At 39.9% G+C, this 144,179-nt stretch overlaps 2 protein-coding genes across 2 annotated transcripts in view; one reads left to right on the forward strand and one right to left on the reverse strand.

Annotated features, from left to right (window-relative positions):
* The window catches only part of WDFY3 (WD repeat and FYVE domain containing 3), a 277,948-nt gene extending 264,250 nt beyond the window's left edge, over positions 1-13,698 (forward strand). Inside the window, 6 exon segments of the mRNA XM_043572269.1 lie at positions 1,484-1,666; positions 2,817-2,913; positions 5,424-5,747; positions 6,285-6,396; positions 6,790-6,987; positions 10,356-13,698. Coding sequence (XP_043428204.1) covers positions 1,484-1,666; positions 2,817-2,913; positions 5,424-5,747; positions 6,285-6,396; positions 6,790-6,987; positions 10,356-10,479 — 1,038 coding nt within the window. The 3' untranslated portion in view covers positions 10,480-13,698.
* A 17,623-nt stretch (positions 13,699-31,321) lies between these two features.
* On the reverse strand, positions 31,322-103,503 carry CDS1 (CDP-diacylglycerol synthase 1). Its single transcript, XM_043572270.1, has 13 exons — positions 102,877-103,503; positions 85,509-85,636; positions 78,560-78,656; positions 71,592-71,689; positions 68,157-68,296; positions 50,550-50,608; positions 48,777-48,859; positions 47,415-47,502; positions 44,942-45,010; positions 42,191-42,343; positions 40,610-40,729; positions 38,002-38,105; positions 31,322-34,095 (listed from the first exon to the last, which is right to left on the reverse strand). Exons 1-13 carry the CDS (start codon positions 102,991-102,993, stop codon positions 33,966-33,968), a joined length of 1,386 nt encoding a protein of 461 aa, XP_043428205.1. The 5' UTR covers positions 102,994-103,503; the 3' UTR covers positions 31,322-33,965.
* Between the last annotated feature and the right edge of the window lie 40,676 nt (positions 103,504-144,179).

A 144,179-nucleotide genomic window follows, 5' to 3' on the forward strand; every position in this document is an offset into this window, starting at 1 on the left:
CAGGATTTGCTCTAATGCTCTCTAATTGAGGCACCCTGGAGTACGACAAGAGAGTCTTGCCTGGTGCAGAATGGTGCGGCAGCCTCTGGTCTCTTGCAGAGACTGAGGCCGTTAATTAAAGCACAGCTGCTGACGCTCATTGTCAGAGGTGGTTCAGTGGCTGAATCGGGTAGACACAGCAATGCTTGGCGAAGTATCACTTTTCTTTGGGTTTTGCTTCTGCCGTCTTGGTAGAAGAAGAGCAGAAGGAGGAAAAGAACAGCAGCAAGACCAGCACAGAGGGTGGTTTGGGAAGGCCCCAGGCCTCCTCACCATGCCACCCCTTGGCTCCCCCTTCCCTTTTTTCTTGAGTCGATGCTGCTGTTCAGCTTCCAGTTTCTCCCTGCTTTGGATGACCATCTTCCTATTTCTGTAGGTCCTCGTGTACCTGCTGGTTGTACTGAAATTCACCAGGTCAGTTCTAAAGTCAGTGCCTGGCATTGTGACATCTAAGCTGTCTTAAGGATAAGAGAGGCAGCATGGTGTGGTGCATAAGTTTCAGGGCCAAAAAGGGCTGGATTCAAATCTTTATCCTGTGACGTTAGGCAAGTAAATCACTTAAGCTCTTTGTACCTGACTTTGATCCCCCTACAGCAAGGCTAGTAAGAGCTGACTCACAGATTGTTGAAAGGCTGCAGTGAAATGTCCTCTACACTAACTGACACACAGTAGGTGCTTCAGGAAGTATCTTTAATCCCTTTAGCAGTACTGGGTTATATTCTCATCAGATTGGGTACAGCCCAGCTGGTACAGTTTAAGGGAAAAGCTTGTTCATTTCTGTCTTTGGAACCTACAAAAACCTGAGTTTTAACAGCTTAGGGACTCTTAAGGGTTTATTCAGTTTGCCAAGAAATGACCTGTGTTCTAATTTCCTTTTTTTCCCTCATCCTCTCCCCCATTCATTTATTCATAATAAGATGAATACAAATTATAAAATAGGATGTTACAATGTTACCAACCTTTCATCTTTATTTATTGAAGAGGGAGATACGCTTCTCTCTAGACTGAAAGATTTCTCTCCTACCTGGTCGTTTTGGCGATTGGATTCATTTTGTAAAATTAAGCGGAGGTGGATTCCTGCCTCTGGGGGAAAGGTATACATAGATTTTGTAAAGGACAGGAGGCAGCAGACGAGTGCATCACCTCCTCAGGCTCCAGGCAGCTTTCCTGTGGAGCGAACCAGGACTCCGCAGTGCGCTGGGGCATGAGCTGAGAGTGTGGCAGGGCTCCTACCTTTGCCTCCATGTGAGATCGCCTCGACTGCAGCAGCCCCTACACCATGAATTCTTTAAGAGGCTGCTCAGCGAGCACAGAAATTCCCCAGTCACCCGTCGAAGAACTAAAAGGTTTTTTGAGAGCTAGGCCGAAGATTTACTTTGCTTCTGAACCGAGAATGTGATGTGCAGGGAGCAAAGAGAGTGAAGAGGCTGTTTTGCGTTCTCAGGGGGACATCGTGTCCTGCGCTGGCACGTATATCCACGTGTGGAGCATCAACGGGAACCCTATCGTGAGTGTGAACACGTTCACAGGCAGGAGCCAGCAGATTGTCTGCTGCTGCGTGTCGGAGATGAACGAGTGGGATACACAGAACGTCATAGTAACGGGACACTCAGATGGCGTGGTCCGGGTAAGTCCTCTGTGAGGAAACACACTAGCTATTTGCTGCCCCGGTTTACCTGAAGCTTGTGAAGCTGTCCATGGTGGAAAGACCCCCTGAACAGGTTGTAGTATCGTTGAGCAAACTCTCAGACTCAAGCCTCAGCCTCTGTGTTCTCTGATGCAGGGAACGTCAGTGACTTGGCCCCTTTCCTTCCCATTGAGTCAATCTGTTAGTGCTCCTAACCCCTGGATGGACGGCTTGACCCAACGTCGCTTGAACAGGGTTTCCCTGTCACCGTGGATCGCTAAATGTAAATAGCAAAAGTATTGGCTTTTGGGCCTCTCAGATGGCTTCTTAGGGAAAACAGGAACTATTTCTTCTCTGCAGAGAATCACAGAGCTGGAAAGTGCTTTCAGAGGACTCCCATTGTCCAAAACCTGTCTAGAGTTCTGGATGATTTTGCCTGAATCCTAGTTTATCCTTTTCGAAGGTTTCTTTGTATGGGACTTCTGCAGAAAATCTAATCCATGGAGTATTTACTTTTACAGTCTTTTCAAATGCTTGGGTTGTTCTGTCTCAGGAGATTTTCCTTTGTACCTCTTTTCTTTAATTGTGCTCTTTGTAAAAGCACAGGACGGCTGATTGCTGCCCTGTAGTCACAGTCACAGGCTTAGAAAAACGAGGCTCCCAGTCCCCGCCACACCACACCCTGCGCCTCAGACGACAGGCATGCCCCGACATACGCTGTCTCCGTGGCAGTGTTTCACATGACTCCATTCATGAGGCCTTATGGAAAAGCTCCGTGGCCAGATACACTTGGGGATCCTGCTTAGTGCATGCCTTCTTGGAGACCTAGACCATATATTGGTGTGTGTGCAAGGCTCTCCGAGGTTTTTGTAGGAAATAAAATGTGCTTAGTTGAACCATGTTTTTCCAACTTACTTGACCACAGTCCTTTTCCCTCTGCCACGAAACACCCGTTAACATCTCATGGAACCCAGTTCTGGAAGCACCGTGTGTACACAGTCCTCTCCCACATTTTTCAAGATAGAGGGAAATTTAATTATACATAATAATAGAAGATATCCGCTTAACCCCAAGAGCTCATCTTCATCCAATAACATGTAAATTGTTCCCTTAAGCTGCTTAACTTTTTTATTCTCATACTTAAATTCAGTTTTGGCGAATGGAATTTTTGCAAGTTCCTGAAACACCAGCTCCTGAGCCTGTTGAAGTCCTAGAAATGCAGGAAGACTGTCCAGAAGCACAAATAGGTATTCAGTCCTTTTTAATTATCCAATAGTTTTCGTATTTTTTAAAGTCACTCTGCATAAATTTACATTGAACAACATGAACAGTAGCCTGAGGCTGGTGGGGCATTTCTGCCCGAAGCACGACTGCCCCCTAGCGTGTGAAGTCGGAGGGCAGGCGTGCAAACGTTCCTCCAGTTCACTGGGCAGTACTTGGTGTGCTGGTGTCTGTAGTTGGCTTCCTCATCCCATAATAAATATGGTTGCTAGCTTCCCAGAGTACCAAAGGCTTGGACTTTCAGCTCTGAAAATACAAAACAGATCTGGGGGACATAGTGGTGGACAAGTCAGATGGCCCTCAGTCCCAGACCTGTTTTACCCATTGCCTGTCAGGCTCAGTGTGGATGACAGGGTGGCATCGTGTTGGCAAAGTATTCATGGAGGCAGACCAGAATCCCCACTCTTCAGCCCTGCTGAAGAAGGGCTTTTATTCAGACTGAAGCCTGGCACTCTGTACTCTTATTATCTGTGATTTGTGAAACACTTGAAAATTTTCCAAAGGAAGATAGAAATGATTGCTACACAGAATGATTGGAAACAGTGCCGTGAACCCAGGCTGAGATCCGCTTAGGGTTGCTCCATTCCGGAGAGTTTACCCTCCTTTGATTTAAAACGATTGGTTCAAGAGACGTCCTGGAAAGGAGCAGGATTTTAACTTTGACCTTCAGGTTGTCTCCCCATGATTAATTTTTTGTACGCTGGGAGTTCAGCATGCGTTTGATGAAATGAAGGGGTTAGTAAGGGGAAAGTCTTATCAGAAAGGCATAAATCACTTCCCTTTGTAAGCCGAAAATAGTTTCTACTTTCATTGCCAGAAAACACATGATCCAGTGGACAGGGCATTTATGATTGTATTACCTTAAAGCATGTAAATTTCTACATAGTCCATTGAAGCTCCATTAAAAAGGTTTTCTGGGTGTTTGGGGGCATAAAAATTCAGTTCAATCCAGTATTTGGGGTTACCTGTTGTGTGTAGACACCAGGTTAAGCAGTCCAAGGAAAAGTGGGTCCTTTCCTTTAACAAAGGTTTTAAATGAGAAAATGAGATGAAGAAGTGAGGTAGAAGGAGGAGGTCTACCTCAGGAAGGAGAAGGTCAAGGTGAAGAAGGAGGTCACATTCAGGAAGGAGAGATACTTCTATCTTCTATGTCTTTGTTTTTAGAGATTCATACTGTGGATAGAGTTTGATAGCATGGCAGAGGGAAGAGCTGCCCACAGGGAAGGATTGACTTGCAACAACTTGGGAGTGGCATGGCATGAGAGCAGTTATCTGGGCAAAAGGGAAGGCAAGCCAGTGTTGCACTGGAAATCAAAGTCATTTCGAAGACTGCTTGTCAAAGAAGACCTTAAAGCTCATAGTTATAAGCCTTTGCAATGAAAAACAAATCACCCAACTTAGCCAACTAGACTACCAGTGTCAGTACAAGGGAGGCAAACTGTCTTGCCAAAAAAAATATGTATAGTGGGCTGGTGCTGCACATTTGTTCTTGCGCTCCTTTTTTTGTAACTCTATATTTTTATTTCTTACAAATTTTCCCTCCAGCAGACTCTATCGCAAGAGAGTAGGGAGTTGGGTTGAGGAAATGCATAACACTGGAAAGAAGGAAAAAACCCACAAAATCTTGGATTAAAGCTTTCGTCGATTATTGATTCATTTAGATTTTCATTTATACTGACTGCTATATGGAAGGAACTGTGCTTGGGGCCCCTTCCCACAAGCTGGCCACTGTCTTATAGAAAGATTATCCAAAAATAATAGTCTGGGGTGAGAATTCAAAGACAAGAGGCATACAGCTGTTCAAGGAATCCACAGGTAACATTGGGAAGCACTGAGATTGGGAAGAGGTGTCTCACAGGGCCAGGGCACATGCGCATTAGCCATGAGGAGGAGTAGGGCTGCTTGGAGAGTGGAGTTCTTGCTGCCCAGCCGAACCTTGCTGGGGAGTGTGTGGCAGGCATTGAGAAATTCACAGAGTCAGGTTTTGGCCAGATTGGTAAAGAATGATTGTCAAGCTAAGAATTTTAGCCAAAGCATTCTTTTGGATTCAGAAATTCTACCTTTTTTTTTTTTTCTTTTGCTATATTGAATCTAGCTGAAAATTCTGGGAATTATTTCCTTTTATTCTTTTCCTTTATTTATTTATTTATTATTTTTTTTTTTTTTTGAGAGCGAGAGATAGCAGGGGAGGGGCGAGAGAGGGAGAGAGAAAGAATCCCAAGCAGGCTCCCCTGGCATGGGGCTTAATCTCATGACTGTGAGATCACGACCTGAGCCGAGATCAGGAGACACACGCTGAACCCACTGAGCCACCCAGGTGCCCCTTCTTTTCTTGTTAAACTTACCTGAAAATATCTTGTGTATTATGTCTTAACTGGTAGAGGAAAAATACCAGTGGGACAAAGCTGGATCTGACCACAACGTGTGTGTGTGCGTGTGTGTGTATGTTTTCTAATTCTCCCAATGCATTACCCAGGGCAGGAAGCCCAGGACGAGGACAGCAGTGATTCAGAAGCAGATGAGCAGAGCGCCAGCCAGGATCCCAAGGACACGCCTAGCCAGCCCAGCAGCACCAGCCACCGGCCCCGGGCAGCCTCCTGCAGAGCAACGGCCGTCTGGTGCACTGACAGTGGCTCCGATGACTCCAGGCGCTGGTCTGACCAGCTCAGTCTGGATGAGAAGGATGGCTTCATATTTGTGAACTATTCAGAGGGCCAGGCCAGAGCCCATCTACAGGGGCCCCTTAACCACCCTCACCCCAATCCCATTGAAGTGCGGAATTACAGCAGATTGAAGCCTGGTAAATTGAAGTCTGGTGTCTGTTTCTTGCTCTTTGTGGGGGGTGTGCAGGTTGGTGGAGTGAGGCAGTGGACTCTGGCTGCCCCTGCGCCTGTCCCTGTGACTTCAGCCACCCAGAGACAGCCGTTTAAGTTTCTTATGTGAAATGGACTTTGAGATTCTATTTACTACATGTTGGGCATTTCTTAACACCTGACGCCAAAAATTTCATTCATTCACAAACCATAAAAGCTTTTGAAAATGGTCAAGTTACTCATTACAGATAAATAAATAAAACCGTATTTGCGGGGTTTGCCTGTTACAAGCTTTGCCTGTTAGAGCTCAGGTCCTCAGTTGGAGAAATTCGATCTTCTTGCATTGAAGATCTGCTCATCTCTGCATTTATCTTTTCGAATGAGGTCTTCTCTGACCTGGCCCATTATCGGTGTTAAGCTAGAGTGCTTCACCTTCAAGTTGACGCAGCAGCTACTGGGAAGTGGGACCGTATGTTGTAGCACCCTGACTTCAGTGGGTCATGTCTTGCACTTGTGCACTCCAGGGTACCGGTGGGAACGTCAGCTGGTATTCAGGAGTAAGCTAACTATGCACACGGCCTTTGATCGGAAGGACAACGCACACCCGGCAGAGATCACTGCCCTGGGCGTCTCCAAGTAAGTGCCATTCCCTTCCAGCCGCTCCTCCCCACTGAGTCATTTGCTTAGCCCAGGCCCAGACATCCCAGACCAGTCTGTGGGGAAAAGAGATTTCGTTTGCAGTATCAGATGTTGCTTAAACAGATGAACCAGAAGAAGAAACCTGCCAGCGTGTGGATTTTAAAATCTGTTCTTAGAGGTTACGGCAAGTTTGATCCAGAGAGTTGAGAAGAAAGTGCACATTTGGGGCTTAGTTTTGTTTTTGTCTCTTCATACATGCAGCCCCCACCCCAGCACACACATCCACGGAAAACTGGAGAACCTCAAGAGTGACGGAAAGAGCTTTTCAGCCGCGTGGCTGTGCTGAGGCCTTCCCTGAGGTGACTCCGTGTCGTGTCGTGTCTCCTGTAGGGATCACAGCAGGATCCTCGTTGGCGATAGTCGAGGCCGAGTGTTCAGCTGGTCTGTGAGTGACCAGCCAGGCCGTTCTGCTGCTGACCACTGGGTGAAGGATGAAGGAGGTGACAGCTGTTCGGGCTGCTCCGTGCGGTTCTCTCTCACAGAAAGACGGCACCATTGCAGGAACTGCGGCCAGCTCTTCTGCCAGAAGTAAGATGAGATGTTAATTATGCCCTGCATGGAGCTTCTCTGATTTGCTCCAGGGTCCCTACCCCACAGTGTTGTGTCAGCCTAAACCAGCCTTCACTTTCTCATTTTTTTTTTTTTTTATCACATTTGTGAAGTGTTTCTGTCATATTGAAAAATAGAGAGGGGCACCTGGGTGGCTCAGCCGATTCAGCATCCAACTCTTGATTTCAGCTCAGGTTATGATCTCACGGTTTGTGAGTTGGAGCCCCACGTCAGGCTCTGCAGTATCAGTGCAGAGCCTGCTTGGGATTCATTCATTCATTCATTCATTCATTCTCTCTCTCAAAATAAATAAACATTTAAAAAATATGGAAATAATCATTACAAATACGTGGTCCCCCATGACTCAGAATAGAAGTTGCTACTCTTCCATCAGATTTGCATATAAAACATTATGGATGTTCACTCTTACCAATCACACTTCTCCGTGTCTTATACTTTGAGCGCATGTTGTGTCCATAAAAACCACCATGTGTTTTCTGTTTTACATAAATACAGCATACTCTCTGTACCTTCCCTAAACTTCCCTTTTCTTACTCAACATTGTTTTTGAAGTCACTCATGTAAATAACTCTTCTAATATTTTCATTTTAACTGTTGTCCTAGATTTTTTTGTATGGACATACAGAGTTTATCTACTTCCCTTTTGATGGGCCCTTACGGGACCTTTTCCTTTTACCCATACTCTGAATGGCGCTGCAGCTCACATCTGTGTAAATGCCCTCTTTATGTGCAGTGGAGTTTCCATAGAGGAGGTACCCCAGGACAGAATGACAGATCGTACACGCGCTCTTGAGCTGCGCTAGGTCTTGCCACATGTCACGCACTCTCCAGGACCGCAGTGCTGGTTGACGCCACCTCAGACAGGATATGCGGGCTCTCCCAGGTCTCACCCATGCCTGCAGTTGCCATACATTTTCCCTTTTGCCAGGCCAGTAGCCAGCAGAGCTTGGTGGTTTCCACTTGTAGTGCTACTGAAGTGGACCCTTTTTTCATATGCTACAGGGCGTTGGCACTTCCTCTCGGCTGACGTGGCCCATCGTCCTTTTAGGTTTGCTTGGGTTTCCCCCCCCCTACTTGAGTTCTTTAGATGTTCTGGGCTCTTTGTCTTTCATTACATCTTGCAGATACCTTCCGCCAGTCTGTGATGTACGTTTTCACTTTATATACGTTTTTTCTTTCACATAAGGGTTTTGTTTTTTTTTTTAATGCTTATTTATTTTTGAGAGACAGAACACTAGCGGGAGAGGGGCAGAGAGAGAAGAAAACACAGAATCCGAAGCAGGCTCCAGGCTCTGAGCTGTTAGCACACAGCCCGATACGGGGCCCGACCTCACGAACCGCGAAATCGTGACCTAAACTGAAGTCAGAAGCTTAACTGACTGGGCCACCCAGGGAGTGTCTCATAAGTTTTAATTTTGTTGTAATCACATTTATTACTTTTTGTGATTTTTCCTTTTTTTGTGGCTTAAGAAAGCTTTCCCTGTCTTGAAACCATAAAGACAGCCTTGGTTATTTTCTTCTAAAAGTTTTGGGGTTTTGTTTTTCATGCTTAGGGTTTTAGATCCAAATACATTTGGAATATACTTGGAGGTATGGTGTGTAGTGGGGATCTTTCTCATCTCCAGTTGTCCCCCCATAGTTGATTTGGATGCCATTTCTGGGGTCCCATCTATGGGGTCCCATCTATGCATGTACAGTCCCATCTATGCATGCACTGGGGTCCCATCTATGCATGTACAGTTCTCACTTTACATGACAGAAAAGGATCCTGTAGGCAGAAGTCTCTAAGGCTTACATTGTTTTACTGTAGAAATACTTTCACAGAAACCACGGACTGGATAATTGGTTTTGAGCCAGTTACTGAAAAGGCGGTGGTCTTTGGGTTTACACTGACCAAATGCTCACTGGGTTACTGTCCATTCTGTCATCTCAGGCAAGTTACTAACCCTCTCTGAGCATATTTTTCATCTGTAAAAATGTGGATAATTCTACCTCTCCTCGTAGAGGTGTTGAGAGAATTCAGTGAAATCATGTGCATGAGTTTTGCGAAACACCAAGTGTGGAGTCTGGCAATACAGGTGTTCAGTAAAAGATGTTATTACAGTTTTTTTTTTTGTTTTGGTTTGGTTTTTTTGTTTTTATTTTCCAAATTAATACCTTAAGCCTTTTTCTTGGGAAGTCTGATTCAAGATCAAGTAGCCACAATGTCGGTGCCAGCCATTATTCCTTATGGGACTTTCTATGAGATTGGCAGAGGATTCTGTCTTGTGGCTCTGTGCTTTGAGAAGCACACTCTATAAAACCTAGTAATCTAGGAATTTGTGGTAGTCAACACCCCATTTGTACACTGGCACACATTGTTCTTTGAAGTGTTTAATTTTCAAAATATTGTTTAAAGGTAGGTAGTTCTTTAAATTTTCCATTGCTATCAGATGTTAGATGGAGGTTTTATTTGAACAACCAGCTAACAGTGATTGATTATGATAGAGCAGGCATGGAAGGAAGAGCTGTCTGGCCGGGGCCTAGCGCTTCTGAGTGTCTCCTCAAAGTCCAGGAACAGCCCTTTAAACTCCTAACGCTGGTGGCACTTCAGTTATTCCCTGGACACCTTTACTGGTAGATTAATGGATGAAATACAGTTCTCTATTTCAGTCTTGTGAAAAGGCAAGCTTAGAGTGATTAAATGCCACATCCAAGGTCATACCCTGCTTTATTCCAGGAATAGGAATACTTTTTAAAGAATTTGAACACCTCATAAGTAGAGTCTTCTTCAAGGAATTCTGTCAGGATAAACAGAAAATGAGAACAATTGGACTAGACAGAAAAGCCAAACTACTGTTCAAGAAATGACTGAGGAGTGGATCACGGGGTGTTTAAAAGCCCAAAGGAACTTGATAGTGACGTAAGAGTCTTTTAAAACGAGTAGTAAATCTTCTGCCACGAGAAAAAGGGCAAGCTCCAAGTAAAGACACGGGCTTCCCTCCTAAGTTCATAGGGCGTGAGAACCAGTCGCACAGGAAGAATGACCTCACAGCTGGTTAGACCCCTTGGCTTCACCCTGTAGGAAAATCTTAACTTTAAAAAAAAAAAGGAAATTCTCTCCAGTCAAGCATATAGCTTTTCTTGGTTCAATATTACTTTTCTTCATAGATGGAAACAAATAATATGGCAGGTTGTTTTGGTCCTGGGTCAACCACACGACACAAACCAGTGGGTCTTTGGCTTTATAGCACAGGCTTTCTGTTCAATTCTTAAGTTTGTATTTCTCAATGCCGTGATCAACCACGGAGAGTACCTGTAACTACTTGATTTTGCCTTTCCCTTAGGTGCAGTCGGTTTCAGTCAGAAATCAAACGCTTGAAAATCTCATCCCCGGTGCGCGTGTGTCAGAACTGTTACTACAATTTACAGCATGAGAGGGGTTCAGAGGATGGGCCTCGGAATTGTTGAAGATTCAACAAGCCGATTGCAGACCGCGGTCCGTAGACCCCCTTCCCGATTCCTGGCACGGCTCACAGCTCAGAAGGCATCAGAACAGTCTCCGTTTACGCCTCTCTTCATGCCACGTGTTTGAAGCGTTGAATTCAAAGGGATCAGTGAACAAGCGGGTGTAGAGTGCAGTAATGGGGCAGACACTGTTCGGGTGAACAGCACAAGAAGAACAGAAGGTGGTTCCTAGGAGCGACTCTTCCAATATCCGATTCTCCCTGTTACCAGTAGCTGTCTCCAAGAGAAAATCCTCACATATTAACTGTCTTTTCTTGCGTCTCATTTTTATAGATCTACTCATCCTTATTTGGAAAAACCACCACCAACAACAAAAAAAAAGGCTTTTAGAAAATGGTTGTAAATCTGACTTCTTTGCAAGTAACTGTGTATATTGTAAATAGGTATAAAGGCCTTTTTTTCTAAATAAGGACTTAACTGTCTGTAACATGAGACTTCAAACTAAACCACTAACTCAGTGAACTACTTACTTACGGTTTGTCTGACATCTCTCACAAATTAATTATAAATATGTTTTTTAAATCCTCAAAGACATTATCTGTGGTCTTTTTTCCCTTCTTTCAAACCCAGCCTCTGTGCCCGATGTCCTTTCTTTCAAGTTGCCCACAGTATCTCCACTTAAACTAGGCTAGTAACCAAAATAATGTGGACCTTCTTTAGGAAACAGTGTGGGAGAATAAGAGTCCTGCCATGAGATAGCCTGGAAATAGCTGGGCATCTTGCACCTGGCCGTGTGCCACCTCAGTGTTGTTCCAGTGTCCTAAGGCCCCTTGTAAACTTCTGTCCGGACTGCTGTGTGGCCATAGCATAACTCCGTAGCATTGCATAGCGGTCGGTGGTCACGTGATTGATGCAATGCAGGAAACAGCCCTGCCTCAACTAATGGAAATATTTTTGCATGTAACCCAAATTAGCTTCTCTTGCATAGAACATAATAAGTATGTGTCTTTGGTGACACTAATGTTCTACTATAGCTTATTTTCAAAAAAGGGTAAAACATGAAAAAAGTGTACAGAATTAACGTATAAACCTTGTTGTAAAACTGGATCATGTCAGAACTGCTTATAATTAACCTTAACCATTTAATGCCATCTACCTGAAAACAGTGAGATTTATACTGTATCAATGTCTATTTTTTTGTTTTTGCTATGAATATAATTACAGTATTTTAATATTTAGTTATTTAATTTGTTGTACTAGTTGGATACAGAACACACAAATCCAGGGAGACTAAAGCTGGTTGGGGCTAAGCGAGAAGTTTAGTTTACAGACAAAAAGGCTTTGGTGGTGGGATTTTTTTAAATGTGTGTTATGTACATATATATATGTGTATATATATATAAAACAAATGAAACAACTAATCTAGATTTTAACATTTTCAGATATTTAGTGATAATATTATGAACAATTCTAAAAGCCCTGTGATTTGAAAAAAAATGTAGAATTATTTATGGCCCAAGCAAGGAAGGACAGACCTTCACATGCTCATGGAGGTATCATACAAAGGACAGTGGCTCTGGCTTTCCCAACTTTTCATCTTTAGGCCCTGGTGACAGGCACACTTATGCACTAAAATGCACATATATGCACATGCATTCAAAAATAGGCATTGGTACAATAGTAACCTTGTACCTAATGGGCTGAAACCAGCTTAAGAACAAATTTGTTCTTCCTGATAACTAGGTCTCCAAGAGAAAATATAAAGGCTGCTTTAGTGCCTTATGCTTACTAAATTTAAACCTTTATTTACCTAGGTTTGAGCCTACAGTCTATTTATGATTACATATCAAAATCGATTAATACACTTCCATTTCTAAAAGTTCAAATACACTTGTTAATAAAAGGATTATCGGCGTTAATACTTTCACTTGAAGAAAAGTTGTGTTGTTTTCCTTCCTGTCTTACTCCCCTCCCCCACACCCCTCCCTGCCCACCATCTTACTCCAATTCTAATAAATAATGCTGGATGTTCAACAGTGGCAGGAATTGTGCCATCACGTAACCGTGGGCTTCGCCCCTGTCCGGCCCTATAGATGAGTTGTAGCAGTGTTATTCTACACTTTTTAAAAGAAGCGTCCTCCTCGTGTCTATGAACCATGTTTACCCCAAACCCAATGGCAGAGGTGTTCTTTAAAGACTTGAATATATGAATGTGTGTATGTAGTTACTTAAAGGTTATTCCTCTATGTACTATGAAGTTATATGGGATGAACACTTTTAAACTTTCCGACACAACTTCCATAACTAGAAGGTGGAAACCAAAACCCTCATGATAGTATTTCCTCTGGCAGCTGGTGCTGTGGGCAACTGTTTTATTCGGTGGACTTTCTTTTCTTTTTGCTTTCTAATGCAGAACTCACAAACCACTCACATGCAAGTACACTCACATACATCAACTAATCGTTTCTCTGGATGTCTTTCTGTGTTCCATGTAAATTTGTTTACCGACGCATATTCTCAGCATGTACATCCACCTTTGTGTGGCCTGTATTCTTTCTCTGAGAGTACCTCACAGGGCCCTGCCTGATCGTCGTAGCTCATTTGTTCATTCATCCATTTATCCATCCACCCATTTATTCTAACGTCTGTGTATAGTGTGCAACTGTAATGTCATGCTTCTGAAGAGGAAAATAGCTGCCCATAGCAGCCATCCGTCTGGATAATAGCAAAACCCTCTAGATAAGTTATTTTGCACTTTCTTATGTATAAAGTTGGTAGAAACTTATTTTTGCTTTGTATCATTTAAATACATTTTGTTTTGGTAAATGAACTGTGTATAAACTATTTATGCCGTTAAAACTGTTTTTAGAAAGTATTTTTAATTTCAGCAAGTTTGGTTACTTGTTGCATGACTATTAACACAGCTGACTTTTTGTGTCAGTGCAATGTATATTTTTTTGTCCTGTTATTAACTTGTAAGCCCTAGTAATGGCCAATTATTTGTACAGCAACAGAAGTAAATTGAAGATACTGGCTAAGACTGGATTGATTGTGGACGTTTGTACTATACTGCAGAATCCAATATCTGTTCTTTGGTGGTTATGTAAAAGGCCTGAAGATTTACTATCTAGTGTGCAATCTGTGATAACTGAATGTTCATTGTATATCTGTCTCTGATGCAAAAAGGTAGAGTAACACAATTACAATACATGATTAAATGCAGTAGTCCAGGTACTTTTTTTTTTCATTTCAAATAAATACCTACTATTTACCACCCAAAGAAAAAAAAGTTGTTTTTAAGCCAGTTTATTCAGGGAAGGAAAAACAAAACAGAAGGCAAATAAGTCCCTCAACTTTGTATAGTTCTTTTCTAGTTGTGAATCTATCTTTCAGAAGCTCCTGCTTACAGAAATGCTTGTTGTGAGGGTCTGGTTCAAGCTCTGGTTTGATCCGTCCTTAAATGCTTTCTGCATTGAGCTTCCCAATTGTGCTGGCTTCCTGGGGCTGATGAGTGTGTGTGGATGGCCGCAGAGAGAGGCAAGTGACTTCTGGAGACATGCGTACAAACTTGAATGGACCCAGGGACAAAGTCTGCATCGTGTAGTTTTGGCTCTTTTTTACTGAGCCTTATTCTGTCTCCATCACATTAGGAAAAGTAAGCAACAGTAAATCATCTGTCTCCTCTCCCTACCATATTCGTATCAGGAATATTTTGGTATCCTGCCCTTTTTCTAGAAGCACAGCATCTACTGTCATAAGCTAGTCTTTACATTTCGGTCTTCAAGAGTTAAGGACTCACAAATCCATTCCTTTGGCCACTGTCTTACTTAGTTTTAAAACTGCCTTCCCAATAAAGAAGACTATAGAAAACACTTTTTAAATGTATATAGGCTACGTTAGCAACTTTATGTTTCCTCTTTCTGAAGATAACTAACAAAATCCCAGTTCAATTGAATCTTGAACAGCAGTGTCCCAAACTTGAGGATATAGTGCCTATTACAAATGCCACCTCAGTGCAACTCCTTTTAGAGGCAAAGATATCGGAAGGCCGAGAACTTCTAAGACAACAGCCGCTTGGAGAAAACAGGGTAGTTACCATTTCTTTAATGCAATATTCCTAGTTCTAGTGAGCTCAAGAAGATGAGCAGTGCTGAAATTCTTCGGGGCTTAAAGAACAAACGTGCAAATGATCGCTAAGTCCCGCATCTGCTGTTTGCCTCTCCTCTTTGATAAAATTACATCTGCACCCCTCATTTTAGCCTGTTTGGAGCATCGAAGAGGAACCAGGCCAACAGAATAGGTCTAGCGTTGGCTTAGTCTTTTTTGCTTTATCGCTGTTCTCATCTTCCCCACCCATTGCAAAGCTCTTTTTTATTTATTGTTCCTTTTGACTTTTGCTAGAAATGGCACCAAGCCGAGCTGCCACACTGAGAGCCAGCCTGGTGTTTTGGAGAGCCTGGAGGTAGGAGTGGAGAGTTGGAGGCTGCAGTGGTTCCCCAGCCTGTGAACTTGAGAAGCCCCTGTTGAAGTGCCCTCAGTGCATCAGGTTTTCCTGTGTCCATGGCTACCTGTGAGGAGGGAGGGGTCAAGATAGTGCTTCCTCAACTTTACGGTTGTAGGGCATTTTGATCCTTAAAAACCATGAAGGACCCTAACGTTTCTGTTTATGTGGTTTGCATCAATCAATAGTATCAGAAATCAAAACAGATTTTAAAAATATATGTATTAATTCATTTATAAGTAATGATAATAAAAGTAATAAAATGATAAAAAGTAATAAAATATAATGATAAAACCATTATACATTTCAATTGGGGGGGGGGAACCTAAACCAAAAAAAAAAAAAAAATTTAGTGAAGAGTGGAACTGTTTATTACAATTAGCAAATTTCTTTAATGTCTGGCTTACTTAAACACAGGTGGATTCTCAAATCTGCGTCTACATTCAATCTTGTGATACTTCATTTTGGTTGAAGCATATGAGGAAAATCCAGCCTCACACAGGTATGTGGAGAAGGGGGATTCTTAATAGCCTCTCCAGATTATTGTTTTTTAAAGATAATAGTTTGTTTCTTAAAAGCTTGATGACTCTATGGCGTCTGGAACTACATCAGTGAACTTTTGATACTTTGTTACTTTAAAGGCCATTGGTCCATCTGGCATTGTGACTCCATCTTTTTTTACCCACGCATCCATCATTTAGAAAATACTGGTTCACGGATGTACCGAACTACATGACTGCTACTACTGAAATGTGTGTAGATCTTCTAAGTATTTGACATATTGCACTACAAAATACATTTTAAAAATCATTTATAATATCAAAGTATCACAAGCAGTCTCTAAGGAAATTCTAAGTCGAACTCACATAGTGGATACAAGTTTTCTAAAAGTAGAACTTTTGCTTAAAACCTAAAATTTTATCATTGGTGACAGTTTGCTGTTTTCTTTGAAAAAACAGGGTCACTTTGTTAATTTCAAGAACATCTCTGCCAAAGAACCCCAGTTTGTCAGTTCTTCAGTAAACACCATGTGCAGTGAGAAAAGCAGCTAGCTCAACTCCCAGCTCAGTTGGCCCAGTACTTTTCTTCCAGACCAACAATTGTACTTGGGGATACGGGTACCTTCTGGGTGTTTCTCATTTTATGTCACACAACTTAAATTTCAAGATTTAATAAAAGTAGCAAATTTTACTGCTTCTCCAAAGACATTCTTAAGTGAAACGGGTACTTTTTTTTTTTTTTTTTTTTTATAGAGTGTGCTTGAAGTAAAGAATATCATGACTCCTACCAGCAGTTTGGTGCCCCTGGCTTGATTCGTGCTTACATTACAACAGTTTAACTCACCATTGCTTCTGTACCTCAGTTAAGTACAAATATCAGTGCAAATAATGTTTTAGTATTATGAAAATAATCTTCATCTTGCAGACCCCACAAAAGGGGCTCAGGACTCCTAGGGTTCTGTGAACCAGAAGTATTGGTCCAAGGAAAAGATGTGTGAGGATACTCCCCAAATTGCAAAGAAGCATGTATGCAATCTCATTTGGGAAAAATGTTCCTAATTTAGGCCTGGGTCTTCCGACTGGGCTCCCCCTGAAACCTACGAAGTCTAAGACCAGGCCCTGCACACAGGACCCTCTGTTGGCGGCCACACCCAGCTATCCAAATACCACCTCCATGGCTCAACACAACACAGACCCCAAGAGTGCATCTCTGAAGTCTTCTAATGTCTTTTTTTTAGTCCATTCTTTAGTCCAAGACTTTCAAGTTTTGATCAAGTAAAAAAAAAAACTGTAAATAGTAACAGTTTCATGTTAGGTACAGTTCACAATATACTGGTGAGGAACAGGGTGGCAGAAAGCCAGCTTGGGGGCTCAGTTCCCATTCTAACACTTGCAGTGAAATTGGGCTATCTCTCAGCATTTGAGTTTCCTCACATGTAAATTTTGTAGGATGATACCTGCCCGCAGAGAATTGTTGTAAGAATTAAATTGGGTACCATATATATAGGACACGTAGTGCCTGACATATATGTCCTCGATATAGTGTGTTAATGTGGAAATATGAACGTAAAAGGAATGCGCTGAAACATCTCTAAAAGCCTAAATCAAGCCACTGGCAGGTTGTTAATCTTTAGTTAGATCCACAACAGGCAGAATGTTAAGTGTGGGAAGAGGCCCTAGAAATCACTGCCCCAAACCCTCATTTAACCCGAAAGGAAAGGGATTCAGAGAGGTGTTTGCTGGTCCTAAAGCTGTGCTGGTGTTGAGTTTCATTCTCAGCCTAAGCTCTGGATTCCCAGGCCAATGCTCTTTACAAACTATTCCCAGTTTCCTTTTTTTTTTTTCCCCCTGAGGGGCGGGAGTGGTGACTGCCGTGAAAATGTACTTAAGATTTTTTTTTTCCGCTATTATCCATGCATAATCATGTCGTACTTTATTGAGAAAATAAAACACTAGAAATTCAACCTTGGCTTTCAGCTGTCACTCCTCCTGCTCTACCAGGGAAAGATGTAAGCTGCATCCCGGAGCAGAGGACAGTTATTTCAAGACAAACAACTTGTGTGTTGACTAACTTGCCCTCAAGCACAACTTCAAATTCCAAACAAAAGCTATACCTTAAGAGCTACTTCTACTCATAAAAGGAAGCCACTCCTTTGCAACCTCATTAGAGAGAAATAAACCCTGGAACCAAGGCCAACCTGAGGAGTCTTTGGTGTAAAACTAAGGATCACAGTCTGGCTCTGCAGGCTGATTCTTCACAAAAGGAAGGAGCAGATCTACTTGAGCAATGCTATCAAGTGTGCATCTGGCTCAAATTTGGATCCACCCACGTAGATGTATTTTGCCTTCTCCAAAGGTGGCTTTTGTGTTCCTGCTGATACCTCTGCCGCTGGGCCTTGAGGATGATTCAAAAATGTCATGACCACCCTCTTCAAGAACTTTCTAGTCCTAAACAAGAGGCTCGCCTTCATGGAGGTGTAACTCAGTTTCCAGCAAGTCTGTTCCACTTCGTGCTGTTTCTAATTCAGTAGGAATGACACTCGCCACATTTGTTGTCTTAGCTCTGCAATCTTCACTGTCATACCATTCTGTTATTTTATCATCTCATCCTTGATAGGAATTGAGTTCATACTCTTCTAGTTCTATAGAATGCAAAGCCTTACCAGAAAATTCTCTTCTGCTAGGATTGTTTTCCCTCCAGGCTGGGTTTTGGTCATCTGCAAATATTGTTCTGCCTGCTTGCCTGCCTGCGTTTGTTCTGTAGAGGTGTCAACACCACTGAATTTCATCTTCCTTGTTCTAAAATTTTTTTTAATGTTTATTTAGTTTTGAAAGAGAGAGAGCCAAGGAGGGGCAGAGAGCAAGGGAGACACAGAATCCGAAGCAGGCTCCAGGCTCCGAGCTGTCAGCACAGAGCCCAACGTGAGATCATGACCTGAGCCGAAGTCAGATGCTTAACCGACTGAGCCACCCAGGCGCCCCTCATCTTCCTTGTTTTAAATATGGACACTGCCTCCCAGGCTTAAATTTGCTGAGATACAGTGTGAGTGAATTCCTTTTAAGGACGGGCTGCTTCTGCCTTTGCTGGCCCCTGTGATTCTCAGCTGGACTGCTGGCATCCTCCTTGCTTGAATACAGCGGGGCTCCCGCCCCCGCACTCGCTCTGCTCTGCCTGTGCATCTGTGCCCAGACTTGAACTTCTGCCTGTGAGGATCCTAACCCAATTGTGCTCCTCTTCCTCCCTCAGCCACTTTGGTCTTCAGATGTCACCTTGTAAGGGAGGCCTTTTCTGACCAAACTACAGTATCTCAATTTGCCAGCCCCTGATTTTTCCATCTCCACCCTCCTCTGCTTTGTCCTTCCCTGTAGCATCTACCACAGTGAGACGGGCCAGATGCTATGTGGTGCCTCCCCAGGGAAGCGTAAGCTACACAGAGGCTGAGATGGGCATCCGTGTTGGTCACAGTTGTGCCTGGCGGAGCAGCTGCTCAGTGAATCTGCTGAGTAAAAGAATTAGGGGCAGCCCACCCCCATCTTTACTAATCTTGAACTTACCGATTTTAACTTTTTTTCTTTTATCTTCTATATTTATTTATTTTGGGGGAGAGTGCAAGTGAGGAAGGGGCAGAGGGAAGGGGCGGAGAGAGGGGGACAGAGGATCCGAAGTGGGCTCTGAGCTGTCAGCACAGAGCCTGATGTGGGGCTCGAACTCATGAACCACAAGATCAGAGCCAAAGTCGGTCGCTCAACTGACTGAACCACCCAGGTGCAGCCCAATTTTTAACTTTTATTTTTATTGTAGGAAGACTTCTCTTTTTTTTTTTTTTTAAGTTTATGTATTTTTGAGAGAGAGACAGTGTGAGCAGGAGAGGGACAGAGAGAGAGAGAATATCCCAAACAGGCTCTGCGCTCTCAGCACAGAGCCCAACGCAGGGCTGGAACTCCTGACACTGCCAGATTATGACCTGAGCCAAAACCAAGAGTAAGATGCTTAACCAACTGAGTCACCAGGCACCCCTTAGGAAGACTTCTTAACCTGAGATCTGCCCTGTTAACAAATGTTGAAGCGTACAATACCATCTGGTTAGCTGTCGACCCAGCGTTGAACAGCAGACCCCTAGACTTGATCATCCTGCCCAACTAAAGCTTTGTGCCTTTTGAACAACATCTCCCTCTTACCTTCACCCCAGCCCCTGGCAGACACCCTTCTACTCTCTACTTATCCATGAGTTTGAATACTTTGGAGACCCCATGTGAGGAGAATCAGACAGTGTCTGTCCTTCTGTGACTGGCTTACTGCACTTAGCATAATGTTGTGGGTATTCAGCCTTAACAGAATCTGCTTTTGTCCAAGTCTTCAATTTTTCATGTGTTGAATTCACCACGTGCCTGAACACTTATGTTTCAAACTCTCACTGGGGTTTGACCTTAAACATTCCAAGTTCCTTAACTCTTGAGGACACCTTTGACCAAAGCACCCTTTCCCCACAGGGAGAGCCAGCTGCCCACCAGCCCATGGTAGAAGCCTTAGGATCTCTGCAGCAACACCCGAGAAGAGAGCCTGCCCTCTTTCTCCTAGTCTCGCCTAACTGGGGAGGTTTAAATATTCCAGCACTGCCCCACCCCTCAGAGCTGCCCATCAGACAATTCAGGGAGGTGGCCCAACCTGTTGAGGGGGTCTCATTATGGAATGAGCTGGCAGTCCTTCCCTGACCCTCCCAAGGCCCAGAATTAGCTCCCCTGCAGATCCCATCATTACAGATTCCTAAATCAGATTTTTAATTTTTTTATTTTCTAATGCTTTTTATTTATTTATTTTTTATATTTGAGAGAGAGAGAGAGTGTGTGTGTGAGCAGGGGAGGGGCAGAGAGAGGGAGACAGAATCCGAAGCAGGCTCCAAGCTCTAAGCTGTCGGTACAGAGGCCAATGCGGGGTTTGACCTCGTGAGCAGTGAGATCATGACCTGAGCCAAAGTCGGACGCTTAACCAACTGAGCCACTCAGGCTCCTAAAATCAGACTTTTAAACCATTTTATTGAGCTATAATTAACATAGTATAAAATTCATCCATTTAAAGTGTACAACTTGGGGCTCCTGGCTGGCTGTGTCGGTGGAGCATGCAACTCAATCTCGGGGTTTGGGGTTTGAGACCCATGTTGGGTAAAGAGATTACTTAAAATCTAAAAAAATAAAGTGTACAACTCAATGGGCTTCATTATGTTTACAGAGTTGTGCAGCTATCACCACAATCTGATTTTATCATCCAAAAAGAAACCTCATACCATTAACAGTCACTTCCCACCCTCCCTGTCCTGGGCCCCAGCTACCAGGAATCAGGAATCTACTTCCTGTCTATAGATTTGCCTATTCTGGACATTGTGTATAATGCAGTCATACAATATGTGGTTTTTCGTGACTGTCTTACTTCATTTAACATATGTTTGAGATTCATCCGTATTGTAGCATGTATCAGAACTTTGTTCCTTTTTATTGCCGAGTAGTTTAGTTCATTGCATGGGTATTTTATAATCTATCCACTTAACACTTGATGGGCATTTGGGTTTCCACTTTTTCACTATTTGTGAATAGCACTGCTATAAACATTAGTGTTTTTGTGTAGACGGGCATTTGATGTCTTTTGGAATTGCTGGATCATATGGCACCTCTATGCGTAACATCTGGAGGAACTGCCAAACTTTTTCCAAAACGCTTCACCATTTTACATTCCCGCCAGCAGTGTATCCAGTCGGTTTTTACTCTCAGGGAGCAGCAACCAACCTGCACTCCCCCTTCTTGTCACATGTAGGCCCTCATTAGAATGTCTCTTTGATTTAGAGACAGACCACCTTCTAGTATACCTTCCAAGAAGGTATCTGGTAAGAAAGTAGGTGGCAGTGACAGCCTGCACCAGCAGCCTGTGAATGCACTAGTCTCAGCTCCTGCTTGGGTTTTCCTGCCACCTCTCCTCCTCATTCCCTCCCCAGCTCCAGCCAGGTGAGGGGCCTCTCTCGTGTAGACCACAATCTCAGCACCTTCCACAGTGTCTCCCCAGGTAACCTGCACATTCTTCGGAGGGCAGATGGTATATCTGAAAGCTCTCATTTAGAACTTCTATGAAGTTCTTTTGGCACTGGTTTTATTGTTTTTTTCTAAAGTTTATTTTCAGACAGTGAGAAAGCACACCTGCATGAGTAGGGGAGGAGCAGAGAGAAAGAGAGAATCCCAAACAGGCTTCATGCTTTCAGCACAGAGCCCGACATGGGGCTCAATCTCACAAACCATGAGATCATAACCCGAGCCAAAATCAAGAGTTGGACACTTAACCAACTGAGCCACCCAGGTGCCCCTATTTTTATTTAATTTTTGTTAATGTTTATTTTTTGAGAGAGAGAGAGAGAAAGCATACAAGCAGGGAAGGGGCAGAGAGAGAAGGAGACACAGAATCCAAAGCAGGCTCCAGGTTCTGAGCTGTTATCATGGAGCCCAGTGTGGGGCTCGAACTCACAGACCGTGAGACCATGACCTGAGCCGAAGTCGGACGCTTAACCGACTGAGCCACTGAGGTGCCCCTATTTTTATATTTTTGATATGAATGTGTATGTACACTTGGCCACTGATTCTCAGCTGAGGATGTTATATTTGGATCAAGACCTATCTCTTCTCTTCCTTCTACAAAATAGAATTTCCAGCTATGGCTAAGGGAGAGACTGGCATAGCCTCTCCCCAGAAAGGATCTATAAAGCTGGACAAAAATTGATTATTCCACTGCTCTGGAAATCAAAGAAAGATATACAATATGAGTGGCATTTATGCTTGAAAAACTGCTGCACAGTGGGGGGGTTATGCAGTTCTTTCTTCAGGCTACTCCCATTCCCCTGCCAGCTTAGTTGACATGGAGGTTTGGTCAGAGCAGCAGGTTTGGCAGGACAGAACTATGAGGATCCCAGCTGTCAAAGAGGACTCACTAGATTTGAAACAGTGGATGAATCCTGAGTGCAGTAAAGTTGTCAGTGGAAGTGACAATCTCAGCAAAGAGTGAGTGGGGTGAGCTAATGGCCCCATAAGCCTGGAATTGTGTGGTTGAACCAAGCACATTCTTGGATGAGACTATGCACATGCACACCAGAGACATGGAGAAGGTCTGGGTGATCCACATCTTCCTGGCTGAACTTGACACTGCTCACAGGATTCTCAGCAGACAAAACTAATTGAATCGCATCAAAATTAAAAGGCATCAAACTTCAAAACATACTGTTAGGACAGTCAAGCCATGCACTTAACAACTGAGTGTCAAACTTTGTGAGGCAAAAACTAAGTGCATTCATCTATTTCTCCTTGAAGTCCTATGATAGTAGAAAACTTCGACTTGCCACTATCAGAAATGGACAGATTTAGCAGGCAGAAAATCAGTAAGGTTAAGGTTGAACTCAACCCCATCAGTCAGCTGGATATAATTGACATCTATAGACTGTTTCACCCAACAACAGCAGAACACACATGCTCCTCAGGCTCACATGGAACTTTCACCAAAACAAACCATACTCTGGGTCATAAAATACATCTTAACGATTTTAAGAGACTAGAAATCATACAATGCTCTCTGGCCACTAAGGAATTATACTATACATCAATAACAAGAAAATCCCAAAATACATGGAGATTAAACACCACACTTCTCAAAAACATATCAGCCAAAGAAGAAATGTCAAGAGAAATCTAAAAATATTTTGAGCTAACTGAAAATGAAAACACAACTTATCAAAATTTGTGAGATGCAGTGAATGCAGTGCTTAGGAGGAAATTTATATCATTGAATGTATATATTAGAAAAAAATACCAAATTTCGATTAAGGGTCTACCTTAGGAAATAGAAAAAGAAGAGCAAGTTAAATCCCACATAAGCAGAAGGACAAAAGAAATAGAGATTTAGATCAGAAATCAGTGTAATTAAAAAAATCAATACAGATTTTATACAGATCATCACAGAAAATCAATGAAACCAAAAGCTGATTCTTTGAAAACATCAATAAAATCAGTATAAGCCAGGCTACTCACAGAGACAAAAAGAGGGAGATTACTAATATTGGAAAAGAAAGAACATCACTACAGATCCCATGGAAATGAATAATAAAGGAACACTATGAAAAACTCTTGTCCACAAATCTGATAACCTAGATGAAATGGACCAATTCCATGAAAGATATAATTTGCCAAAGCAAATTGCTAAACTTTGACTATTAAAGAAATTGAATTAATAATTGATAACCTTCCAAAACAGCACCAGGTTTAGATGGATTCACTGGTGAATTCTACGAAACATTTAAGAAATAAATCCTATCAGTTCTCTACAATCTTTTTTGGAGATCAGATGCAGATACTTCCTACTCATTCTATGAGGCCAGCATTCCCCTAATGCCAAATCCAGACAAAAACATTACAAAAACAAAAGAAAACTACAGACCATTATCTGTCATGAATACAGATGCTAAAATTCTCAAAAAACATATTAGCAAATCAAATCGAACATTATGCATCATACCTAAGTGGGACTTATTCCAAGTATGCAGCATTAGCCTGGTTCCGATTTGAAAATCAATTAATATAAGCCGTCACATCAACCAGCTAAAAAAGAGGGGTGCCTGGGTGGCTCAGTCAGTTAAGTGTCTGGCCTTTTTTTATTATTAGAGAATGTGCAAGCAGGGGTAGGGGCAGAGAGAGAGAGAGAGAGATTGAGAATTTTAAGCAGGTTCCATCCTCAGCATGAACTCTTACATGGGGCTCGATCCCATGACCCTGGGATCATGACCTGAGTTGAAATCAGGAGTAGGATACTCAACTGACTGAGCCACCCAGGTGCCCCAAACATCTGACTCTTGATCTCAGCTCAGGTCTTGACCTCAGTGTCATGAGTTCAAGTCCCACATTAGGCTCCACTCTAGGTGTGGAGCCTGCTTTAAAATAAGACAAAAAAAGGCAACAACATTCTTAAATAATATCAGTAGACGCAAAAATACAACTTGACAAAATCTGACACTCATTCATGATAAAATCTACCAATAAATAGGAATAGAGGAGAACACCACCAACTTGGTAAAGACAATCTATAAAAAACCTATTGGGGCACCTAGATGGCTCAATTAAGCGTCCAGCTCTTAATTTTGGCTCACGTCATGACTCATCATTTGTGAGATCAAGTCCCATATCAGGCTCCATGCTTGCAGCACAAAGTCTGCTTGGGATTCTCTCTCTCCATCTCTCAAAATAAATACATAAAATTTTTTAAAAACTTAAAAAAAAAAAAAAACCAAAACCTAAAATTAACATCATACCCAATGGTGAGAAACTCAGAGGTTTACCACTAAGATCAGTTATAAGGCAAGGATGTCCCCCCACTTACCACTCCTTTTCCAAATCATACTAGAAGTTCCAGCTCATGCAATAAAACAAAAAGAAATAAAAATATACAGTTTGAGAAGAAAGGCATGAAACTGTCTTTGTTGGCAGATGACATAATTGTATGTAGAAAGTAAAAAAAAAAAAAAAAAAATCAACCAAAAAACCTCCTGAAACTAATAAGTATAGAAAGGTTGCAGGATATAAGGATAATATACACAAGCCAATCATTTTCCTATATACCAGCAGTGAATGAGTGGAACTTAAAACCACAATGCTATTTACATTAGCATCCCCGAAAATGAAATACTTACATATAAATCTAACAATATATATACAAGATCTCTATGAGGAAAGGTATAAAATTCTGAGACATAAAATCAAGGAACTAAATAAATGTAGAGATATTCCATGTTTGTGGATAGGAAGAGTCAATATTGTCAGAATAATCAGTTCTTCCCAATTTGATCTATAGATTCAATGCAATCCTAATTAAAATCCCAACAGATTGTTTGTGTATATCAATAAACTGATTCTAGAGTTTATATGGAGAGGCAAAAGACCTAGAATAGCTGACACAATATTGTAGGAGAACAAAGTTGGAAGATTGACACTACCCAGTCTGAAGACTTACTTAAGGTAAGTGATAAGTCACAAGCTTACATATAGTAAGCTGTAAATAAGACTTAGCTACAATAATCAAGACAGTGTGGTATTGGCAAAAGAATAAGCCTACAGATCAATGGAACAGAACACGGAGCACAGAGGTAGAAGCACATAAATATAGTCAATTGATTTTGAGAAAGGAGCAGAAGTTATACAATGGAGCAAAGACAAAAAGGGTGCTGGAAGAGTACCTGGATGGGTCAGTCGGTTAAGCGTCCAACTCTTGGTTTCGGCTCAGGACATGATCTCACAGTTTTGTGAGTTCGAGCCCTGTGTCAGGCTCTGCGCTGACAGTGCAGAGTCTGCTTGGGATTCTCTCTCCATCTCTCTCTGCTCCTCCCCCACTTGCACTGTCCCTGTTTCTCTCAAAATAAATTTTAAGAAGGTGCTGGAACAACCAGAGATCCACATGTAAAGAAAAAAAAAAGTAGACACAGATATGACACCTTTTACAAAAATTACCTCAATGCCTCATAAACCTAAATGGAAAATGCAAAACTATAAATCTAGAATATAACAGAAAACCTAGAGGATAATATCTAAGTTGTTGTGACATCATAGTAACTACATCATAGCAGCTACAGAATAGCCACATACCACATGGTAACCACATCATAGTTACAACATCAAAGAAGAAGTTACAACATGAAAGAAGGAATTGATTAGCTGGAGTTAATGAAATTTAAAATTTCTGTCCTGCAAAAGATAATGTCAAGAAAATGAGAAGATAAGCCACAGACTGGTGGAAAATATTTGCAAAAGACACATGTGATAAAGGACTGTCATCCAAAATATGTAAGAATTCTTAACAGTAAGAAAATAATCCCATTAGAAGAAAAATGGATCAAAGACCTTAATGGGCATCTCACCAGAGAAGATGTACAGACAACAAGCATATGAAAAAATGCTGTTCTGCCACGGGTCCTGCTGCTTGTGTGGTCACCGCATGCAGACCTGGGACCTCCTTGGTGAAGCAGTAGCTGAGAAGACTCCCGCACTCACCATGGCTAACAAGAAGCCCATGGATTCTTCATCTTTCAGATTTCAGCAGATGAAAATAGCTGTATGCTCTTTTATCATACGGAATGAGAAAACTGTGGGTATCTGAAGCAAGTTGGACTGGTGCTACTTTAAAAGGGTTTGTTGATGAGGCAGATCAGATTCTGATTGGATGGGCAGCCAATCAATGAAAGACACACCCGCACAGTTGAGGATGAAGGATGGAGATACAAATGATGTGTCCCAGTGGCAGAAAGGCCATGTCTACCAAAAAGTGAACCTGCTATTTCACTCCAGAACTCTGTTCCTCCAGACCAAGAAGACATTCTCAGTTAGAAAACCGCAGTTTGGTTCTACCACATTCTGACCACTACAGGATAATTTTCTCTATTCTTTCATTTTCCTCTTCTCCATTCCTTTATTGTACATAAAGTAACTATATGTGCATAAGCATATTGCATTTTTTTAACTAAATGGCCAGTGATATGTTTTGATCAATATTAGATGGAAATGGGATGGGGAAAAATACGGATTCTATGGAAATACTTCTTTTCTCCGTTAGTGGCATGCTCATTCAGATCATACCTTTATGTCCCACTAAGTTATTTTGCTCTCACTGTTTAACCAAAAAAGAACAACAGAAAAATACTTGCTCACTTTGCTCAATTGGAGAACTTAATGTTTCTTATTTCCCATTGTAAAACCAAGGTCAATTTTATAACTGTTTTTGTACATAGCTGTTGCATGTAGGGCAGTCTGTCTTTAAATAGGGATAAATTTAAAAGAAACATATCCTAAGTCGTTTTCCCTTCAAGTCAAATGTCTTGTTGTTTAAATAAACTTCTTTTTTTTATAAACATTTTCTTTTATTTATTTTTTTTTAATTTTTGTTTAATGTTTATTTATTTTTGGAGACAGACACAGAGTGTGAGTGGGGGAGGGGCAGAGAGAGAGGGAGACACAGAATCGGAAGCAGGCTCCGGGCTCTGAGCTATCAGCACAGAGCCCGATGCGGGGCTCGAACCCACCAACTGTGAGATCATGACCTGAGCCGAAGTCGGACGCTCAACCGACTGAGCCACCCAGGCGCCCCTAAATAAACTTCTTGTTAAAAAAAAAAAAAAAGATGCTCCGCATCATACATCATTAGGAAAATTCAAATCAAAACACTTCCATGCCTATTAGAATGCCTAAACTCTAGAATATCAACAAAACCAAATGCTGGCATGGAGGTGAAACCATGGGAATTCTTATTCGCTGCTGGTAAGAATGCAAAATGGTGCAACCACTTTGGAAGATATCTTAGTAGTTTCTTACAAAACTGAACATACTCTTACCATGTCATCCACCAACTATAATTCTTGGTAAATTTTACCCAAGGGAGGTGAAAAATTATGTTCACCCAAAAACCTGACGTTACAGCACACTGATGTTTACAGCAGCTTTATTCATAACTGCCAAAACTCGGAAGCAACCAAGAAGTCCTTCAGTAGGTGAATGGACAAACTGCGGTATATCCAGACAATGGACTATCATTCAGCAGTGATAAAGGAGCTATGAAACCATGAAAAGGAGGAAGCTTAAATGCATATTACTAAGTGAAAGAAGCCCATCTGAAAAGGCTACATACTGTACGATTCCAACTATATTCCAGCTAGAGGACATTCTGGGAAAGGCAAAACTATGATTCCTGAAAAGATTGGGGATTAGGGGTGTGGGGAGGAATGAACGGGAAGCACAGAGGATTTTTAGGGCAGTGAAAATACTCTGTATAATACCATAATGGTGGGTATGTATCATCATACATTTTTTCAAATCCAAAGAATGTACACCACCCAAAATGAGCCCTGGTGTAAACTGTGTACTTGGGTGACTATGATCTGTCAGTCCAAGTTTAATCAGTTGTAACAAATGCACCACTCTGGTTGGGATGTAAATAATAGGAACGCCATGAATCTGGTGATAGCTGGAATGGGGGCGGGGGGGGAGTGGGGAGTGGAGCTAAGGGTTAATGGGAAATATCTGTAACTTCCCCTCTACTTTAAACTGCTTTTTAAAAAAAGTCTTAAAAAAGAAAGAAACCAAAAAGACAAAAAAACCACAGCCTGGGAGAGAATAATTGCAAGTCATGAATTTGAGAAGGGGTTTGCTATCCAGGACATATAATGTTCTCTTACAACTCAAGAGGAAGAAAAACGATCCCATGTAAAAAAGGGCAAAGATACAAACGGACATTTCATCAGGGAAGATCTACAAGTGGCAAATAAGCGCATGAAAAGATGCTCAGCACCATTAGCCACTTGGGAAATGCAGCTGAAGTCACCGTGAGACACCTCTATATCCCAGTGAGAATGGCTACTGTTAAAAAGACAGCCGGTGCTGTTTTGGTGGGGCTGTAGAGAAATTGGAACCCTCGTATGCTGCATGCAGGAATGTAAGAGTGTACAGCCACTTTAGACGGCTTGGGCATTTCTTTAAAAGTTAAACACGAACATCATATGACCCTGCAATTCCACCTTTAGAAATCTGAGAGAAATGAAGACATAACCAAAGACATGTCCACATTCATAGCAACATTTTTCATAACCAAAAATTGGAGCTAACCCAAATGCCACTAGTAAGTAGGTCAGCAAAATACTGTATTCCTTAAAAGGAATGAAGTACTGATACATACATTATGCCAGACGCAAAACACTACCTACTGTATGATTCCATGTGGATGACATGTCCAGAAAAGGCAAATTTATAGACACACACAGTAGTGGTTGCCTAAGACTGGGGGTTGGAGTGGGGATTAGCTGCAAATGGGCACCAGGGAACTTTGTTGAGTGATGGAAATCGTCTCAAACTGGATGTGGTGATGGTTGTACAATGCTATGGTACATAAACTATATCTTGATAAAGCTGTTGAAAAAGCAAAAGCAAATGGAATTGCTGGCAATTCAGTTGTGTGTCTTACCTATACTAGCTGAAGCCTTTGGGTTCCTTTTCTTCACAAGTTTTTTGAGGTTAAAACTGATCAAAAATATACTTAGTAGAGTACTCAAAGACGTTCTCCAAACTTACCGCTCTTTTAGGTCCTGTCTGAAGTTTGACACTGCAGTTTTTATTCAAAAGCCACCTGGACCCATCAGACTCAAGCAGGATGCCCAGTGGAAAGAAGGGTAAGAGCTTATGCCCCCAAACCGTACTGTTGTGTTGTAAGTTTGACAGAGCGCAGTTTGAGATTTCATTCTCTAAGAGGACACCGTTGGGTGGACCATCCCTCAATAATTTTCTCTATCTGAACAAGGCTTTTGTTTTACAACCACATGTCCTTTGTACACAATTAGAGAACCAAGCTGTATTTTCTCAGCTCCTTTTAGAAACTCACTTTGCCATTTTCTAACATTCCATTCATCAACGCTTAGTCTCTATGTTATCTAATGATTCAAGAATGTTCTCCCCTTTTCCACAGGAAAAGGATGACAATGGGATTAAGGCAGGACAGGTATCTGATTTTGGCTCAATTGTCTAGACCTGTCTTTTTATATGCGGACACAACGTAGAGCATCCCAAATGGAGCCCCCCTTTAAGGCCTGACTTTTAAAGTTTGTAAAGTTTCTGGAACAGGTGGCAAGAACTGGCTGTGGATGGTCTATAGGGCAGACAGATCCTCTGTGGAGGCCAGAATGGTGGTCTCCCATTTCCCCACTCTGGTTTACACATTTGTTATTGCCCCAATCAACATCCGCCTCATATAGTATTTACCTACTTCTGTCACTAGGCAGAGAACTACAGTTCTTGTTCTTGGGGCTGGATGTCTGGGAAACATTCTAGGTTTGCTGAATTAGACAGATGGGCTGCTACCATTCAAGGGACTCTTCATGTTAACACCACCTAAATCGTAAGTGGCCAAATGTGGTTACCTTTTTGGTCAGTTCTAACAAACTGTCTCACTTTGCACTGGATATGGGCAACAGATGAGCAGATAGGAAGAAAGGAAACTAAGGATTACTAATCAGCTCCTCTATGCTGGACAAAATCATGGTACATTCATATGAGTTTTTACTTAACCCTAGGAACTAGGAAAAATGACATCCATCTTAGAGTTATGCAAAATGAGAACTGGGGCAGGTGAGGAGGGGCTATCCAAGAAAGATCAGTAGGAATGTACACATTTGGGTCTTAAGACTCCACACTCAATCATTGTTCGGAAGCTTGAGGGCCTCGAGAGTGCTGGCATGGGAGCCAAACACCGGAAACACAATGGCTGATCAAAACTGACGCTATTGCGCCTAGGTGGCTCAGTCGGTTGGGCACCAACTTCGCCTCAGGGCATGATCTCGCAGTCCATGAGTTCAAGCCCTGCATCGGGCTCTGTGCTGACAGCTCAGGGCCTGGAGCCTGTTTCAGATTCTGTGTCTCCCTCTCTCTCTCTGACCCTCCCCCATTCATGCTCTGTCTCTCTCTGCCTCAAAAATAAACGTAAAAAAAAAAAAAAAAAACTGACACTATTCAGCGTCCATATAGCTTAAATCCAGATCAGAGGTTCACAAAAATAAATGTGTAATTATAAGCTGTGGAAAATATCATAAAAATTCAGTCCTCTATTGAGGACATCATTTTCAACAAACACACATTCCACCATCACAGAACCACATATCCCAGCCCTGAAGGTGTCACTGTCAATGTTGGTGATGGAATATACCCAGTACACGATGCTTACACATCAGCTGTCACTTTGTAAACACCAGCTGAATGAATGATTCTTCTCTGATGAGAAAATGGCACAACAAAGTTAAAATGTGATTTGTTTCAATTTTATTTTCCTATCTCAGTTTCAGTAAAAGATTCAGAGAACTCATTGACACAAATCATAAGCTATCTCCCACCCATATACAGTATATGTCCAGTTTCTTTTTTTTTTTCACTGAACAAAGTGATACTTTGTTCAAACCAAAGTACCAAGGAAGGGGGGGGGGGGTGGGATATGGGTGTGGTCTTTTTATTCACAGACAGTAAATGTATATGCACCACCACTACGGGAAAAGCACTGAGGAAATATTTGCATCCCACAGGTTAAAAAGTCAAGCAATTAATACAATTAGAGTACCTCCAAAGATAGCAGATTTGGAACAATTAGCCATTACTGTGAAGGAAGTCCCTAGTCGTCTTTTTCTGCCACCACATTCCTACACTGGAATTTAAGCCCTCCTCGTGGTGCAAGTATAAAAATTATCGAAGTCAGGGTTTTATGGCAATCTCTTGCTAAAATATATTCTATTTTAATATACATGCTACAAAAGTACACTAAAAAGGTCAATCTTTAGAGCTCTGTTAAAGAATTTACTTTTTTACACATAGAATAATGTTCACCCACCTCTAAAACCATATTTGAGGGAAGCTATTACTGTGACCCCAAATATTTCTAGCTTAATATTTTATTGTTAATAGTATTTTGTTTATAATATTGATTTTATAATACGTGTATTCAGTAATGCTCTTATAATTCTGTATCGCAGCGCCTCACCCATCACTTTAAAAAAAAAAAAAAATGCAGAAGGAACTGTGTGCCTCCAAGCAGTTCTTAATTGGGCAATCACCAAGTTTTCAAAGTTCCTGTTACAAATTTTTTCATTTTATGTTTTAAACTTTGTTACTCTAAATTCTTTTAGGATCAACATCTGGAGCTTTTAATTAGGCAAATACAAATGAGAGATGCTAAACATGAACTTGTAGGTAGCCTTTGAAAGGAAAAATTCCCTCCTGTAATAACATTCCCAGTGCCAGTGCTAGGTTCTTACAGGATAGAGTGAAATGACACTGACTGAGCACCTCCGGGGCAGATGAACTGGCCGCACGCACGCCAAACCAAAAAACCAGACTCTTGGTACGGAGTTTAATTCTATCTATTATAATCGTGTGGTGCACGGGATGAAGCTGCTAGTTATAGATTTACATCCAGGGATCCCAAGCAGATACGTTATCTTTTATCTCAGAGTAGAACGGAAATATAAAATAATTGAAATTTATTTCTGATTTAAACAAAAATAGTACTCTTTTCATTAGCAAAACATTCTTGAAAATATATCTATTTCTCCTCTTTGAACAGTTAGCCAAGGAGCACTAGGCAACTTCTGAAGGTTTAATGCCAACTGTTCAATACAATAAATACGGATATAGAGAGCACACAGCAACAGCAGCTTATTTACATTCACTGATGACAACACATTTCTTATCCGGTTACAGTGTCCAGTCCAACAAAGGAAAGGTTTGGCATTCATGTGCTTTCTGTTCTGAAGATGAGAATCACTTCTGCTTGATTTTCATTCTTGGAAGAAAAAAATAACGAGCTGTTGTCCTCGGATTTGATGACATGATGTGAAAGAGGAACGGAACAAAGATTGGCTTTACCCACAGAGTTCGTCAGGGATTGGGTCTCCAGGCAGATTTCTTCTTCCCGGGTGAGTGTCCAGGGGGCTTCACAGGCACCAGCAGGGAGGCACCCAGGACACAAGTGGGCAGACCCTAATCTGGGGAAGGGCTACTCTTGCACCCCCTCTGTGCTTCAGCCTCCACCCCTACTTGCCACCCTCTATATCGATCGTATGTGCTTGAGGCTGCAAAACTGATGGAAATCAGTTTAGAGGGAAATGAGGAAAAGCAGAGAATTCGACCAAGAGGTGGCCTGATGTCACGCATCACTGTCTTATGCTGCCTCCTGAGCTCCTGTCATCTGTGGAGGATGCGTACATGATGTTCTTCATAGCACAATTCTCCTTTGTTTTTCTTGAAAATTTTTTGCAAGGTCATGTTTTTCCAAACAATTTTATCAGGAGTTTGAGGTCTGCTCTTTTTGAACCTACTGAAAAGTGGAATGTTTTTCCCTGGCAAATGATTACTTCTTTGAAAAGCAGACAAGCTTCTTTTTTTTTTTTTTTTTTTTGGATCCAACTTAGCCCTTCAGAAGCAACTTCAGACTAAGAGGAGGAAGTACAGGAGAACTAACTTCCTGTTGTGCCTTACATAAAACATTTTGTTAAAATTAAGAGCAGCTCCAAGTACAAAAGTAAATATTTGTGCAAAGGGCACAATGCCAGATGCGATCTTAAGACATCCTCAATTTTTACTCTTTTTCTGTCTGACTCTTTAAAACACAAAGTCTTTTACATTATGAAATCTAGGCAAGTCAGGGGAAGGAAGTTTACATCAGAAAATACTCTTTAGAAAAAAGTACAGGATCTTTTGCTGATCACTTGTTACTCATTTCATAACTTAGCTCAAGTGTTGGTTAAATATTCACAGTAATTTTAGAGAAGAAACATTCATGTCTTTAAAACTTCAATCCATTGCATTTTCAACCAGTTTTCTGTACAATTACAAAATTTCATCTGTCAGTGCTTTTCTGTAGAATTCCTTATTGTCAGTCCTTCCCATTCCGGACCCAGCTATAACTTCAAGGTGGGCTGCAGAATTCCTTTCTCAATTAGATGAGTCTTGAGGGTTTTGTAAATATTTAACTGCTGTTCCGGCTGAAGCACCAACAGCTGCTGTAGCACTTTGCTGGGATTTGGACCCCTGAGGACAAAGCGGAGAAGACCAAGTTCAGGCTATTTTAAGAGAGCTCAAGGAGGCATATACCCCCAACTGAAAATAAATCATGCACTTAAGCGCAGAGTGACAATCTTTACTTGACCAAGCTCACTTTTGTGCCCAATGTTAGTGGCAAAGGGAGGAAAAAAACCCAGAAACATTCTGCACTGAGAGGCATACAGTCTAGATTTGGGAAGAACGCACCAACACAAAACCCAGGAACGACACTAGGCAGTTTAGGGGATGCAAATCTAAGTTCTACAAAACTTCTCAAAAGGGCAACCTGACTGAAAGGTGAGAACAGCTAACAAGTCCTGAGACTGGACAAGACACAAAAACTATCAAAATTCCTGGTGGATGAAGATAAGCCAAAAGAGGACATGAAAATATACTTTACATTTTTCAGCCTCAGGGGCGCCTGGGTGGCTAAACTGGTTAAGGGTCAGACCTCAGCTCAGGTCATGATCTCACGGTTCATGAGTTCGAGTCCCATCAGGCTCTGTGCTGACAGCTCAGAGCCTGGAGCCTGCTTCAGATTCTGTCTCCTTCTCTCTGCCCCACCCCCACTCACACTCTGTTCACTGTTTATCAAAAATAAACAAACATTAAAAATTTTTTTTTTTAATTTAGCTTCAAAGAAACTTCAAGAAATGCCCCTGGGGAATTATGAATGTTCAAGAGACAGGGCACAAAGGTGCTGGCCCAGCACAAAAGCCCCAACCCAGGATTTGCAGTAGATGCCACAGCCTTTGTTCCAAAGAAAGTCTTAGGTGAGCCCCAATATAAGAAACAAAAGTGAGTCTTTTCTAGTTGAAAAAAGGAGGCGGACAGCCTGCCCCCCTCACCCCCACCCCCAGCAGTCCCTGTGGTGACGAGATAAGCCTAGCTGGAACTGAAGCAACACCAAGGCAGCCCGTGATGCCCTCACCCTTCTCTCCAGGGGACATCCCAAGGGCAGCGTAGGGCCTCTCCTCAAGCAGCAACCTCAGCAATCCTCGGGTTGGCTCCTCCAGCATCCCCACTCCAGCCCTTCTCTTCCTGCCCTTCGCACTCTCAGTCAGAAAAGGTTCTAAACAGGACTCCTACCCTCTCCCTGCTGTGACACTTTTGCAGTCAGGGGATTGTAACTTCCCCACCCTTAGACGCTAGAACTCAACCTGTTTATACCTGTGTGATCTTCTCAAGTGTCATTCTCTCAAATTGGGAATGAACTGATTCAGAATTTAATGTGTATGTATTGTTCTTTGCAATTTCTACAGTCTATTTGAATCAGTAAAGGAGAGTATGGTTTACTTTTTGTAAAGAGAGATTAGTAAAATCCAATGGGAAAAAGCAAGACATAAATGATATATGGAGAATGGCACCGAATTCTGAGAAATACTGTAAATCATAAATTTAGTTATCCATGTAAGGACTATCAGTTCAAATGGAATTATAGGAAATAGGAAACCCAGCAGCAAAGAAATGTCTGTTATGCAGGGATAACACAACAAAAATCTTTGATTAAAAAAACTGCACGATGTCATAGATCAGCCATCCCATGGGTTACCTTCATGCACGTGGCTCAACTCGTTTGCCAAAAGTGTGGCCATATGTCTCTCACGGCCACTGTCCACTCAAGTCAGGGCACAGCTTGTCTTACATCTCTTCAAAAGATTCAGCAACTTCAGAACAAACCCAGAGTAGGGACCCACAGAGAAAAGGAAGGGTATTCTAGCAAGTTCAGCTAAATGCAAAATTATGTCAGCAGGTGCTCCCAGCTAGATGCATCCTGGCACTTGCCCTGTATTTCTAATAGTCTAAATATTTGCTTTCAAATGGTAGACAACATGGCTCAGCATGATTCTTCTCTATGGAGAGAATAGCAGGTTAAAAAAAAAAAGTTTGAGTTAATGCCCTAAAAGCTGCTACCATCTGAAAATAGAGTTCTAAGGATTTGAGCATTAAATACTAATAAAGATATCAGTAAATAAATCATATAAATGGATTAAATATTCCAATTAAAAAGACAAAGGCTGTCATCTTGGTTATAAGAAAACAAATCAAGCTATATGCTTGTTAGAAGAGAAACACACTTTAAATATAGGGATAAAGGAAAGCTAAAAATGAAACCCTAGACAAAGAAACCCTATATAAACACTAACCAAATGAAGGCTGATGCAGCTCTTCTAGGATCCAACAAAATAGGCTTTAAGCAAGTAGTATATAAAGATGGATGTTATATAATGACCTTAGGAGCGATTCAATAGGGACACAGGACAGTCCTACATGTGTATATACCTAAGACAACATCAAAATACATAAAGCATAAACTGACAGGACAGAAATAGGTAAATTTACAATCACAGTGGGAGATTCTGACCAAGCTCTCTTCCTCACAGAATGATGAGATGGGAAAAACAAACCCCAAAAATCAGTACAGAAGATGTAGCTAAACTTCACCTAACTGGCACGTACTACCCTATGTCCCCAAACTGTGGAACGCACACTTGTTGCATGTGCACATGAACACATCCCTGCATAGATGGTATGCTGCGGCATAAAACAAGCCTCCACCAAAAGAAGGAAAAATAAAGAGTATGTTTTCTGACCACAATGGATGGAATTAAGGCAAAAATCAATAAAGGAAGGAGAATGAGGAAATCTCCATTTGTATGGAAAGTAATCAACACCTTTCTAAATAAAGCACATGTCAAAGAAGATATCCTAGTGGAAATCAGGAAATATTTGTAACTGATAATGAAAATACAAATATAGCATATACTATGAGAATAAGGCAGTACTTAAGAGGGAATTTACAGTATTATATGACTATATTAGGCAAGAAGACTGAAAATCAATAAGCTTTATCTCATGAAGTTCAAAAAGCAATAGCAAATTGAATCTAAAGAAAGATGAAGGAATGAACGATGTGAGTGGACATCAATGAAATAGGAAGTTAACAAAGCCAGAATTTGATTCTTTGAAAGATCAATGTAGTAACAAGACTGCTCAAGAAAAATAAAGATTAATACAAAAACTCCTATACTGCTCAGGCTATATATTTAAAATGTGTATTTAAGGATCTACAAATATGAGTTTCACTCCAGATACTCTATAAAGGAAATACATGTGTTCTGTGGTCAGGCACTTAGTAGAGACTATGGAAAATAAAGTTCATGTGTGGTTGCTGTGGTTTGCTTTCACACCCCAAGCTGGCATTTTAGGGCAGATCCAAAACCTTAGGTTTAACAAGAATAAGCCACCCTTTATAAAACAGCAATACCCTCCCACTCACCCACATCTCCACCCCCACAACCATAATCCTCAGCCCGCTCTACTTTTCTCCATCACACTTAGAACCACCTAAAACGCTATGTTTAGTTGTTTATCTTTCACTTCTCCACCTTCTCCGTCCAACTCCCCAGTAAGAATATAAGCTCTGAGGTCAGGAACTTTGTTTTGTTCTCTTTGTGATACATCCTAGAATATTTCCCAATGCATCAGAGGCACTCAAGCAATAACTGGGGGACTGGATGAATTATTATGTCCTCCTCCTTTTTAATTAGTATTCACTAATTGAAAAGAAAATGTAACACCATTGTAACACCACAGAAAATGAGAAATTAAATTTTCTAATATTTCAATCCAGTATTATCCACATTAACTAGATCTTACCTTGGTCCTATTAAAGACCATGACATACACTATTGTTTAAGTTGTTCAAATATATGTAACATAATTATAATGTAACCATACTTCTCAGGGCAGTAAGATGTGACAGCTCCATGGCCACCATTCCCCTTTGATATTACATAGTACCACTGACAGAAAAAGCAACTCAAACTAATGCCTACGGGAATGAGAACTCAAATCATCTAATAAAACATTTTTTTAAAAATCAAAAAGTACCTTATAAAACTTGTGATGTACACATGCACAAAAGTTGCCATCAAATACTGACAATCAAATCTGTCCATTATTCCGCCATGTCCAGGAATGGTGTTTGCAAAATCCTTCAGAAACAAACAAACATATGAGTAAATTTTAAAAAGATCACCTGCTATCGGGGCGCCTGGATGGCTCAGTGGGTTAAGCGTTTGACTTCAGCTCAGGTCATGATCTCACAGTCTGTGAGTTCTAGCCCCACATCAGGCTCTGTGCTGACAGCTCAGAGCCTGGAGCCTGCTTCAGATTCTGTATCTCCCTCTCTCTCTGGCCCTCCCCTCCTCATGCTCTGTCTCACTCTCTCAAAAATAAATAAACATTTCAAAAAAATAAAAAAAATCACCTGCTATAAAACTCCTACCTGGAAATGTCTCTTTGGGACCACAGGCTCTCAGAAAAATACTACAGGATTTTTCCACTTAATACAAACTTACTGTAACATGTCTAACAAATTAAAATCACATCTTTTAAATATGCACCGATGTTGGAATGATTACCAAATTGACTAGCAACATACAAGTAACACTAATTAAATATTAAATCCAGCACTAACTTTTTTTAGTTAATAAAGCTTTTTCTAAATAAAAAGCGCTATCATCTATTATTAATCTAATACTGCTCTAGTCTCTTTTCCTGTTTAACCAGAAGTTATTTAAGGAGCTATTCTAGTGTTGAGACAGATTTACAACTGGTTCTAACTCATGTTTAATAGTTTTTACTCTGAAATATTTTGCTATTATAATATATATTCTTTTTTTTTTAAGTTTTAGGATAAAAAGAAAATCAAAATAGATCACATGGGACACATTAGTCCATTAAATGGCCAAACTGAGGGAATGGTTACTACATCTCTCCAATGGGCTCTGTACAGACATAGCCACATGTCTGAGTGCTGAGGATATAGAAATGATGGATCACCCTTCTAGTTTACTCAGGCAACCAAAAAACACCTAAACAGTTGTTATACCTTCATTTCAGACATGCAAAATGGTATCATCATTCAACAAGAAACCCTGAATTAGAGACTTCTGAAGAAAGTATCATTCTAAATGCAATATTTCTCTATCTAAAACAATTATTGAAAAATTCTTTGGTTACTTCTTGCCAACACATCTCCTTACTTCTCTTCCCTACTAACCAATGCACAAAAGAGCCATATTAACTCAACTCCATTCTGCTGTTTGCAGGCTTTACAGGACAGTCTTCACGCATGGCTGTTGTTGTGGTTCACTGTGGATGTGTGTTATCTCCCCTAGAAGGCAGTGAGCATCTTGAGAACAGAGACATCTTATACACTTCTGCATACTGCTTTCCACCTAACATAGTATCTTCCCCACTGCAAGTGTTCACTGAGTTTTTTTTTTTTTTTTCCCCTGGCTTCTGGGCCCTGTGGGATCTGGCCTTATCAATTATGCATTCTGATCACTTACTCTCTACCATAGCCACACTATTCTTGCTCCCTTTCAGTCTAAGCTCCTTGTCTCCTTTGTACTTTCTGGAACACTCTTCCTTAGATTTCTCTACAGGACTCATCCTTCTTCTTTTGTCAGACCCCTGCTCACATGCTACCTCCTCCAGAGAGGCCTGCCCTGTTCACCCCACCTTCAGTAGCCACTCTGACTCCTAATGGCACAACATCCACTCTTAGGGAAGGCATGTAAGGACAGCTGAGATAACAGGGCAAACATACGTCACTTTATGAGAACCTAAATTAAACAAAACATAGGGATAACTTTAAGTATCTGGAACAGGGATCTGCAAACTATGTCCCACAGGTCAAGTCTAGCCCACTGCCTGTTTTTGTAAATAAAGTCTTATTAAAACCCAGTCATAACCATTCATTGACATATTGCCCATAGGGCTTTTGCACTACAGTGGCAGAGTTCAGAGTTCAGTAGCTGTGATAGGATTAATACATGTATGATTTCTCCATTTACACAAAGAGTTTACTGAGCCCACAGCTAGTAGAATGAATGGTCATATGCAAAGGCTCTCCTGCTTGTGTCTTTAAGGGAGACTATGGCATAACACTAAACCTCAGACAATTCATAGCTGGATTCTTGCATGAGCACTTGAAGTCCCAACATTAAGTGACACATGCTATTCTATAAATGAGGTGGACATGACATTTTAAAATGTATTAACATGGGGTGCCTGGTGGCTCAGCCGGCTAAGCATCCAACTCTTGGTTTTGGCTCAGGTCACAATCTCGCAGTTTGTGACTTTGAATCCCACATTGGACTCCATGCTGACAGTGCAGGGCCTGTGTGTTTGGGATTCTCTCTCTTCTCTTCTCTCTGCCCTTCCCCTGCTCGTGCTTGCTCTCTCTCACAAAATAAATAAACTTAAAAAAAAAAACTTAAAAATAAAATGTATTAACCTGACCTGACCAAAATTTAATGAGATAGAATACACCAAAATTAGCCAGGAAGCATTTCTATGAGGCCAAAACAACTACAATGTAAAAGTTTTTGCCCAGAGGCTAAATGTGAGAGACCAAGGGAAAACCAAATTACAACTATATTACATTCTCTAATTCTCTAATAATGTAACAAAGATTCTAAACACATACCTTGATTTTGAAAGCTCTTTTGAATCCACTGGCAAAGAAGCCTCCAAAAGGGCCAATCAATGACGCAAATGTTGAAAGAGCAATGCTGTGTATCTGGAAAGGATACAAGCTCACTGTTTCCTAAACAGAAAAAAAGGGGGAAAGGGTTTAACTGCAATAAAATTATATTTGAGCATGCCACCTAAACTAAGAACCAAGATATAAATATTAAGTCAAACCATTTGCCACATTTTTGTTAACTTCACAAACTTTCAGGATCGTGGGAGAAAAATATTTTGTACGCTCTCAACACTATTCTCTACGTAGCCAGCACTCTCCATTCCCTCCGTAGGCATACTGGCAGCACTTGGAACACTCAACTCTTGCAGTTGATAGGATACTCTAGTTTATCTAGAAACTTCTACAACACTTGAGCTGTAGGCTAAGAATTGGTTGAGTTGATTTCTGAATTTGTTTCTTACCAGTAGAACTTTGTAATTATATATTTTAATTCTGTATTTTATTTCACTTTAATTTTGTATGACAAAATAAAAGGAAATTTGGTCTTTGTCTCAAAGCTGCTTTCAAAAAGACCACCAAATTGAGCACCAGCAAGACAGTTATAAAAGATTCAGAGAGGAGATAACAAAAGTTGAGAAGAATTCTACAGTCTAATTATTGTGTAAATGCTTGGTTCTTGCTCCATTTTAAAGAAACTAAAACTACAAGTTGTAGACAGTACATAAATACTGTGGTTTAAGAAAGATTCTTTAGAACACCAATCTCTGGACCCATTCTCAAAGTGAAGGCCTTACCCCAAAGCAAAGATCAGTAGTGTCAAAAAGTTTTACAGCAGATGACAGATGGCTTGGACACTGAAAACAATTCTTGGAATCCGTGCATTGAACACTCAAGGAGAGAAATAATTTACTGGTTAATCTGCTCCTCAAAATTGTGGATTTTAGTTAAAAATATTTCAGATACACACACGTACACAGTACACACCTGTTTCATCCCCACTTTAACCAACCAACCACCAATCCTGATGGCATGGATCAGCAGGGTTCTACCAGACAGCTTGTCAACATCCTTCAGTGAGAGACGTCAGTATTGCTTTTAAATGCCAACAGTGTGCTTTTTGAAGGTAAACTGATTTCTTAGAAGCAGCTGCTTTCTGTACTAGTACAGGTCCCCTAAAAATCAAGGGACTTTGAGCTGCTGAATTTTAATTATGCTTTAAATTGAGTCAATTCATACCAGTTACAAGGGAAGCTCACTGTAAACCATTTGATTTGTAGAAATCTAAGAAATACTGAAAAATATTTTCAAAAAAAATACAAGATAAATTAGCATCAGTAATCAAATTATCAAGTAAATTCCTAAGAGACAACTGGTTTGTGATAGTAATATTCATTTTATGTTTGAGAAAGGGAAGTCACAAGGGAATAGAAAATATTATTGATGCTAAGTAGACAGTGATACCACTTCTGTATCATTGAATTTAAAATTCTGTACAAATTGATTTCTTGCAAAAAGTTTAGTCCTATTTTTAAATGAACCTTAAACTCTGGGATGCAGGATCCTTAACTATGTTTATCTTACCCGTCTCAACACCGCCTTTAGAAAGGGAGGAAGTGAATAACTCTGAAGCTGGAAAAGTTCTGAGGGTTCACATTCTGTAACGAAGGAGTTTACATCACTTCGGTATTCCACTGGGCAGACGAAGTACTGATATTTGGATAACATGTAGGCAGCCTGAATAACAAAGCAGGAGTCCATGAAACATTGAATGAAAAAAACCTGTCTATCATATTTCTTAACTATCATAATGTGTCAGAAAGACCAGAGACAGAATGCCAAAATTTCTTTGCATTCACATTTTGCTATGTATTTTAAAAGTTAAATGGTCTTAAATGACCCAATAAAAGACTCTGAAAAGCCATTAGAAAACAAAAAGGTTTTCCGGGCGCCTGAGGGGCTCAGTCAGTTGAGCATCTGACTCTTGATTTCATCTCAGGTCACGATCCCAGAGCCCAGCATTGGGCTCTGTGCTGAGCATGGAGCCTTGCTTAAGATTCTCTCTCTTTCCCTCTGCCTCTCTCCGTGAAGGAAGGAAGGAAGGAAGGAAGGAAGGAAGGAAGGAAGGAAGGAAGGAATGGAGGGAGGAAGGGGAGAGAGAGGGAGAGAGACAGAGAGAATGAAAGGAAGAAAGAAAGAAAGAAAAAGGTTTTGGAAATCAGTGATCTTACAATCTTTGTACGACGACAAAAAGAAGGAAGGGGAAAGAGAGAAAAAGAAAACTGCTGTTTTACAGCAAGGTTTTACTTTTTTAAAGTACACATAATGAATGTTAGCAGAAGCTAACAATTATAAAGGGATGAGAGAGTACAGGACTGAAATTTATTGCATAAATTATGGTTATATTAATTTCAACAGTAAACAACTGGTTATTCAAAATTACTAATAAGTGAAAAACACCATTGTTTTTAACCAATCCAGGAAACTATTACTAAAGTATTCTTATAGCCATATCACTACAATTTTTAAAACTAGCTATCCTCAGCCATGGGAGAAGATACATAAAATATTTCATTATAAATTTAAATTGCTAGACAACAGTAACCCTCTTATTTTGCAGCCATTTGCCCCATTATATTGCTGAAGAATGGTTAACAAATGTACAAATATGACACTAGGAATGGATTTAATCCAACCATTCCAACCAGTTTACTCAAAATCATTTATTAAAAAATATATGTAAGTAATTTCCTTCCTTGTTACTTTGTCATGCATTATATTCTTATAGAGTAGCTCTTTATTTTCTTCTAATGATATGGCTATTCTTGTAGTATTTCTAAATAAGTCTTTAATGATACTAATACCACATTCTTATAGTATTATTTAACTTAATATTCTAATTATACCTGCTTTGTGATGTAAAAACATCGGACAAGCCTGGATCTCTTTTCGTTGTTCTATTTATCAATTATTATCTCACCAGTATTCTACCACATAAACATCAGAATAATTTTACTCAATTCTATTGCCACTTTCTTGAGAATCAACTAAACTTGCGAATTAAACAGGGCAATTATGGTAGTATTCCCATCCAGGAACCTGGCACATTTCCACTTATTTGTATTTTGCTCCCTCTCAAAGCTCCATGTTGTTACCAGTTACTCCACATCTGGCTACAGAATATATTCTAGAACTATCAGGGACTAGACTCTTTAAAAATTAAACTTCCTACCAGTTATTTTTTTTGCATACTTCTATCCAGCCATTTTACTGTATCTTTATTAATTCTCATGAGACCTCTTTTAATACAAACATAAATTCCATAATTGTACACTAATTATTAAAATGTTAACAATATCTATTATGCATGGCTAAAAGTAAATGTCAATTATTTTTATCAAACTTTTCCTGCAAGTTGGGTTTACAGCAGCAAACACCCCCACTAAATCAATTAGCCAGCATGCATTAAGGAGACAGAGTTCTTCAACATCGTTTATATTCTCTGCTTTTCTCAAAGCCACCACTTGTCCCAGCACCTGTGTCCCTGTGTCCCCCATAAGGCAGAACAGCTGTTAGAAACTGCCAAACACAACAGCACAACAGCGGGTCTCAAATCTAGCTGTACGTCAGAATTAACGGGGAGTCCACTGACGGGATAGGGCTGGGACATATATTTTGTATAAGCAACGCAGACAATTCTATTTTTCTTTTTTTTTTTTTAAGATGTATGTATGTATGTATGTATTTACATATTTTTAAAGTTTTTTTTTTTTAATGTTTGTTTATTTTTGAGAGAGAGTGACAGAGCATGAGCAGGAGAGGGGCAGAGAGAGAGGGAGACACAGAATCTGAAGCAGGCTCCAGGCTCTGAGCTGTCAGCAAAGAGCCCAACACAAGGCTCAAACTCATGAACTACAAGATTATGACCTGAGCTAAGTTGGACGCTTAACTGACTGAGTCACCCAGGTGCCCCTACTTATTTACTTAAGAGGGAGGGTGTGGGTAGAGGGAGAGAGAGAGAATCTTAAGCAGGCTCTACACCCAATAGGGAGCCTGTTGTAGGGCTTGATCTCAAAACCCTGAGATCATGACCTGAGCTGAAATCAAGAGTTGAACACTTAACCAATGGAGTCACTCAGGCACCCCTCTCCCCAGGTAATTCTGATATGAGGCCATGATGAGAACTACTGGAGTACAGAATTGGCTCTGTTTAATGGGTTTCAATAAATACATTATTAGCATTTTGTGGTTCAATTTTTTTAGGTTCAAAATAGATTGATAAATTTGCCACCATTTTCAAAATATAAATAAAATAAACATCTCAGTAAAACTCACAATGAATCCAAACACGACTGTGGAAAAGAAACCGCCAATGAATCCTTCCCAAGTCTTTTTAGGAGACAACTAAAAAAGGCCAAATAAAATTAAAAAGTTACTACACTCACAAAACACACAAATACATATGGCAAATTGTTTTCAGTGAATTCCCACAATACCTTATACATCTCTCCGTACTTTTTTCTTGATGGAATGGCTTTGCAAACCTTTTTCCTTCATTCCATGATCCCGATTTATTTGTACAAATTTCTCTAGTAATATCTAACACATTTTAGACCCTCAAACTGTGAATATATGTTTCTGTATAAATAACCTCGATTTATTTTTTTCTCTCCCAAAGAATTATGAACTCTATATTGAAATCATCGTCCCATGACTTTTATGCTTATATAAACCCCCACAATAGGGTGGTTCTTGCAGTAAGGGTGAGATATAGTCATTCCAAGTACATATGGTCTGTATTGACCTACTACTGACAAAAAATAGAAGAATGAGTATAACAAAACACAGACATTGCAGCACATGAGATTTTCATATATTCTCAAAAATGCCATGCATTCAACAGACCTCTTCCTGAAATGGCAAAACACTCCAGATACAGTATTTGCTCCACAAGTATTCACATATCCTTCTCCCTTGGGTCACAATCTATGTCTGTCTCCATGAAGAAAGGAACATGTTGTGCTTCTAAAAATAGATACTGTTTCAGATTCCGGCTATTGTTTCTCAGTCAATGGGGCATTCAGGCAGAGAAATCTGGAGGAAAGTTTGGAAATCAGTGATGCAGGGGCAGGAGGAAAAGATTTGGGAGTGCACAGCTCTAACTGCCTGAGGTGCCCTATATGATAAGGACTGATGTATGGGGAGATCACTGATGGCCTCTGTGATGACTCTTTCAGTGGATGGGTGGGGACAGAAGCCAAATAAATATCAGACAGAAGTTTCTGCAGACAGAAACAGGTGACAGGCTAATCTACATGATCTCTTTATAGACCTTTTGTCCTAATGGATGTTCATAAAACCCAAAGCCAAAGTGTTGACAGAAATGGTTTCTTGACAAATCTGATAACAATTCTTCCACAGAGACAATTTCCTAGGATGATTCAGTATTACTGTCATGAAGTAGTTGACTCAAATTCAAAAGTGCCTGTTGATTATTTTAAAGATGACTTCTCAAATTAAATTGACCTATATAAAACTGATTTAGGGGTTAACTTGCTTAATCACACATGGGTATATTATACAACTAATCCAGCCTGGTAAATTCACTAGAAATCTGTGTCCAAAATCAAACAGTAAGATTCCTCTACAACCATAACAGCCTCTCTGAAGGCTTTCTAAGCCAAAAACTTATCTGGTACAGAAGTCTTGAATATTTAATCACTTGCTCTGATGCTGCAGCAGCTTTAGAAACTTTAAAAAATATATATATACCTTGCTTGCTGTATCCCTCCCTATAGCTCAGCCTGATGCTGTATGCTGCTGGACTCTTACATGGGGAAGAACTTATGGAAGACTTTTAAAGGACAGGCACATCCATGTGTTCCTCTGGGAACACTTAAGCTACTCTTGTATCATACTTAACAAACAGGTTTTGTATCTGCACAATTGTCCCAGTCCCTCCAAACTGCCTTCATACAGTAACATCAAAATAGCCAACCAAAATATTCCTGGGGATATTATTAAAGACTTTGCATAATACATGAATGGGGAGAACCCTATCTAAAGCCCCAACACGAAAAGTTTGTTTAAAGGTAATCAGTTCTAATAAAAGGTCTATTTTTCCATGAGGAATCAGTTTGTTTCTTTCTTCCCCAAAATGAGCACTGTATAATTCATTAATTCATTTCTTTCTTTGCCTCCACTGAATGTAAGCAGAACCAAATCTAAGGCAAAACAACATGGTCTTTTCACATGTATTTTCCTTTCCCTTATCTTAACCTTTCCTTATTACATGCATTATCAGTATTTTATTGTAGGGCCTCAAATTTTTTCAAAATAAGCTTGGGTGTAAAAGTCTTACAAGTGGACAGGACTATGGGAAGGTGATGAAGTGTACACTTTTAAAAAAAATTTGGTAAAGGAGGTGATAGAGGAGACAGTGACAGAGGAGAGCAGAGTCTAGGAAAGGCTTGTTTGTAGGGTTGCTGGGGAATGAAGAAAGAAGAATGGCACTATAGCTAACAGAAAGAAACCAGCAGAAAGATGAAATGAGCCTTCTTCACAAGACAGAGGACAAATGATGGAGTCAGGTCCTTACTGAGGAGCTAACAGGTTGTCTAAGAATCCACATGGAATCACTGGGAAACATGACTCACTGCCTCTACACTATGGCTGTTAAGCACAGCTAAGGAAAATCAAAGCACCTCAGAAATAAAAATGTGCAACAGCACCAAATTGTTGGAGATCTTCTCCAGTGGCTAATCTTTAAGGTTATGGTAATGGCTTGCTTGTGATGTTGTTCCATTACCTTAATTAATGGAGTCCTCCCAAAAAAAAATCCAAAAAGGTAAGCAGTTATGTCATTGCAAATAACACTTGATATTGGAACAAGGAACCTTAAAAAAAATCAGAAAAAAGTCCATATGATTAAGTGGCAAACATTTATATAGGTTTATGACTCATATTGAACCAATCCAATAGCCCTTTGGATTATATTGCAGCCTCATCCAGAACATAACACTTGCCAAAACATTAGTAGAAACAATAAGTATCAAGTAAATTTTCCCACTAAGCAATTCAGCAGAGCAAAATCTATAAATAAACTAACATACCAGGAGAATATTGCTAAGGAAAATATTAAATAATCAATTTAATTTTAATATTAAGCAATCCATTTCTATAGCTATAAACTTTCAAATTTTACTTTTATGAGGAGCAAGTTATAAATAGAACAAAGAATTTAAAAAGCAGTCTTTCAAAATGGAAATAAGTCATCTGTTTAGACACAGTATAATCTTCATAAATTTATACCAAGCTCTTAATAAAAATTCTTTTTCAGGAATAATTATCAATTTCAATTCTATCTTAGCCTATAGTTACATTAAACCCTACTAATTGTACAGAACCTACTAATTTCAGTAACTGCTCCCCATCAATTAAAAGTCTGCATATGGAAGACAATCTTTGTTATACACACACCTCAGTATAAACAAATTAAAACACAGAGCTGTAAAGGGTTTTATTTTGACAAAACCTATCACCTCTAAAAGATTTTAATTAATGGACTTAAAAGAACGCAGGGAAAATATGGTCAGATTTCTTAAAGCGTAAGTTTTTCTCCACTCTGATTTTTAAGTAATAACTTTCGTAATTTTAAACAAAAATGCTTTCTGAATCTGCAAGGCACTGCTATGTAGCAAGTAACTCCATCTGAAATCTGGACACCTACTCCTGTGTAAAGGCAGAGTAAAACCTACCCAACTTTCACCCAGAGAAAATACATGGCCAGCATTCTGTTTGCTGACAAGCAAACATTCATGTACTTTTTGCATTCCACAAAAATAATATACTCTTTTTAAAGTCTATGTGTGCTTTGTAAAAAGGCACACTAAGGTGCAGTAACACCCGAAAATGTTAATTAATTGTGGGAGCTTTTAGGAAGACTTCCTGCATTTTATTTGGAACCCGAATAAGAAGGGTTTTCAAGTTGTTAACAAAGCATTTGTCTTCAGGTGTCAAATGGTAAGCAAAACTCAGGAAGACATTTTAATGAAATAGAGCAACAACAGAGAGCACATTTTAGTAGAAATCTGAAAGACACTGTCCAATGTGAAAGAGCTTTAAAAAGGCTAGGATATAAATACAAAGCAGCATAACACTGTCCCCTTACCATATCATGCCTTCAAACAGATTTTGGATGACAAGATGTGACTGGGTAACTGTTATCAGTAAAGTGACATGAGTCCACGCGAACTGTTAATAGCCCAAGAACAAAACAATTAGTGAACACAACTCATCAGTGCAGCCCTGGAGCAATAGCAATTTTGAAACACAAGTTTCTAGCATGACTTTCAGTCAAATTTTAAAAGGTAGGGTCATACAGAATAAATGCTGTTAGTAAATTATATTCATTTTGGTTCCTACTGGAACCTTAAAACCATGAAGACATTTAACAAAGTAATCTTAATTCATACACAAATAGAAAGCTAACAGTATTGATACACTACTAAATTTAAAAACATATACAAAATATACAATAATCTTGAGTCATTAGTTAAAATGATAATGAGAAAGTTATGGTGGTTGTTTCAGAATTTAGAGAGAAACATTTTCCTTGGCATTCTGCAGTTATTAAAAATGCTAAAAATGATTTTTCTTTCAGAATTCACTATGGTAGCTTTTTCCCATTAGGAGTTATTTCTGACTTCAAATAACTCAAACCAGCAGGGACCAATTACCCTTAAGTGCCAGCTCTTCATTCTCGAAAACTGGTCTTCACAGCACTATTCAATGACAGTATTTGATTTCAGATTTTCAAAGACTTGTGTGTCTCATCAAGTCCATCTAGCCTGAGAAATGTCACTTTAGTAATTTTTAGCATCATCAGTATGAGGACAATATGAATGAAAAAAACTAATGTTTCTATATGTTTGTCTTACAATTTTGATTAGAATTTATAAAATGTTGATAATTCTTAATATTTTGATTTATTCATAACTTATTTCCCATTTTGGCAAATAATATATTAGTTGTTTTGTTTTGTTTTTTATCTGTATAAAAGATCCAATTCTTTTTATCCTGGTTTCTTCAAAACGTGTATTTAATTTTTTTCAGTAGGCACCATTTATATTTTCATAGCACATTCTATTATTTCTAACTTGTCTTGATGATTTCTAGATTCTTATGGAGAATTTTAATCTCCTCTCAAGATCCCCAGAAATTAGAAATGTAAGAAATTCTAGCTTCCCAGTGAAGATGCTCAATAGAATGTCTTAATGGAGAAAAGCAAAGGATAAAGAATAGGAAATATATCCAAATCCAAAATAAGCCTAACACATAAATTCACAGATTTAAATACCATTGTAAATGTAAATTTTGTAAAATGTAAATTTTGCATTTTACAATCTTATAATTGGCCAGCTTTTAAGAAAATAAGTTCATAATGCACAGTGATAAATTTCATTAAACACTGAACATACTTCAATGATACAGTGCAAAAAAAACACCTTAGGGCAAAAAGAATTATGCAATCAACTGTGTGACTAACCACAACTACCAAGAAAATATATGTTCTGTTCTCTTTATGCTCAGGCTAACAACAAATAAACATAGATACTTTCTCTAGAAAAACATGGTATGTGTTTTCCTTACTAACTGTTCAGGAGACTATGAACATGCTTCAAATATTTGATTTTCATTTTACAGGCTTTGAAAATATTCAAAGAAAGAGTTTGGGAAACTTTGAAAACAGTTAAAATTTTTAAACCTTCAAAAACTTTACAACTTAAACCTTGTGTATTTAATAGTCAACCAAAACTGAAATGCCCCCACGTTAGGCAAAACACCAACTAGCAGATTAGATCTACTCACTACAGAAAAAAAAAAATTAAAGGTGAGTGTTTTTATTATATACAGTAACTACAGAATAATAGTTAATACAGACCATATAAAACTGCAGACGATAATGTTTCTTCACCAAGCTCAGCACAAACATGCAGAAACCTGTTCAAGAACAAAACACATGCGCTTGTGCAATTTGTTACAAAATGTAAGATTCACCAGCTCAAATAAGCCAATTTTCTGAACCACTTCTAGATATAGTTTAGCACTTACTCATAGGTCACCTCTCCTACTCATATTAAGCATTTTATTTTTTTTATTTTTATTTTTATTTTTTTAGGTAGGTTTCATGTCCAGTTTGGAGCCCAATGTGGGGCTTGAACTAAATGAAGGCCCTGAGCTCAATACCTGAGCTGAGATCAGGAGTCCAACACATAACCTACTGAGCCATCCAGGTGCCCCTTATAATAAGCATTTTAAATAAAAGCTTCTTGAGTGAAATGATCTTGTATTCTCCAAAATGCCTACTATATTCCATGATATAAATTCAATAAACATCCCCTGCATTAAGAGAATTAGTCTCTTGCAAATATGTGAACATGAAAAAACAGATCTTGAATTTCAGCTGAATAAAAGTTATCTACGCAGAGAGAAACAAAGTTACCTCCAAGGGAAAACCTATAAGGCTATCAGCTGATTTTTCAGCCAGAACTTTGCAGGCCAGAAGGGAGTGGCATGACATATTCAACGTGCTGAAAGGAAAAATCATACAACCAAGAATACTCTATCTGGCAAGTATATCATTTAAATTTAAAGAAATGATAAAGAGTCTCCCAAACAGAAGATAAAAGAGTCTTACAAGAAGTATTAAAGGGGCCTCCTTAAGTAGAAAAGAAATTACCATAAGTAAACATAAGAAAATTATGAATAAAAAGATGTAAAATATGATCACATACATATAATACATGGGGGGGAGTAAAAAAAAAGGAAAAGAAAAGGTGTTTGTTTCTTTTTCTGTTGTTTTTTTTTAAAGAATGTGTTTGAGGGGCGCCTGGGTGGCACAGTCGGTTAAGCGTCCGACTTCAGCCAGGTCACGATCTCACAGTCCGTGAGTTCGAGCCCCGCGTCAGGCTCTGGGCTGATGGCCTGGAGCCTGTTTCCGATTCTGTGTCTCCCTCTCTCTCTGCCCCTCCCCTGTTCATGCTCTGTCTCTCTCTGTCCCAAAAATAAATAAAAAATGTTGAAAAAAAAATTAAAAAAAAAAAAAGAATGTGTTTGAACTTAAATGACCATTAAATTAATGTAGACTGCTACTTAGAATGTTATATATGAATCTCATGATAACCACAAACCTAAGATCTGTAATCAACACAGTAAACAAAGAGAAAGAAAGTCAAACATAAGACTATTGAAACGTATCAATCACAAAGAAGGAGAGCAAGAAGGAATAGAGAAGAAATACAAAAACAGCCAGAAAAAAAGTAATAAAATGGCAATATCTATCAACAATTACTTTAAATGTAAATGGCCTAAATGTTCCAATCAAAAGACATAGGATGACAGAATGTATAAAGAAAAGAGGCCCCTCTGTGTGCTGCTTACAAGCAATTCACCTCAGATCTAAAGATACATATGGGGGAGGTGCCTGGGTAGCTCAGTCATTTAAGCATCCGACTCTTGATTTAGGCTCAGGTCATGATCTTCTGGTTTGTAGGATCAAGATCCATGTCAGAGTCTGTGCTGACAGTGCAGAGCCTGCTTGGGACTCTCTCTCCCTCTCTGTCTGCTTCACCCCCACTCATTCTCTCTCAAAATAAATAAACATAAAAAAAAAAATAAAGACACATACAGACTGAAAAGGAAGAGATGGGAACATCTACCATGCAAACATAAGTGGGGAAAAAAAAAAGCCAGCATAGCAATACTTATATCAAACAAAGTAGACTTTAAAACAAAGAATAACAAGAGACAGAGAAGGGCATTATATAATGATAAAGGGGTCAATCCAACATGAGGATATACCAATTATAAACATCTATACACCTAACACTGGAGCACCTAAAGCAAATATTAATGGACACAAAGGGAAAAACTGATGGTAATTCAATAATATTGAAGGACTTTAACACACCAGTTACATCAATGGATAGATCATCCAGGCAGAAAATCAACAAAGGAAACAGTGCCTTTGAACGACACATGGGACCAGATAGACATAAGAGATACATACAGAACATTCCATCTAAAAACAACAGAATACACATTCTTTTTAAGTGCACTTGGAACCTCTCCAGAATAGAGCACATATTAGGCCACAAAACAAACCTCAATAAATTTAAGAAGACTGAGACCATGTATCTTTTCCAATCACAATGGTATGAAACTAGAAGTAAATCACAAGGAAAAAATGGAAACAACACAAACATATGGAGGCTAAACAATATGATCCTAACAACTAATGGGCCAAAGGAAATCAAAGAAGAAATTAAAAAAAAAATACATGGAGACAAATGAAAATGAAAACACAATGATCCAAAATGTTTGGAACACAGTGAAAGTAGTTCTAAGAGGAAAATACATAGTGATAAGGGGCTACCTCAAGAAAGAAGAAAGCTCAAATAAATAACCTAACCTTCACCTAAAGGAACTAGAAGAAGAACAAGCAAAGCCCAAGGTGAGTAGGAAAAAAGGAAACAATAAAGAGCAGAGCAGAAATAAGTGACATAGAGACTAAAAACCACAGTAGAAAAAAAAGTCAGTGAAACCAAGAACTGGTTCTTTGAAAAAATAAACAATATTAAGATACATCCTTAGCCAGACTCATAAAGAAAAAAAAGAGAAAAGACCCAAATACATAAATCAGAAACAAGAGAGGAGTAACAGCTAAAACTAGAGAAACACGAAGGATTATAAGAGAATACTATGAAAAATTATATGCCAACGAATAAGACAATCTAGAAGAAATGGATAGATGAAATGGATAAATTTCTAGAAATACACAATCTTCTGAAACTAAACAGGAAGTGGGGCGCCTGGGTGGCACAGTCGGTTGAGCGTCCGACTTCAGCCAGGTCACGATCTCGCGGTCCGGGAGTTCGAGCCCCGCGTCAGGCTCTGGGCTGATGGCTCAGAACCTGGAGCCTGTTTCCGATTCTGTGTCTCCCTCTCTCTCTGCCCCTCCCCCGTTCATGCTCTGTCTCTGTCTCAAAAATAAATAAACGTTAAAAAAAAAATTTTTTTTTAAATAAAAAAAATTAAAAAAATATATAAAACTAAACAGGAAGAAATAGAAAATCCAAAGAAACTGATTATAAGAAATTGAATCACTAGTAAAAAACTACCAAAAAATTAAAGTTCTGGACTAGACAGACTCACATTCAGAAAACATTTAATACCTATTCTCCTCAAACTATCTCAAAAAATAGAAGAAAAATGTCCAAATATATTCTACAAAGCCAGCATTTGTAAAGAACTTCTACAACTCAACACCAAACACAAACACCTTACACAAAAATCAGACAAAGACATCACACAAAAAAACCAAAAACTACAGGCCAACCTTCCTGAACACAGATGCAAAAATCCCCAATAAAATATTAGCAAACCACATACAACAACAATACATTATAAAGATTCACCAGGATCAAGGGGGATTTATTACAGAAATGCAAGGATGGTTCAATATTAACTAATCAACCAACAAGATATACACCATCATCAATAAAATGAAGGACAAAAATCATATGATCATCTCAATAGTTGCAAAGCATTTGACAAAACCCAACATCCATTAATGATAAAGTCTCAACAAAGTAGGGTTAGAGTATGTATGTGTACACACACACACACACACACACACACACACACACACACACCCTACAGCTAACATCACACTCAATGGGGAAAAACTGTGAGTTTTTCCTCTAAGATCACAAACAAGACAAGGATGTCCATGCTCCCCACTTTTATTCAACATGGTACTGGAAGTCCAAGCCACAGCAATCAGACAAGAAAAAGAAAGAAGAGGCATCCATATTGGTTAAGAGGTTAAACGGGGATCAAGACATGATACTATATACAGGAGATCCTAAAGACCCCACCCAAATACTACCAGAAGTAATAAATGAATTCAGTAAAGTTACAGGATATTAAATTAATGCCTAGAAATCAATAGTGTTTCTGTCCACCAATAATGAAGTAGCAGAAAAAGAAATTAAGAAAACAAGACCAGGGGCGCCTGGGTGGCACAGTCGGTTAAGCGTCCGGCTTCAGCCAGGTCACGATCTCGCGGTCGGCGAGTTCGAGCCCCGCGTCCGGCTCTGGGCTGATGACTCGGAGCCTGGAGCCTGTTTCCGATTCTGTGTCTCCCTCTCTCTCTGCCCCTCCCCCATTCATGCTCTGTCTCTCTCTGTCCCAAAAATAAATAAACGTTGAAAAAAAAAAAATTTAAAAAAAGAAAACAAGACCATTTACAGTTGCACCAGAAAGAATAAAATACCTAGAAATAAATTTAACCAAAGATGTGAAAGACCTGTACTCTGAAAATTATAACCACTGATGAAAATAATTGAAGATAACATAAACAAATGTAAAGATATTCCATGCTCATGGATCATAATTCATATTGTTAAAATGTCCATATTACCCCAATCAATCTACAGATTCAATGCAATTCCTACCAAAATACCAAAATACCAAGCATTCTTCGCAGAACTGGAACAAATAGTACTAAAATTTGTATGGAACCTCAAAAGACCCCAAATAGCCAAAGTAATCTTGAGGGGGGGAAAAAAAGGCTGGAGGTATCATACTCCCAGGTTTCAAGATATACTATACAAAGCTGCAGTAATCAAAACGGTATAGTACTGACACAAAAACAGACATATAGATCAATGGAACAGAATAGGGACACCAGAAATAAATTCCTGATTATATGGTCAATTAATCTATGACAAAGGAAGCAAACATATAAAATGGGAAAAGATAGTCTCTTCAATAAACAGATCTGGGAAAAATTGGACATGCAAACATACAAAAGAAACTAGACCATTTCTTAACACCATACACAAAAATAAACTCAAAATGGATTTAAGACCTAAATGTGAGACCTGAAATCATTAAAATCCTAGAAGAAAGCACAGGCAGTAACTTCTCTGACATCAGCCATAGCAATATTTTTCTAGATGTGTCTCCTAAGGCAAGGGAAACAAAAGCAAAAGTAAACTACTGGGACTACGAAATAAAAAGCTTTTGTACAGCAAAGGAAACCATCAGCAATATAAAAGGAGACCTACTGAATGGGAAAAGATATTTGCAAATGATTTATCCAATAAAGGGTTAGTATCCAAAATATATAAAGAACTTCTACAACTCAACACCAAAAGAACACAAACAATCCAATTAAAAAAATTCAGGACCTGAACAGACATTTTTCTAACACACTGAAAAAGTGCTCAACGTAACTAATAATCGGGGAAATGCAAATCAAAACCACAACAAGCTATCGCCTCATACCCATTAGAATGGCTCAAATTAAAAAGACAAGAAATAACAAGCACTGGCAAGGATATGGAGAAAAAGAAACCCTCATACACTGTTGATGGGAGTATAAATTGTTACAGCCACTGTCTAAAACAGTATGAAGGTTCCTCAAAAAATTAAAAATAGGAATACCACATGAATCAAAAATTCCACTAATGGGTATTTACCCAAAGAAAAGAAAGACACTAATTTGAAAAGATACATGCACCCTATGTTTATGGCAGCATTATTTACAATAGCCAAGACATGGAAGGAACGTAAGTGTCCATCAATAGACAGGTTAGGAATATGTGGCAATGTGGCTATATACGTATGTACACACACACACACACACACACACACACACACACACACACACAGGAATATTACTCGGCCATAAAAAGGACGAGCTCTTCCCACTGCAACAACATGGATAGACCTAGAGTATTATGGTAAGTGAAATAAGTCAGAGGAAGACAAATGCCATATAATTATATTCATATGTGGAATCTAACAACAACAAATGAGTAAATAAGCAAAAACCCAGAATCTGACCTACAAATACAGAAAATAAATTGACAGTTAATAGAAGGAAGGTGGTGGGAGAATGGGCAAAGTGTGTGAAGGTGGGTGGGAGATATAGGCTTCCACTCATGGCATGAGTAAGTCACAGGAATAAAAGGCACAGCATAAGAAATATAGTCAGTGATATTGTAATAGCATTGTATGGTGACAAATGGTAGCTATACTTGTGGTGAGCATAGCATAGGATATAAACTTATCAAATCACTTTGTTGTACACCTGAAACTAATATAATATTGTGTGTCAACTATATTAAAAAAACACAAAATATGAAAAAAAAAACGTACTTGCTTTATCAGTCCATCAGGTGTATGTACAGAATGTTGTAATCTCTACATAAGACCAAAAATTAATACTAATTATATGGCAGCTAACATCTACTGAACACTTATTATGTTTCAGGCTCTCATTTAAGCATTTTGCAAATATCACCTCATTTAATGCTTCTAACATCCTTATGATGGTAAGTATCTATTATTATCTTCATTTTATGTATGAAGAAAAATGCACAAAGGACTTTATTAACTGAAAATCACAGGGCTACAAAACAGTTAAACCCTCAGATCCTATGGACTCTGAAGAGCCATGTGGCTCCATAAATCCTTATTAGTAAGATTCAGGTTAAGAATGACTTGATACTTCTCAGAACCATATTATAACTGTAGTAAAACATAATATTCTTAATAATTTAAAGATTTACAAGCAGCAAATGTGTTTGGGTTTATGTTTATATCCCACAAATTTATTACAATAACATTTTACTAAATAAAAATTATACCTAATTCAGTGAAATAATCATATACAAAATAAGGAGACGCAACGGGAAGCACTTTTTGCCTAAGATATCAGTAAACTTCTAAAGAGAAATATTCCTTTACAGAAGTAGATATTGCAAATACATAAATTAAGTTTAACTTCAGTTAAGTGCCATCCATGCATTCTATTCTACGATATCCTTACTGTGAGTTCCCCAAGATAGAAAACGAATTGTCAGGTAATCTATCCCATATGAAATAAACACTAGCTTTCATATATCTAAGTTATATTTACCAAGGCCATTCTACCTACTAGAGCAACCAAGGTGGATACTACACTGACCAGAGTAAATAATCAACCAGCAGCTTCCTTTAGCTATTTTTTGAAAGCTAATTCGAAATGTCAGTGTAAAGGAAAATGACAAAGGAAGAAAATACATACTGGCTCCCAGATCCTATCTCACCTCCTATGTGTCACCTATGGAGTTAATGTGACTGACTGAACTGCAAGATAAACATGGGAACGTCTTCAAACGGAAGCACAACTGAAAGCCCTAGGTCACTTTCTTGAGACAAAGAAAGAAACTGGGAGGAGGTACAGATTAAAACATGAAATTCATGGCTTTGAAATCACCAGTAGCATAAAGAACCTCTTTAGTAATTATTATTGCTTTTAAGATTTTATTCTCTAACAGGTAGACTTATTTTGTGGCTCAAGTAACAATGCAATTTCTGTGCTGTTTTATGCTATTGGTTCACAGAGGCAAATGTAAATCGGACGTGGTGTAGAGGCTAATGGGTAAGAGCTGAGCAGAGACAAGACAGATGTTTCTGGAAGCTCTACTTCTGTCCAAACGGACCCCTCTGACTCTCCCAGCACAACCGTGGGAACTTCTCAACATCATTAACTGTGAATTACTGCCTCACAAATACCACTCTCACATGTATGGTTTTCTCATTTTTTAGATAATATAACACCATTCACCCTTAAGCATTTCTTCAAACAAAATCACTAACAGAATTATTCAATATTTTCCTAATGGTGATTTTATCTAGGACAGTCTTGGTAACTCACTTTTACCTGGTCCAATTTCACTGTTAAATCACCAGTAACACGCAGCTTTTTATGGTGCTTTAATAAAGGCTATAATTGTCTGACTCTTTTTTTTTTTTTTAATTTTTTTTTTCAATGTTTATTTATTTTTGGGACAGAGAGAGACAGAGCATGAATGGGCGAGGGGCAGAGAGAGAGGGAGACACAGAATCGGAAACAGGCTCCAGGCTCTGAGCCATCAGCCCAGAGCCCGACGCGGGGCTCGAACTCACGGACCGCAAGATCGTGACCTGGCTGAAGTCGGACGCTTAACCGACTGCGCCACCCAGGCGCCCCAATAATTGTCTGACTCTTAAGATACATTAAGATAATATAATTTTCTGAATTTGGCGAGGGTATATTTTCCTAGAATATCTAAGGAATATTATTTTTAAAGAACAATCTGAAAAAGAAACACATAAATTTATTTTTTCATACACAACCATAAAGCTATGTATATGTTTTATGCTTAAATGTGTAAAAATACATTATACTGGGGTGCCTAGGGTGGCTCAGTTAGTTAAGCATCCAACTTTGGCTCAAGTCATGATCTCACAGTTTGTGGGTTCGAGCTCCTCATTGGGCTCTGTACTGACAGCTCAGAGTCTGAAACCTGCTTCAGATTCTGTGTCTCCCTCTCTCTCTGCCCCTCCCCTGCCCGCACTCTCTCAAAAATAAATAAAAACGTTTTTAAAAATTTAATAAAAAATACATTATCCTATATTTCAATAAACCTATGGAAAGCATAACTTTGTCCATTTGGATACATAGTTTTACTTTTTTTTCCTAATTAATAAACAATACCTGAATGGTCACATCTCCCAATTAAAAGTAGGATTTCTTGGGGCATGGTTCATGGGTTTGAGCCCCACATCGGGCTCTGTGCTGACAGCTTGGAGCCTGGAGCCTGCTTTTTGTTTTGTTTTGAATTTTGTTTTTAATGTTTATTTTTTTAATTTATTTTTTGTTAATATGAAATTTATTGTCAAATTGGTTTCCATACAACACCCAGTGCTCCTCCCAACAGGTGCCCTCCTCAATACCCATCACCCACCCTCCCCACCCTCCCACCCCCCATCAACCCTCAGTTTGTTCTCAGTTTTTAAGAGTCTCTTATGTTTTGGCTCCCTCCCTCTCTAACCTCTTTTTTTTCTCTTCCCCTCAGCCATGGTCTTCTGTTAAGTTTCTCAGGATGCACACAAGAGCAAAAACATATGGTATCTGTCTTTCTCTGTATGGCTTATTTCACTTAGCATCACACTCTCCAGTTCCATCCACGTTGCTACAAAAGGCCAGATTTCATTCTTTCTCATTGCCACGTAGTACTCCATTGTGTATATAAACCACAATTTCTTTATCCATTCATCAGTTGATGGACATTTAGGCTCTTTCCATAATTTGGCTATTGTTGAAAGTGCTGCTATAAACATTGGGGTACAAGTGCCCCTATGCATCAGCACTCCTGTATCCCTTGGGTAAATTCCCAGCAGTGCTACTGCTGGGTCATAGGGTAGATCTATTTTTAATTTTTTGAGGAACCTCCACACTGTTTTCTAGAGCGGCTGCACCAGTTTGCATTCCCACCAACAGTGCAAGAGGGTTCCTGTTTCTCCACATCCTCGCCAGCATCTAGTCTCCTGATTTGTTCATTGTAGCCACTTTTAATGTTTATTTTTGAGAAAGACAGAGCATGAGTAGGAAAGAGGCATAGAGTAAGGGAGACACAGAACCTGAAGCAGGCTCCAGGCTCTTCTCTGTAAAGAGCCTGACAGGGGGCTCGAAACCATGAACAGTGAGATCAGGACCCAAGCCAAAGTCGGACACTTAACAGACTGAGCCATCCCAGGCACCCCTATAATTATGTTTAATTACTACTACTGGTCAGCATTTATGTACATAGTACTGCACCTACTTTTGTCCATACAAAGATGTGTACATCCTGTTGTCTAGTATATCAAAAAGTTCCCAGGTAGTTAGGGAGATCCAATTACCCAAAAGACTGGAGACAAATATATTCAAAAAGAAAATGAATGAGATTTCTAAACGAGTCAGGAGAAGTAAAGGAGAAAAAAGGCATTAAAAAGCCCATAAAGATGAGATTGAGGCAATTTCAGAAAAGTGGACAATCAAAAAATATTTATTGAACAGTGAAGATATGCCAGATACAAAAAAAAAGAATAAAATGAATATGACCAGCACTCCCATTCAAGGAGTTCAGTCAGAATCTAACTGAAGAGACAGAAATCATAATAAAGTTGTTTCTAAAATTTACTGTTGGTGATTAACCAATTCAATACATGTAGTCCTTAACTCAAAAAAACAGACATTAAGATGGACCCAGGATTAAATATTGGAGCTTAATGACTCTTTCTCACTCTTTCATGTGGCCATATTTTTCAAAATATTTCAAATATCATGTTACGTGAAATCAGAAGCCCACTGCATTATGTGGCCCATATTGAGACATTAGAGTCTGACTGAGTTGTTTTTAAAAAGTTTTAAATGAATCTGTATTGTAGAAACTGTCACGCAAACCAACCATTATATTAGCTTAGACAAAGAAAGGTTTCTATCATCTATATGTTGAGTTTAAGGTGTAGAACAACACTGGCATGTGCACAGATTCTGTCTTTAACTCAAAAACTGTAAATGGTTTTGGAGGTAGAGTCCTCTGTGAACAGTTGTTTGTGATGTCTTTCTAAAGATTTCATCAACACCCTTTGAGGTAATTAGATATCTAGGATGTCTGGGGAAAAACTTCTTAATTATGCATTAACTTTAGCCATGATTTAATTTTACAAGTCTACTGATGTTCTTGAATTCAAAGTATTATGTTCCAGTCACACCTTCTCCTTTAGGGTTTTTTTATAGATCAAAATACAAGCATACACGCATACATTTCAAGCAAAAAAAGTACTAGAAATAACATGCATATCACTGGTCAGCTAAAGAGATGTTACAGTGATGATATTAAGAGTCAAACATCTTAAGCTTATTCACTCATCACTATTTACATAATCACATGGCTGCTCTGGTTCCTAAAGAGCCCCAAATCCAAATGACCAAGAGCTTTTTAAAAATGTGTTTAGACCCTAGAGAAAATGTTTTTTCTATTACTTTCAGCCTTGCTGATTTTTTTCTTCACTACCAATTAAATTCATTTTACAACAAAATTATCTAAAAGTCAGAATGACTTTCTGGGTCTTTGTCAGTGAGTTGCTTTGTATGGTATTAGACAGGTCATTTAGTCTCATGGGCCTTGGTGAGGGGGTCAGACCTGGAGATACCTACATTCTATTTTAATAACATTCAGTATCAATGAAATAGCTTGGGCTGCATCTGCTGTTTAAATCTGCTAAGACCTACACCTTCCAAAGCCATTTGATCACTGAAGAACTAAAATTCTTATAGGACTCCTTTGAATATTTTTTTACAAAAAGAATTCCAAAGATTTTCACAGCATAATCTGAGAAAAAAGTACACATTCTCAACATAGCATGCTTTCTATTTCCTCACTCCTGTTTTAAAGTCAAATTCCCTTTGCTAGACTAAGCCCAAGAATGTTGTTAACTACTTCAAGAATCACCAATAAGGCCTCAAGATGTGGCAAGCAAAACACAGATGCTGAAAATATATCTATAAGAAGCACTGGGTGTGAATGTCCATGTTCCCGGCCTCTTGACCATTCATCCAAAAAGTATGTATTGGGAACATAAATGCCAGGCCTTGCACTAGGCACTGGGCATTTAAAAAATAAGAGAGACACAAAGTAGGTTGTTTATGTTCTAACAGGACCACATCTAGGCCACACGTAAAATGATAATAGATACAGAATACTATGCATGATTTATATTAGAAGATTTATCATTTAACACAGCAGCTCCTAGGTTACTACAAGGTTGCATTAGGAAACTACATTCATAAAACTGTAATAATGTCAATATCCTGGTGTGATGTTGTACTTTAGTTTTGCAAAATATTACCATTGCTGGCAACTGGGCAAAGTGTATAAGGGATAGCTCTTATCACTTCCTACAACTACATGTAAACAGGTGGTTATCTCAACAAAAAGTACATTTTCAGCCAATAATTTGGGATACAAAAGCAATTTTTCATAGACTGTTACAAAGAGCAGTTTGGGGGCACCTGGATGGCTCAGTGGGTTGAGCATCTGACTTCAGCTCAGATCATAATCTCGCGGTTCTGGAGTTCAATCCCCGCATCGGGCTCTGTGCTGACGGCTCAGAGCCTGGCACCTGCTTCAGATTGTGTTTCCCTCTCTCTCTGCACCTCCCCTGCTTGCACTCTGTCTCTATCTCTCTTTTCAATGTTTATTTATTTTTGAGAGAGAGAGAGAGTGTGTGAGCAGGGGAGGAGCAGAGAGAGAGGGAGTCACAGAACTCGAAGCAGGCTCCAGGCTCTGAGCCATCAGCACATAGCCTGACATGCGGCTCGAACTCACGAACCGTGAGATTATGACCTGAGCTGAAATCGGATGCTCAACCCACTGAGCCACCCAAGCACCCCCCCACTGTCAAAAATAAACATTAAAAAAAATAAAGAGCAGTTTGTTTCTAAGAATAGTCCACAGTTATTTTTATTTTTTAATATATAACCAACCCTCTTAGTATTTAAGTTTTTTATGTTTATTTATTTTTGTGTGTGAGAGAGAGAGAACACGAGCAGGGAAAGGGCAGAGAGAGGGGGGTACAGAGGATCTGAAGCAGGCTCTGTGCTGACAGCAGAGAGCCTGATGTGAGACTCGAATTCACAAACCATGAGATCATGACCTGAGCTGAAGCTGGATGCTTAACTGACTGAGCCACCCAGGAACCTCCAACCCTCTTAGTATTAAATACAAACTCAGGCCCTCCTTATATTTAGCATGAATTACAGTACCAGTTTCCTGTCTGGTCATCCTATTAATGTCTCCCAACTCATCCTTCACTACACTACAGATCTAGTTATATCATCTCTTAATTTAAAATTCTCCATTGGTTTCTTAGGGATAAAGTCCAAATCTTTCCCATGATACACAAGGCTTCTCAAGATGTGGCTCCTTCCCACCTCCTTTCCAACCTTTAATGCCTGCCAGCGGCCCAGAACATGCAATCCTCTCTCATTTCCAACCTTTGCACCTTTCCTCTGCCTGGAATGCCCTTTTCCTCTATTCACCTAGCAAGTGTATGCTTGTTCTTTACTATTCATGACACTTGTCATCTCTTCTCAAAGGCCTTCTATGGTCTCCAGCAGAGTAAAGTCCTCCTTACCCTTCATACTCTTCGGGGTCCCTGTCCACATTTCAGCAATGGACTAGGGGAGTCATGTCTCACCAGTTTCAAGACCCAGAAGGCATGCTATCAACCTCCTTTCCCTCTGTATATCCTCAACACCATTTGTGGTACCTAGGATTTGGAAAGCACTCATATGTTTGCTGAAAAAATGGCTTTTGATGAGTTTTTATGATTCTAATAGCCTAAAACAGCAAGCGGTAAGCTATTTCTATGGCAGAAATTAAGTCAGAAAAAAAAGGAAGAAATACTGATTTTTCTTTAGAAAAGTAGAGTCAGAAAGTTTAGCATATGAAGCAAACAATTACTAAAAATTAAGAGCTAAAGAAAACAAAGAAAATAAATTACATTGTCTTTACCCACTCAATGGAGAAGTTATTCTTAAGTATTAGTTATAGCAAACTACAAAGGGAAAGTAAGAAAAGGAAACAGTAGTCACCTTATTTTATGACATTCTACCTCAGATTTGCTGTACACACATCAATACAGATGTAACTGCAGATATGAAAAAAACTGGATTCAGATGTGCTGATATAAAACCATGCACAAACTGCATTAAGTGGAAAAAAACAGGTAGGTAATAACCTGTTCTCATTTGTATAAAAAAAAGTGTGGAGAAGATATAAACATATAAGCTTTAATACTTAGAAAATATCTGCAAAAGTACTGGCCAACTTCTGGAGACATTCTGGAGATTGTAAATAAGGCTCTGAGGCAGGAGGGAGGTTTCACTGAATACTGAGCCCAACATTGATTGTGGATAGAAAAGAAAAGAAGAGAAAAGAAAAGAAAATTACAGTGAAAACCCAGAGAGCAAAGAGAACTGAAGAAACGTCAAGGAAAATAGAAGAGAAATGGCTACAAAATTTTGAAGCTGGAAAACAGACTTGATAAATTTTACCAGACCTGAGAAATCAGGGACTAGCAGTATTTTCCAGAAAAAAGTAAACAGATATCTCTCAGTAGAAGGCAAAGGTAAGGCCTAGACTTCTAGACTATAGTGCTAAGTACCAGTCTACTAATAACAAGTGCAAGCCGCAGCAGAAGCAGTCAGCTGTGACAATGAAAATATTTTTAGAAATGTATGAACATAAAACATTTAGCATCTATGAACATTTCACAGGAAACTACTGGAGGCCATGCTTCAGCAAAATAAGGGTGTCAACTCAGAAACTGGAAGATGTGAAATATAAGAAATGAGAAGGCCAAATCATGAGGACACCTAGGCAATAGGCCCACAAGCAGACAGTCCAGACAAGACCAGACTAGAGAGGTTTCTAGGACAGAGGTCTTGAGGAAAAAAGGAGATTGATACACTGATTTGTGTGAACATTTGTAAAAACTACCAATAGGCATGGAACAGACCCAAAAGAAATATTAAGGATTCCTATACAGAAATTTATCGATGTGTTGGGGCGCCTGGGTCGCTCAGCTGATTAAGTATCCGACTTTGGCCTAGGTCACGACCTCACAGTTCCTGAGTGCGAGCCCCAAATCGGGCTCTGTGCTGACAGCTCAGAGCCTGGAGCCTGTTTCGGATCCTGGGTCTCCCTCTCTCTCTGCCCCTCCTCTACTCATGCTGTCTCTATCTCTCAAAAATAAATAAACATAAAAAAAAAAAGAAATTTATAGATGTGGAAAAGAGAAGATGAAGCAGTTCTAAGTTTAAGAAAAACAAAAAGTTGGGGCGCCTGGGTGGCGCAGTCGGTTAAGCGTCCGACTTCAGCCAGGTCATGATCTCGCGGTCCGTGAGTTCGAGCCCCGCGTCAGGCTCTGGGCTGATGGCTCAGAGCCTGGAGCCTGTTTCCGATTCTGTGTCTCCCTCTCTCTCTGCCCCTCCCCCGTTCATGCTCTGTCTCTCTCTGTCCCAAAAATAAATAAACATTGAAAAAAAAATTTAAAAAAAAAAAAAAAGAAAAGAAAAACAAAAAGTTGTATAAGAATGGAAATGTACGGGCTCTGTGCTGACAGCACGGAGCCTGCTTAGGATTCTCTCTCTCCCTCTCTTTCTGCCCCTCCCCCACTCATGCATGCTCTTGCTCTCTCCCCCTCAAAATAAAAAAAAATAAACTTAAAAAAATGTAAACAATGGCAATAAAAAACAGTATGGAGAAGAGAGAAAGGTTATAAGAGGTAGTTAATAGGTAATGCCTAATATGAATTAAGAAATGGGCATATTACTTAGAAAAAAAAATAATCTGTAAGTGATGGGGTACAGGGTTGTGGTCTACACTGTGTTTTTGAAACTGATTTTTTAACTGACATACACTGATACAAATGATTTCTATTTTCATTAATCATCATTTTATTATTCAGTAATTACAAGACTGATATTATGAAATAATGTGAATTTGTTGGGTTCAGCAGCAGAAGCCAATATGGACACTTTTTGCTAATATTGTTTTTAAAATTTAAAATACCAATAAAATCTTGCCAGTCTAAATACAAAGTAAAAAGGCACTGTATTCTTTGCTCTTGTAGCAGTAAAGAATCTATCCCCAAATCCAACTTACATTTAACAGTGTAAATCAAATCTGTTAGTTTGGTAAGTGAGATAAACTACTCAAAGTTCCTACCAAGAAAAAAATGTCACAAATGTGCTTTGGTAAACGTAGAATCGGAGTCAATGTTTTTCTATCCAAATTCTACCTGTTTTCAGTCATCATTAATTTCTCTATTATCATGATTTTTGTAAACTGATTCGAATTTAAAATTGAATGACTACCTAAAATGAGTAATTTTTCTTGCCCATGAAAGAAAAGAAATGCTTTTCAATATCTCTTTCAGGCATGTACTTTCTTTAGATGTATCAGTAACAATTTTTAAAAATAAAGTAACAGAAAACTGGACTAAGCAAAAACAAACAAACCCACCAAAAAAAACCCTGAATGTAAAAGAGTAATAAAACTCTTTAGAAAATGTAGGTTCCTCCCATCCCAAAAATGATTCTCTAAAAACTACTATTCTCATTTCAGACTGTTTCACTTTCTGGGTTTCTAGATCCAGAAACAAAATCAAGTCCAGGGTCTGAAGAAGGCTTTATTAAAGCAAGAGCATCATGCAGAACAGCACAAAAACTGAATACAATGACATACTTCTAAAGGACTGGACGTACTTCTCCATACACTCTTCATATTTCTAGTTTAATGAGAAATGAAGAGTCATCCGTATTGTATTCAGTTTCCAAAACTGTGCTAATAAGAAAAGAATTTATTGAAAAACTTGTAAGAGCTAAAGTAAAAACTCAAAGTTCATATCCTCCTTTAAGAAGAAAGTAATGATAACAACAACAAATATTTAAATAGCGCCAGGTATTGTTCTAAGTGCTTTACAAAGAAATTGAGGTACAGATAAATTAATTACATTTCCCAATGTTTATTTAGCTAGTAAGTAGTAGAGCCAAGACTCACACTGGCAAGCTGACTTTTAAAAAGTACATATCTGGGGCGCCTGGGTGGCTCAGTTGGCTGAGCATCTGACTTTGGCTCAGGTCACATGATCTCACGTTTTGCAAGTTCGAGCCCCTGCTTAGGGCTCTGTGCTCACAGCTCAGAGCCTGGAACTTGCTTCGGGTTCTGTGTCTCCCTCCCTCTCTGCCTCTTTCCCACTCACACTCTGTCCCTCTTAAAACTAAATAGACATTTAAAAAAATTGTTTTGGGGCGCCTGGGTGGCTCAGTCGGTTAAGTGTCCGACTTCAGCTCAGGTCATGATCTCGCGGTCCGTGAGTTCAAGCCCCGCATCGGGCTCTGTGCTGACAGCTCAGAGCCTGGAGCCTGTTTCGGATTCTGTGTCTCCCTCTCTCTGACCCTCCCCCGTTCATGCTCTGTCTCTCTCTGTCTCAAAAATAAATAAATGTTAAAAAAATTGTTTTAATAAAAATAAAAAGTACATATCTAAACCAAGTTTTAGAATTTTTTTATGACTGATAAACTTTTATTAAAGAAATATCTGTTAATTCTAATTTTATCCTAGTATCTAATTCTTAATCTAAAATCTTAAAAACAAATGGTACAGTGTACTATAAACAAATATGTATATATATCATATATATATACATATATATATGATATATATATACATGTATAGAAAGAATATATAATAAACCATGTCAGTAAAACTAAATACCACAATACTATATAAATAAAGCAATATATATGTAAAAGTTTCTTTGTAAATCATACTTGGTTAACAATCAATCCATGTATTTAAAAGTTTACTACAATTTCCAAAGAAAATTTTCAAATATGTGGAGTATTAAGCAAGTAGGTCCTTTTTTTAAATCACCATGAAGGAGTAACTGCTGTTTAAGACCATGATGAAAGCAACAGCTTTTATACATGGAACAAATAAAAATGGAACTGGATTAAAATGTAACAAATAGAAGATGTCATAAATTCAAATAACGTAAGTAAAAATAAGCATGTAATATATATCAGCTACATACCAATACGGACTATTTTCCTTACCTGCCAGATAAAGGGCAAATGATATAAATCTATGATAGCGAATGAGGAACTGAAGTTGCTCTTCTCTTTGAACAAATGTAGCAAAATAATCGGCTACGGTCTCTCCATAGAAAAAGTAGTTTACACACAGTAGAAAGTACCTATAATTGAAACACAATTAGCTTTTTCATATTTGAAGCCTTTTTTTCCCTCTCAAACTCAGCAAAACTATTCTCTATATTTTGATGATGTCACAAAGATCAAAAACTAAGTTCAGGACACAGGTTCAGGATATTACACCAAAACATTTTTTTCCTCTTTTAAACTTAATTTCAAATGTGTCAGTCAACAAAAGTTTACTGAATACAGCTCACGCCTCTACTTAGCTCAAAATCTAGTACCAGAGATTGGGAAACAATGTAAAAAATACTATGCATACCCAAATACACACACACACACAGACGCACACAGATAAACACACACACATGCACGCAGATACACACACACACACACACACACACACACACACACACACACACAGTATTTTATAATGAAAATCCACTTTCAACTATTCACAGCTCTAAAGCTTTTTAATAGTGGAGATTCTAAGCCAAATTCCCACCTGCCCTGAGGAGGAAATCAATAGGGAAAGCAGGAAGAGGCAATTCAACCTCTGACCCATCCTCACTGCATTACGCATACTGGTGTCTTTCTCCCCCTCCTCCATGTTCCGGATGGACTCCAGATGCACACGGATTCTTTTTTTTAATTTTAATGTTTTTTCATTTTTTGAGAGAAAGATGGAGACAGAGTGCAAGGCGGGTAGGGGCAGAGAGGGAGACAGAATTTGAAGCAGTCTCCAGGCTCTGAGCTGTCAGCACAGAGCCCGATGCATGGCTCAAACCCACTAACTGCAAGATCGTGACCTGAGCAGAAGTTGGATTCTTAACCGACTGAGTCACCCAGGCGCCCCCAGTTGCACAGTGATTCTTAAGAGGAAGTAGTGGGGGATAGAAGCAGGCAGCAGGTAAAAATCTCTAAGAGAAACTTTTTTTTAACGTTCATTTATTTTTGAGAGCGACAGACAGACAGGCAGACAGAGCATCAGCAGGGGAGGAGCAGAGAGAGAGAGATGCAGAATCTGAAGCAGGCTCCAGGTTCTGAGCTGTCAGCACAGAGCCTAACGCGGGGCTCAAACTCACAAACCGTGAGATCATGACCTGAGCCGAAGTTGGATGCTTAACTGACTGACCCAGGCAGCCCTCTAAGAGAAACTTCTTAAAACTGCATAAATCAGGGGCGCCTGGGTGGCTCAGTCGGTTAAGCGGCTGACTTCAGCTCAGGTCATGATCTCACGGTCCGTGAGTTCAAGCCCCACGTCGGGCTCTGTGCTGACAGCTCAGAGCCTGAAGCCTGTTTCAGATTCTGTGCCTCCCTCTCTCTCTGACCCTCCCCTGTTCATGCTCTGTCTCTGTCTCAAAAATAAATAAACATTAAAAAAAATTTTTTTTAAAACCTGCGTAAATCACCCAATTTACGTAAAACCGTCCCTCCACCCAATTCTGATATATCCCTCCCCCCAGGGAAAGGAGAACCCATGAGAATTGACTGATGGCACTTGTGTGAGCCAGGAAAGAAGGCTGGGAAGCACCGCTTCAGAGTTCCTCCGTGCCTCATCCTTTGAAGGGCTGAGTCCTACTAGGCCAGGAGAGCAGAGGAGGAAAGGAACGATTTCCCTCTGGTCCTCATGGATGGAATTAGACCCCACAGTTTTCAAAGTAAAGTACTGTATTCCCATTTCTATCAGCTGCATTACCATTTTTCTATTCTCCTACAATGGAAACTGTCTTTGACTCCTCCATCAAGCTATCAAGGCCTGCCCTAGTCCACCAACCCAACTTTTCCCCCATTATTCTGCTCAAGAAGGCCAGGAATGTCTTTGCCTCTGTGGCATGTTCCTCCTAGTCCCTCATCTAGAACTTGATAGGTGATGCTTCCCCACTGCGGAGCACTCTTCTCTATCCAAAACTTGCCTTTATTTCAAGTGATAGTTTGTTTCTCACCTTCTCCATAAAGACTTCTGCAATCACTGGAGCCCATCCTGACCTATGTTTTTTTTTTCTTAGAATTGATCAATCCTGCATGGTTCAGCATTTAATTATTCTCCAACTACTTAATCTAACATTTCCCATACATTTTGCCCTTCGTGAAGAAACTTGCCATAAGGAAAAATTAGAAACTATTTTTTGACTACTCTAAACCCCAAAGGTGATACATCTGTTTTCTTAAGACACTGGACCCTCTGGCTGATACTAATCAAACAGCTATATTCAAAGGCATGGTCAATTTGGTTCATTATGAACTATTATCATGTTTCCTTCCTGGTCAAGGTCTTGATAATTGAGAATTACAAATGAAAAGTTATAAAAAGATATATTAAACTTTAAATATTAAAATCGCATGCCTTTTTTTAAACTAAGTTTTACATGCATGGTACATATACAGTATTTCAAGTGCTGGTAACTGCTGGTGCTATTTACAAGACTGCCTTACACACTGCTCCTCAGAGAGTATTACTCTTCTAACAACCCTCCCTGTAGCAGGTCACCAGCCAGGGGCCTGAAGACAAGATCAAACCAGGAACAACAAAGGTAGGAGCTGCCTCTCCTCTAACTGCCCCCAGGGCCTACAAGGAGGTGGGCCAGCTTTGCAGTAGTGGGGAAGGAAGGGTGGGGGGGGACAGACATTCATCATGGGCTTTCTTCCCTATGAATAAACCACTGACCACTCAACAAAACAGAAAACTCACAACTATTTTCATATCTCATCTTTCACTCTCTGCAGAAATAATCTAATTCTGTGTGTGCTCTCATTTCAACTGAGGCAAAGAAAGCAAAAGATTACACATATTTCTAACATTTTACAAAACGAAACTTTATTAAAATTGTAACTATAAAGGATATAAAAAGGTGTCCAATACAATGTTTTTTAAAGAAGACAACAAACAGCACAGGGGCGCCTGGGTGGCTCAGTTGGTTAAGTCCGACTTCGGCTGAGGTCATTATCGCACAGTTCGTGACTTCAAGTCCCACACTGGGCTCTCTGCTGTCAGTGCAGAGCCTGTTTGGATCCTCTGTCTCCCTCTCTCTCTCTGCCCCTCCCCAGTTCTCACGCACTCTCTCTCTCAAAAATAAACATTAAAAAATGTTTAAAAAAAAGAGGTCAATAGTGTATACATTCAAATATAAAGTATTTCTACAAAGACTGAAAGATGAGATATGAAAATAGTAGTGTTAGAAAAGGAGAGTTAAAGGTGATTTTCTTCTTATCAAAATCCAATCTCTAAAAATCAATCTATAAGGTCAACTGTGTGATACTGACTCATCAGGGTGCTTCCTTTAAAAACTTTAGAAAAGAACCAGATTTTCACATCTGAAACAGTTTTAAGTTACTTACCAGCTCAATGTTCTAAACCATGGCAGGTCATAAGAACGATAGACTCTATAACCTATAGTGATAATTTCATGGAAGCATTTCACTTGGATGCCTAGTACCTGAAACCAAGAGAACACATTAACATACATTTCTTAGTGTTTACATTTGTGCTTAATCATTTAATAAGTCATTTCTTATGTCATATGTGTTTAAAAAAATCTTTAGCCTGCCCAGTTTTAATTATTCTAAATGTCAGTAGCAAAAATTCAGTAAGTCAATGTCTCTAAAATCAAGCGATATTTCAAAGGGGTAAGCAAATGAAAGTTTATCCAAAACATGAAAACTCCATCCTGGGGTAGGAGGTCACACTGTAGCTTAAAGTTTGAGGGATACAGTCTTGTTGGTCATGGTTGATTAGGCTTTATCTCTCATTACTACTTCATTTCTTGAGTTCATCTGTACTGAGATGGACAATCTTTTCGTCCATTTTGTTTCTTGAGTTACCCTAGAAAAAGGATCATATGTGGAAGTTTGCATTTATTGATTTACTTAGAGAGCCCGTGCATGGGGGGGGGGGTGGGGCAGAGAGAGAGAATCCCAAACAGGTTCCGCACCGTCAGTGCAGAGCCTAACGTAGCTCTAATTCATGAACTATGAGATCATGACCTGAGCCAAAATCAAGAGTCAGATGGTTAACCAACTGAGCCACCCAGGCGCCCCTGTATATATTTATTTTTAACCATACATCCTGGTATGCCTTCCAAGGATAAAGACACGGTCAAAACAAATGACTGTAATTAAAACATCTTCACCCTGTCTCCTAGCAGGGTTTGGGCATGGTCTTTTCATTCTTCCAGCTGTGCCAACTCTCACATAGCCAGCTGCATATCTGTCTGATACATCTAAGTGGAGTTACACTGGCAAATTATAAATAGCCTTCTACATTTGCAGCCACTTCACCCGGTCAATTGATTCTATGCAATTCTGTTTGCACAGTGTTCTTTATACATTCCTAACAAATTGTTTTATATTTATGAATCCTTTTTTGATGTTCTACTTAGTAGTCCTTCAAACTGTTGTATCCACCAACTTGGGTACAGGTAATCCCTGAGGATGCAGCATCATATCTAATGCTTGGTTTAAGTCAATTCCAAGACTCGAAAAACAAGTGGCAAGTTGAACACTTATTACCACGAGCTAAGAGATTAAAATCTTTATGAGTATAGCAGACTTCTTCAGCCTCTGGAGAATATACTCAAGGGCTTGGTCTTGTACAGCCCGTAAGCTAAGAATGGATTTGATATTTTTTTTTAGTTAAAAACAAAAACTAAAAATGATGTTACAGAGAAATATGTGGTTCCTTAAAGCCTAAAATATTTTTACCTGTTTCTATACTCAAAAAGCTTACCAAACTCTGCCCAAGAATATACTTTGGTATTTCCTTTTAAGCTCCCCCAAAATCAGCTTTCCCAAACCTACTGTTCAGGATATTCTTAAGCTATATTTCTCCATTATACCTATTGTGTCCAATCACATACTTAAAGCAATTGTGTCCCCTCAGCCATGTGCTAAGAAAATATTAGGTCAAACTACTATAAATAGTTATTTTAAGAAGAAGTCATTAATGTTTTATAATATAAAGACAAGAGGAAATTCAAATATCGTCCTTCAATAAGCTTTGAATGTGTCAAAAGTTATTTTTTTTAAATAATCACAAAATGAGGACAATGCTAGGTGTTAAAATAAAATGGCAAAGCCTGTACTATTTATAGAACCAAGGGCTTTTAAACTATCAAATGCACTGATGCAATTTCTATTTGCTAAATGAACACATTTGCTCAAGAACAACCATTAGCACTATACATGGTATTTTACTGAGAGGAAATAAAACTACTTTTAATAGCCCACACATACATATTTATATGATTGTCAATTACAGTTTGCAAGTAGAATCAATATAGAGCCACTGGGAAAACAGAAAACAGGGGGTTCACAACAGTACAGCTAAAATCCTTAAAATGTATGTGTATCTTCCAGGCCGGGTGATCACCCGGAAACTGATATTCCAGGCCACCAATACTGGTAGCCATGCACACTGGCAGGACTCTGTTGGCTCAATAAATGTGTTAAGAGCCTTAAAGACAACCACCAATATTTAAATGCCTACTCTGCTAGTTACTGAGGATTCAGAGAAATAATACAGGACATCTGTCCTCAGAGAAGCATAGTCTGTCGAGGAGGACACAAATGGCTACAACGCCACGTGGAAACTGCCACATGGATATAAGCATGGGCAAACAAAACGGGGTGGGGGGTAGAGATGGGCCACAGTTGGGGCAGAGGAGAAAGATATACAGAATTACATATATGGGAGAAGACGACGCATGTTAGGGAACTACAAGTATTTCAGAGTTGCCTACTCACAGAGATGGGGGTGAGAAGCAGAGAGAGACAAGAAGCACAGCAAACAGTACAAAGGACTACACGTGATCAGATGTGTGTGTTTGGGGACAGGAGAGGTGGAAAGAACAGACTGGAGAGGCAGCAAGAGTAGAGAGAAAGTAAGGCAGGCAAGATGCCACCATCCAGTTGAGTGTAGATGAACCTCTAACTGGGCGAGCGGCAGGGAAGTGGAGTACAAGGAATAAGACATTGAGGAAGCAGAACTGGTTGGATTTGGTGGCTGAGGAAACGGGGGGGGGGGGGGGGGGGGGGGGGGGGCGGGTAGCAGCTAAGGGAGTCAGAGGAACATAGAATAACACCAGAGAAGGCTTTTGGGAAAGGAGACATATTTATGCAGAATGGATGGGGATGGAAGGGAAGTTCAGATTTGGATATGTTGAGTTTGAACTATGGTATTTATGGGTTATCCAAATAAAAATGCCTATTTTCACTTTGGGAATCTATTCAAAGAAAATAATCCTGCATATGAAAAAGCTTTACATTCTATTATGTTCAGGATAGTGTTATTCACCATAGAGAAAACCAAAACATAACCCGAATGTCTGAAAATAACACAGAGGTTCAAATAACTTATGATACATTCCATTCCATTCAGTCAAGGAATGTATTAATGTTGATGGTTGTAAAGATGGAGCAACACAAAACACTCGATAAAATACTTAGTTTAAAAGAGAAGGATACAAAATTCTAGTCATGTTATGATTACAACCATGATTTTTAAAACATAAAAGAAAAAAAGGACTAAAAGAATATATCAAATAGTATTAATTGGGTTTTGGTAGTTGATGATAGGGCTAGGGGTGATTTTCAAAAAATTAACAATTTCCCCAAGTAATTTTAACACACTTTTATAACTCTCACAATGGGGAAAAAAAAACTACTTAAAACTAAATTATATATGTGAATTAAAACTTATTATAGGAGTTTCCAAGAAGGTGAAGGTGAGAACCTCTTACACTATCTTCCTTTAAATCAAAGTATGCTTTAGTAATTCCATCACCTAGAAAGTGTGATTCCAGGGTGCCTGGGTGGTTCAGTTGGTTAAGCATCTGACTTTGGCTCAGATCATGATCTCAAGGTTCATGGGTTAGAGCCCCGCATCGGGCTCTGTGCTGACAGCTCAGAGCCTGGAGCCTGCTTCGGATTCTGTTTCTCACTCTCTCTGCCCTTCTCCCACTCAAGCTTGGTCTCTCTCTCTCTCCCCTTCTCTCAGAAATAAATAAACCTAAAAAAAAGTTTTTAAAAAAAGTGTGATTGCAAGCTATGAATGCAACATGTAAGTGCTATAAATAGAAGATTGAAGAAAAAAAAGTTCCTGTATGATTCCATCTTAAAGTAATAGCTATCATTTGGTAGAAATAAGTTTTTAATAAAATGCTCTTGAATCAATCATTTACGAGTGCTGATATTGTAGGGCAAATGCAAGCCTCTCAAAATATAAATGACCTAGTTAGGAATATGAGCATAAATAAGACTTGAAATCACATAAAAGTAGTATCACAATTGAGTACCAACAGTGTGTGCATATGTGTATATCCACCCATATTTCCTTAATATACGTATCATAAATACAACATGTGTATGTATGCATGGTACATGTGTGCATGCATTACAATAAACCTAAATAAGAGCAGTAACAGTTCAAATCTACTTAACTCGATCTTTAATATTCTTCTGATTAAGCTCACCAATGAAACAGAACTCGTATTAAAATGGTATTTTCCTTTCACAACAGAAAAAATAAACAAGAAAGCTCAAGTACTTTAGGTATGCTTATGATTCTCTTTTAAAAAACCAAAATCCGGGGCGCCTGGGTGGCGCAGTCGGTTAAGCGTCCAACTTCAGCCAGGTCACGATCTTGCGGTCCGTGAGTTCAAGCCCCACGTCAGGCTCTGGGCTGATGGCTCAGAGCCTGGAGCCTGTTTCCGATTCTGTGTCTCCCTCTCTCTCTGCCCCTCGCCCGTTCATGCTCTGTCTCTCTCTGTCCCAAAAATAAATAAACGTTGAAAAGAAAAATTTTAAAAATAAAATAAAATAAAAAATCAAAATCCAAATATGCAAGGATATCTTTAAAGGTGTTTTGAATTTTCTCATAAAAGGGTGCTTGAAAATTAGTCTCTATCTACAAATTCTGGCCCAAGCTACCACACCAAATGGTTTAGTTTGGAGAACAATGTAACTTACTCACAGAGAGCCCACCAGACCAGCCTGTGTCCATGTATCAAGGATGCTGGTGCTTTACAATGTCTTAGATCAAAATTACCTCCTAAAGGAGAATAATAATTTAAATGATCTTTAATATTTCCAATGGCTCCCCAATCCTTTACAAATAAATCCTAAACTTCTTCACACAGTATTGCAAGGCCCTCTAGCATCTGATCTCCAAATATTTTTCCAAGTTCAAAGGCCCTATGCTCCAGGAAAAAGACATCGTTTGCCTTTTCCTGACACATCTAGCCATTTGGACCTTTACTCTCGGTGCTCACTCCACCCTGACAGACCCTCAAGGTCTGATGAAAGGTCCCTTCATCCACAAAGCCTTACCAAGCTGTCAGCTATCACCCAATCCCTTCGTCCCCTGGCCCGTCACTCAGCACACAGCACTGAGAAGTGCTCTGTACCCACTCACTCCTGAAAGGCCCAAACTCACTGGCACTCACAACCCTCCATAGGTGCACACTGAGAAGAAAAGAAGTGGGCCCTTCCCTGGAGTCACCTCTGGAGTGTGCTCACACCGGCCCACCTGGTTTTTAGACTCAGCATCTTCTGGCCTCACATTAAAGAGGTCCTATGCACTATCCATTGTTTTTCTGTGAGAAAAAGTTCTTTACGATGTCAGCAAAAACAGAACAGAGAAGATGACTTCTTATTCACTCCTGTTACCTTGATACCCCCAAAAAGTACAAAATTAATGAGGGAACAGAAAGAAAGTGAAAGGGCTTGATGGTCAGGAGTTGATGGGATTTTTTTCCCCCAATCGTGTCTGATTTCACTTCAAAACTTATTTATTCTTTTATAGACTGAAAGGAAAACCGTATCACATTGCCCATGCCCATCACTAGGAATAGGACTGGGCATGGAGGGGAGCAGACAGGTTGGAGCAGCCAGAGAGCGAGGTGGTGAGAATGAAAGAGGCTCAGGTAAAGGAGATGAGATGAAAAAGAAACAACAAAAAAGAGGGACACTGTGCATATCCGTGAGAGCAAGGCTCTCCCTGTGCTAAACACACTCAGCACCCTCAAGTGCTTGATGAATCTATTAAACAAACGCAGGTCTCCTTCCCACTCCCACCACTTCCAAATGGTTCACGCTTCTTTGGATATCAAGGCTTTCATAAACAGGAATCCTCTGCTGTGACACTCCTGTCCCCAAGCTCCCCCTTTACCCCCCACCTGTTCAAGCTTTAAATTGCAGCACACGTGCTGGACAGGATGCCTCTGGAAAGTCTTCCAGATCCCCCCTTGCTCTCACAGCACCCTATCCTATATAAATATATTCTCTATATATGTATATTTGGGTGAGAACACACATGCACAAGCAGAGGAGAGGGGCAGACAAGGAGAATCTCAAGCACGCTCCACGCTCAGCATGGAGCGCAAAGCAGGGCTCGTTCCACAACCCTGGGAACATGACCTGAGCAGAAACCGAGAGTCAGACGCTCAACCGACTGAGCCACCCAGGTGCCCCTGTAATTATATTTCTGATCAGTTCTTTGAAGCACAGACAGTAAACTCCCCAGGGAAGAGACATGTGTGCTTTTCTCAGCACTGCTGTATCATACCCCAGAAGCAGCACAATGCCTGTGCATCTTGGGAGCATTTACTAAACAAATGATTTAAAATCTTAAAATACTTGTCTGGCTTCATGACTTGTTGGACTTCCCGTACACAACAAAATCCCACACTCCCAAAATGGCTGTTCACCTCTCTGGTCTCATCCCTAGACACCCTCCAAAGGCACCAGTTGCAAATCCCCCAACAAACCACACTCTCTCATTACCTCCATGTCTTGCTTATGATATCCCCACCTTGGAAGGCCTTCCCCTGTCCAGCCCTTTCTTCAGGGTTTAACTTTGGCATAAACTCTTCTGGAAGTCCTCTCTGCTCTCTTTCAGGCTGGTTTAGATACTTTTTTTATTGTGCTCTCCCAAAAAGTTACCCACTTATTTACTATTTATTCATATGGTTACTTATATATCTCTGCCATTAGATTGAATTCTTTCAAGTTAGGGATCTAGCTAATAGTCCCATATGATGATGTCATGAGTGTGTGAAGTCGTTAGCAATCTCTAATACTACATATTACATATACTTGGTCTCTGCTGAGTGAATACACTGAATGGCCATTTTGCAAACAGGAAAGGTTGGTCCAGATAATTTCATGAACAAGAAAATGCTTAAGGGAAATAAATTTGTTGTTACCAAATCCTGAACTACTTTATTTTTTATGACATGTTCAAATTACTTCAATCATATCAGTGCTGAAAAACAAAGCAAGAGATACTTGGAAAAATGTAAAACACTTACAAGAAGCATCAGCATAAAGGATCCCATATAGATGATCAGGAAAAACAATGAAATCATAGTTAGAGTAAGAATTCCACGAATCCACCAGTTTTTCCACCTATAAAGAAAATGTTTATAAAGTTAGCATTTAATGTATTGAGTTTTTTGTGTGGTTTCAGTATTACAGACTTTCATATTTTCCCTAACTATACTTTAAGAATCCCTTACTTCAGGGCACCTGGGTGGCTCAGCTGGTCGAGGATTCAACTTCGGCTCAGGTCATGATCTCACAGTTTGGTTCATGAGTTCAAGCCCCATTTTGGGTTCTCTGCTGTCAGTGCAGAGCCCACTTCAGATCCTTTGCTCCCCTCTCTCTGCCCCTCCCTGACTTGCACTCTCTCAAAAATAAATAAAATATTAAAAAAAAAAAAGAATCCCTTACTTCACCTGTAGTAACAACAAAAACAAAAATCTAACCAACAGCATTTGTTCACTCACTCAGAGCTAAATTAAGTGTAAAATTATGTTAGCCAAAGAAAGAAACTAATTTTTGTTCAGTGTGAATGAGGATGAATCACTAGGCTAGGAAGTGAGGTGGTCAATGTGGATATGTGCACACCCCACCAGGGTCATTCAGAAGGGAAGAAGACAGGTGCAAAAAGCCCTCTGTAAAGATGCTCTATCCTTCTCTCCCTCAAAATAAACAAAAAAAACTTAAAAAACACTTTTTTAAGGGGTGTCTATGTGGCTCAGCCGGTTAAGTGGCCAACTCTTGATCTTAGCCCAGGTCATGATCTCACAGTCTCTGAGTGTCAGCAACATGAGGTTCTGTGCTGACAGTGCAAGCCTGCTTGGGATTTTCTCTTTCTCCCTCCCTCTCTCTGCCCCTCCCCAGCGCATGCATGCACACACTTTCTCTCTCAAAATAATAAATAAACTTAAAAAAAAAAACCATGATCTATCCTTTGGGGTGGTATATAACAACAGTGATTTTATTAAGGTGGTATAGACAGAGAACACAGACTTCCAATGAGAGAAAGTAAAGAAAGGATAATACAGAAGCCAACTACAGAGCACAGAAATCTCAGTGAAATGAAGAAGGCAAGCAGGTCAGTCACTGAGGGCAAGGCCAGACGGATGATCACTTTCTCCTAGAGCTCTAAGTGTGCTGCTGGCTTTCTGCACTTAGACACAGAGTCTTAAAAGCACAACATTATTTCCTCATCCTTGGGCCTTTAATTGTTCCTTAGAGCAGGCCTTCCCTGTTGAATGTCTGGCTAGGCTGAGAACTCATCTCCCTCAATCCTCTCTGGCAGTTAGGAAGGGCCCGAGATGCCCAACAGCCCTCCCCTCACACCCAGGACACTCACATTTCACCCCCAGCATATTTGACAGATACTGTCACTATTTCTTTGGCCATGTCATGAAAAATGTCAGCAGCCACTGTGTAAAACCAAAAGGATTCTAATAACACCTATATATGGATGATATTTCTGAATCTAAAATTGTTTCCCCCTGCTTTTCTTCATTCTACACTCATTTTACATTATACTCACAGTAAAGTTTTAAGACTTTTCTTATGTCTATTAATTCAAATGGCAGCATTTAAATTATGATACAAGATACCTGGATTCATCCTAAAGGATAGCAGCATATATATACATACACACATATATGTACACACACGCGCATGCACACACAGTGTTCTAAGCACAGGCTTTCATTCTCCTCTCTATAAAAAAATTAGCTGACTTCATCCATTTATCAAATATTGATTACATTCCCTGCTCTCACCAATCTTCCAGATATTTATTAAATATCCCTTTTATGAGGTCATTTCTGTACTCAAGGTCTAAAATGTCAACAACATTAAGTCCAAACTCTTTCACCTAACTTCCACGGTTTCTCATGAGGTGGTCACATTATACTTACACGACTTTCCTTCTCTCTGCTGTGTGATAAACTATGTGGCTCATAAATTTCTCATTAGACTCTCAGCTTTAGGACTGAACCGAAATGAGCAGAGAGTCAAAAACTGTTAGAGCTGAAAGGTTCCACTGAGTTTTATATACATAACTCTTTATGGATTAATGAATAGATTTGGGAACTGGGCTAGGTCACAGAGCTAGTCAAAGGTACATAATGGACCATAAACCAGTCTCTAATGATAACAGAGATAATGATAGTGATCCCGTCCTGTTTGCATGAAACCCAGAAGTGTATTTAGCTCTCCTGTATAACTGATCCTCAGAGTCAGAATTGTTGAGAACCCATAGAAGATGACAGACACTACATAAGAGTCACCAATCAGTCCCTAAGTGGATGTTGCCAATGTCCACATGTACCTCTGTTAGACGCCTCTGGCTTTGAACTTAAGAGGATGGTAGCTGCTGAGAACCAGAGATCTTAAACAGAAGACCTACTTTCTTCCTACCATCCAAAAGTTCTGTGATAACTGAAAACCTGAGCCATCAAGAAACATATTTCACCTAGTTATCTTTTATATACCTATTTCCCTTCCCAGAAAAATTCCCCTCCCCCAACAAGGTGAAAGACTAATTCTCTTAATTATTTTCACAGACTCCTCAAATCTCTCAAGAATACTTAGTACAAAGAAAATAAAAGAACATACTTATACATATCCATGGATACAGTGACTGAAAGACATCTCTTAAGGGAGAACCACTGAATTCAAAACAGAGCACGAAATGAGGGAAAAAAAAAATCACTGTTACCAAAAACCAGAGGATAACCTGATTCTGAATTCAAATTATTGATTTCTTTTACCATGCTACCATGAGCACATTAGAGACAGCTTTGATTTCAGGTCCAAGTTATCACCTCCCAATTGCTTTGGAAAAAGGAACTCAGAATCAATATAGGAGATTTTTATTCAAGTCCCATATCTCCAGAACTACATGAGCTAGAAATAAGGTTTCTAAAAAGTATATAATTCAGGAGTCTCCTTACAAGTGTTTATCTAAAGTGGTCATATACTTATTGTTCAAATCAGTTACAAGATGTACAATGTTTTACTGTCACTACAGATATTAAGTGGTTTTTATTTCAAAAGTAATGATGAGGTTTAAAAAAAAAATATTTTCCTAGGGACACAAACATCATGAGTCATCAAGAACCTGGGCTGGCAAAGCAGTTCACCTGAGCCAAGAATTGGTACACAGAGACACTCCTCAAGAATAAATAAGTACTTTGTGGGCCATCTGGCAAGAAAAGTTTTTGAAAAAGTCCATCTACCAGCCATTGGAGGTTGGACAGGAAGTGTGCAAGTTCTTGGAGAGAAGGAAAATGGCATGATAAGTACAAGAGCACCCAGTATAAGGCTATGCCTGTATGTTTCCTTGGTTTCTCAACCTCAGTGCTAATAACGTTGTGAGCCACAGAATTCTTTGTTGTGAAGAGCTGTTCAGTGTACTATAGGATGTTTAACATCCTCCCCGGCCTCTACCCATTATCTGTTAGTAGTGCTATCTCTTGTGACAACCTCAAATGTCTCCAGTCAATGCACATGTCCACTTGTGCAGTTTCAGGTGAGGGGGAGCAGGGCATTGCCCCTGGATGAGATAGATGATAGCTGAAGAAGAGTTTCACTAACGGATAGAATCAGACTTAACTGGTTAAGTGACTATTCATCTCCACAAGACCCACACACAGGTCAATTGGGACAATGTGCCAAGTGCCTAAAAACCTTCAGGCCTCTTCCAATTTCAACACCTTATGCTCTATTTAATATGATATATTAAAGCCTTAAAAATGAGCATAAATCTAGTGTTGCCTGGGTGGCTCAGTGGGTTAACCGTCCACCTTTGGCTCAGGTCATGATCTCGCTGTTCGTGGGTTTGAGCCCCTAGTTGGGCTCTGTGCTGACAGCTCAGAGCCTGGAGCCTGCTTTGGATCCTGTGTCTCCCTCTCTCTATGCCCCTCACCCATTTGCATGGTCCCTCTCATTCTGAAAAATGAATAAACATAAAAAAAAGAGCATAAATCTTAACCTAGCTACAAAGAAAAATGTTTAATACAGAGTTGTTTTTAATTGTGAAAATCTGGAAACAAGCTAAATGCCCAGCAATTTTAGTTTAGTTGAATAAACTGAACTACAGTCATACAAAGGAATATTATCATGCAGTCATTAAAAAATTTAAGTCATTAAAAAAATGATATAGTTTCTAATACCACAGAATGAAAATGTAACCAGAAAGGTAAGAAACAGTACAATGCTATTTTTATATTATACACCACACACACACACACACACACACACACACACACGCAGAATACACACAACGCAGAAGAAAAAAAAAACTTCAAAAAGTAAACATCACAATATTTTAGGTATCAATGTTTTGGTGGGAAGATTACAAGAGTTTTTTTTTTCCCCCCTGCAATTCATGTAATTTTATAATGCAATTAATATTTTTAATTCTATGCATCTACAACTTCTAAATTTTTTCAAGACAGACCGTTTTGGGTATTAGATTAAAAACAGCCTAAAATGAATTAAGATAGAGTTTGAAACATTCATGTAACCTTTAGAGCAAAGTCTGAGAAGACTGAAACTTGTTATATATTACTTATTGTTCATTTTTTCAAACTAATTGTAATTTTTTTTATTCATCTTTGAGATACAGACCATGAGCGGGGAAGGGGCAGACAGAGGGAGACACAGAATCGGAAGCAGGCTCCAGGCTCCGAGCCGACAGCACAGAACCTGACACAGGGCCTGAACTCACAAACTGTGAGATCGTGACCTGAGCCGAAGTCAGACGCTCAACCGACTGAGCCACCCAGGTGCCCCAAAACCAATTGTTTTATAAACAGAACACAATACCTAGGTTCATAATGTGGTTCTATCACTTACTGACTGCATGATCCTTGACATATAACATTTCTGTGCCTCAATTTCCTCATTTATAAAATAGGTCTATATAACTGAACCTGTTACAGGGTTGCTGTGAGAATAGTCAGTATGCGTAAAGTGCTTGGAGTAGTGCCTAGCACAGAGCATATGCTCAAGAAATAGCAGCTGCTATTATTTGCTATTGTTACTTTACACTAGGGAAAAACCCTTCATCATTAAAGAAAAATCTAATATAAATGACACACTAAAGAAATCATTCTTCAGAGGTATTTTTTTTCATTTTTTAGAGAAAGTAAGAGAGAACAAGTGGGGGAGAGGGACAAAGAGGGGGACAGAGGAGGCAGGAGAGAGAGAGAGAATATCTTTTTTTTTTTTTTTTAACATTTATTCACTATTGAGAGACAGAGAGAGACAGAGCATGAGCATGGGAGGGGCAGAGAGAGAGGGAGACACAGAATCCAAAGCAGGCTCTAGGCTCCGAGCTGTCAGCACAGAGCTGGATGCAGGGCTCAAACCCACAAACCATGAGATCATGACCTGAGCGGAAGTCAGATACTTAACCGACTGAGCCACCCAGGCACCCCAAGAGAGAGAGAGAATATCTTAAGAATCTTAAGCAGGCTCCATGCTCAGTGCAGAGCCTGGCATGGGGATCAATTCAATAACCCTGGGATCATGACCTGAGCTGAAATCAAGAGTCAGATGCTAAACCTGACTGAGCCACCCAGGCGTCCCAGCATCATTTTTATATAACATCAGTATAAAAAAATTTCAGGGGCGCCCGGGTGGTTCAGTCAGTTAAGCGTCCAGGGTCATGTCATGATCTCATGGTTTGTGGGTTCCAGCCCCGCATCGGGCTCTGTGCTGACAGCTCAGAGCTCAGAGCCTCGTTTGGATTCTGTGTCTCCCTCTCTCTCCACCCTTCCCCTACTTATGCTCTGTTTCTCAAATATAAACAAACGTTAAAAAGCTTTTTAAAAAAATTTCAGAGTTGAAATAGACCTGATAAGATTTTAAAGAAAATGTATATGTGTGAATGAGGTCAGAAAAACTAGGATCAAGAACTATAAAAATAATAATCATGTTTTCAATAATGGACAGCAAAAAGTTATTCTATTGGTTAAAAAATATGAAAATTTCTGTTTGAATCAATTTATTCTAATATGGTTATCTCTTAGAAATTAAAAAACAGAAAAATTTGTATTACATTTATTAGATATGACTAACCAGTGTTTTTTGTTATGACCTACTGGTAGTAAAACCAATTTAGTAAGTCACAACTAGCCGTTTTGTTCCATAATATAGAACAGTATCAAAATAAATCAGAGAGTATCACATACAATAGCAAGAATTGCTTCATAACATTTTGCAACAGTTAAAATATACATTTCTGTGTCTCTTGGGATGTGGTGTAAAATATGTCTTTTACTGTGTGTCACAATCAAAAAGCTGGAAAAACACTGTTCTATACCAACATTTAAGATTTCACACATTAATCTGGATAAAGCTTACATTTATTTTGCTTTTGTAACTTTTATAATTCATATTACTAAAGTATACAATGGAGGGCAATATAAAAGTTGCTGAATCTTGATGGTGATCAAACATTAAAAAATATAGCAAACATAAAATGATAAAAGGGTTGTGGAGTTTGGGGTGATAATTTAAGCTCAGTAAAAGAAAAAGAATGACCTATTTATGTCTGGCATTTGAAAAACAGGGAACAGAGAATATGGAATTTTCTTTATTAAACGTTCCAATACCAGGAAAGGCTACCTGATGCAGTAAATGGATCAGCGGCTTGAGCAATCTGACAAAACTAGGACAAGAGTCTCGGGTCTACACCTTCCTAGCTCTGTAACCTTCATCAGTTGACCTCTGAGATTTGGGTTTCTCACACTTCACAGGACTGTAAGGATTAAATGAAAGAATATACATCAAGCATTTAGTACCATGCCGCATATTTGGTGAAAAAGTATAAGCCCTCTCTTTCACAGTTCCAAAACTGTGAAAAAGTGAGATTTATTACACCAACTGGCATAACCGCACAACTTCTCCTGAGCACCCATTATAGTCATCTTCACCTAATCGTACCTGGAAGATAAACCAGACAGAGCTTTCTTGAGGATCTCAGGGGTTCTATCTGAGGATGGTGGAATTTCTGGAATATCAGAATCGGTTCTGGAATCCAAATCTCCATATCTATCATCAATATCTGTTTCCTAAAATTAAAGAAAAAGGAAAATCACTTTGCAAAATTGAAAAACGAAAAAAGTACATGCTTGCCAAGGTACTTAACTTATTGCTCAGTGTGTCAAATCTCAGTTACATAACTTGAAACAAAAAAAGAACTTTGAATAACCAAGCACTATTGTACTTCCTGTTAGAAAGTTTGATCATCTTTGCTAAAATCTATCAATATAAAGGATTAATTTAACCAAAAGACACAAATAGAAGCTCCTATATTATTTAAATCAGAAACCTACCAACAAGAGTCAAATGTTGGTTGTTTTGCTACTTAACTGAGAGAACATGTTAATTCCGATCAACTGCACAGTTTTCTTTTGATTACAATCAAAGCCATCAACAAAAGAATGTCTCACACTGGCGTGCATGTATATATATATATATATATATATATATATATACACACACACACACACACACACACACACACACATATATATGCATATATACCATTTTCACTTCCTTCATTTTTATTAGATCCTCAAGAGACAACCTCAGTGAAGCAGGTCAAACAGACATTATAACCTGTTTTATGGATACATAAACTATGATCAAAAGCATTTTATTTGATGGTAATATTTTTTATAAAGTTATTTAAAATGCAAACTGACCTTTAAGAACACATGTACAGGAGCTGTGTGTAAATGCTCTAGCCTTTGACAAAGGTGGTCACTGTGCAATTTCCAGGGTTTGAGTGACCAAGGAATTTTAAGAACAGATCTATCAAACATTGTTTTAAAGTTGTTCATTCAGCTCTAACGTGTCTCCACCCCTATGTCCTCCCCTCTCCCACACCCACCACCCTCCACCCCCAGCAACCTCGAGTAAAGAGTGCTACACGTACATGTGCTTTGGGAGAGTGGTTTACAGAGGGTGAAACTGAGGCAAAGGTGCTGAACTGGGCTGGAGGAAAGGGAATATTTACAGGTGAATATAAGCAGAAAGAACACTGAGCAGAACCTTGGGCCAGAAGTGATCCAAGGAATGAGTGCCTAGGAATTCAGAATGTTCCAGAATCTCAAACCGAACTGAGCCCTTACTAGCAACCAAGTTTTGGTAAATGTCATCACCCCTTTTACCGGTTTCTTCATCCAAATAATGGAAGCATTTAATATAACACCAAGGACTCAGTAAAGTCAAAGAAGTAGGAAGCTATTATTATGATTGAATCAAGTCTTTCAATTCCTCATTAAGTAGCTTACCAAATAAAATTTTAGCCTCGGGAGAACACTTTCACAGGTTTTGTAAAGCAATAATAAACTTTTTGTTTACTAACTATAACTTTCTTATTAAACAATTATTAAATTAAATGTGTCATCATACCAAAAATAACAAATGAAATAGACATGCTGAATTCCCACTGCGACACCGAGTCAGTTGTCCTCAAAGCAGCTTAAACATAGAGAGATGTTGATGACTATAACCCACCAGACAGAACAACCCCTGAAAATGTCAGGGCACTGCTGCCAGTCTGACATGCCAGCAGGTCCTTGACATCTAGAATGATGGAACACATCACTTCTCTTTTCCATTTCCCTACCACCCTTTTTTTTAAACTTCAATAACCCAGAGTGTTGTAGGTGTGGTGTGAGTGGTGGTAGAGATGGTAATTAATGGACCTGGCTCCCTAAGGCAACATCACCATGTTGCAAAACAGCACTAGACTAGGAATCAGAAGTTGCCAGCACTAATTCCACCTCTACTCTATTACTGTGATGAAAGGCAAATCACTTGACCCGTTGGTTAAGAAACTCAGCCTTTGGGGGCACTTGGGTGGCTCAGTCGGTTAAGCAGCCAACTTCAGCTCAGGTCATGATCTTACAGTTCACGAGTTCAAGCCCCATGTAGGGCTCTATGCTGACAGCTCAGAGCCTGGAACCTACTTTGGATTCTGTGTTTCCATCTCTCCCTGCCCCTCCCCTGTTCATGCTTTGTCTCTCTCTCTCTCTCAAAAATAAATGTAAAAAACATTTAAAAAATTAAAGAAAGAAAATACAAGAAACCCAGCCTTTGGTTTCCTCGTAAATTAAAAGCATTGGACTAGAACTCAAACTGTGCTCTTCCAAACACAAAGCTCTCAGCAAGCTACCTTAAAGTCTACTTGGCAATAATGGTGATGCGCCACAACTGCCCCCCCCACCACTCTCAAGATAGCTTCCCTGCTTTTATTTTCATTAATTAAGCTTCTGATTTCTATTTTATATACCTTAAAGAAACTCAAAATGAAACTCTGAAGATTTAACTAGGCTTTTTCGATTCCATTCTAATAACTAAAGAATGAAAGATGATTCCAAAATAATGATATTTTAGAGCTATGTTACTCAAATATTGGAAACCCATTCAGTTAGGAGCAAGCCCATCACTCATCTTTTCCCATCTCCATCCTCACCCACTGCTCTGTCCTTGCTGAACATCATCCCCTCTCACATAGCTCATCCCCCTGCCCTCTATCCTGCCTCTCAAATTCATTTCAACATAAAAATAATCTTTCTAAATTGCAAATCTGATTTTACCACTCTGCAGCCTGAGGCCACCGGGACAAAGCCAAACTACTTAGCATTGCTTTTACTGTTCTTCATGATGAGACCCTGCTCTTCCAGCCCCTCTTTGGTGACTCCCCAGTTTTCACAGTGCTATACTCTCTTGAATGCAGATGTTTGTTCTATGTACAAAGTACAAACTGCACACTTTCTCTCTTGCTCTCATCCCAGTTCCCATCTCCACATCTAGCTACTGTCCCCTCAGCCTGTGACCTCAGCTTCCAGGTTATTTCCTTTGAAAACGTCTTTGCTCACCTCCAGCTCCAGGTTAGCTGTTCTTCAACTGTGCTTCCACAGTTCCTCTAATTTTTACATATTAGTTTACATCAAAACTATTTGCTTGTCTTTATTTTCCAGTAGTCCACAGGCTTTGTGAGAAGAGGAAATACCATTCACTGGCCTCACTCTCAAATCCTAAGAGGTCAGCAAAGGAACTTGCCCAGTGGCTGGCTTTTATGAAACACTACATGAATATGTGTTGAATGAATTGAGTCTGTCAACTCATGCTAACATTTAAGATTAAAATAAGTTCTCATCTGTTCTTGCTAGTTGAGTAGTTTTGGCCAAGTTACCATGCTTGAGACCTCATTGCACTTATTTACATAAAATGACGGCTTCGGACTATGCAGACCTACTATTTTCCAAATATTAAACGTTAATGAAAATATGTCTGAGAGGGGCGCCTGGGTGGCTCAGTGGGTTAAGCGGCCGACTTCGGCTCAGGTCATGATCTCGCGGTCTGTGAGTTCTAGCCCCACGTCGGGCTCTGTGCTGACAGCTCAGAGCCTGGAGCCTGCTTCAGATTCTGTGTCTCCCTCTCTCTGACCCTCCCCGTTCATGCTCTGTCTCTCCCTGTCTCAAAAATAAATAAACGTTAAGAAAAAAAGATTTTTTTTAAAAAAGAAAATTATGTCTGAGAAATGATGGATAAAAGTCAAAGAAATAAGTTTATTATCTTGTAAATCCAATTCCTACGGTAAAAGTATACTTAGAAAATAAGAGCAAAACGCTTTAAAAATATGGACTTATTTAACAGCCCTCACATTACCACAGAGGTAGGTACATAATCATTTCCATTTTCTAGGTGAAAAAATTTAGGATCCAAAAGGTTAAGTGCCCATGTTTACACAGTTCTAAGCAATATAGCTTGGATTTGAAACCACACAGGAGGGAAATTAAAAGGACAATTCTCCCCCAAGTTGATCCACAGATTCAGTGCAATCCCAATAAACATCTCAATAGGCATTTTTTTCTTTGTAGAAAGAAATAGGCATTTCTTTCTTTGTAGACATGTACAGGCTGATTCTAAGATTTACATGAAAAGGCAAAAGACCTAGAAGAGCCTAAGCAGCATGGAAAAAGAACAAAGTTGAAAGACTTACTTTAAGAGTTATTATAAAGCTGTAATCAAGCTGTTGTACGGGCATAATAGAAAAAATGATCAATGGAACAGAATAAGGAGTCCAGAAATAAATCCACACATACAGTCAAATGATTTTCAACAAAGTTGAAAGGTAATTCAATATGATGCTAGAACAACTGTTTATCCATATGTTAAAAAGGGAACAGAACTTTGCTTTATATCTCATATCACTTACAAAAATTAATTCAAAATAGATCACAGACATTTACATAAAACTATAAAACGTACATATCTTTGAGAACTTGGTTTAGGCAAAGATTTCTTAAATATAACAATGAAAGTGTGATTTATAATGGATAAAATTGACAAACAGAACTTCAACAAAATTAAAACTTTCTGCTTTTCAAAAGACACTACTAGGTGAGCAAGAAAACAAGCCATAGACTAGAAAAAGATATTTGCAAATCACATTATCTAGTAAAAGTCTTGCATCCAGAATATATAAATAATTCAAAATTTAATTTTAAAAAATCCACTCAAAATACATGGGCAAAATATCTGAATAGCCAATACACCAAAGGCAATACACAGATGGCAAATAAGTATGAAAAAAATGTTCAACATCATTAGTTATTAGGGAAATGCAAGTGAAAACCACATACAACACTACTATGCATCTATGAGCATGGCTAAATTTAAAAACAATACCAAACTGATGGAGAAAATGTGGAGAAACTGAAACTCTCATGCACTGCTGGCAAGAATGTAAAATGGTAAAACCACTTTGTAAAATAGTTTGACAGTTTCTTAAAAAGTTAAATATACATCCATCACATGATGCAGTCATTCCACTCCTAGGCATCTGCCCAAGAGGAATGAAAGTATATATCCACACAAAGACTGTACATCAGATGTTCACAGCAGCTTGATTTGTAATATTTCCAAACTGGAAATAACTCAAATGTCCAAGAGGGAAAAGAACAGGTTGGGCTATATCATATAAAGGAATAATATGGGTGACTATCAGAATAATTTACACTGAGTAAAAAAGCCAGATAAAAATGTACATACATATGTTTATATGCATACACATATGCATAGAATTCAATTTATACAAACATTTTAGAAAATACAAACTCATCTGAAGTGCTAGAAAGCAGCAAAGTAGTTACCTGGAGGTGAGGGGGAAATCACAAAAGGGCAGAAGTAAACTTTTGGTGGTGATGGATATGTTTATAATCTTGATTATAGTGATGAATTCACAGATACATGTGTATGTCAAAACTTACAAAATGTTGCAGTGTCAGTATGGTTTAGTGTATGTCATTTATAGATCATGATGACTCCTGAAGACCACAGGTGAACCAGTAGTCAGGGAAAGAGAACTGAGGTACTTCCCAATACTGGGGACTGAAAAGACAGGAACAAGAGAATGGGCTCCATCCAGTCTACTCAAGATCATGGTTCCAAAGTCTCTAAACTAATGAAGGTAAGTAAGCAGTTTAGAATTCAACAAAGGATAATGTATTAAATCACTCAAAGCTTCCAACCTTTTTATATCAGATCCCCTAAAAAGTGAGTCAGTCAGGGTCAGCTTCTCCACTATTGGTCCCTTGAGGTTCATGGTGATCCCTGTACTAGTTAGCATTAAAACTGCAACCAAGCAAAAGGACACAGAGCTCTCTGTGCATAAAAAGAGGAGACCTTTTAAAAATCTTGAAGCTGAACAGTTTTTACTTGAAATAACATTAGGTTATATTCCCGATTTCAGCATTTTCTCTCCGTTCCTCCATTTGTCCATAAACACACGGATTTCCTTTGCTTTCTCCCAGGACAAGAAGTGAACACTGGACAAAACTGCCTCTATCTGTGCTTGGGAGGGAGACTAAATCAACTTATTTCCTAGTGAGTCATCAGTATTGTGAACTAAGAGTGGGGTACCGGGGTCTTCAAGACCTCTGTGACGAAGATGAACAGTCAGAGGACTTTATATTCTACAAAAATCTGATTATCTCAGTGATCAGCTCTATGGTCCTATCCTGCACTTATTATGATCGATAAAGCCTCTTTGCCTTTTCTAATTTTGAATTGAAAAGGAAAAGACTGGTCCTCCAAATCTTTGCAGCCCTGTTCTAATCCCCCAGTGAAAGAAAAAGGTGATTGTATGCTCCAATGCACAGCCATACTATTCTGATCAGGTGTTACACTATTTAGTGCATCCCAATGCTGGGATCAGAAAAAACCCAATGTGCATCAGCAGCACATAAAATGCCTTAGTAAAAGGCAAATCTGATTATGTCAATCATCCATTTAAAATCTTCCAGGAACTTCCCACTGCTCAGATCCAACCGCCTCGTATTCTCCAGCCAGGGCTCTCGGCATGCCCACCATGCCACTTCATGCTCTGCAGAACTGAACTTCCTGCATGCCCAGAATGAACAGTTTATTCTCATGACATTTTGCTCTTGTAACGTGCTTCCCTCCTCTGAGCCTGGCTTTGCTGGCTAGTGTCTGTTTATCCCAAAAGTCTCAGCTTTGATATCACTTCTAGAAAACCTTTCTTCAGGGAGCCTATCAAAAGCCTAATAAGGGTGCCCAAGTATGTCCATGTCTTGAGGAACCTGTGAATATGTCACAATGCAAAGGTGAATTAAAGTAACAGAACTAAGTTCACTACTCAGCTGACCTTGAGATGGGGAGATTAGCCTGGATTATTCAGGTGAGTTTCATATAATCACAAGGTTCCTTAGAAGCAAGGGAGGAGAGTCAGAGATGTGATGACAGAAACAAGAGGTCTCAGTGATGCTGACTTTGAAGACAGAGGAAGAGACCATGAGCCAAGGCACGCAGGCAACCTCTAGAAGCTAGAAAAGGCAGGGAAACAGATTTTCCCCTAGAGCCTCCAGAAGGAACACAGCCCTGCCAATGCCTCAATTTGGGCCTAGGGAGACCCACCTTGAACTTCTGATGTCCGAAACTGGAAGATAGACTTGTGGTGATTTGGCAGAGCAGCAACCAACAACTAAATTCATAGCCCCTCAGAGCAGTGGTGTAGCTCCTGCATGTCCCTCAGGCAGCCTAGCTCTGCCACAGTTTACAGGACGCAGTTAGGTTTCGGGTTCGCCCACCAGAGTCTTGTCCGCCACTGCCATGCCTGTAACCAGGAGCTCAGCGAGTGTGTCCTGAGTAAATGGTGACCAGTCATCTCTACCTCCAAACGGAGTCAAGCTGATTCTCCCAATCTGCAGTACCGTTACTCTATTTTTTGCCAGTCCTATAATGCTACCTACAATATTCAAATCTGATCTAGTTTCCAGGCCTGTTTTAAGTGTTTGCTAAATTTTTGGCTCATTCTGATTTTTCCCCAATGACACCCAACTCTATTATACATTAAAATTGTACTATATCTTATGGTTTCAGTTATATGAGTGTTAAATTCCAAATTAGGAATAAAGATCCCTGAAGATGAAATGCATGGGATAATACAAAATAACTTAGAAATCTGAGGAGTTTTATTCAAATGTGGAATATTACTGTCACCACAAATTTGCATTTTATCTGAGATCATATAGTAGTGCTGAGCTCTCCAAAGGGACATCACTCTTTCATGGCTAAGAAAAATAATGCTTACAGCTCTTCTTGCCTTTTGGAGGGAAAAACAAGTATATGCACTAAGAGTGATTAAACCTGTCCTTGGATATTTTCTACAATATGTGAACCTTGACTGGATCCTGGTTTGAGGGGGGAAGGAAGAGGGGAATCTTCAGTAGACATTTTGGCACCAAAAGGGAAAATATGAATATGGATCCCTTTTAGTCAAGAAAGTTATTAATTTTTTTAGATATGATAATGGTATTGTGGTTACAAAGGAGAATGTCTTTAAGAGATGCATGATTTAGTATCAGGAGTGAAGGGCCATGAGGTCTGCAGTTTATTTTCAAATGGTTCATTAACAAAATATTTGCATATATGGCAAGATAAAGCAAATCTGTCAAAAATCTTAACAGTTGTTAAATCTAAGTGCTGACTATATGGATGATCATCATACTAGCCTTTTAACTTTTCTACATTAGACACTTTTATAATAAAAAGCTAGGAAAAAATTCAAAACTAAACAATACACTGGGTATACAAATATCTTATAAACCTATCAAGAAAAGAAAATATTGAATACAAAATTCAAGGTATGGTTAGCCATGTGCCTAAGGGGTTCCTTGTATCATGATACTTTCATACCGATACTATATTTATTTATAACAATTTTATAAGTAGTACCACCACCTGTAGAATTCCAGGGGACACCATCTACATTAAGCCCTACATGAATGGTGTCCCAGAGTTGTTCAAAGACAACACAGAAACAGTTCATGTACAAACACAGTAAGTAGGTGAAAAGAAAATAAAAACCAAAACCCTGAAAGAGACAGGAGTCCAATTTTGTTTTCCAGATCTGGATTTCTGCATTTCAAGGTAAAATGTTAAGCCCCCGGTAGGCTTAATAAACATTTGCTGCCCCACAGCACCACACTGTCTTCACATAACCTGCTTGGAATAGAAATGTGGCATTGAGCCCAATCTTAACTGCCACGGTTTGGTCCCACCTGGGCCAGACAGATGAAGAAGTCAGATTGGCTTCATCAGACCTACATAAAGCTCTTAAACAGCTGGCCATGGATCCTGGCAAATAAAGGGAATTGCAAGCATAGCCAGGAACAGAAAAGTATCGCTGGTTCCCTAACCACCACATTAGCAAAAAGGAACTTGAAATTTCTATAGCTAGGAGCTCCTCACATTGGACTGGACTCTTGTTTCTCCCTTTCGGTGCATTTCAATTTTATATTTAAAAGAAAGTTCACAACACTGATAGTTCTGAGTCTTAAGCAAACAAACATTCAACGACATGACATGAAAAACAACTTTGACCTCTCCCCGTGGATAAGAAAATTAGTAAATGCTTAGAAAAATAACTAAACTTGGCATGTGACCAACAACCAATGGATTGCTAATGAAATTAGTTCCTTTTCTGGAGTCACTCAAAATGTGATGTCATTCTCATTAAATAGGTTCTGAAACATTTCCCAACTAAATGAATCAAAGTATAAACAGCTACAAAATAAAAACAAATGATTTCTTCTCCTAATCAATCACAAAATAAGTGTGGAAACACTAAAAACTATTTTGTGTGAGTTAAATCCAGGTGCTGGAGTAAAATCACAGAATTATAGATTTTGAGCTAAAAGATTCTAACCAAATTCAGAAAGGCCATATTAGTTCAAAAATCACAGAAAGTAGTAAGAGTAAAAAAGTTCCTAAGTAAATATTTTAATTAATTTTTAAATTTAGGGCCACATACCTAATTTCTCCTTTATGTTTTTTTAGACAGAAAATTTAGGGTAAATCCTAGGTCTTAACACTGTGTGACCTTGGGAAAGGAATTTAGCTTTGCTCAAGGCTATTTCCCTTGTCTACACAATTGTTAAGAGATTGAAATAGGCATTATGTACAAGTGAGTATTTTGCAAACTATGATTACTTTACTACCTTTATTCCATACGATTGAAGTCCACAGTCCAAGAAATCAGTACATTCTACAATTAGTTGTTGAGCAACAGACAAATCCTGGCCTCACCCCTTTTTCAAAGGTACAAAGAGCCACAAAAAAGGTGACATTTAATCAGAACCCCAAACAGGCATCCAACAAGTATTTACTAAATGCACAGAAGGAAGCCAAGCCTCACAAAATACATCTGTATACAAATTCTTAAGTGACATACTTTCCTTATACTAAATCAAAACCTGTATTTTTTTAAAAAGACATTCCCAACCACAAAACAGTTAAAGAAAAACAAGCAGAAAAAACCTTTGTATTTAGCTGTGCTAACCATGAAGAAACAGAGGAAAGTCTGCTTTACAAAAATGCACATATATAAACATGAAGGATAATCATACTTTACATGTATACATCTTAATTTTTCTGTAGGAGATAATTTTCCAGAGTATTACTTTAAATTGTGCTACATTTCCCTAGGACATCTGTGCCAAACAAAATATTGTTTGCCTCAAAAAGTCCACTGCAGTACACATCCAAAGCCTGATATAGCTGAGGACATCCTATGGTCAAATTTCTCAAAATATTAAGAAAATAAACTGTTGAAAGTCAAGATCACAAACAATAAGGAAAAACTCATATGGGATGTCCCAAGAATAGAACACATCATTTAAAGGTATGAGAACAAACTACCCACCCTCACCTCCACATAGTTTACTACCTACATTAACATGACTTTAAAATGTGACTGTCGGGGCGCCTGGGTGGCTCAGTCGGTTGAGCAGCCGACTTCGGCCCAGGTCATGATCTCGCGGTCCGTGAGTTTGAGCCCCGCGTCAGGTTCTGTGCTGACAGCTCAGAGCCTGGAGCCTGTTTCGGATTCTATGTCTCCCTCTCTCTGACCCTCCCCTGTTCATGCTCTGTCTCTCTCTGTCTCAAAAATAAATAAACGTTAAAAAATAAATAAAATAAAATAAAATAAAATAAAATAAAATAAAATAAAATAAAATAAAATAAAATAAAATAAAATAAAATAAAATAAAATAAAATAAAATAAAATAAATAAAAAAATAAAATAAAATAAAATAAAATAAAATAAAATAAAATAAAATAAAATAAAATAAAATAAAATGTGACTGCCTACATTAGCAAAACTTTACTATTCCTGACACTTAATCTACAGTTCACTGTTCACCAAAAGACCTTCTGAAAGACACATTAACTCTTTAATGGGAAGCATCAACAAGTTTCTTCCTAAGATTCTTTGAACCCTTGCCTTAAAATCCTTGTGTGGCTACTGCCAACAACCCCAAACTGTTATTTGTGATCTTTACTCAGTCCCAAACAAGTCCTTGCATTGAAAGACCTGCATTAAGCCAAACTTCCGATTCTCACTAAAATCCAACCTTACCTTTCCCACTCCAGGACTCTGTCAAAGCTCTGTTCAGGTGCTGTTCTCCCTCAACATGGGAACCCATAAACTCACCTTTGTCTTAGTCTTATTAATTCGTAGGTTGGTAATATTTGGGAAGCCTGCATTCAAAATATGTTGTTAAATAAAACGAATATGCTGCAAATGATAATAGAACCATGAACAATTATTTAGGTAGTAATACTGACTAATAATTGATCAACAACTGGGGAGTATCAATCTCAACAGTATTCTAGATGTCTAGATCTAAATACTAGTATTTATTAACAGCCTAGATTTAAATGAAAAAAAAAGAAAAAGAAAAAATGTTTATTACACCTACAGGTGATCCTAAGACAAACCCATCATGAAGTGTGGCAAAATGATGAATTTATAGAAACACAAGTTCCAAAACTAAAAATTAAAAAAAACAAAACAACAACTATAGTTGTTTATGAAAGAAACTACACACATCTGAAATAGGGAAGGACAGAAATTAACTGACCAGATCGTTTCACCCTCAACCTCACAAACCAAAATCTGTACCAAGGTAGCAGCCCTACCTTGTCTCCCAGCCCTCTATTCCACATGTGCCCCTCTTTACTAGCCATGACTTCCATGTGCACCCCTCTCTCTCACTTTGGTCTAGGAAATCAGCTCTTAGCTTGATTTCCAACTGCTCAATCCATCCAGAGCTTCAATAATCTACTTTGGTCTTCAGTCCACTTCCCTGCCTACCCTAACGTGTGGTCAGCCACTTCAATCTGGCCTCGATGATTTGCTCATTCCGTTGGCATTCCTGACCTGGCATTCCCAGGCTGAAATCACACTCAGCGCCTTTCTTATTCTCAGCTATTGAATGGGGGCTACTCCTAACACATATATAACTGTTGTGAGGTGCAAGTAAGGTAAGACGTTATAGGGGCCAAGAGCAGGCAGCCCCAAGATGAGCCACTCTGGCGGGAAGATTATTTTTTATTAAAAGCAATCAAAACCCAGCAGATTCAGAAAAAGTTCTTTGCCTCCCCCCACTCCAACTGCCTAAAAAGAATTTAGATAGAAGGAAGCCCTGCTCCAGGTAGAGAGCTATCACCATAGATAGCTACATTATACTATGAACTAGGTATGATACAGAGGAGCCGAGCAAGGCCTGTTTGATCAAAGTCCTCCATGTCCTATTGTTTCTCAGAGGCCCAGCAAACATTTGTTTGCCAACATTTTCTTTTCTTCATCTTCCTGTGAACTGTATTTCTTCCCTCTGAAACTCCAGATCCCTACTCCCTTTCTCTTTATACACCCCCTTCTCCTTACATACCTCATGTTGCCTGTCTTTGGAATTTCCATGTCTGTCTTGCTTCCCTGGACATATAAAATTAAATTTTATTTTCTCCCATTAATCTTTTTTTTAAGATTTATTTATTTATTTATGAAAGGGTTAGCATGCAAGCAGTGGAGGGACAGAAAGAGAGAGGGAGAGAGAATCCCAAGAAGGCTCCACACTATCAGTGCATAGAGGAATGCAGGGCTCAACCCCACGAATCGTGAGATCATGACCTGAGCCATAGTCCGATGCGTCACCAACTGAGCCACCCAGGTGCTCCTCCCACTAATCTGTCTTGTGTCAATTTCATTCTTAGTCCAGCTAGAAGGAAAGTCTTCCTCCTCAATAATGTAAAAGTACTCTGTGAACTCTAAACCAGTCTACAAGTATCAACTATTATGACTATTACTACTACTGACTTAAGAACTATGCTAATTTGGTACAAATAACAAATTTGTGTTATTTTAGTTCAACTGAATCATCTTTTTATAGAACTTTTTTAATGTTTATTCATTTTTGAGAGAGAGAAAGAGAGAGTACGAGCAAGGCAGGGGCAGAGAGAGAGGGAGACACAGAATCCAAAGCTGGCTCCAGGCTCTGAGCTGTCAGCAGAGTTCCATGCAGGGCTCAAATTCACCAACCTCTTGACCTGGGCCGAAGTTGGACACTTAACTGACTGGATCACCCAGGTGCCCCTCAACTGAATCTTCACTGGTGATAATTCTATTGGTTGCCTCTTGGTCGTTTCATATCATACTCTCTAAAATAAACTCCCAACAGGTCCTAGTCAGCAAGGACTTCTAATTCCAGCTCTGCTGCTTGCTCTAGGTTATTCTGGGCAATAACAACCACACTCTAGAGCAAGTTTATTATCTATATTATAAGTATATTATGTATATATAGATTGGGTTGAACTAAATTGTTTCTAAAATCCCTTGAAGCTATATGGTTCTCAGACCCTACTTTACTGAGAAAAGTGAAAGCATCAAACATTTTAATCTACTCTCTTCTGCTTTTCAAAATGTTTTTGCATCCACCCTCCATTCCTTCTTTCCTTTCCCTGGATACTCTAATCTGTATTCTTCACACCCATCTGTTTCCTTTTTTCTAAAGCCTGCCCATCCTCATCAGCATCTTGACTCTCATTTGACTTCTTTCATACAAATACCTATCTTCCCTCCTTTGAAAAAGGAGATTTTTTTAATTAAAATTTTTTTAATGTTTGTTTATTTTTGAGAGAGAGAGAGCACAAGCAGGGGAGGGGCAGAGAGAGGGGGACAGAGGGTCTGAAGCGGGCTCTGTGCTGACAGCAGACAGCCGGATGTGGGACTCAAACTCACAAACTGCAAGATCATGACCTTAGCTGAAGTCTGACACTAAACCGACTGAGTTATCCAGGTGCCCCTGAAAAAGGAGATTTTCATTTGAATGTCTTCTCTAACTGCTATCCTGTATGCCCCTTCAATGGCACTTTCTAACAATAACCACCAGTACTCTACCTCTCAACCTAAAACCTAAAACCTAGCTTCAACCTAAAACCTAGCTTCTAGGACCTTCTGCTAAACTCTCTGTTCCATGCCTCCCCTTCATTCCTAAATACTATTGATGATATCCCTCCTTGAGCCCCCAGGACCTCATTATCTTGGTTCCCTTCCTATATATACAACTCTGCTCTATACATGGGCACCTCCCAAGGTTCTGTTTTCAGTTTTCTCCCCTCTTATATTCTAATCAAAAGCTGACATTTCCAGACCCGAACTTTTCATTTCAGTTTCCATCACTACCTTGAATCACCTCTATTTTATTTATTTATTTATTTTATTTTTTTTTTTGGTAATGTTTATTTATTTTTGCGACAGAGAGCATGAGCAGGGGAGGGGCAGAAAGAGAGGGAAACACAGACTCCGAAGCAGGCTCCAGGCTCCAAGGTGTCAGCCCAGAGCCTGACGTGGGGCTCGAACTCACAAGCCGTGAGATCATAACCTGAGCTGAGGTTGGATGCTCAACCGACTGAGCCACCCAGGCGCCCCGAATCACCTCTATTTTAGAGAATGACGAACCTTGCACAACCCAATCCACTCATGCCAACTCCCAACCTGCAAAACTACTCCCAAAGTTTTGCTTCTTCCCCTAAAGCCTCTTAAGTTATGGATCAAAGTGTACCTGCCAGCAGGTTCTTCCTGTATTACTCTTAACTCTGATCACCCTAGTCTAGGTCCCACAATCATTATCTAAAATATACTTTCTCTCTCAACCCTTATTTCCCTGCCCCTACCAGATCTACTACAAGCCCTGTCATTTCACATCTATCACATTTGCAATACACGCCTATCTGGCTTCTTTGCAACAGGTATCTCCTGTTTCTAATGCTTTTTCCAGGCTGCTGCTGCAGTGATTAGCTAATGCCTCTGCAAAAACCCTGCAGTTACTTCCCAGAGTCCATAAAATAAAGCCTAACCTCCTTCACAAGACTTTCAAGCTCCCAGCTGCACCTCCCAAACATACACAGTTTATGTTCCAGGATCATCAACTATTTCCAGTTCTCAGTGCCTGCAACGCTGACTCAAGAAAAAGTTTCCTCATGCCCTCTGCCTAGAATGCCCTGCCCCAATGCTTGCACACCTGGTGCGTCCCCAGGCATCTTTTCATTCCAGGCTCAACCCTCATCTCCTCTTTAAAGCTCTTCCAGTTGTCCCATGGAGAGTGCAACTATGCCCTCTGTGCTCGCAATTAGCCTTGTTCAGATTTATAATAAATCTAACTCATGTGTCTGCTGGGAGGTTCCTTGAGGGGGCGGTCTTGTCATCTTTTAAGTATTACTCCAGTATTTTAACAACTGGAAACACTCCCCTGCAGGTAAGACACACTTTTTCACTTGCTAACTCTCTGGAGCACAGATCCTTCTCCCAGCATGTCTCCAGGTCCTGAACAATGAGAAAGTCATGTTAACAACACCATTACAAATGGCTTAGGGGTGTACTGTAACAGCAGAATATAATAATACTTCATTACTTCCCCAAGAGTTCAGCCTTTACTTCAACTTGAACAGAGAAAAGACTTATAACAGTTTAAATAGACCAAATATTAACCCGCCTCTGATGTGCAAGCTGTTTTTAAAACAGCCCTTGACCTGGAAAGACAGGTGCATTCAAGCATACACCCTGATAATAAAGAACAAATAGAGGATAGAGTTCAATGTCTTAGGGCTTGCCCAGTCAAGAGTTCCTTGTGATAAACTCTAAAAGTGCAGCAGTATTTTAGACAGTTTGAAAATGCTCATCCTTGCCTAAGGAATCTTGACAGAATGGGTTGCATATGGCAACATCTACTCTCAAAAAACAAAATCCAGCTGGGTACATATTAATGAAAACCAATAGTGCAGTGTTTATAAATAAATAAGTGAGTATGCAGTAAGGTAACCCAGTCATAGATAGAGACAACAGTTCTAATGATCAAATCAAACCACAGTAGTTTCCATTTTAAATACATTAGGGTGTTAAGAAACTAAATTAATTTGAAAGTTATTTTATGCATGGCTTCCTGAACATGTTTTCTTTTATTAAAAGCTTGTTAGCTTATGCTGGTTAAGGAAGTCAACATGGCGAAGCTGGTATTTCCTTGATTCTAAACTATACCAGTGCTAAAACAAAACAAATCCCAACCTAATTAATTCTATTTTTGGTCTAGTTTCCAAGGCAGTTTTCACAGACTATTCTCAGCCCACTGTTTCTAGCTTTGTAACACCAACCTTCAGTAACTGAAAACTGTTATATTTTGTGTAATTCCTTGACACATACGTTCTATCACAGGCTCTCTACCTGCTATCAAAGGTAGAAAATAAAAAGATCTGTCATCCCACTGATTCTAAGGTTTCATTCCTAAAATCACTGTTAAAGTTATTATTTCATGATATCCTGTGATGTTCCTACCAGGGCCTTGTAACTTGGGTTACATCAAGTTCACCAACATCAAGTTGCAGGTGGAACCCTCCACAAATCAGAACTGCCCAGTGGGTCTCAGCAACAGGACAAACCAGAAGAAAGGGTATCAGGAAACACTTCTACTTCCAAAAGGCCACTGATTTGACCTTGGGCAATCCATTTATTTCACTTCTGTAATTCAAACTGCGATGCTTGCTTCTAAAAAAGAATGCCTCTAGGAATAGTTCAAGAGCTTTGAGCTTCTAAAATACAATGGAATTGTCTAAACAGATTTTGGGAAGCAATCTATTCTCTGGCCCAATTTCCTAAACCACCTAGTCTAAAAGGTCATAAAAGTGCTTTGTTTTCCCAAAATTCCTACTTGGACCACTGTATTAAGGACTACGCTGAGCTTTGACTCTTTTGCTACCTTTAAATAGAATGCGAGTTAAAAGTCCTCATGAATTACCATATCAGGTCAAATGAAATCCACTAGAAGAGCTGCACTGTCTTGGGACTCTAAAGAAGCTGGAGGATTACAACCGTGTCACGAGTATGATACACACCCCCCCAACACCCCCCCCCCTCCCAATCTATCATGCAGAGAAAGGGCACAGGAAACGAAACAGTGCTAATGGAGGAGCTCAACAGGCCAAGCCTCCAGCGCCAGGATCCAATGACATGTTAGAGACGAAGGTGCACGTCTTAACTTTAGTCCTTCCTAAGTTTGTTCCCCTATCGAGAAGAGGTGTTAGGTGGCAGCTACTAGAAATCTGCACCTCCTAAGGTGGCAGGTTCCAGCTAACTCCAGCGTCGGCTTCAGACGCCACGAAGGGGAACTGGCACGGGAAGAAACTAAATTGTAGTCAAGTCGAATCATCCAGCTATCCTGGGCAGCGGTCGTGGCCATCCTGGGAAACGCACCGGCTCTGGCGTCCGGGTTCCCGACCCCACTGGAGGAAGGAGAAAATACTGCCAGGCTGGAGGAAGGCGCAGCGGGCAGCCTGCAGCTTCCCCACACATTCCTCGGGCCCCACCCTTGCTCCCAGGTGTCCCGGCCCAAACCAGGACCCAACCCGTGCGCAGGTGTGCGCCTCTCGCGGCTCCACTTACTTTGTCACTGGTGCTCTCGGTTTCGTGGTCGCCGCCAGCCGCCTCTCCCTCGCGGGGTGGCGGCGCCACCGCTCCCCCGGGGCCAGGGCAGCCTCCCCGGTGCCTCAGCTCCAACATCTCCCGCTCCCGCGCGGCCGTGGCGGCCTCCTCCAGCGCCCCGAAACCCGAAACGCGCGCGGCGTCTCACTGACGGGCTGCTCGGCTACCCCGCAGCCGCGCACTCGACGTCCGGCAGAGCCGCGGCCACTAACACGCCCCCACCATGGAGGCACCGCCGCCGCGTCGGGTCACCCCCAAAACGGCATCAACGAGCGAGCGCTCGAGGCCGCCTCCAGCGAGCGCGGCGCCGGCGGAGAGACGAGCGCCGGGGGCCGGGGTCGGGCTCGGGGCACCGGGCCCGAGCGGAGGAGGCGGGGACGCGGCGGAGCACGGCAGCCGGTTGCCAGGTGCGCGTCTCCACGCAGAGGCCCAGGTGGGAGGAGAAGAAGGGGCGGGGAGGGAAGGAGGAAGCGTGACCCGCTTTAGCACTCCATCGGACGCCAGCCGCCTCAGCCCGGGCGCTCCCCGCCCCGCCCCCGGACTCAGGAGGCTGCTGGTCCCGGCCCCCCTACACCTTTTCTCCGGGTTCCTGCCTCCCGCAGCCAGGTCACGCGCCGCAGGCCCCGCCCCGCCCCGCCCCTCTGCGCTGCACTGCGGTTCCCACAGCCCCGCCTCCGTGGCGGAGAGGTGACGTCACGGCCTCCTCCCCCCCCCCCGCCCCCCCGCCACGGCTCCACCCTGGTCTCTGCACGCACACAGGTGGAGGCCACGAGAAAAGGTGGGAGCCCTGCGGACTGGAGAAAAGGGGAGGGGCGGGGAGGTGGAGGAGAGACGAGCACACTGATTAGAAAGAGGGAGGAGTTGAGACCTTGGAGACCTCGTCTTCGAGCAACCGGGAGGGCTGGAAGAACAACTCGAAGACGCCTGGTAAATATTGACAGCACTATGCACTACCGCCTTCCAATGACCAGGGTCCCATCAGCCCCGCACACCACGGCGTGTCGGAGCCCCAGAGGCGTCCAGAAGCGGAAACTTGTCTGGCAGGATGGACTCGTTGACTTCGCGGCATTCTAGCCTGGTGTCATCACCTTGAAAATAGATGCTGAGAGATGCATTTACGCCGCTGGGCGTCCCAGGATGGACTGGCCCGTTTCAGTCACAAACCCAAGCTCTGTCTCCGAGGACCTCGAATATTGGATCTAACAAAATTCCCTGCCTAGGGTCTGAAGAGAGAACCCAGACCCTAAAACGCCGCAGGGCGCAGTTACCAGCCAGCTAATCTGTAAGCAGTCCTGGACCTTGGGCTGCTAAAGTTGGAACAGGAAGGGCACAAGATCCGCATTAATTCCGTTCCAAATCCAGTTAGAAGGTGATTAGTTTTCTTGACATGTATCCACCACCTGGTTGTTACTGACAGGCTGACAAATGGCGCGGGGGGGGGGGGGAGGCGGGGGGGAGAGACAGGCCATCACACAAACGGAACAACGTTCAAGAAAACATCCTTAACAGAAATAAATAATATAAATTTCTCAAGGTCGTTACTGACATGTTGAAAATAAGTAGCTGTTGTTCTGAAAATTTAATAAGAAGCAAAACCAAAAAGTCAAAGTAGAATGCATTAAAAACCAGAGCACAAGGACATCATTTTGTTTCGCCAAACAAATCTCGAAAGCTCTGAGTTCAGATTGGGTCATCATATTTTCAAAAGGATGTAGAGAAATCAGACTTATGAGAGGGGAAACAAAAATAATAAAATATATGAAAAAAGTCCTTTGAGTGATAGACGTGGTGTGGTTTTCTTCAAGGAACAGAGCTATGGGGTGACTAGGTTAATCAACTGTCCGCCATTTCTCTGGAGGACCAGAAATGAAGGACTGTGTGCTTGTCAAGAACATAGGGTTGAAGAGGCTGCTGAAGACAGCAGTGAAGTTTCCATCTTTGGCTCCTTCACCCTACCCAGCAAAAAGGGGCATTAGAATGCTTCACTGGTCCATTCTAGCTTTCATGGAAGTTAAGAAGCCTGAGTTGTGGTCTCGCTGATGTCATTGGCTTGAGTTAGTCATGAAGGCTCAATGCCCCCAGCTATAAAATGGATACTAAGGAAGATGGCCTCTACGGTCCCTTCCAGCACACACATGATTCTGCAACTAACGTCTCACGTTTCCAGAATCCAGTCCTTCCTTTCCCCCATGACTCAATAAAGGGGGACCTAGCATAGCAAGGTACCTGAAATGTTTCCTCTAACCCCTTTCCCTAGTCAACCCAATAAGAGGTCCTTTGACCTCCTTCTCCTTTTGCTTTAGGAGGAAAAAAGAGTGAGAGATGCAGCAGGAGGAAACAACAGAGGGAAAAAGTACAGGACAGGAGGAATGGTATTCCCTCACCTAGGAAAAGTGGAAACAATGTACAGACGGCCAAAACAGACTTGTTTACCACTTTACCTCACCCTTCATTAAGCCCTGCCTACTGCCTGGATTTCAGCTAAGATAGTCATTTCTTTCGCTTCTTTGTTATAGTTATTGCCTCTCATCGAGTGATCACACTGAGTCCAGGCAGCAAGAACCACAGTTTATTCATCTTCACAGGCCATGCCATTGCCACAGTGCTGGCCCACACCGCCATATAGTTAATACATTTGTTGAAGAAGTGAATGAAAAAACGAATGAGTGGCAGGGGTATAGCATAACCAGGGAAAGGTATATGGTATTTGGGGTTTTGTAAAAAGGTCTATTTTAGAATTAGATAGGTACTCATTTGTCATTTTTCACTTTATATGGAAGGAGAAAGATTGATTTTTTTTTATTTTTTTATTTTCTTTAATTTTTTTTTAATTTTTTAAACGTTTATTTATTTTTGAGACAGAGAGAGACAGAGCATGAACAGGGGAGGAACAGAGAGAGAGGGAGACACAGAATCCGAAACAGGCTCCAGGCTCTGAGCTGTCAGCACAGAGCCCAACGCGGGGCTCGAACCCACGGACTGTGAGATCATGACCTGAACCGAAGTCGGACACTTAACCGACCAAGCCACCCAGGCGCCCCGAGAAAGATTGATTTTTAATATATATTAAGAGATTCCAGTAATGGCTTGCACATTTTTTATAAGATATATTATGATATAGTCAACCATGGCCTTACTGAGCTCTATGTTCTCAGGCTTTCTTGGTGTCTTTTTTTTTTTTTCTTTTTTGACACAATGTTACATTAGTTTCAGGTGTGCTTTTTCATTTTTATCTTCCATTTTTCATTTGAGGAGCTTACGTTCTTGAAGTTTATTACATTTATGTTCAGTGACACAAAATCTGGCAGGTAATGGTTTCTAAGTCTTCACCTGTTATTATGAGAGTTTAATCTGCTAAAGGGCATCATGTAGACCCCAAGCACATGCAGGGACTAATCACACAGGAGACATTTTGCCAATACTTCTCAGTTGGCTTATAGATTTTCTACGTTAGAGATATTGGAATGATTTATAACCCTTAGCAGGGGATTTGCTAGAGGGGAAAGAGAGAGAGTACTAACATTATTATTTATATGGTTTTGATTTTAGTTTTATGTTACCCAAAGATGGACAGACCTTGCCTGAAGTGGTAAGTGGATGAGATGGAGAGACCTGTTATCACTGTCTTCCCTGGGAATCCTCAGAATGTTCCCAGACTGATAAACATACCTCTTGTGTGGGAATTTGAGCTGCTTTCCACATTAGAGCCTCAAAGGCGCCTGACTGGAATGTCCCCAACTTGCCAGGGGACCAGGAAATCTTCCTCTGCCACACTCGTGTTATAGCTTTCCTCACTTGACCTGTCTTTCTCTGTTGCCCTCTGCCAGTCCGTAAGTTGCAGGTAGGAATTTCCAACATAGGCCTACTAGAGAAACATTTGTGGGAAATCCCTGAAGGATAATTTATGTTTGCAATCTTATTTTTAAGGAAACAACACAGGAAAACAACGGTGTACCATCAGGTATGATAGTGACTGAGTATCAGAGGGGCAAGCGCAGTAGTGCAGTTAGACACACAGGTTTAACATAGGGGCGGCCATGCCTTCCAGTCATAACCCTACCACCTTCTAGCTGTAACCCTCCTTACTTCGCGGAACACCACATGCAGCTGAAGCCATATGCTAACTGACATGACCGTTCAAAGTTTACGTAGTAGCTCTTCATGTAACACTTCACAAAGCACCTTTGCATACATTATTTATTCTACTCAACAACCCATAATTTCAGTAGGACAAATATCATTATTCCTATTTTTCAAGTTAAAAAAAATCCAAGGTTCAGTATGTAAACTGCCCAGGTTTGGGATTGAAGCCTAGGTTTTTTGTACTTCAAATTCTTCCAGGTCCACTGTGTATTACAAATAGGTAGTAGCAGAAATAAATAACTTCTAAGAGGGGGCAACTTCTAACAACTGAGCACAGAATTCTGGAGCCAACCTGAGTTCAGATTCTAGCTGTGCCACCTACTGGCCTGTGCCAGTAGTCAAGTAACTTAACCCCCTGTGCCCCAGTGTCCTCATGTATACAATGAGAGTATGGGTAACCATATTTCCTTCCTGGAAGTCTTATGAAGATGAAATTGGTTAATACATATAAAATACTTATAACCTTATCTGGTCATATTGAAGGACTATGCAAGTATTATCTGTGATTACCATTTATATTAATAAAAGCTGTATTTGTCAAGAACAATGTTCAACTTCTAAATTCACTGAAGCCGCAACACCCCGGAATACCTTGAAGCAAAAAGGACATGCTGACATTACTTTGCCCAGGTGGGTAGAGATTAAAAACTGGGGTAGGGCAACTTTGCAAATAGGTACAAAGAAATCATCAGCTTGTCAGATTAATAAATCTTTGCTTTATCCTCCAGTGGTAGTGAGATGAACGAAATTGGCAGTCCCTATTGTTAACTGGAATCCATTACTACCGTGTAGCCTTTATATGATATGGTGACTGCAGAGTTCCTTCTCTAGTTTCTGTACGGAGTCAGAGTAACTCTCAGCAAATTATATTTTGGTACTTTAATTCTTCTGGAAAATAGGTAGTATATTCCCTCTCTAGCCTTATAAGTTATGTTCTAAAAGAATAGGCTGGGGCGTCTGGGTGGCGCAGTCGGTTAAGCGTCCAACTTCAGCCAGGTCATGATCTCGCGGTCCGTGAGTTCGAGCCCCACGTCAGGCTCTGGGCTGATGGCTCAGAGCCTGGAGCCTGTTTCCAATTCTGTGTCTCCCTCTCTCTCTGCCCCTCCCCCGTTCATGCTCTGTCTCTCTCTGTCGCAAAAATAAATAAACGTTGAAAAAAAAATTAAAAAAAAAAAAAAAGAATAGGTATACGTGTGCTTTCAGTATCACATGGTTCAACGATTTTGTTACTGTTGAATCTGGCTGGATTTGCATCTTTTTGGAGGTGGTCATTTAGAGAAGTGGGGGAGATTGGTTAACTGCCCTTCAAGAGGCTGAATCACTGATTTGTTTCAAATTATATCAATTATCTCTGTCAACAAATTGCTGAGATCCAGAGGTATCCGTCAAGGTTCTTAGATGCAAGTCTGGCGGACTTAGGCAGACAAGGAATTTACTAAATGGTTAAGAAGCTCACAGAACTCTTGGGAAAGCTAAAGAACCCACGCAGAAAACTGCTAGAAACAAAAGATGCTAAGCAGCGGCCAGGACTGGAGTCCAAGCCATACCCACAACCAGCCAACGGAGGCCCCTGCGGCTAGACCCATTGGGACAGACCACCACGGCTCGCACCTTCTCTGTGGGCCACCGGCCACAGTTGCCACCACTGGCTCTTTCTCACTTAGGTTTTTCTTCACAAACTCTTATTTACTTACACTTTAACAATAGGCAGCATTTCCTAATAAGATGCAATAATAATGAACACATAAAGAAGCCAAGAGACAAACAAACGAACAGACTTTTAAAGCAGTAGTTGCCAGAGGGGAGGTAGATGGGGGTCTGTGTGAAATAGGTGAAGGGGATTAAGAGGTACAAACCTCCAGAGATGGAAAGTACAGCATAAGGAATATAGTCACAGGTGGTAACTACGCTTATTGTGATGAGCACTGAGTAATGTATAGAATTGTTGAATTATTATGTTATACACCTGAAACTAATATAATACTGTGTATTAATTATATTTCAATAGAAAAAAGGAAAAAAATAAAAAATAATTTGAAAAGATGTAGTAATAGCCATAAGATATATCTGTAAAAAACTCTTGGGGCGCCTGGGTGGCACAGTCGGTTAAGCGTCCGAGTTCAGCCAGGTCACGATCTCGCGGTCGGTGAGTTTGAGCCCCGCGTCGGGCTCTGGGCTGATGGCTCAGAGCCTGGAGACTGTTTCCGATTCTGTGTCTCCCTCTCTCTCTGCCCCTCCCCCGTTCATGCTCTGTCTCTCTCTGTCCCAAAAATAAATAAACGTTGAAAAAAAAATTTTTTTTTAAACTCTTTACTGATCAGAAATAAAAGATACAGTTCATGTCTGTTGGAAAACATAACAAAAACTGTATTTCATCTAAGACTCCCTTTTGAAAAATTATTTTAATGTCTATTTATTTATTTTGAGAGAGAGAGAGAGAGCACAAGCAAGTTTGGGAGGGGCAGAGAGAGGGACAGAGAGAATCCCAAGCAGCGTGGAGCCCAACATGGGTCTCCATCCCACAAACTGTAAGATCATGACCTGAGCCAAAACCAAGAGTTGAACACTTAACCACTGAGCCATCCAGGTGCCCCTAAGACTCCCTTTTTATTTACCTTTCAACCTCTCTGAAATCATAGTATGTCTTACAGTTGCTGTGATAAGAAAACACTGTGTCATATTTAATTGGCCATTTTATTTTTCTTCGCAGTACATGAAATAATAGTGCATTTTTTAAATGATGGTTTAAGTGAGTCAATGAAGTATAGCACTTTAGAGATTGACTATTGTTGGTTAAGATCACATATCTTGGATTTTTGCAGATGGTTCCAATTACATGCATTTATTTTCTTTTCAGTAAAGGGTATTTATTCAATATATAACTGTATTATTAAGGTTTCAAAAATTTGAAAAACTTTTCCACATTTATATATTCTCATAGCAAAAACAAACAAACAAATCAAACAAACAAAAAACAAAAATACCTTTTGCTACATTAATTTTTTGGAGAAAGCAGGATCCAGGCTCTGAACTGTCAGGACACAGCCTGACAGGGGGCTCAAACTCACGAGCCGAGTTGTGAGATCACGATCTGAGCCAAAGTCAGGTGCTTAACCTACTGAACCACTCAGGTGCCCTGAGGCCTAATTTTTTATTTGGAAAATATCTTCAGCAAGCATGTTTAACAATTTATTTCATAAGTGAATCTACTATAATCCTGCATATGACAAAAGACCTTTAGTGTTAGATGTATCTCTGGTAATACCTATTGTCTGTTGCCCCTCTTATAGTCCGATTTACTTAAAAATATTCTTATCATATTTTAAGAGATTTGATATGCTCCCAATTAATATTAATATCCCAAATTATTGCAGAGATTAAATTAATCCCCTCTGTCCCCTTAACAATAATTGGTGCCTTGATCATGGAGTATTTGATGCATTTTCTTGTGTTTAAACTTCTGGGGGTGGAGAGGGACTATAGCCTCCAGGCAGCTGGAAAGAGCCTAGAACAGGAAACGGATGAGAATATCTGGGTGGGCCAGGAATGGTTGCTAACCTAAGATACTTAAGAAAGACCGAATACCGTTCACTGTGTGTTTTTGTCAACAAACCTGGCTTTAGCAACATATCATTCAGACTGTAAATACTGTACTGTTGCGTTTAGGAAACAAATGCCAAAATAACTTTAACTGGATTGTGCCAAGTTATTTCCAGCATTTTTGAGGAGGAGATTAGTAGTGCAATAAAAAAGCATGTTCTACAAGGACATTGAACTTTTCATTAGACAAAACCTTGAATTGCCTTACTTGCAAACCAAATTTAGACAGCCTTGTCACTTGGCAATCTTGTCAAAAGAATGCATGAATAGTATCAATTTGCATATATGTGAATTAAAGAAGTTACTCAAAACTATGGAATCATTGACACATGTTAGAAGAGAGATTCATAAATGTTTCTTTCAAAACATCAAGACCAATGATTGTTAACATAGCAGTGTCAGGTAAAATTGACAAGTTTTGGAAAGGAGAAAAGGAGTTTTTCTTTTAATTTTTCCTAATGTTTATTTTGAGAGAGAGACATAGCACCAGCTGGGGAGGGGCAGAGAGAGACAGAGACAGAATCCAAAGCAGGCTCCAGGCTCTGGGATGTCAGCACAGAGCCTGATGTAGGGCTTGAACTCATGAGCCGTGAGATCATGACCTGAGCTGAAGTCAGACACTTAATCAACTGAGCCACCCAGATGCCTCAATTTTTAGAATTTATTTATTTATTTATTTATTTATTTATTTATTTATTTAGAGACAGAGACAGTCGAGTGGGGGAGGGACAAAGAGAGGGAGACAAGAATCCCAAGCGGGGGCTTAAATCACGAAACCGTGAGATCATGACCTAAGCTGAAACCAAGAGTTGGGTGTTTTACAGACTGAGTCACCCAGTATGCTTAACTGACTGAGTCCCCCAGGTGCCCCTAAAAAGAAGCAAAAGAGATATTTAGTGGTCCTTGCCATGGGTGTTGGGCACTGCCTAGCAGGTCCACTGGAGATTATCTGATACTATAGAGGGATGCACCTTTTTTGTTGCTTACACACCTCAGGCTGCCATAACCAAAATACCACACACTGGGTGGCTCATAAACAATAGAAATTTATTTCTCACAGTTCTGGAGGCTGGATGTGTAAGATCAGGGTGCCAACTTGGTCCAGTTCTTTTAAGGGCCTGCTCTCCAGTTGCAGACTGCTGACTTCTCAGATCCTCACTTGGCAGACAGCAGAAAGAGGAAACAAACTGTCTAATAGCTCTCATAAATCACCAATCCCATGCATGAGGACTCTCCTCAGGGCTTCGTCTAATCCTTATTACCTCCCAAAGGCCCTACCTCCTAAGACCATCACATTGGGGGGTACAGTCTCAACATATGAATTTGGGTGGGAGACACACATTCAGTCTATAGCAATTGTGTTTGATCACCTAGGCTATTTTATAACTCTGTAGGGATGAAAGTTGATTTGTGGAAAACTAATAATCATGGACTTGGTTCTTGCTCATGACAATGTAAATGAATTTTTTCTGATAGAGAATATGTCATTTTAAGTCAAAATCCCATTTGAACTAATTTTAATATCTTTCTGGCTCCCTCATTAATTAATGCATCAAATAAAATCTTTAACATGTTTGTTTCATATTTTTATGAGATTCATGATTCATGATTTTTGGAAATTATACTTTAGAAACAATAATAATGCATGTCTGTTTTCATTCCATAGATACTCATCTGTTTATGTAACAAATATTTATTGTGCACCTACAAACGTCAGTACACTCTGCGAGGCACTTTATGGGATTTGGAGATAAGAAACAAGTGAAATTCTAATATGTGGGGTTTTTTAAATTTATGTATTTATTTTTGAAAGAGAGAGAAAGAATGAGTGGAGGAGGGGCAGAGAGAGGGAGAGAGAGAATTCCAAGCAGGCTGTGCACTTTCAGCACAGAGTCCAATGCAGGGCTCAGTCTCACAAACAGTGAGATCATGATCTGAGCCGAAATCAAGAGTAGGACGCTTAACTGACCGAGCCACCCAGGTGCCCCTGGATTTTTTTAAATCTGTGTACATACACACATACACACACATACACGCCTATCCAATTACAAATGATACATGAAAGTTAAAAAGTTAAACAATACTGTACTATCTAGAGTATATAGTAACTCATGAAAATATACTATTTTCCTAGACAAAACTACTGTTTAACTGTTTGGTGGACTTCCTTGCAGACACACACACACACACACACACACACACACAGAAATATATACATTATATACATTACATATTATATACATGTATATGTACTGCATAATATTCTATAGCATACTTTTTAATTTAATAGTATGCCTTGGAGCATATTATTTAATGATATGCCAGCTGTCACGATGGGGAGTGAGACTTGAGCTGAAAATGGGCATTAAAGCCGTTCCTGGGTGGCTCAGTTGGTTAAGAGTCCAACTTCAGCTCAGGTCATGATCTCACAGCTTGGCTTGTGAGTTTGAGCCCCTCGTCAGGCTCTGTGCTGACAGATCAGAGACTGGAGCCTGCTTCGGATTTTATGTCTCCCTCTCTCTCTGCCCTTCCCCTGCTCACACTCTGTGTCTCTCTGTTTCTCAAAAATAAATAAACATTAAAAAAAAAGAAAAAAAGAAAATGGACATTAGAAACCAATGTATTGAAGAATTGACTCCATCTCATTATGCCTGTTTTTCATCCATGTGCACAGAACGCTTGGCAAATATCAAATACTTTTTCTAAAGATAGTGGGCCAATCCAAGAGGAAAAAAATCTCTCCAATGCCTACATCTCATCCAGTTCTCTAATGTAAATTCCCTTGGTTGACCAACCTCTTCCACGGGCAGTATCACAATCCAATATTTCTAGTTGGCTCTTTAATATGAAGGGGGAAAATGTCACCAGGCATTTAAAGAAAAGTATGCTACAAAATAAAAATATAGATATCTAAGTGGTACTTGGCAAAGGTAATTTAGAAATTAGAAGAGGGGAGACTGGTCGTCTCAGTCTGTTAAGCGTCAGACTCTTGATTTCAGCTCAGGTCATGATCTCACAATTCATGGAATTGAGCCCTGAGACAGGCTCTACACTGACAGTGTGGAGCCTGATTGGGATTCTCTCTCTGTCCCTCCCCTGTGCATTCTCTCTCTCTCTCTCAAAATAAATAAATAACTTAAAAAAAAGAAACTTGAAAAGACTGGGTATCTCAGTCAGTTGAGCATCCGACTTGGGCTCCGGTCATGATCTCATGGCTCATGGGTTCGAGCCCCACATTGGGCTCTGCACTGACAGTATGGAGCCTGCTTGGAATTCTCTCTCTCACCCTCTCTCTCTGCCCCTCCCTGACTCGTGCTTTCTCTCTGTCTCAAAATAAATAAATAAACTTTTAAAAAATTAAAAAAAAAAACCTAGTGGAGAATTTTGAAACAAGAAGGGAGTGCTATTCTACTGTCACAAACTCTTTTTGGTTCCTGGACCCAATTCCAGTGTTGGGGAAGGGGGAGCACCCTTCCAACAGCCAGCAATTCTCAGACACCAGCAGAATGTCTGAGAATTCAACCCAAGTCTGACACTATCTACCTAGAGATAGCACCGATTTTTTCAGGTTGAGGGGTCAGTCCTACAAGACTGCCTCTAACCTCCCCCACCCTCCACTTCAGACACCATTCTCAAGCCCCAAGTTGTTACTTGTGCTTCTGACCAGCCCGCTGCAGATTAAGGGTTCCAACTGTCTTCTCCCTGGACTTGCCAGTTGTTACCTTGTACTCTGACCAATTGGCTACAAATCAGAGGTTCCCAGGACCTCCTTCTTTGGTTCTTTCAATTTGCACAGAACTCAGGGAAACACTTAACATGTACCAGCTTACTAAAGGATATGATAAAGGTTACCAATCAACAGCCAGATGAAGAGATACATAGGGTGAGGTATAGGAAAAGGGCACAGCACTTCTGTGCCCTCTTCAGGGATGCCACTCTCCACACATCTCCACTTGTTCACCATCCTGAGCCACAGGAATACAGTCCTTTTAGGTTTTTATGGAGGCTTCATTACATAGTCAGGATCGGCTAAGTCACTGGCCATTAACTTATTCTACCTCCAGCTCCTCTCCCCTCCTTGTAGGTCAGGGGGTGAGGTTAGAAGGCCCAACCTTATAATTACATGGTTGGTCCTCCTGGCACCTAGCCTCCACCCTCCAGTGGGATCCCAAATCCCCTTCATTAGTAACAAGACACCCATGCCACCTTTATGGCTTCAGAAACTATGGATGAAGACCAAATATATCTGAGAAATATATGTATTTCTCAGAAAGCATTATATCACAACTATAAAAAGGGAAAAAAAGAGTAAGAGCTCTTGGAAATGGAAAATATGATTGTGAAAAAAGAAAAGACTCTATAGTAGATAAATAAAACCAATAAGATCTATATCTGCAGAAAGGGATTTATTATAAATTATTGACTCATGGGATTATGGAGGCCAAAATTCCCCATATCCATTGTCTGAAAGCCAGAAGCCTAGGGATGCTAGGCAGTATAGTTCTGGTTCGAACCCAAAAAGCCTGAGAATCAGAGGAGCCAATGGTGTAAGTCTCAGTCTAAGTCCAAAAGCCCAAGAGCCAGGGACCAAAGGTATAAGTCCCCACCCAAATCCAAAGGCCCAAAAGCCAGGAGGACCAATGTCCAAGAGCAGGAGAAGATGGATGTCCTAGTTCAAGCAAGAGAACAAATTCACCTTCCTCCGCCTTCCTGTTCTGCTAGCTCTCAAGGATTAGATGATACTTACCCATTGGGAAGTGTGGCTTTTACTCAGTCTATGGATTCAAATGCTGATCTCTTCTGGGAACAGCCTCACAGATGCACCTAGAAATAATGTTTTCCCAGCTCTCTGGGCACCCATAGAAGTTGACACATAAAGTTAACCTTCACAGATCCAATCCACATCCCACTCTTGTCAGCACAACTTCTGCCTTCTCTCCAAGTTCATCTTTGGCTACTTGTCACTGCAGTGGTCTCCTTAGCGTTCCCCTGACACAGCTCCACCTCTGTATCGTCCACCCTTTTGGCCCCCGTCTCTCATCCTTTTCATGAAGTACACTTGAACTTTATCTCAGCTCTCTCAGTTGTGCTTCCTACTCCTACCATTTCAAATATGCAAAAGCCGTTATCTTGAAAATGACAAGCAACTACACTCCAATTACCAACCGATATCCACCCTCCTGAGAAGGGTGGAGGGGGTGTGTGAGGAGGGGGGTATGCGGTGGGGTATAGATTTTAAATAACTAATTTTGTTTTCCTGTCAGATGTATCTTTGTAAAGACGGTAGTTTTGTTTTTGCTTTTCAGGGATTTTGACTTCTCTTCCTAGTATTTGGGAGCTGGCCTAGTGCCTTGGTTATTAAGTGGACGTGAAGGATAATAGAAATGGATATGTCAAAGGTGACTCCAAAGTTTTTACCTCAGAGACCACTAGAGAATGACAGTGTTTGCCAAAAGCGGGGACACTGAAAAGAGCTGCTACTTCCCGTGTAACCCCAATGAAAATTAGCAGTGGGTGAGAGCTGAGAATCTTATTTGGACATGCACGTTTTGAGACAATAATAATTCTCTGAAGTAACAACGTTGAGGTGGTGGAAGTTGTATGAGACTGTGGCATAAGTGGGAGAACAAAAATTGAAGGTAACAGACAGGAATCGCCAGCATGGAAGGGGTGGGTGGGAGCTGGAGCAGAGACACTGGATGAGTGTGCAAAAGGCTTCCTGACCAGGGTAAGGAAAAGGAAAGAATACAGGGCGGCAACAAGCAAAGGATGGAGATGTAAGAACAGAATCAGGGTGTTATACCATTGTGAATGCCAGAGAAGGAAAAAAATTCAACAACAGCTAACATTTATAAACCTTCAATAATGGCATGCATTATAAGTGAAATAAGTCAGTTGGAGAAAGACAAATATCCATATGATTTCACTCATATGTAGGATTGAAGAAACAAAACAAACAAGCAGAAGAAAAAAGAGAGAGAGTGAGCAAACCAAGAAACAGACTCTTAACTATAAAGAACAATCAGATAGGGTGCCTGGGTGGTTCAGCTGGTCAAGTGTCTGACTTTAGCTCAGGTCACGATCTCGTGGTTCATGAGTCTGAGCCCCACATCAGGCTCTGTGCTGATCGCTTGGAGTCTGAAGCCTGATTCAGATTCTGTGTCTTCCTATCTCTCTCTGCCCTCCCTCACTCACACTCTGTTTCTCTCTCTGTCTGCCCTTCTCCCCTGTTCGTGCTCTCTCTCTCTCTCACTCTAAAATAAACTTTAAAAAAAAAGGAACATTTAAAAAATGGCATGCATTATTTCAGTTAAAATTCTCAATAACCGTATGACCAAAGTATTGTTATTATACCTCTCCTCACTGATGAGGAAATCGATTTATGAAAGTTATACAATTTGTCAAGAGTCACATAGCTGGTAATCAAATCAGATTAGGAGAACCCTGAAATCCAGACCCTTTAAGCACTACTCCAGAAGATACGTTTGAGAACCCAGAGTTTGTATACAATCATATAATCCTCATTGTGTACTAGGCTCTGTTATGTGCCTTTTATGGACTTACTGAATTCTCACATACTCATCAGAACTGCTATTCCCAAGTAAGTTGTAGAGAGGTGTTTGTAACTCAAGTCTAGGCACTTGTTAAATAGTGGAGTTAGAATTTGGACCCTATGGGTCTGTTCCAGTGTTTATTTTTTCACTATTATTTTTACATGTTTTATTTATTCATTTATTCATTCACTCATTCATTCATTCATTAGAAAGTGCAAGTGGGGAAGGGGCAGAGAGAGAGGGACAGAGGGTCTGAAGTGGGCACTGCGCTGACAGCAGGGAGCCCAAAGCAGGGCTGGAACCCAGGAACCTCCATATCATGACATGAGCCAAAGTCGGATGCTCAACTGACTGAGCCACCCAGGCGCCCCCAGAACTTATTTAAAAAAAAAAAAATGATTGAAAGGGGGAAAAAAAGCCATTATTCCATGTTTGCAGTTAAATATATTCAGTGAAACCAAACTTTGAAAGCCACTGCGGTAACTTCTGTCAGGTAGCTCTTGCTCCCTCCCTGCACTGCATCCACCTACAGGCTCAGCCTCTGAGAGAATCATAATATCGTATCCATTTCATGGTCTCCTGCCACGTTTTCTCCCTTTTCTCTTTCTTCCACCACAGAGAACTTGACATTTCTGAAGGGCCCAGTAGTCTCAGTTGAACAAATTTTAGTTGCCACTAGAAAATAGCTGACTGCCCTAATGTGACAAACATGTTAATCACATAGCTATTATTTTCTTTTGTCCTTCTCCATTTATTTTCTCTGTGATCAAAGCCAAAACAAATAGTAAATATTTTCCACTGCCTCTTACGCTAGGGTTCTTCCCTCCCCTCCCCCATGAATGGATAGAGGAGCAGTGGCTAAAATAAAAAGGTATGTGCTTATTATGAGCAGAAAGTAGGATCATCAGATTTAGTAAATAAAAATGCAGGGTGTCCAGTTGCATTTCAATTTCAGATAGACAACGCTTATTTTTAGTATAAGTATGTCCCATGCAGTATTTGAAACATACTTATCCCAAAGGAGAGTATTCGCTGTTGATCTGAAATTGAAATTGAACTGGGCATCCTCTATTTTATCTGGCAAACTGTACCCGACTGAGTTCAGATCATCTTTTTTTCTGACTTGGCAATCCAAATTAACTCAGCCCAGCAACTCATTGCACAAAAGAGAAATGGTACAAAATGTTGCCTCTGAGGTTCTGTTCCATTTGATTTCACTTGGAGATATTTATAAAGCACATTTCCTGAGTACTCTGATACTGTGGACAGTAGGAGACAGGACTCCCACATTTCCCGGGAATGGAGCGCGACATGTAGCTAACACTGAATTTTATTTGAGCTGCAGGTTCAGCCTGGGTGGCTCCTCGCTATCTGGTTGACACTGAATTTAAGTATTCACTGGCTAGGAGCGCCTGGGGGCTCAGTTGATTAAGGGTCTGACTCAGGTCATGATTTCAAGGTTTGTGATTTTGAGTCCTGGGTCAGAGCCTGGAGCCTGCTTCAGATTCTGTATCTCACTCTCTCTCTGCCCCTCCCCTGCTCATTCTCTCTCTCTCTCTCTCTCTCTCTCTCTCTCTCTCTCTCTCTCAAATAAATAATAAAACATTAAAAAAAAATTAAAAACAAGTATTCACTGGCTAAATCTACCAGTTGAAAATTAGGGTCATTTCTGGGATTTTCAAATTTATTTAAATCAAGTAAATGACTATGCAGATTCTGTCCAAAGTGTTGCCTCTTTATTATTATTATTATTATTATTATTTTAGATTTTATTTTTAAGTGATCTCTACACCCAATGTGGGACTTGAACTCACAACTCCAAGATCAAGAGTCACATACTGTACCAACTGAACCAGCCAGCCACTCCTCTCCTCTTTAATTTTAAATACCTAGTTTAAGTCTTGAGATAACCTAATTGTCTACTAGGTTATTCACTTTCTCACTTTCTATAGTACTCTATTAACTTTAGGCCCTTTTTTTCATCTATAAAACCATAAAAGATATCTCATCAGAAACCAATGTGATTGCACCTGAGATGGATAGAGTATATGTTGATTTGTGATTTTCCTAATTTAGGCTACTTTTACTCTGAAAGATCTTGTATCTTTATACATATTGACAGTAAAGAGTACCTATTATATCTCAACACCATATAATTTCCATACAGTTTATATCCATTAAAAAATACAAAAGAAGAAAAAAAGGAATTGATTCTTTGACATTCATTTATTCAGCCAACAAGGATTTACCTTGAGCCTGGCTGGGGATAGAGCTGTGAGGAATGATAGGCTGATCTTCATTTGTGCCATCCACTGCTCCAAATGCTTTCCACACCCACACGAGTCATGTAACCCTCACAGCATTCTTATGAGTAGGTATTTTACTAATCATCACCCATTTTGTAAGATCATCCATCTGGATATGCAAGGAGAGGCTGAATAATTCACCAGGGTCACATTCCTGGAAGGTGTCAGTGGCAGGATGAAACTGGGGCGTTTACTTGTTAAAGCCCACTCTTACAATGTACAGCTTCTCTGTGAACAAAACAGCATGGTTCCTGCCCTTCTGGAGCTCATGACATTTTCAGATGCTACTTCCTTTAATATATGTGCTATGTGCAAAACCCAACATTGATTAATAAAAGGCAAACATACCTATTAACTTTCAAAACACATATTTGCAGTTTATTGTTCATCACGGATATTGATAAAATATTCAGTAATTATAGTGTAAAGTGCTTGTGTTGGATTATACATATCCATTAAATATGAGCAAAAATCTGAGAAGATATTGGGTTTCAAATCAATTTAAGCTTTTAGTGAAATCATTTGTATTGGTGTGGCAACCTTGCTAAAAACATTTCATCAACACTTGTGAATTAAAAGGTTAAGATAATTTAGTAAACTATACTTGCTCCTACTCTGTTTTCTGTGTTAAGAATTTTTAGAATTCAGAAGATCTCAACTTCTCAGAAACCAGTCAGTCTTACACCAAAGCCATTGAACTTGTGGACATCCAGTCTGAATTCACCATGCAGCATATCTACCTGGTTTATTTGTCTACATGGAATAATTGACTTTGTCCCTTTCAGAATAACCATTTCAATCAGATTCCCTTGTACATTTTGTACAAGATCTTTTAAAGTACTTTTTTTCTGTTTTTTATTTACGGGTAATCTCTGAGCCTTTTCCTCATTCCACTTACTCTTTCTAAACAAAATGTTCTCTGGGGCACCTGGGTGGCTTAGTCAGTTGGTTAAGCATCCGACTTCAGCTCAAGTCATGATCTCACAGTTCGTGGGTTTGAGCCCCATGTCGGGCTCTCTGCTGACAGATCAGAGCCTGGAGCCTGCTTCAGATTCTGTGTCTCTCTCTCTCTCTCTCTGACCCTCCCCCGTTCATGCTCTGTCTCTCTCTCTCTCAAAACTAAATAAAATTAAAAAAAAATTTTTTATAAATAAATAAATAAATATAAATAAATAAACAAAATGTTCTCTATTTCATAATAAATCCAATGTGTTCTTTAATTTTGTTTCCATTCTATTACTTTCTGACTCCTCAGTTCTGGATGTACTTTGTAAGGGTGTGTTCAAGGTATCAATCTAAACTGAATATCAAGAAACCCAAAATTTCCCAAATTAACATGCATATGTACACACACACATACACACACCCTACACATGCAATCATTGCCTTAGAAATGCTTTATGGTATTACTTCATTTTTATTTTTTTTAATTAAGTAGCATCCATGCCCAACGTGTGGCTTGAACTCATGACCCCAAGATCAAGAGATGCATGAGTGCCCTTATGGTATTACTTTTAAGAGCAAGTTCCTCCTGACTGATTTTAAATGGTGTTCTAAATAGACATACTTTAAGGAAAATATCTATTTTCTGACATCAATCCATCTGACCTGAGGAGGATAAACTTTTCAATGGTTCTAGACTTGCCCTGACCATCTTTGTCAGTGTGTACCAGGCAGTAGTGAAGGTGGTGGAGGGAAGGGATGGGAAACCAAGAGGTGGGAAGAAAAGGTGAACTGACCATTTAAACCATTGTGGGTGGTTAGTTTTGTGAAACCAAATAAAAGAAACCTCATTTAGAATAGAGCTGGGGGTGCCTGGATGGCTCAGTCAGCTGAGCTTCTGACTCTTGATTTGGGCTCAGGTCACGATGTAACTGTTTGGGGGATTGAGCTCGGTCGAGCTCTGTGCTGACAGCATGGAGCCTGCTTGGAATCCTCTCTCTCCGTCTCTCTGTTTGCCTCTCCACTGCTCTCTTTCTCTCTCTCTCCCAAAATAAATAAATAAACATGACAAACAAATAAATAAATAAAATGGAGTTGGGAGGCCAGAAAGAGGGAGCTCTCACACCTACTACTCCTTGTAGCCCTTTGCAGGCCCGAGAAGAAGAGACATACTTAGCATTCTTACTACCACCCCAGGAGGAGGGAAGATTTTCTCCTCCCTTGGCAACAGCTCAGCCAATTAGGGTCACAATTTAGCCAATGAAAGGCAGTCACAACTCAGCCGATGAAAAGCCGATACATTTCAAACTCCAAGTTTACTCCAATGGACTGTTTATAACAGCCACTCTGGCACCACCACCCCTTTCTTCTATTAAAGAGTGGTCCCGGAACTTGGTTTTCTGGATTTGCCTATGACTTATGCCATAGCTGGTTTGTTCCTAATTGTTTGCAATTCCTCTGCTATTCCCAAATTAACACATTTTGCTGATAAAACAACTAGCTGTTTTAGGTTAACTTTCTGAAAGCTGGCTCTGGGGGCACCTGGGTGGCTCAGTCAGTTAAGATCTGATTCCTGATTTGGCTCAGGTCATGGTCTCCTAGTTCATGGGATCCATCCCTGTGACGGGCTCTGCACTGATAGCCAGGAGCCTGCTTGGGATCCTCTCTCTCCCTCTTTCTCTGCTCCTCCCCTGCTCATGCTCTCTCTCTCTCAAACTTAAAATTTTACTTTATTTATTATTTTTTTTTTAATTTAAAAGCTGGCTCTGGTAAGGCCATGTCATCCAGTGGTTAGGAGCATTTCCCAGGCAGGCTGCCCTAGTTTGTAATTCTCACTCTTTTACTTCCTGACATGTGGCTTTGGGCAAGCTATTTAATCTCCATAAGCCTGTTTTCTCATCCATAAAATTGAATGAATTATATGATAGAATTCATCAGCTTAGCCAATAAATACTTCCTATATACTCTAGTATTTAAGACTTGCTACTATTCTAATTAGCAATTTTATCCAGGCATTCTACCTATCAGAATACCTAATTGGCTCCACTGGACAGGTTAAAAAAAAAAAAAAAAGGTGTTATTTTAATTATATCTAGTAGGATGTTACCCCTTAAACATGCTATTCCTGTTTTCACAGGCTGCTCAAAATGCCGCACTTAAATTGCTGCTGTGAAAAATGCTTAAGCACAAACAGTATCTCTTTCCAGGAGGAAGTTAAAAGCAGATAATGACAGCCTAACTTCAAACACATTTCAATATACCTTTTAGCAAACGTTTTCTTTGTTTTCTTCTTGAGCCTTGCAACATAAGGAGAAGTCTGAACCTGCAGTATCAGCTTTCTGTGTAAAGGAGAAACAAAAATGAGAATTGTGGGACTCTGGGGTTCCCACTTTCACTACCCTGCTGGCTTCTTCGGACACACCCAGCAACAATCTGAAAGATCATCATCTAAACCAAGAACCAAAGTCTACAAATCAGCATGTCTCATGAATGATGAGATGAAGAGAACACTAACAGCCTAAGGGTTATTTATTTCATTGTTGTTAGGATGATTACATTGATTTTTTTTTCTTCCCAAAATTGAAGTGAATTTTGTGGGGTTTTGGTTGGTTTGTTTATTAACTCTTACCCTTTAGAATGGTTATTCTTTCCCCAGGATTTGGATTTTTCTGATATCTTGCTTTAAACTTTAAATTATTGTTTATCTTTTGGCATATTCCTTTCTAGTCTTTTATGGAAACACACACATGTACACACAAATATATATATCTCCATACACTGCCTTTTAATCTTTTTTTCTTCACTTAATAGTATATCGTAAGCATTTTCCTAAGCAGAACTCTTAGGGACTGGATTACACAAGAGTTTTTCTCCTAATTCTACTTTAGAAGTCTTAGTTGAAGCAGACCCTCAAGTAACTGGCATCATGTGGCAGTGTCACATCTATGGCTGGGCTGTGGGGAGTCTGGTGGTGTCTGTGGGACGAATCTGCTTGTTGCTGGTTTCCTGGCTTATCCATTACACTACATCCTAAGTAGCACTTTGATTCACACAACCTAAAGTTCTGACAGTCTAGCTATTCAATCCATATTCTTCTAGTCACCCATGCCTACCCCCTGCACAGGTGGTCCATTTTTCTTATATAAATTTTTTTTACATTTATTTATTTTTGAGAGACAGACAGAGCACAAGTGGGGGGGGGGGGGAGCAGAGAGAGAAGGAGACACAGAATCCGAAGCAGGCTCCAGGCTCTGAGCTGTCAGCACAGAGGCTGACGCAGGGCATGAACTCACAAACTGTGAGATCATGACCTGAGCCGAAGTCAGACGCTTAACCGACTGAGCCACCCAGGAGCCCCATTGGTGGTTCATTTTATAGTGTGTTTGCTAGAACTTCTGGGGGATGAGGAAAATGGAAGGAAAAAAATGCCAGCCAATTTTCTTTTTTCATAATGCTAAGGTTCCACAGCCAATTATCCACACAGCTTTGATGCAGTCCTATGACCTCTTCCAGCTTTCCTCCCCTTTTCTCCAATACCCCACAATGCAAACTAACGTGGGGTTTAGGGTTTTTCATGTGTGGTGACAGGAAGGGGGGACCTAGCTAGGTGCGGTGCCACTTAGGGAGAGCCTACTACAGGCCAGGCACTATTCCCAGAGCTTCAGTTCTTACAGTGACAGCACCAGATATGTCATTCTTTTACATGCGCCTAAACTGACCTTCAGAGAAGGTAAGGATAAAAGATTTGCCAAAGACGTCATAGCTAGTAATAAGCAAATCTACCCTTTCAACGCAAGTCTGTTTTATGCTAAAGTTTAGTTCTTTCCGTTTTGACAACCTGACTCCAACATATGGTGATATTTTGAAGTCCTATCAAGTTAGCTTATTCCAGTGAATCCAAGGGCCCTTCTTATGTTATTTTATTTATTTTCGACTACTACACATCATTTTTAATCTTTTTTGTTTGTTTGTTTAACAATACATGTTCGAGCTGTTTGTATATAAAGGCATATCAATGAACTTTGTAATTTTAATGTCTGAATAGCATTCCATTTTTCATCGTTCAGTATTCTTCTGGGTGCTTTAAACAGAAGAGATTTTGTGGAAGACCACTGAGCAGCTGAACAAATCTCTGGGACAATCAGAGAGCCAGGCTCTGAAGCCCTGCAGCCAGCAACAGTGCCCCTGCAACTCTGCTGGGCATCCCTGTGCATGGTAGGCCTTGATGGTGGACTTCACACTGCATGATCAAGGTATCGAGTGTCAAAATCCCTTTTTTTTTCTTGACTTGATCAATTTCACCAGAGGGAAATTCTTCAGTCATCTGCCATGGTTTTAAATCTGCCTCTCATGTTCTTGAAGCCATATGGATGTTGGTGTTGAGGGGAGCAGATTTGGAAATCTCACTTTTGAGGATGTAAATTTCTGTGTTTGCTTTCAGTTCAGTCCCTCCCCACTGCTCTCACCCGTGTCTAGTGTCTCCAAGTCCATGGACTCCATGGTTCAAAGAGAACCAACCTGTCTTCTGCCTGAGGAGGGAATGGTACTAGCCTAATTACAAAGGATTTGCATGAGGATCTTGAACTCCTTATAATTATATTTGCTCCTTACATAGAATCTCAATAAATCCTTCAGTTTTTCACCCTTTTCCCAAATTCCCATCTGCAGGCAAGCATGGTGTTATCATGTCTTCTCAGTGGCAGGGGTTAGGGGCGCAGGTGCCTTGTGTGAGAAATACCTTGCTTTTTATTGGCTTTTCTCCCTGGCACAAGTAAACTTCAGCTTTCTCTGGTCTGCCGCCTCAGTTATTATTCATCTATCTACTTTCCGGTTTCCAAAATGTTGCTGACATTTCCTCTGCTCTCTTCTCATTTCCATTTTCTTTCTTTCTTTATTTCATGTCCCTTTTTCTTTATCCTCTTGACTTTATATCTTTTTAAATTCCCTTCCTATAGTTTTAGTGGAATCCCCTAGGTAGTAGTGATAAACATGGTATTAAGTATACCATGTTTAAATGGAGATCCTGGGGCGCCTGGGTGGCGCAGTCGGTTAAGCGGCCGACTTCAGCCGGGTCACGGTCTCGCGGTCCGCGAGTTCGAGCCCCGCGTCAGGCTCTGGGCTGATGGCTCAGAGCCTGGAGCCTGTTTCTGATTCTGTGTCTCCCTCTCTCTCTGCCCCTCCCCCGTTCATGCTCTGTCTCTCTCTATCCCAAAAATAAATAAACGTTGGAAAAAAAAAAAAAAGAAAGAAGATCTACAGCCCTGCCCTTATTTATTGAGTGATATTGTTGTAAGTCTTCCTAAGCACATCATATGAAGTTACTCAGCTCGTCCCTGAGGAAGCTCAGGTCACTGACTTCAGCATTCCAGGAGGGTTGGCCAAGTTGTGCCTCATAATAGCTTACTTGAGTGGTAAATGAGAACTCTGTCCATGAAGAGGTGTCCTGGTGCCAAGAAAATATGATAATAAAAGCATGGGTTTTACCTCTTAAAATTTATTAAAGAGTCATAAGACAACTTAGACACTATTTTGTAGTGTTCTGTTTTTTCTCTCTTAGAGCTTTTGTAAATTATTCATTCTGTCAGTACAGTGGTCATGATATTTTTCAATTTTTATGAATAGATTTTGTTTAGAAAGTATAGAAAAAATTAAATTTGGAGGTTAAAAAAGATGGACATACTATGAATTTAGAGAAAAACCATCCAAAAATGTTTAGACATAAAAGGAAAAAAATCTAAAAGCAAAATACAGTAAAAAAAAATTCATATTATTAGCTTAGGTGAATGAATATAAATTGAAGTTATTTTGAAGTTTCTATTTAAAATAAAAGAAATTTCCATTTTTAGCTATTATTACATGGTAAGGGCCTTTGAGAACTTGTTTTCATGAGTCCCTAATATGCTTGATTCAATCTTTCTCAGCTCCTTGAAATTAACTTGACTCAATGAGATAGTTTGTTGGCTGGGATTTGTTTCAGAATAACCCGGTGGAGGGGGCGGAGGGAAGTGAGTGGGAGTATAGATTAAACAAGATTGGCTATGTGTTGATAATTACTAAAGCTTGTCTGATGGATTCGTTCTATTTTTTCTCTTTGTATTTTTGAAAAAAAAGTTATAATAAAATCTTAAAAAGAAAAAAATTACTTAAAAAAGAGACCTCAGTTTTTAAGAGCAGTTTTGGAGCATAGTGAGATCGAGCAGAAAATGCGGAGAATTTCCATATATCCTTTGTGACCTTCCCTTCACCCTACTCAGCCTACCCCACTGTCAACATCCCATGCCAGAGTGGTACATTTGCTACTATCAACGAACCCACATTGACAGGTCATTATCACCTGAAGTTTATAGTTCATATTAGGGCTCACTCTTGGTGTATGTTCTATGGGTCTGGACAAATGTATAATGATATGTATTCACCATTACAATATCATACAGAATAATTTCACTACCCTAAGAATCCTCTATACTGTGCCAACTCATGCCTCTCTCCTCACTAGTTTTGCCTTTTCCTGAATATCATATAGTTAGAACTAACTACTTTTTAAAAATTAGTACAAAAGGGGCGCCTGCGTGGCGCAGTCGGTTGAGCGTCCGACTTCAGCCAGGTCACGATCTCGCGGTCCGTGAGTTCGAGCCCCGGGTCAGGCTCTGGGCTGATGGCTCGGAGCCTGGAGCCTGTTTCTGATTCTGTGTCTCCCTCTCTCTCTGCCCCTCCCTCGTTCATGCTCTGTCTCTCTCTGTCCCAAAAATAAATAAACGTTGGAAAAAAAAATTTTTTTTTAAATTAGTACTCAAAATTAAAATCATATATTGCCATATAACTTTATGTAAACATAAAAGGAATGTAAATATAATGACGATTTTTTAAATTAAAAACCTGGATTTCCCACAAAAGCATGAATGAGGAATATACAAAATCATTCCAGAGAGTATTATCCCAGCACAGGAATAAATACACAACTATCTCCTGCTTGCCCAGTTGAATCCACTTCTTTTCTCTTTGTCTCCCAAGATGCCTACTGATATTCTCTTAGACTCCTTTGCATTGGAGACTTGAACTGGACTTGTTTTTCTGCCTTGATCTTAACCCTTTCCTAAAGCCTCCAAACCCTGTGACTGACCCAGTTAAGATCTTTGCTCAGCTGTCTTGACAGAAGATTAGACACCAGGCTTAGAAATAAGCCAGGCCCTTCTTTGTTAAAGAAGGGCCCTGTTTGCTCTTTTTACATTTGCAATGGTAAATAATATACTAACAATAAGAAACATTTTTTTGAATGTTAACTTATATGCTTTGACTAATTTCATCCTCAGAACAACCTTAACAAGGTAGGCTTTAATATTATCTCCATTTTGTAGATGAAGACACCAAGGCAATAGAAATTAAGTGAGTAGGTCAAGTTTGCCCTATTGGTAAGCGGTGCACAAACTCTGGACTGGGAATTAAGAGGCCATGTTTGCTTTTGCCTCTGCAGTGAATCAGCTATCTAACTTGAATAAGTTTCATTAACTTCCTGGGTCTGAAGGCTATGTGTTGGACTAGTAATAGATTATCTTCTGGATCCTCTTCAGCTGTGTGATTCTCTACTTGGTGTTCACTCAAAAGGAGGGAACTCAGAGGAGGGAACTCAAAAGGAGATATGCCAGTTTCACTTGAGCTCTTTTAAAGTTTTTCTTTTAGGAGTGCCTGGGTGGCTCAGTTGGTGGAGCATCTGACTTCGGCTCAGGTCATGATCTTGTGGTTCATGAGTTCAAGCTGATAGCTCAGAGCCTATAGAGCCTGCTTCAGATTCTGTCTCTATGCGCCTCCCCTCCTCTCTCCCTCTCTCTCTCCCTCTCTCTCTCAAAAATAAATAAACATTAAAAATAAAATAAAGATAAAGTTTTGCTTTTGGTTAACTTTTCAACTAAATGAAATGTGTCCAAATAGTATATATTGCTTTACTTCTTTTCTTTCATTCTTGCATCCCCAAATGACTCCTCAAAGTATGATTTGTAACTGAGTGGCAGGGGCAGCATGTTCTCATGCAGTGACTCCTTTCTCTAAGATTTCAGGAGAATAATGCACTGTATAATTCATCAAGTATCTATCTGGAATCTACTCATCAATCATTTGTAATTCTCCACTCTGCCTTTGTTATACTTTTGAAGCAAAACAAAAGGCCCAGCAAAACAAATTTGCACCTGTGGTAGCCAGCTTCGGATATGGCCCCCCCATTCCTTGCTTCTTGGTATTCAACCCCTTAAATGTTTCCGTCTCATATTGTTCCAGGTGGTCTGTGTGACCAACAGTACACTACATGGCAGAAGTGATGCTATATCATTTCTAAGATTGGGTTATAAAAGGCATGATGGCAACCATTTTGGTTGCTCTCCCTAATTTTTCCTGGATCATTTGCTCTGGGGAAAGCCAGCAACCATGTCAGGAACAGCCATATGGAGACACTCCTGGAGGGAGGAACTGAAGGCTCCTGTTTGAGATGACAGCAGTCCCCACTGACACCTTGACTGCAACCTCATGAGACACCCTGAGCCAATCTACCCAGCTAGACCGCATCTAAGTTTTGGGGCAACTGGTATATGGCAATAGAAAATTAATTTTAGAGATGAGAAAACTGAGGTGCTGAAAAGTTGAGTGAGTTCTCTAAGAACGCTCAGCAAGAAAGTGGTATTGCTGAATGAAGAAAGTTGCATTTCCTTCCCATTTTAACATTGCTTCTCAGTGGCACATTTTCTTGGTCACTTTATGTAGTCAGTTTTGTTTAGATTGATGACATAAAAATGACTCTTGTTATACCTTTAGTTTGTAAAATTACTCATTTTTCCTTGAACAATAAAGGATTGATGTGTTTTTAAGCTCCTTACCGTTTTTAATTATTCTAAGAGAATAATTACATAAGAATTGCAAAAAAATGAAGGTAAATTTAAAATGACTTCTGCCTGGAGCACCTAGGTGGCTCCCACAGTTAAGCATCTGACTTTGACTCAGGTCATGATCTCAGGGTTCATGGGCTCGAGCCCCACGTCAGGCTGTGCGCTGACAGCTCAGAGCCTGGAGCCTGCTTCAGATTCTGTGTCTCCCTCTCTCCCTGCCCCTCCCTCACTCACACTCTGTCTCTCTCTCAAAACTAAATAAAAATTAAAAAATAAAACAAAATGACTTTTGTGTATTTATATTACACAGGGTGCCTGATTACCAGAGTGACAAGGTGTCACAGTGCAGTCCTGCTTTTTGCCTGTTGTCTGGCATAATTATTAATAGTGCTCCCTTGTACTCTCAAAAGTAGACTATGAATTATATACTCACTGTGGGTAGACAAGTCAACAAATTAGAAATTGTTTGTTTCCTACAACATCAGTTCCTATTTCAACCAGAGCTATCTGCCTGGCCCCTTAAAGCTTAAGCTCATTCATGCCCATTTTCAGATTGGTTCTGGCCAGGTGAGGCCATCCTCAGTGAATTCTGGTCTTGGACACCTTTCGCTCAGAATCAATCAGCACTCTTGCTTCCCATTCCCTGCTGGTATGAAGAGCAGGCTTGGCAGCCAAACAGATCTGCTCTTAAACCACTGCTCTATGACTTACCACCTATTGGGTCAGGTTGAATTACTTAGACCAAGCTGCCTAGTAGTACTTCTCCAAGAATAGAAATGTTCTATAATTTAGCACTGCCCAATACAGTAGCTACTATCCAAGGTGGCTATTGAGTATGTGCAGTGGGGCTAGTGTGGATGAAGAACTTGATTTTTAGTTTAATTTAATTTGAAAATAAATAGCCAAGTGTGGTTAGTGGCTATCGTGGCATAAAAAGTCTGAGTTTTTCAGTTTCCTCTCTTTAAGAAATAGAGATGATGCCTACTTTTCAAGGTTGTAAAAGATTTTTTAAATTTTATTTTATCTTTAAAAATGTTTTTAAGGGGCGCCTGGGTGGCTCAGTCGGTTGGGCGGCCGACTTCGGCTCAGGTCATGATCTCACGGTCCTTGAGTTCGAGCCCCGTGCCGGGCTCTGTGCTGACAGCTCAGAGCCTGGAGCCTGTTTCAGATTCTGTGTCTCCCTCTCTCTCTGCCCCTTCCCTGTTCATGCTCTGTCTCTCTCTGTCTCAAAAATAAATAAATGTTAAAAAAAATTAAAATAAATAAATAAATGTTTTTAAAATTTTATTTTTAAGAAATCTCTATACCCAAGGTAGGGCTCAAAGTCATGACCCAAGATCAAGAGTTGCATGCTCTACAGACTGAGCCAGCCAGATGCCCCAAGGTTGTAAAAAAAAATCAAGAAAATGCTTCACACATAATTGACACACAAATTATCATTGTATTTACATGTGTAAATTCTTCAGTAGATTCTGTCCTCGGGTTGACCACTCTTTATGCCTTGACACCTCCTTCTTCCTCACTTCCCCCATATGCAATCAGTCACTTTCCAGTGTTACTGTATCCTCCGCAAGCACGTCAGGTGTCCCACATCTCCCATCTCATGCCAGCAATTCAGCCCAAGCTATCTTCATGACTGGTCGATTTTGTCCTAGGAGTCCATCTGTTTCACTCTTCTCCTCTCCCAATCACTCATGACACTGCAGCCTGAGGCATATTTAAAAAAAATACAGGGGCACCTGGGTGGCGCAGTCGGTTAAGCGTCCGACTTCAGCCAGGTCACCATCTCGAGGTCCGTGTGTTCGAGCCCCGCGTCAGGCTCTGGGCTGATGGCTCAGAGCCTGGAGCCTGTTTCTGATTCTGTGTCTCCCTCTCTCTCTGCCCCTCCCCCGTTCATGCTCTGTCTCTCTCTGTCCCCAAAATAAATAAAAACGTTGAAAGAAAAAAAAATTTTTTAAAAATACAAATATTATTGCTCCTCTTCCCTGAACTCCTTCAGTGGTTTTTTAATTATTAATGAAAGATAAAGACCAAGACCCTTCCCGAGACCTAAAAGCTGTACGAGATCCCACTTCACCTGCCTCTCCAGCTCTCCTTCCCCTCATTCTTAAGCCTCACAGGCCTCCTTGCTGATCATCAGGTACAGCAAGTCCTTCATGCCTCAGGCCTTTTACATGTACTGTTCTTTTTATCTGGGCTGCTCTCAGTCCGTTCTCTCTTTGCATAGTTAACTCCTTTTAGTAAATACCTCCAATCTAAAATATCTCCTTCTTGGGCTGCCTGGCTGGCTCAGTCAGTGGAGCATGAGACTCTTGATCTCAGGGTTGTGAGTTTGAACCCCATGTTGGGTGTAGAGATTACTTAAACATAAAATCTTAAAAAAAAAATCTCCTTCTCAGGAAAGCACAGTCTCCTGGCACAGTCTCCTAAATTAGGAGGGAATCAACTCTCATTGCACCTTGGCTTGTCCTTTCGAGGTGCTTATCACAGTCTGAAATTCTGTAATTATCCATAGGATTATTTTTTTAACGACTAACACCCATGCCTGACCATAAGCTCCAAGAGCATGGGCACTGGTTTTCTTTTGCCCAGCATTGTATTCTTAGCACCTGATACAACACCTGGCTCATAGCAGATGTGCCATATGTATTTGCTTAGCCAAGGAGTGGGGCCATGGAAAAGAATGGATTTCACAGTAGGTAAACTAAACCTGCAGTTAGGACAGCAGCAAAATAGGACACATACACAAAAGTGAAGAGAAAGAGAAAAGGAAAGAAAGGAAGGCTGGGGAGTGTTGGGGGGGGGGTGGTGCAGGAAGGAAGGAAAAGAAAGGAAGGAAGGAGAAAGAAAAATTTGGTTTCAAATTACTGCTTCAGAAAAATCCAGAAATAACCTATGCAAAATCAACACATATGTAAGTTTTGTGTTTTTGTGGTTTAAATTTTTTTTTTTTCAACGTTTATTTATTTTTGGGACAGAGAGAGACAGAGCATGAACGGGGGAGGGGCAGAGAGAGAGGGAGACACAGAGTCGGAAACAGGCTCCAGGCTCTGAGCCATCAGCCCAGAGCCTGACGCGGGGCTCGAACTCACAGACCGGGAGATGGTGACCTGGCTGAAGTCGGACGCTTAACTGACTGCGCCACCCAGGTGCCCCTGTGTTTTTGTGGTTTAGATAGAATTATACTAGGAGTGGGTAAGCAATCTTTTCAGTTCTTAGAGCTTCTAATGTTCATCATCTGGCTCTAATTATGACTGGTTTTTAAAAACTTGTATGTACCTTTCAAATGAAAAAAAATGGACTGTATTACTTTAAAAATTTTTATTTAGGGGCGCCTGGGTGGCTCAGTCGGTTAAGCGTCCGACTTCAGCCAGGTCACGATCTCTCCGTCCGGGAGTTCGAGCCCCGCGTCGGGCTCTGGGCTGATGGCTCAGAGCCTGGAGCCTGTTTCTGATTCTGTGTCTCCCTCTCTCTCTGCCCCTCCCCCGTTCATGCTCTGTCTCTCTCTGTCCCAAAAATAAAATAAAAAACGTTGAAAAAAAAATTTTTTTATTTAAAAAATTAGGCTAAGGGGCGCCTGGGTGGTGCAGTCAGTTAAGCGTCCGACTTCAGCCAGGTCACGATCTCGCGGTCCGTGAGTTCGAGCCCCGCGTCAGGCTCTGGGCTGATGGCTCAGAGCCTGGAGCCTGTTTCCAATTCTGTGTCTCCCTCTCTCTCTGCCCCTCCCCCGTTCATGCTCTGTCTCTCTCTGTCCCAAAAATAAATAAAAAACCTTGAAAAAAAAATTAAAAAAAAAATTAGGCTAAAAGATGTTACTTAAATTGATAGATATTTTCAAATCCAGCACCACTTTATTATTTAGATAGTATGAAAAACAAAGGAGTGTGCTAAATTTGCACGGGATATATCCATACCATCTTCTTACTCTTACTTTTAGCACATTAGACTGAAGTAATCAGAAATCAGCATTGAGCCTGTGCCAATTTGCAGAATAAACCCATTTTGTGGCAAAGATATATATGTACGATCAGGAAAAAAAGTTTGAAAAAAGGCAAGAATATTGAAAACATTTGACATACTGGTTTTGAGCATCACAGATTTGATAAATATATTAAAAATTTGAAAATAAAAAGCAGCATCATTGGATGAGTTAAAAGTCTCTGAAATTTTCAAAATAGAAAAAAGAAAAACCATACATATTCAGAATGAGATTAGCATCATATTGTGCAGAAATGCATCAATGTGATTTTAAATCATACTACAAGAACAACGTTGTTAGAAATGTCCTTAGACAAATGTGGTATTATTGTTATTATTACTTTAATTTAATTTAGTTAACATAGAATACAACGTTGGTTTCAGGAGCAGAATTCAGTGATTCATCACTTACATACAACACCCAGTGCTCATCACAACAAGTGCCCTCCTTAGTACCCATCACATATCTAGCCCATCTCCCACCCACCTCCCTCCATCAACCCATAGTTCTAAACAAATGTGTTTTTAAAAATCCTTAAAGCTAAATAGTAGGTGAAATAGAAACCCTCTCCCCCACAGAAACAGAAAGTACGCAGACATTCTTAAAAAGGGGCTGACACTTGCCTAACATATATGGAATGCTTCAAATGAATTTTAGGTGACTAAGTAAATAGTTTGATCATAGTTAAGGAAAATTGTTTTAAGGCCAGTTGGTCTGATCCTAAGGCAGGAGCAATGATGTTGGTGAAGAAGGGCATTATTTAGAAGGCAAAAACGCAGGACTTGGCAACCACTTAACTGTATGAAGACAACACAAAAGGTTGCTATCAGGTTCTTTTCTTGAACACCTGTGCAGATGGTGATACTCTATGCTGAGAGGATCGGGCTCAGGAGGAGGGGTATGTTTGTGGGCAGAAACAAGTTCATTTTGGAGCAAACTGAATTTGAAGTGCTTCTCCAAGAGCAAGATATGCCCATTTGACAGTTACAAGTATAGAACTCTGAAGAAAATTAGGGAGTGATACAAAATTTAGGATTTATTTATATATAAATGAAATCTGATGTCCTAGGAGTAACAACAACAACAACAAAACCTTCCACGGATTTTGTGTCAAGTCTTGCTCTTCAGAGCATTATCCACAGACCAGGATGAAAACTAGCCTCCAGGTAGGTCCCCACCTCCAGGTATGCATGACCTTGTGTAGTCCCCTCCCACAACAAAAGGGCTTGCTTGTGTAACTGGAGGATGTTGTGTAAATGACAGAGTATGACCTCTGAGGAAAGCTCATTAAGGGATGTTGCGGCTTCTCTTTTGCTCTCTCGAATCACTGGCTCTGAAGGAAGTCAGCTGCCATGTCCTGAGGACACTAGAACTACCCAATGATCAGGAGATGAGGGCTCCTTCCAAGGGTTATGTGGATGAGCTACCCTTGCCGCAACCCCACCTGAGCTTTAGATGACTACGGCCCTTGCCAACATTTTGCCTACAGTCTCCTATGAGGCCCTGATCCAAACCCATCCAACTCCTGGGACTGGGGACCCATCAGAAACTGTGTGAAATAACACATTTGCTGCTTTAGGCTGCTAAACTTTGGAGTAATGTGCATGCTGGCAGCAATTGATAACTAATACAATCAGCATCAAAGCTGGAATCTGAAAGCCTGTTGAAATGCAGAATCTCAATCCTCACACTGCACCTAATGAATTAGAATCTGCATTTTAGCTCCAGGTGATTTTTATTCACTTTAAGTTTGAGAAGCTCTGAAATAGGCTAAAAAGGACAGTACCGGGGGAGGGGGCAGGGCTGCTATTGAAAAGTGGGGCAGAGATACAGGGGTGACAGTGGCAGAGGAAGAGTTGCTAGAGAAGAAGGAGGGCCATGGGGAGAAATAAAATAACCGGGAGAAAGAACCGCTGAGGAGGACAAGAGAGAAAAACGTTTCAAGAAGAAAGAACATGGCACCATTCAGATGATGCAGAGAGGCTGAGTGCGAGAAGCAATAGAAAAGGCCATTAAGGTTGTGGTTATGCTTTTTTTTAAAGTGTTCTTATATTTTAGAGATAGATACTGAAATATTTAAGGATGAAATGACATAATGTCTGGAATTTGCTTCAAAATACTGTGAGAGGGGAGGAGACAATGGTACAGGTGAGACATGCTTGACCATGAATTGATAATTGTTGAAATGGGGAGGGGGGATGGGTACATGGGACAAATAGCACATTATACCAGTTGACGCATTTAATTATGTTTGAAATTTCTCACATTAAAAAGCTTTAAAATGCCATAAAATTGCTTTAGGAGATTACGGGTGACTTTTGTCAGAGTAAATTTATTGCAGTATTAGAGCAGGAGCCAGCCTGCAGTGGGCTGAGTGAAAGATTAGCAACTGGTGATTATTCTTTGATTTTGAAGGAAAGGAGAGAGAGAGAGAGCAAAACTTTAAGGGGAGGAAAGGTTAATGTGAGTTTGTTAGAATGAGAGAGAGAGAGAGAGAGCGAGAGAGAGAGAGAGAGAGAAAGCTAAAGGCTCTCTAGAAACTAAAGAATAAAGAACACAAATCCAATTGCTATGACCCACAACAGCCATCAACATCCACCTCAAGGCTCTGAATCTTCCCCTTGCTGTTCTTTAGCTTTGTTTGAGAACTGTAGAATTTCTCTGAATTGCCAATTTGACATTTGTTGATCATTCAATTACCAGAACTACAGTTAAGACAAATGCTTCCATAAACAGCTATGGATAGCACTATGTATTGCACTTCAGTGGTGAAGGTGTTGCCTAAGTTGAGAATTTAAGGGTTGTTTAATGAAATCTCAAACACAAATAAGTGGCCAAAATCCAAAGATACCAGCCCTGGGGGTGTGAGGATTAGGTAACATGAATAATAGTGCTCAGCAAGAGTTAACTTTTGTTTCCTTCAGTGTTATAAAATTACGTTTTCCAAAACATGTTTGAAGGACAGCAATCCTAAAGGATTACTAAAGGTGCCTAAAGGATGTTAACAAGTGTCACAACAAAAAGTGTTCCATAGGCAAATAAACTTGGGACATGTTGGCTTGACAGTTAAATACTCATTCTTATTTCAGAGCTTCTCAAAATTATTTGCAAGTGAATTTCTTTGTGAATTTCTAAAGATATACAATAGTTTCCAAATGTTTTAACCCTAGAATTCTTTCAGAAAGGAGAGTCTCTCAGAACTGCTGTTCCTCAGAACCTACTTTGGGAAGTAATTGCACTAAATCATGTGATCTAAATAATCATCACATTTAAACATTTGAATGCATTTAAACACTTATCACCAAAAACAGTTCCTTACAGAGATGTGCTTACTTTCGCTTTTCTGGTTTTATCAATTACTGATAAATGCCCTATACATTTTGAACAATGAATTTACACAGATTCGTGAGGATATCAAATTCCCTTCAACTCTCCATCATATTTGGAAGTGCTCGTTGTTATTGTTTTGTTTTGTTTTGTTTGTTGTTGTTTGTATCCCATTCTCCCATGGACTCTTAGGAGAGAGGGGCGCCTGGATGGCTAAGTCGGTTGAGTGTCCAGCTCTTGATTTCAGCTCAGGTCGTGATCTTGAGGTTTCTGAGTTACAGTCAAAGTCAGGCTCTGCACTGACAGTGTGGAGGCTGCTTGAATTCTCTCTCTCTGCCTCTCCCCGCCCCTCCCCTGCTTTCTCTCTCTCTCTCTCTCTCAAAATAAATAAACTTAAAAAAAAAAAAAAAGAATCTCAGGAGACAGTTTTCTGTAGTAGTTAAGAATATCAGCTCTGGGGGCACCTGGGTGGCTCAGTTGGTTAAATAATTGACTCTTGATTTCAGCTCAGGTCATGATCTCACAGTGGTGAGATCAAGCCCCAGATCGGGCTCTCTGCTGAGCTTGGAACCTGCTTAAGATTCTTTCCCTCCTTCTGCCCCTCCCCTGCTCACTCACTCACACACACACACTCTCTCTCTTTCTCTCAAAGAAAAAAAAGAATATCAGCTTTGGAATCTGATAGCCAATATGGATTTAGAACCAGCTGTGAGATTGGGGCAAATCTCTTGAATAAAACCCTGAGCCTCAGTGTTCTCATCCATAAAATGAGGATAAACTTTAGTCATATCTGTTATACAGTTGACCCTTGAACAACACAGGTTTGAATTGTGTGAGCCCACTTACATGTGTATTTTTAAAAATACAGTACAGTACTATCAATGTATTTTCTCTTCCTTATGGTTTTCATGATTTTAACATTTTCTTCTCTCTAGCTTACTTTACAGTAAGGATATAGTATATAATACATGTAACATATAAGATCTGTGTTAACTGATGGTTTATGTTATGGGTAATGTTTCCAGTCAACAGTAGGCTATTAGTAAAGTTTTGGGGAGTTGAAAGTTATAGTTGATTTTCAACTGTGCAAGGTGCCCCAAACCCTGTATTGTTCAAGGGTCAGCTATGTTTTGTTGGCCATATACCCTAGCGAAACCCCTTTGTCTTGTCATTTGTTCACAAATCTATTGTTTTTTTCTCTAAAAGGTATAAAACCTTCCTGCTCTGGTCACTTCTTTGAGTCTCATAACTTTGTGGGGCTCCTGTATGTTTATACTTGTACACATAATTAAATTTGTTTTTCCCCCGTTAATCTCTTTTTATGACAGGAGAGTATCAGCCAAGAACCTAAAAGAGAACATTACTTTTCTTCCCCCACTCTTGAATATATTCAAGAAACAAAGAAGGAACAATTTGGGAGAGTGAAAACCTTTGCTGTAAACAGGGCTGAGTCACCCTGAGCTCTCTCTTACTGTGGGCTGGTGGAAGAGTGGTTTGGCCTGGGTTTAAGGCCTTGTGTCACAGCTGGAAGGTGCCTCAACTGCTCTGATATCTGTGTGTCTGTCCAGTTCATTACAGATGCATTAGCTGCTTAGGGAGCTGGCTCTTCCTTCTCGGGCTCATTTCTTACTCCCTCCCATATTCCTACTTCCAAGTATTACTTGCAAACCCTTTCCTATTTGTATTAGTCAGTGTTCTCTAGAGAAACAGAACCAATAGGATAGACATCTCTATCTATCTATCTATCTATCTATCTATCTATCTATCTTTCTATCTATCTATCTTCCTAATCAAGAAGTAAAGAGATGGAGGTTTATTTTAAGAAATTGGCTCTTGGACTTATGTGATTGTGAGCTGGTAAGTCCTAAATCTACACGCTGGCTGACAGGCTGGAGACCAGGGGAAGAGTTGATGCTGCAATTCAAGTCCAAAAGTAGTCTGCTGGCAGAATTCCCTCCTCTTTGGGAGAGGTCAGTCTTTTTTTTATTAAGGCCTTCAACTGATTGGATGAGGCCCATCCACATTATGGAGGATAATCTGCTTTCTGCAAAGTCTACTGATTCAAATGTTAATTTCATCTAAAAAAATACCTTCACAGAAACCTCCAGAATAACATTCAACCAAATATCTGGGTACCATGGACTAGTCAACTTGACACAAAATTAATCACCACACTATTCTTTCTTCTTTTCGGCAAAAGCCAGTTAGAATATTAAAAAGAGAATTTGTTGATTCTTAGAAACTTGAAACTCATTGTAGAAATGTGTATTAATTTTTATGCTCTTGTTATAGGGCTCTCACATTAGCATGGCCTAATTTCTACTACCAGGAATAGGATGTGTGCTGTGCTAATGGGAAATGATATATTTAGTGTTTTCTAGGATTATTCTTTAGTGTCTGTGTCCCTTTTGTTGGATGAGAGCCCACATGGATGGGGCTGGATGAAAGTGTCCTTTCTGCTTACCACTGCATTAGGAATAAAAGAGAGAAAATATGTGTGTGCTAAGGGGGAAAATCCATTATTTTACCATTATTTATGGTATAATAATCAATATAAGAACTTTCACATACCTTCTAGTTAGTAAGCTCTGCAGAGGATAAAATAATTCCATATTAGCTGAAGCCAGGGACTTCTCCCATGTTGGGTTCAATTCCAGTTGTGCTTTAAGTGATACATAAAACCTTATATTAATACATTGTGCTGAGCAGATAGATCATATTTTTTGAATTAGAGTAATTTAAATCAACTCACTGTCTAAATACCGCAATTTAGCCTCCATAATACGTTAAATAGGCATAGTCAGTTTACAGAATAGCATAATAGTATGAAACCAATTTTTTTTTTAATTTTTTTTTCAACGTTTTTATTTATTTTTGGGACAGAGAGAGACAGAGCATGAACGGGGGAGGGGCAGAGAGAGAGGGAGACACAGAATTGGAAACAGGCTCCAGGCTCCGAGCCATCAGCCCAGAGCCTGACGCGGGGCTCGAACTCACGGACCGCGAGATCGTGACCTGGCTGAAGTCGGACGTTTAACCGACTGCGCCACCCCGGCGCCCCATGAAACCAATTTTTAAAGTATCTTGACGTTTCTCTTTGTTGATGTGTGGGAAAAGATAACATTTTCTCTTTTTTAATTTTTTTTAATGTTTATTTTATTTTTGAGAGAGAGAAAGACGGAGTGCAAGCAGGGTAGGGTCAGAGAGAGGGGGAGACACAGACTCTGAAGCAGGCTCCAGGCTCTGAGCTGTCAGCACAGAGCCCGCCGCTGGGCTCCAACTCACGGACCATGAGATCATGACCTCAGCCAAAGTCTGACACTTAACCGACTGAGCCACCCAGGTGCCCCATAAAAGATAACATTTTCAAGTCAATCTATTTATTTCCAATGAAGATGAAGAGAATGACAGATAATACAGATTTCTTAAAGGTAGAGACCAAATCTATTTACCCAGACCAGGGGACCTAACGTGATGTTTTAGTTCAACTGATAAGAAAAGTTGGCTGTTTCTAGGGTGAACCCAAGAACATCCTGTCAAACTCCAGTTAGGAATGGCTATAAATGGTGCCTTGTGGGTTCCTTAGCAGAAAGAAGGGCAAGTGACCACAGAAGTGGGTACACTTTGTTCTTTTTCCTGTAACTCTTTCAGTGCTTTATGAACTTAGGTGGAGTGGCTTACACTTGGAATAAAGGAAATAATTCAAAGCTGTGTAGTTTACAGAAATATCAATACAAATGTCCCTAAACATATAAAGAGAACATGCCAGTTAGGCTCATACAAATTAAAAGTCTACTATATTTCACCTTAATAGGCAAAAATCTAGAGGTCTCATGATTTATTCTGTGGGTAGGACTTTGGGGACAGTCACTATCACTCATTGATGTTAGGATTGCAGGGGAAATGCCCATGTCTTCCAACAGTGAAATGCATTTATCTTTTGTACAAATTATTTTATCTTTGCCCCTTCTCCTAACCCCGATCCATTTTTTGCCCTTCTCTGTGTTACCCTGTACCTCTTGGAAGGCCTTGCCTGGGTCTCCTTAGAGCTGCCTTAAACGTCTGCCACACCAAAGTGGTTTGCTAACAGACTGTTGGCTCCATGGCAACATAGACAAGTCCACTGCACATGCTGGGTTTCCAGCCTGTCCCTTCTGTTCTCCCTTGAGTCTGTAAAATTCACACATGCTGATAAGAGAAAGTTTCCTAGAGTTTTGAAATACAGGCCTTAAGTGAGAAGTGTCAACAAATGCCTTTGATATGATTAGAGGCTGTCAAACCTGAGTGATCTGATGATCACTGGGGTGCTTTGAAAATCAATGGAAATTCCTGGGCTCTATTGCAGAGCAATCTCAGGTGGGAGGGATGACAATCTATTGTTTGAGAATCCACCAGGTTGGGTAACTTCTGACCTAGAGTTGCTTCGCCAGCTGCTACATCTGATCTAGATCGCTGATGTGTTAATGTGTAGTCCTCTGAAATAGCACCTAGAATTACAATAACACAGTCTAATAGTAACAACAGCAACAACAACAACAATAATATAGCAACAGCAAATACATTTCTAGTGTTTACTATGAGCCAGGTAGGGTTCCAAACCTTACATATGTAAACTCCCTGTGTCTTCCTAACAACCCAATAAAGTAGGTATCTTTGTTATTTCAACTTTTTAGATGTATAAATGGAGGCATAAAATGATTAAGTAACTTGTTCAAGATGACATAGTTACTAGAGAGCATTTGAACAAAGGCCATCTGGCTCTGGAGTGTGTTACTAAAATAAGGGTTCTAATGATCAAATATTTGGGGGGAAATTCTACTCTTTTTTTAGTTTATAATATAATATTTTACTAGAGCAAAGTTTTTTGTAAATAGTCCTGCTCAACATCACATTATCAAATACAGTTCATAAATTTAGCTCTGGAACACTTTTCTGTGTACCATTTATTAACATCTTGAGAAATTGTATTCCAAGGGACACAATCTGGTAAACAATAGTATAGAGATATGGTGTCTTGATTACTCTTGATTATAGGTTTTTTTTTCTCTTTATAAATAGTATGATGCTGTGGACCTCAACCTGAAGTCCAGAGACTTAGATTACACTTCAGGCTGTCTCTCCTGCCAGCTCTATCACCCCAACTGCCTACTTATTGGTTATTTTTGCCATTGTTGTTATTAATATTATTATACGAACATTTTCATGGTAAAATGTTTTAAAGTTACATAATCTCTTTTTTTAAAGTTCATTTATTTATTTTGAGAGAGAGCATGAGTGGGGGAAGGACAGCAAGAGAGAGAGAGAGAGAGAGACAGAGAGACAGAGAGAGAGAGAAAATCCCAAGTAGGCTCCATGCTATCAGCACAGAGCCCAACGGGGGCTTGATCTCACTCAATTATCTTGACTGATGTGGACCTTAGTTCAGTTGGATGCTCCATGAATGATGATGAATGGATCCATTTATTTTCCCTAAGAAGAATAAACTTCAATTTTAGCAGGAGGAATTTGGTAAGTTTTAAGAAAATCATTCAGAACATTCTATTATATTACTTTGAGGGGCACCTAAGTGGCTCAGCCGGTTAAGCCTCAGACTCTTGATTTCAGCTCAGGTCATGATTTCACAAGCCACTGTGAGATCAATCCCCATGTTGGGCTCTGTGCTGACAGCGCAGAGCCTGCTTGGTATTCTCTCTCTGCCTCTCTCTCTGCCCCTCCCCCACTCATGCTCTCTCTCAAAATAAATAAACTTTAAAAAAAGATTATATTACTTTCAAACATTTTACCATGAAAATGTTCTTATAATAATATTAATAGCAATAGTGACTAAAATAACCAATAAGTAGTCAGACTGCCACAGCATACAAAGCTCTTTTACCTCCTTGTGCTATATTTGGCATTCCTGTAGGTGGAGATTAATATCTTTTCCATTTTAAAGATGAATAACTAAAATTCAGTGAGGTTAAATGACTTGCCCAAGAATAAGAGCCAGTAGTAAATAGTTGAGCTACTTCAATCCATTGCTTTTAACTTCAAATCCCAGATTCTTTCAAGGTTGCCACACGAGCTTTGGTTTACATGGTGACTGATACCCTACTGATTAGGCTAGATGGTCACCCATCTGGCAGAGTTTGAATGTAGAGCTTTTGGAAGGCAGGGCATGGTCTTTTGGTTTCAAGGAAGTCCTGATATTTTTTAGGAATGTTCTTTGCTTTTTTTTTTCCTCTTATGTTTTCCACAGATTTTCTCATATATTTCTGCAGATTCTTTTCCAATAAAGACATAGGTACAGTTAAGCATTATATAGAACACAAAACAATTCAAGAGCAGTGTCTATTAAGTGTTATGATTCTAGACATAGTTATAATGAGAATTATGATGTTTATATTTGTGAGAAACTCTTATCATCATCATTGTCAAGCTCTGCTTTTCTCTTTGTTAGCTCTAGCTAGGGTATTTCACTGTCATTTTTTTGGATTATCTGTCAAAACTATATTTCTGCAAGTTGAATGATAAGATTTCACTGATAAAAACCAGACCTGACATTTGAATATGTTATAGAGGGACAACTGTGTGGCTCAGTTGGTTAAGTGTCTGACTTCGGCTCAGGTCATGATCTTGCGGTTTGTGAGTTCAAGCCCCATGTCGGGCTCTGTGCTGACAGCTCAGAGCCTGGAGCCTGTTTCAGATTCTGTGTGTGTGTCTCTCTCTGTGCCCCACCCGCCCCCTGCTCACACATTCTCTCTTTCTCTCAAAAATAAATAAACATTAAAAAAAATTTTTTTAAAGATTGTGAATATATGTTACGGAATCAGAGAGCTGCATGTTAGTAAGTCTTCTCGGACAGGTGTTTTCCACCTTAGAGTTTCAGGGAATTTTTACATTTTTATATGGAAAATTTCCAGCATATACAAAGGTAGAGAAAATTGTATAATGAATATGCATGTAGTTACCCAGTCTTAACAATGATCAGCTCATGGTCAAGTTTCTTGAGTCTATACCCTTACCCACTACCCTGCCACTCCTCATCTTGCAAAACCCAGACATTATACCGTTTATATCAGGACATATTTTGATAATAAAGCTTTCCTGTTATTTTAGTTAGAAACATCAGTGGGAAAAAATGAGAAAGGATTAAAGACATACCTGAATTTTTAGCTAGAAGGGTAACACAAACTGATTTTAAAGAACAGTTAATTAACATCAATTTTCATGACAAAAAGCAGGCATCATATCTCTTTTTGGAATGAGGCAAAATAACGTGATTAGACATTAATAACTTACATTTTCAGACTGCTATATAACTTTCGAATATATTTCACATTTGATACACAAACAGATCTGAGAAGTAGAATCTTACCATTTTATTTTATTTTATTAATGTTTTTAAATCTTTATTTTTGATAGAGGCAGAGTGTGAGCGGGGGAGGAACAGAGACAGAGGGAGACACAGAATCCGAAGCAGGCTCCAGGCTCTGAGCTGTCAGCACAGAGCCCAACGTGGGGCTCCAACCCATAAACTGCGAGTTCATGACCTGAGCTGAAG

This window comes from Prionailurus bengalensis, chromosome B1 (genome assembly GCF_016509475.1).
Source record: "Prionailurus bengalensis isolate Pbe53 chromosome B1, Fcat_Pben_1.1_paternal_pri, whole genome shotgun sequence".
Classification (NCBI taxonomy): Eukaryota; Metazoa; Chordata; class Mammalia; order Carnivora; family Felidae; genus Prionailurus; species Prionailurus bengalensis.

Bases quoted from the DNA above. Each gene is read 5' to 3' on its own strand.
- CDS1 (XM_043572270.1), bottom strand. From the start codon at position 102,993: ATGTTGGAGCTGAGGCACCGGGGAGGCTGCCCTGGCCCCGGGGGAGCG. The intron at 50,609-68,156 runs GTAAGGAAAATA...GTTCTTGAACAG, and splicing joins ATTTGCCCTTTATCTGGCAG to GTTTCTGCATGTTTGTGCTG. The intron at 42,344-44,941 runs GTGAGTTTTACT...TTTGTTATTCAG, and splicing joins CAGTCGTGTTTGGATTCATT to GCTGCCTACATGTTATCCAA.